Source organism: Dendrobates tinctorius, unplaced genomic scaffold (genome assembly GCF_039654945.1).
Source record: "Dendrobates tinctorius isolate UK_male_01 unplaced genomic scaffold, ASM3965494v1 ptg000196l, whole genome shotgun sequence".
Lineage (NCBI taxonomy): Eukaryota > Metazoa > Chordata > Amphibia > Anura > Dendrobatidae > Dendrobates > Dendrobates tinctorius.
In genome coordinates, this window is record NW_027361863.1 from 24,975,108 (window position 1) to 25,119,286 (window position 144,179).

At 45.8% G+C, this 144,179-nt stretch overlaps 1 long non-coding RNA gene across 1 annotated transcript; it reads right to left on the reverse strand.

The window, feature by feature from the left end:
• Window positions 1-51,053: 51,053 nt before the first annotated feature.
• On the reverse strand, window positions 51,054-114,954 carry LOC141056075 (uncharacterized). The gene is made up of 3 exons (XR_012221578.1): window positions 114,775-114,954; window positions 56,421-56,544; window positions 51,054-51,389 (listed from the first exon to the last, which is right to left on the reverse strand). It is a non-coding gene; the product is annotated as an uncharacterized lncRNA (long non-coding RNA).
• Between the last annotated feature and the right edge of the window lie 29,225 nt (window positions 114,955-144,179).

A 144,179-nucleotide genomic window follows, 5' to 3' on the forward strand; every position in this document is an offset into this window, starting at 1 on the left:
CCATACACACAGCAGGGGATCAGCTGACGTTACCGAACCCCACTTACACATGAGCGAGTGTTTTGTCTGTGCGGACAGCACTTCTGAGCACCAACTGGTGGTGTCGGAGCCCAGGGAAAATCAGGTAGTAGGCCGAGGCCTACTTGGTGGCAGTTTGCGATTGTTTCTAGACTACTACTAACTGTCAACGTACTCCAATTAGGCCTCTGTCTTCACTCTGTTTCGAGTATTTCCTCTGGCTTCCAACCACGCCAGTTGCTGCTCTGAAATGCCGTCTGCACAACCCACACTTGTTCCTGTGTTACTGGGGTTCTGTAACAGCAGCTTCTCCCTAGAGGTGAGTCAGGCAATGTCTCCTGCTCTGTCCACATTTCCACTACAAGAAGTGGGAATGTAGACAAAGCAGGAGACATTGCCGTGCTCAACTCTGGAGATGAGCAGATGTTACAGGACCCAGGTACCACAGGAACAAGTGTGGATTGTGCAGACGGCACTTGAGAGCAGAAACAGGCGGTGTTGTAGGCCGGAGGAAATACTCAAAACAGAGTGGAGACAGAAGGCAAATCAGAGAACATATTAAATCAGAGGTAGTCAGAAGTTGTAGGCAGCAGGAGAGTTTGCCGTACACACAGCAGGGGATCAGCTGACGTTACCGAACCCCACTTACACATGAGCGAGTGTTTTGTCTGTGCGGACAGCACTTCTGAGCACCAACTGGCGGTGTCGGAGCCCAGGGAAAATCAGGTAGTAGGCCGAGGCCTACTTGGAGCCAGGTGTAAATCTGAGGTTGTTTGACTGTGGAGGGAGCAGGATACTTTGCCATACACACAGCAGGGGATCAGCTGACGTTAACGAACCCCACTTACACATGAGCGAGTGTTTTGTCTGTGTGGACAGCACTTCTGAGCAACAACGGGCGTTGCTGTAGCCCAGGAAATAAAGTTCAGGTCATAGAAACATGAACACAACAGGAGACCTGGATCCTGTTGCCAGCCAATTATTTATTCTGGAAGAGGACTGGCAAATTCAGGTGAGATCCAGGCCTTGTTCATTTTCACAAAAGTAAGCCGGTCAACATTATCGGCGGATAGTCGCGTACGACGGTCTGTTACCACACCACCTGCAGCACTAAAGACACGTTCCGATAATACACTGGCAGCAGGGCAAGCCTGCACCTCCAATGCATACTGGCTAAGCTCTGGCCATGTATCCAGCTTAGAGACCCAATACTTGAATGGGGAAGAGCCGTCTGGGAGAACACTAACAGGGCACGACAAGTAGTCTGTCACCATCTGACGGAAACGTTGCCTCCTGCTGACTGGAGCCGTCTGTGATGGTGTAGCCGTTTGTGGCGGTCCCACAAAACTTTTCCACATTTGGGCCATACTGGCCTTGCCTTGTCCTGCGGCACTGCCTCTGCTACCTCTTTGTGCAGAGCTTCCTCCACTGCCTCTACCCACATGGCTGCTTTGAAAAGCACTACCAGCAACACTTGTGGGGGGAATGGAGAACATGATGGCCTGCACAAGTGTTTCTTGGTACTCCCGCATTTTTCGCTCCCGGTTCAACTGTGGTATGAGGCTTTGTAAGTTGTCCCGGTAGCGAGGATCTAGGAGGGTGTACACCCAATAATCAGCCGTGTGGAGAATGTTGGCGATGCGGCGGTCATTTAACAAGCACTGCAGCATGAAATCAACCATGTGCTGCAGACTGCCAACTGGACCGGAAATGCTGTCCCCAGCTTGAGGCAGCATCTCTGCCTCCTCAGCATCACCCCACCCTCGCTGTACACACTGACTACTAGAGCCTTGTGTACCTCCCTCCTCTGGAGAGATGTGTTCCTCCTCCTCCATTGACTCCTCGTCATCCTCCTCACTAAGTGTCCCCTGCCTGGGCCTTTGTGTGGAAGCACGTTGCGCAGACTTGCCAGAAGCAGATGGCATTTCTGACTGCTCATCCTCGACCTCTTCAAAAACCTCCTCACTTAGTGCTTGTAAGGTTTTTTGAAGCAGACAGATGAGGGGGACAGTCATGCTGATTAGTGCATCATCTGCACTGGCCATCCGCGTGGAGTCATCGAAGGCACGCAAAACTTGGCAGATGTCCCTCATAGTGGCCCACTCAGTGGTGGTGAAGTGTGTCCGGCGCACAGTGCGACTTGTTTGCGCCTGATGCAGCTGGTACTCCATTACTGATGCCTGCTGCTCACACAACCGCTCCAACATATGTAACGTTGAATTCCACCTGGTGGGGAGGTCACATATGATGCGATGTTCTGGCAGGCGGAATCGGCGTTGCAGAGATGCAATGCGCGATCTTGCCATGCTGGAACGCCGCAAGTGAGCACACTCTAGGCGAACCTTGTGCAGCAGTGCATCAAGATCCGGATAGTCCCTCAGAAAGCTCTGCACGACCAAATTGAGCACGTGTGCCAGACATGGTATGTGAGTGAGGTTGCCTAGGCCCAGAGCTGCCACTAGATTTCGGCCATTGTCACTCACTACCTAACCTGGCTGGAGATTCGCTGGCACAAACCACACATCTCTCTCCTGCTTGATGGCATTCCAGAGCTCCTGTGCTGTGTGGCTCCGATTCCCCAAAGAAATTAATTTAAGGATGGCCTGTTGACGTTTGGCCACACCTGTGCTCATATCTGGCCTAACAGGCTCACGCAGTGCTGATTCCGAGGAACTAGAGTAGGAGGAGGACTCAATATGTACAGACTGCATTCCTGCAATCCTTGGAGTTGGCAGAATACGTACAGAGCCACTCTCCAGATCTGTACCCGGCTCCACAACATTGACACAATGGGCAGTGAGGGAAAGGTATCGTCCCTGTCTATGGCTACTGGTCCACGCATCGGTGGTCAGGTGGACCTTGCTACTGACGGCATTTAGTAGCACATTTTTAATTTTTCCCTCCACATGCTTTTGCAGGGCAGGGACAGCTTGCCTGCTGAAATAAAAGCGGCTGGGCACATTGTATTGTGGAACTGCCAATGACATAAAGTTCTGGAAGGTGTCAGTCTCCACCAGCCTGAATGACAGCATCTCAAGGGCCAGTAGTTTGGCAATGCCGGCATTCAGAGCCAGTGCTCGGGGATGGTTTGCCGAGTATGGCCGCTTTTTCTCCCATGCCTGTGCTACCGATTGCTGGTGAGTGGCCTGGGAGTGTGCTGATGACTGCGAACGTGGTTCAGTGGGTGGAATTTCACTGGGTCTCTGGACAACAGTGGCAGTGGTTCTTCCATGGCGTTCCAGTGAGGAAGCCGAACCAGCTGTGTGTGAGCTGGAGGAAGAGGCCCCAACACGAGCTGAAGAGGTGGTAGGTGCTGCTGAAGGTTGGCCTACATCTTCAGTGTGTCTGTGTAACTCCACCTCGTGCTTGGTACGCACATGTTTCCACATATTTGTGGTATTGAGGTTGGTCACATTTTTCCCTCGTTTCACTTTCTGATGACACAGCTTGCATTTGTCAAAGCAAATGTCATCTGCAACTGTGTCAAAAAAAGACCACGCACTGCAAGTCCTGGGAGCGCCCGTTTTGTGTTTTGGAAGAGGATTGCTCCTCACGGGTGCCAAAGTGGAGGCTACAGGCAACCAAGTCTGCCCCCGCCCTCTCCCTCCTCTTTTGGCCATTCGGGGAATCTCTTCCTCAGAGCTGCTCCCACCACCTTCCTGTGGCTGACACCATGATGGGTCAAGGACCTCATCATCTCCACTCCCCTCTTCAAGCACCGGCTGGTCCTGGGTTGTCTCGCCAGCACCGTACGCACCAGAAATTGGCAACTGAGTCTCATCATCATCAGATGAGCACTGAGGTGTGCTGACAATAGGCACTGGCCCACCCGCCTCTTCAGATTCAGAGGGACAAAGCAGTTGCGCATCACTGCATACTCCCTCTTCTTCACGCTCTAGAATGCTGCTTGGCTGGCCACCTCTTTCCAAGCCAACAGATTCTGAGAACAGAAGTAAAGATTGAGATGGCTCCTGTCCAGGGCTCTCAGACTGCCTGGGCAATTTGGCAGGTGGTGAAGAGACAGATGGTTGCTCTTCAGTGCTCTGGCCTTGGGAGGATGCGGAAGTCAGTGAAGTGGATGCGTTAGCTGCCATCCATCCGACAACGGCTTCAATCTGTTCGTCACGCAGCAGTGGGGTACGGCGAGGTCCTACAAAGCTGCGCATGAAGGACTGTTGCCTGGTAAAAGTGGGGGATGCCGGGTCACTGGTGGCCGCAGCAGACACCGAATCCCCACGTCCTCTCCCTGCTGAATCCCCCCGTCCTCTCCCTGCTGAAACTCCACGGCCACGACCACGTGCCTTACTCCCTGCCTTCTTCATCTTGGTAGACTGATAAAGATAGGCAGAAAAGTAAAAAAGGGGTGGCTTAGTGTTCTTATTCCTGGACACCTACTAACCAGTATAAGAAACACTAATTTGGCTAAGAGTGTGTGTACTACACTTTAATATGATCTAATGTGGCCTAGACAACTGTAAAGTGGAGTGTTTGGTGAACTTTATTTCCTTTTTTTTTGGGGGGGGGGGAAGGAAAGGATGTGACCAAAGTTTGAAAGCTATAGTATCACAAACTTTTTGGAGCGATTACAATGCAGGAAGCTAACCTACAATGCAATTGATGAGGCTCCAAAAAATAGGGTGATACTAGCCTGGCTGGCCCTGAAGGGCACAAGCCAGCAAAAAGGCTCCTCTATCTAATCCTATATAGTGTTTGCAACCAACCAATGACAATGGATGCGGTTGAAAGCACACTAATATAGGAGCAAAAATCTGGCTAAATTAGCTGCAAAAAAAGGACTATGTATGAGGCAGTGACGCACGCTGAGCGGACTACAGCTAGCGGTGGCTGTAGAACACACTGCAACGTGAGCTGCACTCACACACAGAGAGACCTATCAGACAGCCAAAAACAGTGCAGAGAAATGGGCTATAGCACTGAAAGGCTGCTGAAAGGCTCCGCTGTCCACTCTTTTAGTGTTTGCAACCAACGTATATGGATACGTATGGAAGAAAAATGTGTATGAGGCAGAGACACACGCTGGCCGGCCTACAAGCAGACGTGCCTGCAGGACACACTACACAGCATGGGTCTGCACTCACACAGCCCTTGCAGACAGCTGTGAAAACAGCGCTGCTAGGAAAAAACAAGCTACAGTGGTGGTTTATGTAGCCTGGGTTAAGCACTATATGTTTTGTGGAATCGCTATTTCTAACTGTCCCTCACAGTCTTCAACAGCAGCCTGTCCCTAACTAAATTCACAGCAGAGTGACCAGAAATGGCGGCGGCAGTGGCTTTTTATAGTGCATCATGACATCATTTCAGCAGCCAATCACAGCCATGCCAGTAGTTAACATGCCTAAATGCCTAACAGGATGTGCCCACACTTCTGAGGATCCCCATTGGCTGAATCAAATCGAGCGGGCTCCTAGCATTATGGGAACTTCCGATTCCGGTATTCGATATGAAAAAAGTATCAGAACTAAGTATCGGAATTCCGATACAGCTAATATCGGCCGATACCCGAACTTGCGGTATCGGAATGCTCAACACTAGTTGTCATATAAGTGCTCACCATTTTTTTGTGGACCGGGCATTTTTAATACATTGTGATACCTGCTGACAGGCAGCACAAAAAGGGTTAATCTTCCCCTCCCAGGCTTGATCAAGTAACCCATTTCTGTTTAATATGCAGAAGGTTCTGGAAAAAATGCCTCAGGGCAGTCAGCCAATGACTGCAGCTCTACAGTCACATAGAAGGGGGAGGAGCCAAGTCCTGGGGAGAGAGTTTTTAATTTGAAGAGGCAGTTGGTGGTCGGACATCTTGAGAAGAGGAAGCCATTTTGTAGGTGAAGTAATTACCTACTTTCTCCCTGCCGACTTTGCTTAAAAAGGGGACTGACACGATAAGGGGAGTTAATAGTCGTCATATGAGGAAGACTACCATTGCACCTATAGAAGGAAGAATTACTTCAGGGCAGAAAAAGAGCACAGTGCTGAAGGAGAGATGTTCAGACTTAATAAAACCAGAGGTTACTAAGATCTGCCTGTCTGCAGGTGCACGGCAATCATCAACCGTGAGTGTAATCCTGTACCTCAGTTTACTGCTGTTTGTAAATAATAATTTCCCCCATTCCCTTCAGTAAAAAGACTTCTGTTTCAAGTTCTCATGGCTGCTTCATGACTGGGGCTCAAATGCACCAACTACTACCACCATCATCATCTTCTGCCTAGAGGCAGTTACTGTGCAAACATTGTATTGTGGAGTTTCCTATGTGTGTAATCTGAGAAGGAAAAACTCCTTGTCAGGAGTACAACCCTCATCCATACACCACATGACAATGCCACAGAGGCAGCAGAATGGTTAAAGCAAAAGTGAATGTCCAGCACCAGATTCTGCTGTTCAAAGCCATGTCTTTATTTAGCAAAAAGCATAAAAATAGAAAAGTTGCACCTTCACATAATATAATTATATTCTTGTACATAGGAGCAGTATTATAGTAGTTATATTCTTGTACATAGGGGCAGTATTATAGTAGTTATATTCTTGTACATAGGGAACAGTATATAGTAGTTATATTCTTGTACATAGGAGCAGTATTATAGTAGTTATATTCTTGTCCATAGAGGCAGTATTATAGTAGTTATATTCTTGTACATAGGAGCAGTATTATAGTAGTTATATTCTTGTATATAGGAGCAGTATTATAGTAGTTATATTCTTGTACATAGGGAACAGTATTATAATAGTTATATTCTTGTACATAGGAGCAGTATTATAGTAGTTATATTCTTGTATATAGGAGCAGTATTATAGTAGTTATATTCTTGTACATAGGGAACAGTATTATAATAGTTATATTCTTGTACATAGGAGCAGTATTATAATCGTTATATTCTTGTATATAGGAGCAGTATTATAGTAGTTATATTCTTGTACATAGGGAACAGTATTATAATAGTTATATTCTTGTACATAGGAGCAGTATTATAATCGTTATATTCTTGTACATAGGAGCAGTATTATAGTAGTTATATTCTTGTATATAGGAGCAGTATTATAGTAGTTATATTCTTGTACATAGGGAACAGTATTATAGTAGTTATATTCTTGTACATAGGGAACAGTATTATAGTAGTTATATTCTTGTATATAGGAGCAGTATTATAGTAGTTATATTCTTGTACATAGGGAACAGTATTATAATAGTTATATTCTTGTACATAGGAGCAGTATTATAATCGTTATATTCTTGTACATAGGGGCAGTATTATAGTAGTTATATTGTTGTACATAGGGAACAGTATATAGTAGTTATATTCTTGTACACAGGAGCAGTATTATAGTAGTTATATTCTTGTACATAGGGAACAGTATATAGTAGTTATATTCTTGTACATAGGGGGCAGTATTATAGTAGTTATATTCTTGTACATAGGAGCAGTATTATAGTAGTTATATTCTTGTACATAGGAGGCAGTATTATAGTAGTTATATTCTTGTACATAGGGGCAGTATTATAGTAGTTATATTCTTGTATATAGGGGCAGTATAATAGTAGTTATAGTCTGGTACATAGGAGCAGTATTATAGTAGTTATATTCTTGTAACATAGGGGTAGTATTATAGTAGCTATATTCTTGTATATAAGGGCAGTATAATGGTAGTTATATTCTGGTACATAGGAGCAGTATTATAGTAGTTATATTCTTGTAACATAGGGGCAGTATAATAGTAGTTATATTCTGGTACATAGGAGCAGTATTATAGTAGTTATATTCTTGTATATAGGAGCAGTATTATAGTAGTTATATTCTTGTACATAGGGGCAGTATTATAGTAGTTATATTCTTGTACAAAGGAGCAGTATTATAGTAGTTATATACTTGTACATAGGGGCAGTATTATAGTAGTTATATTCTTGTACATAGGAGAAGTATTATAGTAGTTATATTCTTGTACATAGGGGCAGTGTTATAGTAGTTATATTCTTGTACATAGGGGCAGTATTATAGTAGTTATATTCTTGTACATAGGAGCAGTATTATAGTACTTATATTCTTGTACAAAGGAGCAGTATTATAGTAGTTATATTCTTGTACAAAGGAGCAGTATTATAGTAGTTATATTCTTGTACATAGGGGTCAGTATTATAGTAGTTATATTCTTGTACATAGGGGTCAGTATTATAGTAGTTATATTCTTGTACATAGGGGCAGTGTTATAGTAGTTATATTCTTGTACATTGGTTTATAATAAAAATTGCCCCTAACAAATACAATTATAATAAAACAAAAATCATCCAGTATTACAAAACACAAACCACTTAGGTAATATATACACAGCATTACATAGTCAGATCATATTCATAAATAAATTAAAGTGTCCACACCTGGGGATGGAAAAAGAAAGTTAGAAAAAAAAAAAAAATTATCATATTTTCTAACTGAATTTTACGTTTCTCCATAACGTTATGTTTCCTGGACTCCTTCCAACTTCCAGTGATTTTATCCACCGGAGTTCTGACATAACCTGATTGGCGGCAGCGGTGTGATCGAACAGCTCATTGTGCAGTGACACCCGGGTTCTCATGTGCCAGTGATAATATTTGCATTTCCGGTTTCCAATTTCTCCTCCCAATTTAGCGTGGCATTATCATCCCTCCAAAATTTAACCCCTAGGATCTTAATATGGGTGGAGGCTTTGGAAAACTGCGGCAGATCAAAGCTGGGCTCAGTATCTAATGTCCACAGAGCTTGACTCTTTTCAAGGTTGACCAGAGACCCGGAGGCCTCTGAGTAGCTTCTGATGGACGCAGATAACATCTGCACCTCACGAGGATTGGAGATCACCAGCGTCACATCGTCCGCATAGGCAACAGCATTCAGAGGCGGGCAGTGGGGGACCGGCACCCCCTGAAAATCGCACTCCTGCAGTGACCTCAGAAACGGGTCTAGGGCAAAAACATACAGAAGCGGACTCATTGGGCAGCCCTGTCTCACCCCCGCCCCAACTCCAAAAGTGTCACCCTGCCAACTATTAATCAGAGGAAAGCTCACCGCCTCTCTGTACAACGTCTTCAGCCAATCCACAAATTGTCCCGGAATACCGTACTTTGACAAAGTGGCCCACAGATAGTCGTGATCAACCCTGTCAAAGGCTTTAGCCTGGTCCAGACTAACAACATATCTCCCACACCGCAGAGCTTTACATCTCTCAAACATCTCTCGTATCGAGATGACTGCTCCAGAGATGTTCCGCCCTTTTACCGTGCCAAACTGAGAGCCTGCCAACAGTGCCGGGGACAAACAGACTAATCTAGAAAATAGGATCTTTGCTAGAATCTTCCTGTCCACATTCAAGAGGGCAATTGGCCTCCAGTTCTTGATGTCGCTCGGCTCTTTACCTTTAGACAGCAGAATTAACGAGGACACTCTCATGGATGGAGGCATCAGGTGATTTTCTAGACAATTTCTATACACATCCACGAGGATTGGAGTCAGGAGGTCTCTGAATTTCTTATAAAATTCTGCCGTTATACCATCTGGACCTGGTGCCTTCTTCAGATATAACTTATCAATAGCCTCCTTAACTTCCTCCACCGTTATTTCTGCTGTCAAAGGAGAGAAGTCCAGATCATTAGTATCAGGCACTGGAGTTGCCTCCAAGAATTGAGTCATCTTATCTTTATCCAAAACTTTCCTCTGAAACAAGTCAGCATAGTAAGATTTCACCACCTCCAGGATACCCTCCCGTGAATCCTGCAATACACCCTGGGAGTCGGGGAGACCCGTGACCATTTTTTTGGCCACCCTCTCCCTGCAATTCTCAAAGGGATCAGGGGCCCCTAAGGACCCATAATCCCGTTCAAGAACCAGGGAGGTATACCTGCTATACTGATACTGCTTTATCTCAGATTTCAGCCGGTTGATCTTCACTTTGTCATCCCCGCCCGCCGAATACAGTGACTCCAATTCTTTGCGCAGCTTTAGGTACTGGCTGTACTTATTCCTCCCTTTATTAACTGACAGTCTCTTTAAGAGGGATCTGATATCCTCCTTGACGTCCTCCCACCAGTCGGTCATGTTGTCATAGAAGTCAACCCTGTCTAGATGAAGCTGGATAAGGGAGTGAACACGGCTCTGAACATAGGCATCATCCAGGAGACTGGAATTGAGCTTCCACAACCCTCTACCAATGTCCGGACGGTTAGAGGAACCCAAAGACAAGCACAAGGCAAGGTGATCAGAGTAAGGGACGACCTTCTCACTCAGGGCGCCGACAGCCTCAGTAGGACTGACAAAAGCAAAATCTATTCTACTACTCCTGTTGGAACATGAATATGTGAATTTTGGCTGTCGCCCACCCAGTGTGAAAACGTCAGTCAGTCCTGCCTGCATTATGACGTTATGTAGGACCTTACCGTCCCTGGTCACTGCCCTGCCTGAGGAGCTGTCACCTGATGTCATTATGGCATTAAAGTCCCCCGCCATCACCACTGGAAGAGAAGTGAAGAGTAGTGTTGAGCATTCCGATACCGCAAGTATCGGGTATCGGCCGATACTTGCTGTATCGGAATTCCGATACCGACTTCCGATATTTTTTCAATATCGGAAGTCGGCATCGGAATCGGAAGTTCAAAGTTGATTGACAGCCTTACGTCATCATGATGCGCGGTGTGTGCGCATCATGATGCGCCATAATTTCGGGCCTTCCGGGGGTCTCTGCCGGCCTGCCGGGGGGCTGTGCCGGCCTGCCGGGGGGCTGTGCCGGCCTGCCGGTGGTCTGTGCACCCTGTGGGGGTCTGTACCGGCCTGCCGGGGGGCTGTGCTGATGTCCGGGGGTCTGTGCAAGCATCGTCCGATGGGACTACAAGTCCCATCGGGCGATGCCTGCTACCATGACAGTGATTGACACATTAGCCAATGATGGGACAGTAGTAGTCCCATCATCCGGCTAATGTGTTAAATGTTAAAAAAAAAAAAAAAAAATACTACATACATACTACATGCATGCTACATACATACTACATGCTACATACATACTACATACTTGCTACATACATACGCAGCAATGGCATAAAGTGAGACTAGGGACTTTTTTTTTTTTTAAGTGGCGGAGGACTACAGTGCGGAAGGATACCTACCTTCCGTCATTGGATTCCTGCAGCCCGTAGAGAACGGCAGCAACAGCTGATGCTGCAGTTCTCTACCCAAGATCGTCGTGGGACACACTCGTGGACTGCTTCGGATCGTGGGTGAGTATTTTTGTGGTTTGTTATGTTAATATTTATTCCGTAAAAGACAATGGCTTCGGGGAACAATGTGACAAGTATTGGTAAGTATGTTACTCTATGTTATATGTACTGTATGTCTATGTATGTATTGTATGAATGTATTGTATGTAGTATGTATGTAGTATATATGTGGTATGTATGTAGCATGTAGTATGTATGTAGTATGTATGTAGCATGCATGTAGCATGCAGTATGTATGTAGCATGCATGTAGTATATATGTAGTATGTATGTAGCATGTAGTATGTATGTAGCATGCATGTAGTATGTATGTAGCATGCATGTAGTATATATGTAGTATGTATGTAGCATGTAGTATGTATGTAGCATGCATGTAGTATATATGTAGTATGTATGTAGCATGTAGTATGTATGTAGCATGCATGTAGTATGTATGTAGTATGTATGTAGTATATATGTAGTATGTATGTAGCATGTAGTATGTATGTAGCATGCATGTAGTATATATGTAGTATGTATGTAGCATGCAGTATGTATGTAGCATGCATGTAGTATATATGTAGTATGTATGTAGCATGTAGTATGTATGTAGCATGCATGTAGTATGTATGTAGCATGCATGTAGTATATATGTAGTATGTATGTAGCATGTAGTATGTATGTAGCATGCATGTAGTATATATGTAGTATGTATGTAGCATGTAGTATGTATGTAGCATGCATGTAGTATGTATGTAGTATGTATGTAGTATATATGTAGTATGTATGTAGCATGTAGTATGTATGTAGCATGCATGTAGTATATATGTAGTATGTATGTAGCATGTAGTATGTATGTAGCATGCATGTAGTATGTATGTAGTATGTATGTAGTATATATGTAGTATGTATGTAGCATGTAGTATGTATGTAGCATGCATGTAGTATATATGTAGTATGTATGTAGCATGTAGTATGTATGTAGCATGCATGTAGTATATATGTAGTATGTATGTAGCATGTAGTATGTATGTAGTATGTATGTAGTATGTATGTGGTATGTATGTAGTATATATGTAGTATGTATGTAGCATGTAGTATGTATGTAGCATGCATGTAGTATATATGTAGTATGTATGTAGCATGTAGTATGTATGTAGCATATATGTAGTAGGTATGTAGTATGTATGTAGCATGCATGTAGTATATATGTAGTATGTATGTAGCATATATGTAGTATGTATGTAGCATGTAGTATATATGTAGTATGCATGTTGCATGCATGTAGTATATATGTAGTATGTATGTTGCATGTAGTATATATGTAGTATGAATGTAGCATGTATGTAGTATGTAGTATGAATGTAGCATGTATGTAGTATGCATGTTGTATGTATGTAGCATGTAATTTTTTTTTTTTTTTTTACATTCAACACATTAGCCGGATGATGGGACTACTACTGTCCCATCATTGGCTAATGTGTCAATCACTGTCATGGTAGCAGGCATCGCCCGATGGGACTTGTAGTCCCATCGGACGATGCCTGCACAGACCCCCGAAGCCTGCACAGCCCCCCGGCAGGCCGGCACAGCCCCCCGGCAGGCCGGCACAGCCCCCCGGAGCCTGCACAGCCCCCCGGCAGGCCGGCACAGCCCCCCGGCAGGCCGGCACAGCCCACTGGAGCCTGCACAGCCCCCCCGGCAGGCCGGCACAGACCACCGGAGCCTGCACAGACCCCCTGGCAGGCCGGCACAGCCCCCCGAAAGGCCCGTACAGACCCCAGAGAGGCTGTACAAGGGAAAAACAGGATTTTTCTTATTCCGATACCGGAAGTCCCATAGACTTGAATGGGACTTCCGGTATCGGAATCGGCGATACCGATACTTTTTTTAAGATCGGCCGATCCATTCCGATCCGATACTTTGAAGTATCGGACGGTATCGCTCAACTCTAGTGAAGAGGTAAGGCTTAACGTCATTAAACAGCTGGATCCTGTCAGTCACTGTCTGTGGCCCATAGATGTTAATAAGCTGGAGACGCCTCCCATGGATAGTGACTTCTAGGACCAGACATCTTCCCATGACCACCTCCGTCATCCTATGCACAGTCACATCATTGGTGTTAAACAGGACAGCGACCCCGGCGTAAGGCTCCACAGCCAGTGACCAGAAAGAAGGATCGGACCGCCATTCCCTCTCAGCCTCTCTCATAAGCCCCAGAGATGTCAGTCGTGTCTCCTGCAGGAAGATTACATCTGTGGTCAGATATTTGAGATGTTCATACACCGTGTGTCTAGTTCTCCTCAGCTTAATGCTATTCACATTGCTCGAGGTCACTGTCAATGAGAACCCCGCCATCACAACACAATATAGAAAGAGCAGAGTAATAGCCATCATCATGAGTCAGAGATGTTCTGTCCACCACTGGTGTCCATGTCAGACTCTACCTGACGGTCCACAGATAAGGGCTTCCGCTTTGGCGGGGGATGGTCCTCTATGTCCCTGTCACACTCAACATCAACTTTCCTCAACTCTTCCTCATAATCGTCACCATTGGAGTCAGATAAAACTCCATACTTGTTGGACACGACCATCACTCCTGCAGAATTCTGAACCTTCTTGCTAGCAATCTGACCAGTGTCATATTCTGCCTCAGGTTTACGGGAGGATGTGTTCTTATTCTTCCTTTTATTATTATTAATGCTCCAGTCATCAGATACAGACAGCGATGCTGAAGGGGGGGCTATCTGAGGCTGCTGGACCTGATGGACGATCTCCATGTTCCCCTCTGCACCCTGCTTCTCTGGTGCTGCCTGAGTGGACTCCTGGTGGGCATCTGAGCTGGTCAACAACTCTCCTGACATTAAATCCTCCTCCTCATGTGTCCCTGCCACCACATTCTCATCCTCCTGAACCTCTGCCCCTGCCATGACTAACTCATCAGGGAAGACTCTGCAGATGTTGTACCAGGCGTCTGGACAGTCCCTGTGAGGGTGGCCCATCTTACCACAGAGGTTGCACCTGACGTCCCGGCAGTCTGCAGCGACATGGCCGATTGCCCCACACAGACTGCACTTCACCACAGTACAGGCATTAGCCAGATGACCTTTCCCACCACATTTGAAGCACTTTCTGGGTTGCCCGGGATAATAACACCTTCCCTTCTCCCTCCCAATGAAGAAGGAGTTGGGTAAGTGGGCAGTGATGTTATTACATTGCCGCAATTTTACCAAGACCCTCCAACCCATTGTCCAGATACCATCCTCATCTCTGACCTTGGTGAGTCCAGAGACGAGGTCACAGTGTCTCCGCAGCCACACCTCGATGTCCTGTGGAGGAACGGCCTCATTCCAGAAGGTGATATTCACTGTGACTGTGTCCGGCCTGGAGATAGGAACCAACACAAACTTATTCCAGCCCTCAGCATCTCTGAACTTGGGGTAATTGGCCCAGAATCTATCCAGGTCAGACATGAGCTTGAAGCTGACCTCGTAGCCCTGCCTGTCCTGAAGATTAGACACTGCCAGTATCTCATTTGCCACAAACCCCATCTGGCCGCAGAGCAGCTCTCTCACCACATACCTGCGTTGTGGCAGATCTTCCTTGGCACCTATGTATTTAAGCCGCACCACATTAATACGCTTGAATGTCTGGCCGGTATACCTGGCGCTGGAAGTGAAGGATGGGGCGCCGCGGCTCCAGGCATTCCTGGGGGGCACCTGCCGGGTCACACTGGGCTGACTGACAGGGAGAGGGCCTGCAGCAGGGGGGGCTGTCACACCTTGTGGACTAGATGGCAAAGGGGGATAATCACACATATCATGCACATTATCATGAGCAGCATCATTATCAGACAGTGCGACGTCCATTACAGAAAGTGAAACCCCTCCAGCCCCCGACCCCATGGGCACAGCATCACCAGCCACAGTCTGTGCTTCAGCCTCAGCCTCGGCCTCATCAGCACAAACAGTCTCACAAATACTGTCCTGCTCCTGTGTGGGGCACTCTGGGACCTGTGGTGCCTCTTCTGGAGTCTGCAGTGTGTGCTCCTGTTCACACTGAGCTGCCTGCTGCTGCAGTTGTTTACCCTCCTGGAAGCAGAAGCGGGCAGCCTGTAACACTGGCCGTGTCCGCTGCTGGGGGGTCCCGTCGTGAACATCAGGGGTCCTGGCCTCTACAGCACAGTCCTGCTTATAGGAGGTGAACCGCTCCCGGTTCCTGTAGGTCTCTGCCAGGGGCCCCATGCTCTCCAGCACAGATTCAGTGTCCTGCACAACACTCGCCAGCTGTACACCCAGTGTGTTCAGTCTCAGGTCATACGCGTCATTACTGGCAGGATTAGTGGTCTTTAGACTATAGATGAAGTCTACCTCCATTTGCAGTGCTTTTTTTTGCTGCTGTAACTCACCCAGTTTTTGGACAAGTCCCGGTATCTCATCCGCTAGCTGCAGCTCGGGTGCACGTGTTGGCTCCACAGGTTTAGTCTTGACCACGGGTACAGGGGTTTTGAACACAGTCTTGTGCGGGTCCACCACGGATGGTTTTGTGGCTTCTTGGCTGGATGCAGGCTCCGCAGCAGGTTTATCGCTGCCACCTGACTGTGACCGTGTGCGTCCTGACCGCGCCATACTGCCATGCTGCTATAGGTTCTCCTGCATTGTCTGCCTTTCCAAAGACGTCCGTCTCTGCCTGGAAGCAGGAGAGGTGATCTGCACAGCTGGGGCCGATCTCGCCTGTGCACCTGGCAGGAGCTGCTTACGGACTGGGGAGCTACATGACTTCATGTTCTGCTGGTTTCCATCACTCACAGACACTTTCCCTTCTTGTTTCTTTGCTGGAACTGGAGAAGATTTTCCTCCCAAAACGTTGGTCACAACCTTTTCCTCCTTCACCGAACTGCTGCAGCTTTGACTCGCTGCATTCACTGGACTCACAGTGGCTTTGGGATTAACATTCCCATTAGTAGAAGCCTGGGAGGCTAGTCCCAGTGTAGGCCGGGAAGCCTGGGCCTTGCCAGGGGAGCTTCCCCGCCCAGGGTGGCCCCTCCCTGGGCTTGCTCCAGACATCAGGAGAACCACTGACACACAACCTCACAGCTAGGAGGCAGTATTATAGTAGTTATATTCTTGTACATAGGGGCATTATTATAGTAGTTATATTCTTGTACATAGGGGCAGTATTATAGTAGTTATATTCTTGTACATAGGGCAGTATTATAGTAGTTATATTCTTGTACAAAGGAGCAGTATTATAGTAGTTATATTCTTGTACATAGGGGCTGTATTATAGTAGTTATATTCTTGTACATAGGAGCAGTATTATAGTAGTTATATTCTTGTACAAAGGAGGAGTATTATAGTAGTTATATTCTTGTACATAGGGGCAGTGTTATAGTAGTTATATTCTTGTACATAGGGGCAGTATTATAGTAGTTATATTCTTATACATAGGAGCAGTATTATAGTAGTTATATTCTTGTACATAGGGGCTGTATTATAGTAGTTATATTCTTGTACATAGGAGCAGTATTATAGTAGTTATATTCTTGTACATAGGGGCAGTATTATAGTAGTTATATTCTTGTACAAAGGAGCAGTATTATAGTAGTTATATTCTTGTACATAGGGGCTGTATTATAGTAGTTATATTCTTGTACATAGGAGCAGTATTATAGTAGTTATATTCTTGTACAAAGGAGGAGTATTATAGTAGTTATATTCTTGTACATAGGGGCAGTGTTATAGTAGTTATATTCTTGTACATAGGAGCAGTATTATAGTAGTTATATTCTTGTACATAGGAGCAGTGTTATAGTAGTTATATTCTTGTACATAGGAGCAGTATTATAGTAGTTATATTCTTGTACAAAGGAGCAGTATTATAGTAGTTATATTCTTGTACATAGGGGCAGTGTTATAGTAGTTATATTCTTGTACATAGGGGCAGTATTATAGTAGTTATATTCTTGTACATAGGAGCAGTATTATAGTAGTTATATTCTTGTACATAGGAGCAGTATTATAGTAGTCATATTCTTGTATATTGTATATAGGGGACAGTATTATAGTAGTTATATTCTTGTACATAGGAGCAGTATTATAGTAGTTATATTCTTATATATAGGAGCAGTATTATAGTAGTTATATTCTTGTACATAGGGCAGTATTATAGTAGTTATATTCTTGTACATAGGGGCAGTATTATAGTAGTTATATTCTTGTACATAGGAGCAGTATTATAGTAGTTATATTCTTGTATATAGGGGCAGTATTATAGCAGTTATATTTTTGTATATAGGGGCAGTATTATAATAGTTATATTCTTGTACAAAGGAGCAGTATTATAGCAGTTATATTCTTGTACATAGGGGCAGTGTTATAGTAGTTATATTCTTGTACATAGGGGCAGTATTATAGTAGTTATATTCTTATATATAGGAGCAGTATTATAGTAGTTATATTCTTGTACATAGGGCAGTATTATAGTAGTTATATTCTTGTACATAGGGGCAGTATTATAGTAGTTATATTCTTGTACATAGGAGCAGTATTATAGTAGTTATATTCTTGTATATAGGGGCAGTATTATAGCAGTTATATTCTTGTATATAGGGGCAGTATTATAGTAGTTATATTCTTGTACAAAGGAGCACAATACTTAGTGAGATATAAATTTAGTGCTTTTTATTATGCCTTAGATATTTTGTTTTGTTAGTCCGGTCTCTGTCTATTATGTAGCCATTGTGTGAGTCGATTAGTGTATCTGATGGTTCAGGTTAAACCTGCAATGATTTGCGCCATAAGACATCATCTTCTTTGGTGCCTCTATTAGGGATCCTCTGATTGCTGCTGTGTAATGGGATCCATGGATTATTTATGAGATCTGTATTTATATCCTCGCTCTCCATGGACTTCCGCACATTTCTCATACTGTATATTTCATGTGATCCTCAGATACGTCTCTCAGTGATTGACTTGTTGGAATAGCATTACTGGCCGCAAAAGATAAGATATTGGATTTCTAATTGTATTTCGTCATGGGTAAAGCTGTATTGAATGAACCACTATGTAAATGCCATTTAACTAATCTGTTCTGGTGCCTGAGACACGTTAGATCCAAAATTCAATTACATGGATAGATAAATGGAAAGAAAAGGATCAATATATTGGAATATTGGAATCAGTTCAGAGTTCTCAGCTAGATCACATAATAATGGCATCAATATCAGGACGCGGTGTCATGGAGGTTATGTTATATCCATGATGCAAATCACTTAGATGCCAGATGTAGCAGTGTCCTGCACCTAGAACAGTGGGGGTAAAGTGTGGGTGGGCTACGGCTTGGAAACCACAAGCCCCAGCATTCCATGACAGAAATAGTGGCACCATGCATTACATATGAAGCAAGGATGTTCATATCATAGCAGAGAAGAAGGGGCCCTGGGAGAAAGGGCGATTTGATTTCCTCATCTCTCTGTTTCCTATTTTTCTGTATGTGATTGAAGTTGCCTATTTTATCAGTTACGGTATATACTTAAAGTGTTGTCTGGTCTTAACGTACAAGTCTGGTGCCAGACGCAGGCGCTCATGTGACCGCATGTATGTGATTGCATACATGTGGTCACATGCCGACTAGACGTGCGAGGCATCATTCAATGCAAGTGTATTGGGCGTGGCCAGGCACAGTCTAGTCAGAATGTGGCCGGAGCATGCAAATCACATACTTGTAGTCACATGACCTCCTGCTCCCGGCACAGGCACTGGAGAATAGTGACTGCAGACTTTTAACCTAAGACTGTACAATGTACACTTTAAATAATAATAATAATCCACTTTTCTTAGAAGAAACTCCTGAAAATGTTTATCAGATACTACAGTATTGTTCTATTGTGACTCCCAGTGAATATATGTTATCTAGGACAAATTCGCAAACTTTCAGTTTTCTCACAGCGCCACCACAGGGGAAACAAAGTATTACACAGTTCTCTTGTCATCAACAGACTGCCGGACATGCCAGAGCGGGAAATGTTCCCTGTAGTCGCTGCAGTGAAGAAAGCGCCATTCCCCTACTATAGGAGTAATGATGTCACAATTGGTGATGTCATCACTCCTTACTTTCTATTTCACAGCTGATGATGTCATAGGTATTGATTGTTTGACTAGCCAATGGCAAGATGCTCAAGCTATCGCCCCAGCTGTCATGACTGCCCACACTGGGGGAATTCATCACTCCTTCTCTGGTGATTTGTTTTTTTCATGTCACATTGTACTTTATGTTAGTGGTAAATTTAAGTCCAAATTTTTTAGGATTATTTGAATATTGTCATTTGGGAGAAAATATTTGATCTTTTCTCATGTTTTTATGGTTTTTCACTTTTAGAATAAAAACTATTTTGTAGAAAAAATAATTGATTTTTCATCACTTTATTGTGAGAGCCAGGGGCGTAACTACCACGGTCACAGGAGTCACCCCTGCGACCGAGCCCGGCAGGCATATCTCCCAATCCTCCTGATTCTCGCAGGACAGTCTCATTTTTGACAAGATTGGGTTATTCTGGAAGATGCAATACCAAATATGTGCACTTTATCTGTTTATTTTTGTTTTTATATAAATTAATGTATTTATTGTATTCATATTTTTCAATATTTTTATTTGTGTTTTTTTGTTATATTTTTTCAATTTTTTAAAACTTTTTTTTTTCAACTTTTTTACCTTGTTCTAGGCTATGACTTAAACCTGGAGTGCACCCCCGTGATCATCACGCCGAACATGTACAGTGGTTTGCGGGAAGGCACTTCCCACAACGCCATAAAGGTACGACAGATTTCGTGAACGGGTTAACACCGACAATACTGGAGTGAGATCTGCAACTTTTAACAAGGGCATAATTCATAAATCTGGCTTAAGCCGTAACTAACCGCGCTCACTTTCCCATCCACTTTTTCAAAGTTTTGAGAGTAGGATATAAATAACCATGTCCAGGGGTAGTCAGACAGGTTGGGGCGGTTTTCAGGCCTCCCAGACCTGACAAAGGTGCCTCGGGGATTAAGACACTACAGGTCATCAAGAGACATACAGTAGATACAGTCAGGCTGCAGACAGTAAGTGAGCTAATTCATTTATCTAGACAATATGGGGAATACACGGAATGATACAGGGCATCAAGAGAACGCTATGGAAATCAGTGAAATAGAAATATGCACAAAATGATACCCACATAACATATCACACCATCACACCAAGCATTGGCTCATTTGATGCCCCCCAATTCTCCCAGGATATCCACACTTTCCGTTTCCTTCAGCCTCTCATCCCGGCACAAGGAGGACGAGTTTCGCCTTTTGCTGCAGAATGTCTAGACGCGCACTCTCACATTTCGTACATCGCCGCTTTGTCTTTCTTCTTGTTACATTGTGTTGAACAATGTCAACTAATGTCACTAATTGGTAAATTACATATTTCCTGGAGAAGAACCTGTTTGATGTTGAGTAAAAGAGAATATTAATATGTGTCCGGCTGTCTATTATCTTCATCATCAAAGCAGTTTTGTCAAGGGTCTCATGTTCCTCAGAAATTACACAGCGTTGGTCACAGAAAAGGACGTATTGTTATCAGGGTATGGAGGAGATCTGCCCCGAAGGGCATTACCCATCCCATCTCCCTCCTAGGAAGCCGAGCTTCATACAGAGACCCGTGCACCGAGCGGAAGGATCTGACCGGCGACTTATTGCGCGTCTATGGAAGAATAATTAGATGATATCATTTCGCACTCACAGATGACAGAATGAGAGCTACAAAGCGAAGACAAAAAGTTTTTCATGGAAATCAATGAAATAAAACACTTTACAAGGATGAAAGATCATTCTGTATCTAATCTCCGCAACTGTTTGGCAACAGATCAAAAGACATTTTCTTCTTTCCACTTCCTTTCTGAATTTTACATCTTACGTTGCTGTTATGAATAACACATTAGAGCTACGATACAAAACAAGGGCAGAGACGAGGCGTCACGTGCGCCCAAGACTTGTTGTTTAGGGTTTGATGGAGTCGTAATGAGGTAAGAAATCAGAAATGGGTCATAAACTCCTGAAAACGGAACAGAATTTCCAATTTCCACCCTGAAATTGTGTTTTTTTTTTCACATTTTCTTAAACATAGCAACAAATATTTCCTGTGAAATCGTCCTACAGAAAGGAGACACTTTTTCTTTTTTAAGATATAGAATTGTCCTTCCTCGCTCTCGGCTCATCAGTGTCACCATACCGTGTGATGACTCACGTGAGATGACTAACTTTCGATAATTGTTTACCGTCTATGTGTCTGTTTGTGGTCTCTCCGTGGTTGTATTGTGAGTTGCAGCGTAATGGAAGTTCTGCTTGGTTGCCGCATTGTATTGATTATTCCCAACTTCTTATGATACAAATCCAATGAATGAAAGGGTTCTCCTCCTTTGAGGACCTTTTTTTTGTTTTTGTTTTTACTTAAATGCAGTTAATTGGGGATAAAAGTCATTTTTTGCAATTTGGTATGTTAAAAAAAATGTCTCCACTAGAGATGAGCGACTTTGCCTTTTTTCGGGTCGAGTCGGGTTTCATAAAACCCGACTTTCTCAAAAGTCGAGTCGAACCAAATCGGCCGACTATAGGGAAAAGTCGGGAAAAGTCGTGAAACACGAAACCCAATGCAAGTCAATGGGAAGAAAAGTCGGCAGCGAGTGGAGGACTGTAAACACACCTGGCATGAATTTTAACCCTAGAGGCGGCGAAATCTCTCTCTCTCCCTCTCTCTCCCTCTCTCTCTCCCACTCCAACTACGCTCTGCTCCACTTCTCTCATTGGCTGAAAAAAGTCACGTGCAAGCATTCAGCGAAACCTGACTTTGGCGCTCGGGTCGCCGACCGCATGGCCGACTTCCCACTGTGGTCGGGTTTCGTTTCATGAAACCCGACTTTGGCGAAAGTCGGCGACTTTTGAATCGCTCAACTCTAGTCTCCACTATTTTCCTTCTCTATTCTCTTTGTGTTGCATTGTGTATTGCTTGCTGCAGATTGAGTTAACTGAGAATCTGTCAGTCGGCGCACTTTTGTAGCCTTTTTATCTGTCTTTTTCTGAACTCTCTCTGATGATTTATGAATATTCAGGGAAACAAGGAACTTGTGAAATGTTAAAGCCAAACTGTGCAAAATATTAAGTGTTTGTATCTGGGGCTAAAAATACATTTTACTATTGGGTTTTATTAAAGTGAGAATAAAAAGTACCCAAAAGTAATAATCCCTTTAAAGAGATTGTCCACTAATTTAACTTTGGTGACTTATCCTTAGGGCAGGTTATCATTGTCTATCTGGTGGGAGTGCGGCACACGATACCACCGCCGATCAGCTGTTCTAGGCGCCGGCAGCTGCAGGAAGTGTTCAGTCGTAGAGCTGCTCCATCTACGGATAGTGTCTGCAGCGAGGTACTGCACACTAATTTGAATAGGGGGCGGATGTGCAGTACCCGGCAGCCGCCACTATCAGTAGATGGCGCAGCTCGGTATCCGGTGAATTCCAGCTGATCGACAACAGGGTTGCTGCACCCCCACCTATCAAACATTGATGATCACACGACAATAAGCTGACACAATAGTTCACTAAGATCCCCATGGTTGTCCCATTTGACCCAAATCATGTAAGATATAAAAATCAGACTTCTACTGTTAAAACCCTACAAAATATTCATTTTGTTTCTGTTTCTTGGTTCCTTTTCAAGGGTTAATTACAGTCATACTTGATATTTTCTAATATCTGTTAGATACAACTGGACCTTTATAGTTTGCGATGTGTATTTTTCCATAAATCAATAGTGCACATGAATTTCATTTGTAATATATTTCAATAGAGAAATGTGCTTATTTCTCCAATTAAACCACTTCTCCTCCCCTGACTCTGGACTACCACATTACTGAGAGATCACATCTATCAAAGTCTATGCAGATAAAAAGAGGGAAAGAAGAGAGTCAGAGACAGGCACAGAAATGATGTTGCTTTCTAGTAAGTGTTTTATCTCAACTGTAGCTGGATTCACAGGTACAATGCTCCATTCTGCTTCAAAACATGCGCGACAAAGAAACAGGAGAGCAGGAATCCCTATTCAGTACACATCACAGCCAGTGGGATGCAAATAATTTTAGTTCAGTGATACATTGCCGCATTTGCTGATATCTTACCAGTTTGCAGCAAGATACAGACAAGCCACCAAGCAATATGTGAAGGGTGCAGAGGTGCAAAATGGCCATGAACATTAGACGACTTTTCAGGGGCAAAAAGGAAGATGGATGGTAGAACGCTGTCACAGTTATTGCCGTGTTTTGGGGCAGGACCCCATCTCCCCCATGTTCACCCTGCCTGCACACATTCAGCGTCAGTGGCTTTCCCTGCGCACTGTTGAGCTCATAGCTCCAGGTCTTTTTTTGGCTTGTTGGGTTTAATAAAACATTTCCCAGACTTTTTCGTTGCCTTCTGAGATTTTACTTTATGATTATTTATAAGAACTAACACAATTTTAATTTAATGAATTTCACAGTTTCATATTGAGGCTGCACAAAATAAATAGTGTTTTTATGAGTCAGGCAAATTGTGTTACTTGTATGTATGAACCGCTGGCTTCTCCCTGGAGAGAGCTGCGCACAGCAAAAATCGGAAATAAATCTGAAATAAATTATAGCCTTTGAAGATACTCTGGAGTTAATCAACCTGGCTGATAAAAGGGCCGGGAACAACAACATGCCCTAAATAGTCCCCGACTATAATAAATCTAAACTGATTAGCACTGATTGTTCTTCAGAACAAAGTTACTTGTATCCCGATCAGCTCCAATCCGAGCAGCATCACCATGTAGAAATCCAGCTACTCCAGACATTTCAATTTTGGAAACAATCTAAAAAAAAAAACAACCTAAGAATTATCTTTTCTTTGGATGCATCAGTTGTTTGCTTAAAACTTTATCAAAGAATTTATAAAAAGGATTGTATCATCTAATTCATCCAGAAAGTTGCTAAAGATCCATAAAAAGTAACAAAATAAATTAATACTTGGAAGGATGAGAGAGGAGGGAGATGCAGCTGCAGTTTCTTGCTGGTCACATTTATCAGTGTTTTTGACAAGCAGTATGAGAAGAAAAACAGAAGGAGGAGCAGCACGGATATATGATCAGCTCAGATCGGTCTGAAAAGATATATCTGTGGCGCCCCTGAGGCTCAGTCGTCACATAGATACTGCACCTTCTCCTAAGGTGTACTGCCCCACCATCCAGGTAAGGTGGGAACTCCCTGCCACACTCCAACACCTGCATCCCACACACAGGATAGTTCAGCAGGGACACCTTGCATCTTCAGGCTGGGGGTAGCAGAGCACCCTTCATGGAACCCTGCTTCATAACACGAGATGTGCTGGGAGGTGGGTGGAGTTAGTATAAAGAGAATGGGAAAGAGAGAATTAGAGGTCAGTCCCTTAGGGGGCCGTCAGAGTGAGTTAGTTCAGTCTCCCAGAGGGGAAGGACAAGTCAGTCTCCCAGAGGGGAGTCGAAGGACGGGCTGACAGAAGGTCAGTAGGGACGGAAGCCACTCACACAGGAGTGAGGGTCCCTGGAAGAAAGAAAGAAAGAAAGAAAGAGAGAGAGATGTAGAACTGTAACCTGCATTTCCATAAGAGAGAGAAAGACAAGTACGGAACGAAGTGGAAGGAGAACAGAGAGGAGGAGTGGGTTGGATAGGAACCCTGCCTATAGGTTCTCAGCACACGGCCGGGGCCCAGTCCCCGAGGTTGTATGGACACTTATGGTTCTGCAGCAGACACCGGTGGAGTAGTTGGCTGTAAATGCACTACTCCCATCCAAGACTTGGGACACAACAGCGAAACGGATAGAGAGCCGGGACTCAGCAGAAGGGAGTCCCCGAAGCAGGCTACAGCTGTCTGCCATACAAGTGAGAGAGTTGTTAGGAACATCTGACAGGAGGAACTTCAGAGAACCACGGTGCTGGAGCTCTTCACACCAATAGGCGCTATAGAGGAGTCGTTCAGCAAAGGCACATGTTGGAGGGATGCTGGCGGGGAGAGCCCTATCTTGCCTGGAGGTCGGCTGGGCCTCTGTCCCGGAAGACACGGTAGCGAAGCGGGCACCGGTGTGTACTATGAACTGTGAGTAAACCTTTGAAACTGCAAGCCCTGGTGTCCTCCGTTCATTCCTGCATCAGCACCGCTACATTGGGGGTATCAACATCTACACCATCCTGTGCCCCTACTCCTCCATCGCACCTATACACTGCCCTGGGACTACAGCTCCACCTGTGGGGAGCTACACCATCTTAGCTGCATCACACCATCAGTCTCAGTGGATCTGCAAGCAGCGTTGGCTTAACATATTTCTTGCCAAATACCACGGGTGGCGTCACGAACTTTATACTACAACCAAACACCACCGCCATTGATATTGGGGCCCAGGGCCACGGACCGGGTCACCGCTGCTGTGACCCATCATCCCCCTGACACCGGCCCGGTACCGAGTACCCCACAGCCCTGGGTGAAGCCAGCGACGGGGCGACCCATATCCCCATCTGCAAGAAAAGGGAAAATTGTTTTAAAAAATGCTGAGATTTGAATTCAGCAGATCTCCAAAATTTTGCAGGGAAAATTGATTTGCATCAAAATTATTTTACACAATTTGGATGGTTGGCTGAGTTGTTGTGATATGTTACGAGTGAGGTGTGTATTTAATTAGTTTTTGTATTTTTTCACCATTTTTATCCATACAGTTCAGTAAAATTGTGTCGTCCATTTTGCTAAACTTGCACAGTGTGAATCACAATAAAATAGAAATTTTTTTAGAAATTGAATTTTGTGTAAAATTCTAGAACAGATTCTCTCATCTCTACATTGTTCTTCAAAACCCTTGGAAAGGGTAACTTGACTTTTCAATAACAGTTTAATTAAAGAAAGTCCGCAGATGCACTTGGACTCGTGTTCTGTTCCAGTTTCTCGATCTTCGAGCCATATGTTTATCTACAGCTCCCAGCGCCTCTGCTTGGCATCTTGCACTTCTCCAAATTGCACGGAGCGTGGACTCTGCCCGGAAGCCTTCCGGTAATTTACTGGCAGCGCTTCCTTGCCAAAGATGAGTTGCGTCCTCAGATTAGAATACAAGGCTCTTCCACTGATACATTTCAAGCTGATGTCGCATCTTTTTGGAACGATTTTGCAAAATTTGTGGAAGCATTTTCAAAATTTTTCCGCAATATTTGCAAAATAAATGCAAGAAATGCTGTATCAAAATTAATTGTTACGCTAACAGAGGACATAGATTAAAGATGTCCGTTTGTTATTGATTTTTATGCTTTTACAATGAGCATTGTACATGAAGAATGCAGCAATGACGGTATGGCTGGATCACAACGGGCACTGACACAGGTAAACCAGCAAATTAACAAAATCTACGAAAAACAAAATGAGCAAAAACCTTGCTGTAACTAAATGAGTAAAATCAAACGTGCGATTAAATAACACAGAGTTCTTAGTAATACTGTTTTTGCAGCTAACATAGAAAAAATTCAAAAAAACTCACACAACAAGATATGGCCTTGACAAATGCACATATAGCAGGATGCAGTCGGCCTCCACTAATAGAGGCAAGGGGCAGCTCAGGTGCAAACTACTGATAAAAACAACCACCCCACACCTACCAAACCATGGAGGGGTTGGCTGCCTAGTAGGAAAAATGCACATAGATAAGGCTTGCACAGGACGTCAGTCACACATAGATAAGTGTGAGTTTTTTTTTAATTTTTTCTATGTTAGCTGTTTTGATATTAGTGTTAGGGACCTGCAATATCATGAGGAGCCTTGACGTTGGCATGCAGGCTATATCTATTTTGGCCAAAATATTAACCAATACTTCATTTAATGTACTCATTGTATGCATTAATTTTTTTGCACTTATATCATTTTTTGCAGGATGCAGCCGGGCCTCTTTTTGTTGGCTTGGTCCATTGGGGCATCTGTCACTGTGTGTTGCATATTTTAGTACTGTAGCAGCCCGCCTGCTAATACTATGGGCGTCATTAATAGGTTGCAAACCCGACACTTTGCATCACACTTATATACAGTATGTGTGACTGACGTCCTATGCAAGCCTTATCTATGTGCATTTTTCCTACTAGGCAGCCAACCCCTCCATGGTCTGGTAGGTGTGGGGTGGTTGTTTTATCAGTGGATTGCACCTGTGCTGCTCCTTGCCTTTATTAGTGGAGGCCAGCTGCATCCTGCTATATGTGCATTTGTCATCAGACAGGGTTCTGGTAAGGCCATATCTTGTTGTGTGAGTTAATACTGTTTTTGATCAAAAATAGCATAAAAGCCGTCCCACCTCGGCACGGTGACTCTGATCGGGACGGTCCTTACAATGTCTAATATTAAAAACCTTACCATGGGTAAATGTTGACCTCAGTGTGTGAATAAGGGCAGACAAAAGGACCAGATCCCGACCAGTGGACACCAGTCTGGGGAAGCTTTTAAAGGGAACCTGTCACCCCCTCCAGGCATTTTTAAGTAAAAGAGCCACCTTGTGCAACACTATTGCTGCATTCTGTCAAGGTGGCTCTTTTATTTAGCGTCCCTTCCACCGCCGAAATAATCGTTTTTAAAATTGGTCAGACATACCTGAAGTTTGTCAGGGGGGCAGGTCTTTCCCCCTCTGACAGAGACGCCTCACATCTGTCAGTCATGTCCTGCTTTTGAATTTGGCACCGCCTCCTCAGCCCATTTCTTTTTCTCACTCCGGAGCTCAGCAAAGTAGTGGTGGAAGCAGGACCTGTGATGACATCAGCATCATGTGACCAGGAGGGGCGGAGCTCAGCATAGCAGTGGTGCAGAAGGACCCGTGATGACGTCAGCATCATGTGACCGGGAGGGCGGCGGAGCTCAGCATAGCAGTGGTGCAGAAGGACCCGTGATGACGTCAGCACCATGTGACCAGTGGGGGAGGAGCTGAGCAGGGCAGCGGTGAGGCAGCACCTGTGGTGATGTCAGAATATTACAGGCAGGCACGAGAAAAAGAAATGAACCCTGAGGAGGCGGCGCCAAATTCAAAAGCAGGACATGACTAACGGATGTGAGGCATCTCTGTCAGGGGGGAAAGCCCTGCCCCCCTGACAAACTTCAAGTATGTCTGACCAATTTTAAAAACGATTATTTCTGCGGTGGAAGGGAAGCTAAGTAAAAGAGCCACCTTGACAGAATGCAGCATTAGTGCTGCACAAGGTGGCTCTTTTACTTAAAACCGTCTGGGGGGGGTGACAGGTTCCCTTTAAGTATAATTTCCAGCTCTGAAAAGGGAGGCCGCATCCCGGCTTGCACAGAATGCAGAAAAACAAAGAAAAAACGCACAAATTACAGCAAAAAACAGCAAATGAACATCTGTTGGGAAAGTGCTTTAACGAGTATACAAGGTATAAAGTATTCACATTTTCAATTAAAAGGATTTGAACAATTACTTTTTAGGACAATGAAGTAAAAATAAGTTAAATAAGTTGTTTGAAACAAAGATTTCTTGTAATGTTTTCATTGATCCAAAAATGTTTTACACAACACCTCTACTACAGAAGGAAGAAAGCTACAGCACAGAGCAGAGGTGTCAGGCAGGTGTGGGAGAAAAATGCAAAGTAACAAGATAAAAAAAGTCAGTGTTAACATTTTTTTATATTAATTAACTAAATGCAAAGTGAATGAGGAAATGAAAGGAAAGGATTCACACAGGCAGGTTCCCAGCAATGAGAATCGCCTTATCGTGGCTGCCGGTCACACATGAATTAGCCAATTTATGTGTTAAGTATTCTCAATTTTTCAAATTTTCTAGGGCAGTCATGCAATTCAAATTTCATATATTTCATGTTTGCATTCTATAGCGCTACAGGGTGCTCATATAGGGTAAACAATAGTGTATGTCTCCCGGCCTACTGAAAATAGACATCTGGTATAATTAAGATTAAATGCTGTGTCATTACAGAGGCCTGCGCCATGGACCAGATTTAGGGGGTGAAAATGTCAAACGCTGCGTAAACATTTTGTAACATTTCAGCAGTCCAGTCAATCAAATTGTTTGTTGAATAGACTCATATATATATATTTGCTGCAGAATTCAGTTTTTCTAGCTTTTACTCCATTTGAGCGGCTTTCTGGTATTTTAGGCATGACAATGTTGGAAATTTGAGACAGGCTTTAAAAGATAACTTGGTGGTTGAAAGTCTCAGCGTCTATCATGATAGATGGAGACATCAGTAAGTGCACTTTACAGCTGTACAGAATCTCAAATAAAGAAGCTCAAACTAAAAGAGACACAAAAAAACAAAAACCGGAAAAATGGCAAAGAATTGATTGAGCCAACATGAACTCTCCTATTGGAAAACTTCAGCTGTGCATTAATAATAGAGGCGCCTCGGCCGCTGTCTGAGACATGAACACACAGACTTGGACACACACTGGGAAAAACACAGGCGGACAAATGCACAAGGTCACTATTATATAAATGGAGACAACCACATTCATAGCCATTCACAGACACACACAACACAAACACACAGAAGCATGCAGACATACCGTATACCCATACTGAAGAAACAAGTAGATTTATACCCACAGGGGGACATGCACATAGTCTACAGACACCCAAAGCCAGACAGTATTTACACACAGAAACAAACACAAAAGCATTTCTTAAAAATGGTAAAAACAAATACACAGATATATACAAAGATACATATACAAAACACACATTTATATAGACACGATGATGGGGTGTATCAGTTAGCAAAAATAATCAGCTATTATTCACTGAGATGCCTTAGGGTATGTGCAGGGCCGGCTTCATGTTTTTGTGGGCCCCAGGCGAAGGAGTCTCAGCGAGCCCCTTTAACACATATGACGATTCATTATACACAGATAAGAAATGTAGTTATTAACAATGACAAAGATTTCACTTACTTCTTACATTACATGAATGACGTCTGTTGTAAATTTTACAATAGCTCAGAAACTGGCGAGTCCTCGCAGCACACAATGCAGGCCCTGGGGGGATTCAAAAGTCTGCAAAGTGACTGTATACAGGATTATGTGCACCACCTAGTCATGCATACAATATTATGTGCACTACATAGTCCTCCATTCAGTATTATGGGCTCCACATAGTCCTATATACAGTATTATGGACACCACATAGTCCTCCATACAATATTATGTGCACCACATAGTCCTTCATACAGTATTATGTACACCACCTAGTCATCCATACAGTATTTTGTGCACCACGTAGTCATCCATACAGTATTATGTGCACCACCTAGTCATGCATACAATATTATGTGCACCACATAGTCCTCCATACAGTATTAAGTGCACCACATAGTCATACATACAGTATTATGTGCACCACCTAGTCATCCATACAGTATTATGTGCACCACCTAGTCCTCCATACAGTATTACGTGCACCACATATTCATCCATACAGTATTATGTGCACCACGTAGTCATCCATACAGTATTATGTGCACCACCTAGTCATCCATAAAGTATAATGTGCACCACATAGTCATTCATACAGTATTATGTGCACCACCTAGTCATCTATACAGTATTATGTGCACCACCTAGTCATCTTTACAGCATTATGTGCACCACCTAGTCATCCATACAGTATTATGTGCACCACCTAGTCATCCATACAGTATTATATGCACCACATAGTCATACATTCAGTATTTTGTGCACCACCTAGTCATCCATACAGTATTATAGGCACCACATATTGCTTCATACTGCTTTTTGGCACCACATGGTGCTCCATACAGTATTATGGGCAGTACATAGTCCTCCATAAAGTATTATGGGCTCCACATAGTCCTATGTACAGTATTATGGATATCACATAGTCCTCCATACAGTATTATGTACACCACATAGTCCTCCATACAGTATTATGTGCACCGCATAGTCCTCCATTCAGTATCATGGGCACCACATAGTCATACATACAGTATTATGTGCACCACCTAGTCATCCATATAATATTATGTGCAACACCTAGTCATCCTTACAGTATTATGTGCACCAGATAGTCATCCGTACAGTTTTATGTGCACCACCTAGTCATCTATACAGTATTATGTGCACTACATAGTCATCTATACAGTGTTATGGGCACCACATAGTCATCCATACGGTATTATGTGCACCATCTAGTCATCCATACAGTATTATGTGCACCACGTAGTCATACATACAGTATTATGGGCACCACATAGTGCTTCATACTGCTTTTTGGCACCACATGGTGCTCCATACAGTATTATAGGCAGTACATAGTCCTCCATACAGTATTATGGGCTCCACATAGTCCTATATACAGTATTATGGACACCACATAGTCTTCCATACAGTATTATGTGCACCACATAGTCATACATTCAGTATTATGTGCACCACCTAGTCATCCATACAGTATTATGTGCACCACCTAGTCATCCATACAGTTTTATGGGCACCACAGAGTGCTTCATACTGCTTTTTGGCACCACATGATGCTCCATACAGTATTATAGGCAGTACATACTCATCCATACAGTATTATGGGCTCCACATAGTCCAATATACAGTATTATGGACACCACATAGTCCTCCATACAGTATTATGGGCACCACATAGTCCTCCATACAGTATTATGGGCATCACATAAAGAATAATGGACCCCATATAAAGCTCCATACAGATTCGGCCACATATAATGCTCTGTACAGAATAATGGACGTCATATATTGTTTCATACAGAATGGGCCACATATAATGCTTCATACATATTAAATAATCAATTGCTCAACTCTCCATGTTCTTTGCTGGCTGTAGCTCCGGTCTCTTCAGCTCTGGTCTCCTCAGCATCTTCTGACTCCTGCATTGCTCAGTGACAGAGTTAGAAGACGTGCAAGAGACCAGAACTGGGGATGAACAGGGAGAGGTAAGTGTTTTGAACAGCACGATGGAAGAAGATCCTGGTGCTAGCGTCCGCACTGGCACTGAGTTTTCCCCCGACTCACGGGCCCCATAGTGCATCGGTGTCTCCGATGGTACTTGGGCCCCCCGCTTATTTAGGACCCTGTCACTAGCCCGGGAGTGCCGGGTGGTGATGCCGGTCTGGGTATGTGCTCATATTAAGTATTTTCTGTACACATTTCTGAATGAAAACGTGTCTCTTGGCAGGAAAAACGGGGCATAAGGAAATTTAAATTTTTATACTTTCTTGAAGCATTTTTTTTATCAGCATGGGTGAAAAACACTGAAAGAATAAAGAATTGACATGCTGTAGCAATGAAATTGCTTCACATCTGCAAATAAAAAATAAACAGCATGTACATGACATTACAGAAATCTCATTCACTGTGATGGGACAATGTCAGGAACACCGCACTGCACTTGCTTACTGAGCCAGTGTGCGTGTCCTGAGTACAAAAACAGTGCTCAAAGATACCTGTGGAGCGGGCAGCAGCGGTGACAATGCATGCTCCAGGACCTGAAGCACGTGACTTCTGGGGGCGTGGCCTCAGCTCCACAGAGCTAGGAGCTACAGAGAAAATCCTAGAAAGGTAACTACGGGACAAGTTACCAAGGGGCTTAGACAGAGACAGAAACCAGATCAAGCCGGGGTCAAAGCACGAAGATAGCAGGACAGTACCAAAGGGTTAGACAGAGCGAATAGTCAGGACGTAGCAATAGATCAGAAAACCAGAACGGGCAATGGATGGTACAATAGGGACAAACTGCAACAAAGTAACAATAGCCAAGCCAGGAGGTCAGAACCGGAGAAGACAATAGTACCAAAATGAGAGACGAAGGACAGAGTGAGGGAACAGGCCGGGTCATACACGGGAATCAAGCAATGCAGAATACACACACACCAGGGGGTCGGTCAGACACAGCCAGAATAACAGTATAGCTGACAGAGAATCCTAGTCTGGAGTGAGTATAAATACCCCTCCCAGATCCAAAGAGAGGCCGGCAAAAGTTAACCCTGTGAGAACAGGACATTAATAATTTAATAATAATAATAATTTTTATTTATATAGCGCCAACATATTCCGCAGCACTTTACACTTAAGCGGGGACATGTACAGACAATAAATTCAATACAAGTTAAGACAATTCAAACAGTGACATTAGGAGTGAGGTCCCTGCTCGCGAGCTTACAATCTACAAGGAAATGGGGGGACACAGTAGGTGAGAAATGCTTGTTTAGAAAAATGTTGTCTGTCCAAATATACTGTATATGGACCTAACTGTACCTGGGTCGGCTCATCACCGGAGCTGTAATGAAAAATATCAAGATATTTTTCAAGATATCAAAAAATATAGGACATTAACCATGTCCTAACCATGACAGACAGTATAAGGTGGCAAACCACGTGCCATAAAGCATAACATACACTTAGAGACACCACCAGTCGCCAGAATAGACAACTTGTTTCCTCCAATCTCTCTTTGCCCACAAAACAGCTGTTAGGAGAAATTTAATGGAGCAGCCGGATGAACCTGTGTAACGGGACGGTGGCTGTAGATGAGGTACTGTCACAATCCATTTTTGAATCTGTGTCAGATTTTGGATTCTCTTATATAAACTTTTTTCCTTTCAGGCCATCGGGGGTTAATATTAGTGTTTGCCCCCCGGTGGCCACTGGTGTTACTACATATTTTGTGAGTCTGTTATTGCTGGTGGTGACCACTCCCTCCTTCCTATATAAGGTCACCTGGTACACCAGCTGACTGTTGGTAATACAGGTCCTTTGGAAGCCAACCGTCCTGAAGAGAGGAGCTATCTTGAGCAGTGGTTATTCTGCTGGAAGCTGTGTTTGGGTGCCTTACTCTGTGGTCCAGTGCATGAGAGCAGAGCAAGTTAAGTGTTGTTTGTTTTTTCCTGTCTGTTATTTTCCTTGGTGTCTTATTAGTACAGCGGTGAGACCAGTGTCCACACTTGCCAGTTCCCTAGTAAGGGATAGGTGCAGGGCAAGTGAGGGAGTGCAGGAGGTGTCCACTTCCCCATTCCCTATTGCAGGGCCCACCGTTGTAATTGTGTCCCCTGTTTCCCCTGGTTTGTCTTTGTTTGTTTTGTGACCGACCGATCGTCGGGTCGCGTCACGCAGGGCCAGTCTCATCATTACAGGTACTGTCCTTCATATCCCAGCACGGTACATGGAGGTTGGGGTTCCTGGCTGGGTTTGTGGGCTTTATCCATGGGGGCGCTACACCCTCGAAAGCCGCATGATGCCGGTGACTTTGGCTGACCAGGACCGGGTGTTGAGGAGTTCAATGAGGGAAACCACCAACCAATAATAAACAGTTTTTTACTGGACAGTAAGTTGGTGGGAACCATGTACAATAGATAGTGGGTGCAAAACTTCATAAACATTTCTTTTAAAACATGGAGCATCGTCACACACACGCAGTTCCACTATGGCTTTTACTTAGCTTCTCTGCTTGCTGACACCTTGGAACTACCATCCAGAGCACTCTCATCATCATACACTCCCTAGTCCCATCCCAGGACGCGTCTCCGGTGTATCATTCTTCATCCTTTGATCACTTTTCCTATCTTCCTTCCGGATGTCGCTACCCACTGCCTTGCTCTCCACTCACGTCAGGGACACATCATGCTGACTAGTCTGCTTCTATTGCATACTGGGCTCTATCTGACATCCTGACAGGAAACTGTCTCTGTCCCTGCACCTTAGCCTCTCCCACTCTGGGCTAATCCCAGTCATTAACCCTAACTCTTGCCACCTGTAGGTCAAACTACAACTCTGTAACTAATACAAATTACACCTAACAATTCGTGTGTCTTAAAGGGGGAACGTCCATCTCCTGCAAGAAATAAGTCCCCATCTTGGTGATCACTGGGATTCCCTGCAATTGAAATCCTAGAAATCCAACAATTATTGTCTTTTTTTGTAGTTTGTTAAACACATAATCAACTATCCACACTTACAAGAATTACACAGACATATAAACAAGCACAACAGACATAGGGGTGCAAAAAAAAACATTTTGCACAAAAGCATACAGGTGCAGAAAAAAGATGACTGACAAACATACAGGTGCAGAAAAAAGATGACTGACAAACATACAGGTGCAGAAAAAAGACGCACAGAAAGGCATACACATGCAAACAGACCTGCACAAACATACAGATTCTCTCTCATTTCGGGTCCATGGCTCTAGTTATCGACAGTGAATTTATACCACCGGCTTCAAGCTTCTATTTCAGACGACATTAGACCAATAAATTAAGCAGTAGCCATGGCTGTGGGCTTGCAATGTGTCGGCAATACAGCTCATACTATCTGGAAAACTGTATGCCGGAAAGCAGGGACAGGGTTTACTTTTAATTTCACTGGTGATTGAGTCACAGAGTTAAAAAGTCAATTGGAAGCTTTCAATGACAAACTAGTTAATTGGTCAGTGGCACAAAGGGAACATTTAGTGGCCGCGGAACCGGTCACTGAGGATCTAAGGTTGGAAAAATGATATTTTGTTTTTCCTCTCGGGCAGAGAAAACAACTATCTATAACCATCTTCCCGTGAACACACCAAACTGTAATAAGCTAAACAATAGCTACGGCTCTGGGCTCGAAATCCATCAGCGCAAGAGCCAAGTCTACCCAAGAAACCGCTCACCGGAAAATGGGGACGATGGAGACTTGGAGATAATGCAGAAAGCCGAGCAATTAAAGTGGTTACTCTGCAGGAAAGATGATGAAATATTTAGTGGCCAGAATGAAGGATTTCGTAGAACCGAGAATCGGGAAGCTGTTTAGGGTTCTTCTCCGCGCACTTTTGGCAAACTCTTTCCTTAGTATATACCAAATTTTAATAAGATAAGCAGCAGCAAAGCCCAAGGCTCCTAATGTATCAGCAGTAGCATGAGCAACTCCGTCCAGAAAACTGCTCGCTGCAAGATAGGGACAATGCAGGCGTTCATTCCGCTCCCTCTGGATCAGAGTCACAGATAATGAAGAGAACTTTTTACATGTCCAAAGTCCTGAATATGGAGCTGGAGACAGTTTTTTTTCTCTTCAAACTTTTCCCCTTTAATTACCGTATATCAATATCTATGTATCTGATATGATCACTTTTTGCCAGTTTTTCCTACAAAGGAATGGAAGAATCTTAGTTATTTTCCCTTGCTCTAATTTGTCACGTAGAAGCACGTTATCTTCACTATCCTCACAAAATAAAATATTATTTAGGTCAAATATTTTTTACAAACAGCCTGAAATATTCACATTTTTCCCACTGAACACGAGAGCAGATGAAATAAGATGACGGTCAGTTTTCTGAAGATCACTTGTCTGCTTTGTCGTATAGTCTTGGTAATAGTCATCTGAGTCTTTTCATTATCACTAGAAGAGGGGTCATCAGAGTCATCTCATTATAATTAGGTGGCAGGGACATAATATCACGCTAGCACCAATTAAGCATTGATCCAGCAGATTCTCCTCATTATCTTTGGATTCTGGAGTCAACTAATCCAATTAATTCTCTTTATAGGGCAGGGTCAGCAGCCTTGTATGTTTGACTCTGACATGCTGTGACTTCTCCCTGCCCATTGACAATGACTGACAAGTCTCTGCCTATACACACGTCTATCAGTCAGTCATTCATTCTGAAAGACTTCTGTCTGACAGATCACGAAGTCATCAAAATTCAGCTTAATATTGAATAAGGTAGGACGGTAATAAGCAGAGTAAGAGCAGGTTGTGGATAGCTACAGTCCCTGCTCCTGAGTTCCACTAAATATTTATCTTACCCAAAGCTAGTTTCACAGCTGCAATGCTTAGTACTGTTGTATTATGTCCTCCATTCTGCTGCATCTTACTTAGTGTTTTATCTGAACCCCAGAGCTGGATTCACAGCTTCACTGCTCAGTACTATTGTGTAATGTCCTCCCTGATACAACTGCATCCTACCAAGTGTTTTATCTCAACTCAGAGAGGGATTCACAGTTAAACTAATCAGTACTGTCATATAATGTTATCCATTTTGCATCATCCTACTAATTGTTTTATCTCAACCCCAGAGCTGGATTGATTCACAGCTACATTGATCAGTACTGTTTTACAATGTCCTCTGTTGTGAACTCTCTCGATTTGACTTCTGAGTCGGGGCTCCCTCTGGTGGTTACTGTTGCTAGTGGAGCTGGCCGAAGTCTGCCACCTGATGACGATGATTGGAAATCTGGGGTTACTGACTGGAGTATTTAAGTGAGCAGGCTTCCTTCAGTGGCTGCTGGTGATTAGTTTCTCCCTGTGCATTCTGAGTTCTGCTGTCTCCTGCCTGATCCTGCATTTTTCAGTTAAGTTGTTCATTTGCTAATCCTTTGCATCTAATCTGGATTTGCCTCTTTCTGCTTTGCTGTGAGGATTCAGCATGCTCCCTGCTGGGGCCATGCTGGTCCCCGCTCCATATGTTACAGCTTGTGTCAGTTTGTTCAGTCCCCTGTTATATTAGGCTCTTTTGCTTTGCTGCCAGTTCTCAACAGAATGCTGATATAGTGTGTGGGGGGGGGGTCGTGAGACCTCAGTGTTTTATGTACATCAGACGTGTTGGATTTTTTAGGGGTTTTGCGTGATTGCAGACAGTGTCTTTCCTTTCCTATCCAATCTAGTCAGTTTGGGCCCCATCATTTGCTCAGTCTATTTTCCTGCCTGCATTTGTGTCTCATCTTGTCTCACCAACAATATATGTTTGGGGGCTATCTATTCCTTTGGATTCTACTCCGGGGCAGTTTAGATTTCACCTTTCTTGCTTTAGGCTTAGTTAGCTCTCCGGCTCTGCCGAGGCGTCTAGGGCATCATAGGTATGCCCCACGGCTACTGCTATTTGTGTTGTTAGGATTAGGGGTCTGCAATCCGCTAAGGTACCAACCTTTCTGGTTTCCTGGTGGCCTAGCCTATTCCAGCCATCCTCCTCGGTGACCAGTTCATAAAAGTCTTCTATACTGATACATCCTACTTAGTGCTTTATCTCAACCCCAGAGCTGGATTCATAGCTATACTGATCAGTACTGTTGTATAATATTCTGTATGCTGCTGAATCATGCTAAGCATTTTAGCTCAACCCCAGAGATAGATTCACAGCTACACTGATCAGTACTGTTGATAGAAGTCCTCCATTAAACTGCTGCATTCTACTAAGGCCTCTTTCACACATCAGGTTTTCGCCGTCAGGCGCGATCCGGCGCTTTTGACAGAAACCGGATCCGGCGAAATGCAATGCCGGATCCGGTTTCCCCCCCATTGACTTGCATTTGCGCCGGATCGCGCCGGATGGCCATGCGTTTCATCCGGTTTTCACCGGATCCGGCAATGTGTCGCGATCCGGCGTCTGGAAAAAACGGCTACTGTAACGTTTTTTGTCTCCGGCGAAAAAGCCAGACACGCCGGATCCGGCGCGTCCGGCTTTTTCACACAATGAAAGCCTATGAGCGCCGCAATGCGCCGGATCCGTCGAAAGCCTGATCCGGCGGCCGGATCCGTTTTTTTGGTCTGAGCATGCTCAGTAGCTCTGCCCACAAGACATATATAAAAGCAAGACAGTGGGACCCACAGCCCACAGCAGCAGCAGCAGCAATGGCAGCAGCTGGAACACCACCCACAGGCATGGAGTGTGGCCACCAGGAAGACAGCACATCATCTTCTGGGAGCCCTCCCTCGCATCGTCAGCGTTTGACGGTAAGTTTTTATTTCCAAAATCCATCATCTCTGTAATATATGTGTATTCATTGCCTTTTATTTCAAAACAGGATTCACAAGATGAAGAGGAGCTCCCAGAAGAAGAAGGAAGGGGTGGACAGACACCTGGAGTGGGCTCACAATTGGTAAGTTTTTTGCATCAAACGCAGAAACACAACATCACACTACACACAACACATAGAAAACAATGTTCTGCAGACCACACACAGCAAACAAATGCCTACATCCAAAGACATAACATTTTTTGTTTTCTTCTCTAGTCTTCCCAATCTGGTGCTCGGCCAAGAGGTCCTCGCAGTGCCTCCCAGGGTCGTCGGCGACAGCAACGCGGCGGTCACCAGCGTGTAAGTATAAATATTTTTGCTTTGTTTTTTTGCACTTTTTATTTCATTTCTTTTGTGGAGGCTAATTATGTTATTTTTGTCTTTTTCTTTAACAGCCATCACAGCGTGCTCCCGACTCTGACGGTGAGGATGGAGGACTCGATGTGGACCACCTCATCGATCTCGTCAGAGAAAGGGAGCCGCTCTGGAATATGGCTGACCGCCGCCATGCTGACCTTATCGTTACTCGACGACTCTGGGAGGAAATCTGTTCGCTCCTTGTGGGCCGCTGGGAGGACCTCGATGTTCGGGCCCAGATTACAGAGCGTAAGTATATACAGTACCGGTTGCTTGATGTAAACCAGTGTTTCCCGAACTCCAGTCCTCGTGGTCCCCACGGATCATGTGTTCAGGATTTCTATTTACTATGGAAATCCTGAAAACATGACCCCTGGGGACCATGAGGACTGGAGTTTGTGAAACACTGATGTTGTATACTAACCACTCCTTTCTCGTTTCAGGGAACAGAATTGTGAATCGGTGGCGGTCTGTGAGGGATCGTTTCAAGAAGGAGTTCAATAAAGAGATGCGGGCCCCGAGTGGATCTGGAGGACGCAGGAGCAAGTACAAGTATGCAGAAGCCCTGTCGTTCCTCCGGGAAACAATGGTCACCAGAAGGTAAATATTACACACCTCATGTGAAAAAAAATGTTAGATGTAAAAATTTTTTTCAGCCAGGGCCATACCATGTCAGTATTTTAATTGTTTTTTTTTTCTCTTTATTCCACAGCACGGTGAGCAGCACTCGGGAGCCTGCACGATTGGACCCTTCTGAGGCGATCCATGAGGAGACCGGCACCGAGGGACACTTCGACCGCCCCGGTACATCTGCACCTTCCCAGCCTTCCCACACATTCGACCCATATGTCCCATCCACCAGCACAGGAGCATCGTGGCCGCCTACATTACATGAAGCTGCTGGTGAGGAGATCGCTTTCCCTTTACCCCACCCTTCTGCCCCTGCCACCTCTAGTACACCTGCGGGTACTGGGCGGCAGCGGCAGAGGGGTCAGGAAAAGACTTATGCGCCAGAGTTCTTGCATCTGAATGCATCTTTCCAGAACTGTCTAAAAGTCTTGTCAGAGCAAATCTCCGCAGGCTATCAGCAGATCAACTCCAGCATTCTGGAGGTGAAGACACTTCTGCAAACCATGCATTCAGAAGCAAGATCTTCGCCAAACCACACCTTTTTCAGGTCTGTTGTGGAGCGCATGGAAACGCTCTCTCCTGCCCAGCAGATGCATGTAATGCATTCATGCCACGGTGCTCTACAGCAGGTTACCTCCCAACCTCCACCTCCCACCACAGTAGTTCCTCCACCTGCACCCCCTCCAGCCACTTTCCATCCTCCCCCTCCTATTACATCTACCCCCCTCCAGCCACTTTCCATCCTCCCCCTCCTATTACATCTACACCCCCTCCAGCCACTTTCCATCCTCCCCCTCCTATTACATCTACACCCCCTCCAGCCACTTTCCATCCTCCCCCTCCTATTACATACCATCCACCTCCCCAGCACCATCCACCTCCCCAGCACCATCCACCTCCCCAGTACCAGCAACCTCCCCATTACCTGCAAACTCCCCAGTACCAGCAACCTCCCCAGTACCAGACATCTCCCCACTTCCAGCAACCTGCCCCGTACCAGACATCTCCCCACTTCCAGCAACCTGCCCCGTACCAGACATCTCCCCACTTCCAGCAACCTGCCCCGTACCAGACATCTCCCCACTTCCAGCAACCTGCCCCGTACCAGACATCTCCCCACTTCCAGCAACCTGCCCCGTACCAAACTCCTTCCCCATACAACTTGCCATCAACATCATCTGCTCCTACAGTCCCTGCCCAAACCTCCACTCCACCACCCACCACCTCTTCTGCTTCCCACATGTCCACCCATTCTGTAGTTTTTTCCACACCTTCACCTCTAACTGTTCCTTCCCCACCACGATCCCAGTCCTCTCTCCACACTCCCAGTGTCGAAGTGTCCCGCAGCCCCTACAGCAGTATTTCCACCACACACTACACAGATTTATAATGTGTGTATTTAAATAAAAATGACCAGTTTTATGGTTTCAAAGCTTTATTAAACAAGTTTATTAAAATTTTAAAAAAGTTTACTAAAAAAAACATTTTTCAATAAAAGTTAAATTATTTTACACTGGTTGTCTGTCATTTCTTTCTGCGGCGAAAAAGGTTAAATACAGGGTATTTAAAAGGTGAAATGGTATTCAAAACTAGGTATAACTGTGGGTAAATTTTAGCTTTTTGCCACAGTTGTGTTCCTGGTTGTGTTTGAAGCAAAGTATTTCACCTAAAAAGTTGTGTTTATTGTTGGTGATTTCCTAACAATGTACACAACTTTTGTTAAAAGGTGAAATACTTTGCATAAAACACAACCAGGTACACACCTGTGGCCTAAAGCTAAAAATAGAGACCATGACAAGATAGCCAACTTTGGTTGGCAAAGGTATATACTGTTGGTACAGAAGGTACACAAGTTTGGTTGGGCACAAATCTTTCACACTCTGTCATCCTGCCAGTGTACTCTGCCTTGAGGTGACATAAAGTATAGTGCAAAATTGTCCCTCATTACTGAAACCGTCACAGAACTTCTAGTGGTAATGTCATGGTAATCTTGCAAGGTGGTTTCTTCAGAGGTGTCCTCAATGGAAATGGGTTCCTTGCAGATAACAAAATTGTGGAGTACCACGCACGCTTTGATCACCTCGTCCACAGTTTCTGTCTTGAGGTTGATCGCAGTCAATAGGACCCGCCATTTGGCTGTCAGAATACCAAAGGTACATTCAACCATTCTTCTTGCTCTTGTGAGGCGGTAATTAAAAATGCGTTTTGTTCTTGTCAATCCTCTGCTAGAGTACGGTTTCAAAAGGTGTTCTGACAGCTGGAAGGCTTCATCCCCTACACAGACAAATGGCATAGGTGGACCAGATGTTTGCGGCAGCGGTCTAGGTGGTGGGAACTGGAAGGTGTTTCCATACAGTTTACGCCATATGGCAGACAGTTTGAAAACTTGAGAGTCATTGGAGCGGCCATAGGCCCCAATATCAACAGCAATAAATTTGTATTCCGCGTCAGCGATGGCCATGAGGACAATTGAAAAATATTTCTTGTAATTGAAATATTCCGATCCCGATCCAGCTGGCTTTACAATGCGGATATGTTTCCCGTCCACAGCGCCCAAGCAGTTGGGAAACTGACATATCTGTTGAAACTTGTCAGCAATTTCAATCCACCTCTCTGTTGTGGGCTCTGGTAAAAACTCTTCAGCTAAGGAGTCCCACAGTGCACGGCATGTGTACTTCACTATTCCAGATATGGTGGAAATCCCGAGTCTGTACTGGAAATGCAGTGACGAAAGGGATTCTCCAGTTGCCAGAAATCTGTGGGGAATTAAAAAACAATAAATTAGTTTTAAATCACAGCATTACATACCAAAACTGACCTATAACACTTGGAGATACAAACTACCACCAACAAGATTGCAGTGAAAGTGTGCTCTGATGCGATCACATCCAATAAATGTGGCTTACCTTAAAGTCACCATCAGACGCTCTGCGGGTGAAACAGAGAAGCGGCAATAGGTGTCCGCTTTTCTTATGAGGTGTGCAATGCGCTCCACCAAGTAATCAAAATTCTCCATTTTCATCCTAACATATCAAAAAAATTTATCCGGGTTTCGTCGAAGGTCCATGCAGAGTGTAGAATAGACCCCACGCGTCATTCTCTTGGCTGTGATGGGGTGGATCCACAAACGTCGTCTACGATGCCTGATGCGCTGCTGTCTCGCTCTCTCCTTCTCCAGAACAATCACCCTCAAACGATTCGCCTCCGCTATAAAATCCGCCAAATTCTTCAAAATATTTCCAATGACAACATCCATCTTCGCCAGTAACTTGCTCTTCTCTCCAACCTGCACTTTCTCCTCTACAACCTGTCAAAGAAGGGCTGTAGGAACATGCTATATATAGTTTTCCAGTAGCCAATCCCGTTCGGAAGGCCACAAGGGTCAATTTTAAAAACCGGATCCGGCGTAATCCGTCGAAAAACGGATAGAAAAACGGATGAACCGGATGAGACGGATCCGGTTTTGTCTGTCAAGAAAAAGACGGATCCGGCAGAAAACCGGATCCGTCACATCCGGTTTTACGAAACATTTGCCGGATCCGGCGTTCCGGCACGACGCCGGATCGCGTCTGACGCCGAAAACCTGATGTGTGAAAGTAGCCTAAGTGTTTTATCTCAACTCAGAGATGGATTCACAGGTACATTGATCAGTACTGTTGCATAATGTGTTCTATGCTGCTGTATCCTACTAAGTGTTTTATCTCAACCCCAGAGGTGTATTCATAGCTACATTACTCAGCACTCTTGTTGTATAATATCCTCCGTGCTGTTGTTGCTTCTGAACATGTGTTGCATAGAGACAGGAGAGCAAGAATCCATTCTGTGTGCTGTGTGTGTGTGAGGTATATGGGAGACAACATAGCAGCTGGTCTGAACCAATTAGTGCGGAGACAACTGGAACTTAGAAATAGAATCTACAGATGAAAAAAAATGGAAAAAATAAATGATACAAGTCATATAGCGGCCATGGAGAGTGCTATCACTAATGAATACAAATATTAAAGCTCATCCTGAGCACTCAGCCGAAATGATTATGACTTCTGCGTGATCTTATAGGGAAGCAATATATCTACTGTACATGATGACTGTAACTGTTTTTTAATGAATATGTTATTGGGATGTATTTACATGGTGCATTCTATGTTTTATTATGAAGAAAGAATATGTCCATGAATGTAAATGGAGTGCACTTAACCACTGAGCACTTTAGAATATAATGCCTTCCGCTGCAAGGGACAGGACTGAACTACTGGTGGATTTGTATCTGATAAAGATCCCTGCTTCTAAATGATTGGAATTCTTATGGGCTTTTTTCTTTAATATCAATCAAGAAGAGGATGTGTACATAATACATAAATGGTGATGTATATACTGCTCAAAAAAATAAAGGGAACACTTAGGCTAAGTGCACACGTACCGGAACTCTCGCGGAAATTACCGCGAGAATTCCGGAATTCCAGTCCGCGGGAAAATCGCATTTTAAATTCCCGTGATTTTCCCGCGGAAAAACTAGCATTTTGCAAGCGTATTTAGCTTGCAAAATGCTAGCGTTTTCCAAGCGATCTGTAGCATCGCTTGGAGAACTGATTGACAGGTTGGTCACACTCGTCAAAAACAGTGTTTGACGAGTGTGACCAACTTTTTACTACTGAGGCCGCCTATGCAGCATCAGTAGTAAAAGATAGAATGTAAAAAAAAAGAAAAAATGGTGTTATTCTTACCTTCCGACATCCCGCGCATCCGTTCCCAGTAATCCTTTGCGAAAATTCCAGTGATGACGTCTGTTCTCGCGGGATCGCAATGTCTCGCGGTAATTCGCGATGACGTCGCGCGAATGACCGCGAGACTTCGCGATCCCGCGAGAACGGACGCCATTGCGGGCATTTTCGCAAAGGACTACTGGGACCGGGAGCGTGGAGAGAAGCGGGAAGACTGCGCGGGACATCGGAGGGTGAGAATAACAATATTTTTTATTTTTAAATTCTATTTTTTACAGGGATATGGTACCCACAGCCCGGAGGACAGTCTCCTCTCCTCCGGACCGTGGGTACCATCCGCAAATGTTCTGCTTACTTTCCGCATGGTGGGCACAGCCACATGCGGGAAGTAAGCGGAACAATGCATTCCTATGGGTGCGGGATCGCCGCGATTCCGCAAATTAATAAGCATGCTGCGGTTTTTACCGCTAAGCGATTCTGCCGCGGTAAAAACCGCAGCATTAGCACAGCATTGCGGAATCCCATAGGAATGCATGGGATGCTTATTTTTCGCGTTTTCGCGGCAAAATCGCGCGGTTAAAACCGCCGCAGAAACGCGAAAAAAAAGCCACGTGTGAACTCAGCCTTAAACAACAGAATATAACTCCAAGTGAATCAAACTGTCCTCTTAGGAAGCAACACCGATTGACAATCAATTTCACATGCTGTTGTGCAAATGGAATGGACAGCAGATGGAAATTATTGGCAATTATAAAGACACCCTCAATAAAGGAGTGATTCTGCAGGTGGGGATCACAGACCACATCTCAGTACCCATGCTTTCTGGCTGATGTTTTGGTCACTTTTGAATGTTGGTTGTGCTTTCACACCTGTGGTAGCAGGAGACGGACTCTACAACTCACACAAGTGGCTCAGGTAGTGCAGCTCATCCAGGATGGCACATCAATGCGAGCTGCGGCAAGAAGGTTTGCTGTGTCTGTCAGCGTAGTGTCCAGAGGCTGGAGGCGCTACTAGGAGACAGGCCAGTACACCAAGAGATGTGGAGAGGGCCGTAGGAGGGCAACAACTCAGCAGCAGGACCGTTACCTCTGCAAGGAGGAACAGGAGGAGCACTGCCAGAGCCCTGCAAAATGACCTCTAGCAGGCCACAAATGTGCATGTGTCTGCACAAACAGTTAGAAACCGACTCCATGAGGATGGTCTGAGGACCCGACGTCCACAGATGGGGGTTGTGCTCACAGCCCAACACCGTGCAGGATGCTTGGAATTTGCCACAGAACACCAGGATTGGCAAATTCACCACTGGCGTCCTGTGCTCTTCACAGATGAAAGCAGGTCCACACTGAGCACATGTGACAGACGTGACAGAGTCTGGAGATGCCGTGGAGAGCGATCTGCTGCCTGCAACATCATTCAGCATGACCGGTTTGGCAGTGGGTCAGTAATGGTGTGGGGTGGCATTTCTTTGGAGGGCCGCACAGCCCTCCATGTTCTCGCCAGAGGTAGCCTGACTGCCATTAGGTACCGAGATGAGATCCTCAGACCCTCTGTGAGACCATATGCTGGTGCATTTGGTCCTGGGTTCCTCCTAATGCAGGACAATGCCAGACCTCATGTGGCTGGAGTGTGTCAGCAGTTCCTGCAAGATGAAGGCATTGAAGCTATGGACTGGGCCGCCCATTCCCAGACCTGAATCCGATTGAGCATCTGAGACATCATGTCTTGCTCCATCCACCAACATCACGTTGCACCACAGACTGTCCAGGAGTTGGCGGATGCTTTAGTCCAGGTCTTTTCCCGGATGTCCATTGCAATGTTTGGAGTTCCTGGGAAAGAGAGAGGGAGAGATACTGATAGAGAGAGAGTCAAAAGTCTGTGTCCCCATTGTTTTCAAAGGGATTTCAGTTCTGGTTCAACTTCGGGTACAGTTATGGTTCCCGAACCGAACTTTAGAATAAAGTTTGGGCTGGGTAACAAAACCCGAACTTTCATGGGTCCGCTCATCCCTAGTTATTTTCCTCCTCTCATTTTAGAGAAAATAAAATGTGAATTTAAGAGATTTCTCTCGGGGAGGTTCCTTCAATTGCTTGATAGATGGAGGTCTTGCAGTAATTTCCACCAAGACTGATACCCAGTATCATACACAGATCTTGGAAGCAAACGGCTTTTTAATGTCATTTATTTGTATTGGGTGCAATTGTCTGTCACCTGCTGTGCAATGTGCTGTGAAAAGAGAGTTAATGGGACAGAGGTTTCATTACACGGACGCCATGAGCGGAGGCTGCTATCTGGGAGCGGCACGGATTTACACTGTATCAAGGCAATATGCTCACTACTTCATTAGGAAGGAACTCCTGCCTAAAATAACAGAAATAAAAACCCATCATCTTCTGTCAGGAGGTTCAAAATTATATTCAGCCACTGCTGGAAACCTTGAAAGCGACCTGTCAGCTCGCATTCTTTTGGGTATAGTGGAACGGCTGTGTAGACACTTGTCCCCCAATAAAAATATGACCCCTTTTGTAGAGATCTGATGTGCCAGTCATGAGAAATCTAGTGTAGAAGAAATATGCAAATTAGGATGGAAGTGCACTGTGGGCGTGTCTGTGAACTTGGGCTGCATCTTCCCAGCATTCTGACACGCCCCCAGTGCACTTCCAGCCTGATTTTCATATGGATTCTATGCTAGATTTCTCAAGAATCCTGCACAGCCTTACCACTATATTCATACATGTGCCCACAGGTTCCCTTTAAATGGTAATAAATATGGCCACCATTTCCTTAAAGGGGTTGGACATAAGCTAAACCTAATTACTGTTTTCCAGAAACAGCGCCATTCCTCTCTATGATCCATGTAAAGTTTTGTAGCTTAACCCTCTTCACTGGAGCAGGGGGATGAGTTAGCTCAGGATTTGTTTGGAACCTTGAATGACAATATGATAAAACTCTGAGATTTTTATTTAAAATTATGTCTTGAGTTTAATTACAAATGACAGAAACATGCAAGTGTAAAGGGTGTACCGGGACCGTGTGGTGCTCACCCCTTTTACCACATGTATATATGTTGTCTTGTATGTACATGGCTGCTGTGTAATGTTGTATTTATGTCTATATTTTATCTAGTGCTATTATTTGTAACATTGGGAAAGCGTAGTGTCTAAGTTGGTCACTAGATGGGGTACATGACACCTTAGTGTAATAGACAATGTATATAGTTAACTACGGGAGGAGGTAACTGGGGATAAGGCAGGAACAGTTTCTTGGGTGGAGTCAGAGGGACTAGTGAGCCCGTAAAGGTCAGGTGGGCTTGGAGCCTGAGCTACCCAGTAGCTCCATAACATTTAAGTGTGAATCCCAGCCATCCAGGTCCCAGTGGACGAGAAGTACAGCCTAAGCAGCAGTGTGACAGCAGTGGTAGACCAGAAGCTAAAGCAATGGTCACAACAGTACAGGGACACAGGTGGCTCTACAATGTGGCAGTTCTCTGCATGGGCAGATGCCCTCGTATCCGAGGTGAAACGTATGAGGGAACTTCTAATCATGGTGAGTCTGAACAGGGAGGGTGCTGCATTACCACATGAAGCGGTATGACCCGGGCACGTACTGAAGGCGTAGGAAGGAGTGTAGGGAAACTGTAGAATGTGGACTATATGGAACCCTATGCTGATGTTGCATCTGACAAGGATGTGCTGCGAAAAGGAAAAAAGTTCTATGTTTTAAGTTGCAACTTTACTGTGTCTCTGTTTGTGTGTAATCGTATGGAAAGGGTCTGCAGCAGCTCAGAGGAGACCTGGAAGGTGCAGAGAGCAGAGAGGCAAGTATATTGATTAAAGGATAGTCTTTGTATATAACAGGATACCAGGGTGCACAAGAGCCATTAGTATCAGCCACGACTATGACCCTGGCACTCCCTCACATAAGGAACAGAGAAATATTAAAAAACTGATATAATAATTATTATGTCTCCCCATGTTCTGGGGTCCAGGAGAGGATCGAACCGGAACAGGAGGAGGCAGCAGTCGGTGAGTATTATGATTCCTGCACTGTTCACATAGTAACTATGGCTAAGACACTGGAGAATAAATAATAATAATCACTGAAGAGGTACTTAAAGGGGTTGTCCCAAAATTAGTAAGGGTCCTGCTGCTCGCAAACTACAATCTTTAAGGAAAAGCAGAAGACACAATAGAACATGCTATTATGTACGGTCCGCCATGATTATCAAAAATAAGGGCTTTCATATTAAGCTTGCATGATCCGGTCACCGGCCAGATTTCTGTCTAGATGCATAATGTAAAGGTAATGTGTACAGTATAGGAAGGCATAAGGTAAGACATAGGTTAGACCTTAGGACATAAGAGGTGTAGGTTAAGTTAGTGACTGTAGTTAGGTAATAACATTAGGGAAGGAAAGTGTTAATGTTCGAGACTAGCCCATGGTGGGAAAGGGCTTAATATTAGAGAAAGAGACCACTTCCTAATGGGTAGGCAAATAAAGACAAGTTCAAGTAGCAGCAGGAAGTGTCTGTGAGCAGTGCTTCTGTTGGATGAAGTACTATGGAGGAGACTAAAGTGACAAGGGAGTAGTGCAACCTGAAACAGACTAACGAAAGAGTGGCCTTCCATCTTAAAGGGGTCTCTGGATACGTCGACATGTTATGAGAAACCATGAGCTTGCTAAATGTCTAAGGTAAAGGACCTAAACAGGACTGAGTTTGTGAGACTAGGGGGTTTTCTGGAGCGGTATATCCAGGGCGCCAGTAGTGAAAGAAATAGGATGCGGAACAGTTGAACTGGTAGAGAGACACCAGAACGGCGAAACAGTGTGCTGCACCGGACCTGGAGTAGACTAAAGGAAATGTCCAGAAGACTTTGTAGCCGCTACCCCTTGTATGTAACCCTTGTCAAGTTACAGTTCAGTAAAGACTGTGTTTTAGAATGGGAGTCTCCATTATTGAACTTGAAAATCTATGGACCTGGCCGGCCAACACTACGGGCATAAGGCCCTCACAGCATTAACAATAGCACCCAGCCAGGACCCACTCTTTCATGTAGCATGGGGCGTCCCAGGTGAAGGGCACCAGCAACTACTGCCCTGAGCCGCGCTACAGGGGCATGGAAGATGTGGAGGTAGCAGGTTCTGATTAATATTTAGAAGGAGGGAACAGGGTAGAATTAGAAAAGTGAAGTGAGGTGATAAGCCGCTCAAAAGAGATGTTTCTATAGCATGCTTAAAAACATGAGGACTAGATATTAGTGGGATCCTTCGGGATAGTACATCCTAGAAAATGGGTGCAGCACTAGAGAAGTATTGGAGATGGATGTGCGAAGTTTGGATTATGGAGGATGTTAGTCTTAGGTCAGTTGCAGGAACAGAAGCAGTAGGTAGGGTGGAAGACAGAAGTGAGGGAGGAGTTAAAGGGCGGTGCAGAATTCTGGAGAGTTTTGTTTGTGAGAGAGGTACGTTTCTATTGTATTCAGTAGCGAATGGGTAACTAGTGCAATGACTGGCACAAGGTGGAGATATCATTGCAGCAGCTGGACAGAAATATGACCCTGGATGCCACATTAAGGACAAATTGGAGTGGACAAAGTTTGATTAGAGGGAAACAGATCAGTAAAGAATTGAAGCAGTCCAGACGAGAATGCATAAGAGCAACAGTAAAAGTTTTTGCAGTTTCAAAGTTGAGAAAAGGTTGGATGCAGGCGACCTGAGTGAGCAATTGGATTTAGGGAATAAAGGAAAGTTCTGTGTCAAATATGACCCCAAGACAGCAAGTGTGCTTCTGGAGAGCTATGGTTGAGCCACCCAAGGACATTGCAATATCAGGTATAGGTACTAACTAGAACATATGGAGTCAGCTACAACTGCAAGCTGCAGAAGCCACTGGGCCCTTTTCAGTATAGTATAGTCGTCTGCCGGCTTCTGTAGCTTGAGCTTTGGTGCTTAATTGCCAGGATGATCAGTGGCAGCATTTAAAGTGCATTTGCCAATCTTTCCCCACTTCCAGGTGACATTTAAGACTCTCTTTGCTGTATATGAATGGCTCTTGTCTGGTGTTTGTCTTCTATCCCCTGACATATGTTTATGGAATTAGCATGTGCGGCTTACTTCTCCGACTTGTCATTTCCCGCGTCGCTGTAGACTGAGGATAATCGCCAGTATTGTGAGCGATGCACCTGTGCTCCAAGCTTATTTTATTTATTTATTTGCTTGTTGCTCTTATTATTTTTTATTTGCAAAGAAGGAACAAAACAAGGTAGGGAATAGCTCTCTGTATCAAGCCAATTCCGAGCGCGACAGACTGTCATCGCTTTAGACGACGCTCAGCAGCAGGCTGCATTTGTTCATTACACAAGTGGACACCATGTTGCTGATGGTTATAGACTTGGCATGATCAGTTGTGAATTCTTTGATAAGTTATCGCTTTGTGCCATTTCAAGTCTCAGAGTGACATGTGTAATCCCAGCTGGGAGCAAAGACTAACAACCAAAAAATGCAGTCAACCTGGCATGAAGCTTGCTTGTCGCACAAAGTGCTAATTGTCTTCTAGATTTGCGTAATAGGTGAACCTGGGGAAAAAGAGAAGTATGACTGAGCAGGAAAAGCACAAAGTTCAGCTATAATAATAATAATAATAATAATCTTTATTTATATAGCGCCAACATATTCCGCAGCGCTTTACAGTTTAACAGTTTCAAAACACAAGTCATAAGTAACAACGCTAACAATACAATAATTAAAGCAAAATAAGACGAAATAAGACGACCCTGCTCGTGAGAGCGTACAATCTACAATGAGGTGAGGGAGATACAGAGCACAGGTGTGTATTTACAATTGTGTATTTACAATGATGGTCCAGCCATCTTGCAGGAGTGAAGGATGGATGGAGATAGTGAATGGGCTACACAAGCACACTTACACAGAGAATGACTTTGATTAGTGAATGTGATAGGCCGCTCTGAACAGGTGTGTTTAGAGGGAGCGCCTAAAACTATGCAAATTGTGGATAGTCCTGATTTCTTGGGGTAGAGCATTCCAGAGGATAGGAGCAGCACGGGAGAAGTCTTGGAGTCGGGAGTGGGAGGTACGGATTAGTGCAGAGGTTAGTCGAAAGTCGTTTGCAGAGCGCAGCGATCGGCTAGGCCGATAGACAGAAATGAGAGAAGAGATGTAAGGGGGTGCCGCACTGTGGAGAGCTTTGTGGGTGAGAACAAGTACTTTGAATTGGATCCTATAATGAATGGGCAGCCAATGTAAGGACTGGCGAAGAGCGGACGCGTCCGAGTACCGATTACCCAGATGGACGATCCTGGCTGCTGCATTGAGTATGGACTGGAGAGGGGATAGTCGAGTGACGGGGAGGCCAATTAATAGAGCATTGCAGTAATCCAGGCGAGAGTGGATCAATGCAACAGTGAGGGTTTTTGTTGTTTCCATAGTGAGAAAAGGGCGGATTCTAGAGATGTTCTTTAGGTGTAAGCGGCAAGAGCGGGCAAGGGATTGTATATGGGATGTAAAGGAGAGATTGGTGTCAAACATAACACCCAGACAGCGCACGTGCTGCCGGGGTGTTATTGTGGTACCACCCACGGAGAAGGAAATGTCAGATTTAGGGAGGATAGTAGACGGCGGGAGCAGAAGAAGTTCAGTTTTGGAGAGGTTGAGTTTCAGATAGAGAGCGGACATGATATTGGAGACTGCGGACAGACAGTCACTGGCGTTCTGTAGTACAGCGGGGGTAAGGTCGGGGGAAGACGTGTATAGTTGTGTGTCATCAGCATAAAGATGGTACTGAAAGCCAAATCTGCTGATGGTCTGTCCAATTGGGGCCGTGTAGAGAGAGAAAAGAAGGGGGCCAAGGACTGAGCCCTGAGGTACCCCGACAGCAAGAGGAAGAGGAGATGACGTGGAGCCAGAGAACAAAACACTGAAGGAGCGGTCAGAGAGATAGGAAGAGAACCAGGAGAGTGCAGTGTCCTTAATGCCTAGTGACTGGAGCCTAGAGAGTAGGAGATGGTGGTCAACAGTATCGAAAGCTGCAGATAGGTCAAGAAGAATGAGCAGAGAGTGGTCACCGTTACGTTTTGCTGTCAGAAGGTCATTGGTCACTTTGATGAGTGCAGTTTCAGTCGAATGTAGGGGGCGGAAGCCGGACTGTGAAGGGTCTAGAAGGGAGTGAATGGAGAGGTAACGGGTAAGGCGGGAGTAAACTAGGCGTTCCAAAAGTTTAGAGATGAAGGGGAGATTGGAGACTGGTCTGTAGTTGTTTGTGCAGGATGGGTCGAGAGCAGGTTTCTTTAGTAGTGGAGTAACGATGGCGTGTTTGAAGGAGGATGGGAAAATGCCTGAGGAGAGGGAGAGATTAAAGATTGTAGTTAGGTGGGTTGTGACGACTGGAGAGAGAGACTGGAGGAGATGTGAGGGAATGGGGTCGGTAGTGCATGTAGTCGGACGAGAAGAAGAGAGGAGTCTGGAGACTTCTTCTTCTGTTATGGGATCAAATGTGGAGAGTGAGCCAGGGGAGATGTAGGAAGGGATGGGAGTCACAGCACTTGGTGGTTGGGAGCAGATTTCTTGACGGATATTATCTATTTTTTCTGTAAAGTGGGAGGCCAGGTCATCAGCACAAATGTCTGTGATAGGGGCTTGTGCTTTTGGCCTGAGGAGGGAGTGAAAAGTGTCAAAAAGTTTCTTGGGGTTGTTGGCTAGTGAGGAGATCAGGGTGGTGAAGTAGGTCTGTTTGGCAAGGTGAAGGGCAGCGTTATAGGTTCTTAACATAAATTTGAAGTGGATGAAGTCTTCTGGTGTGCGGGTTTTTCTCCATAGGCGTTCAGCACTCCTGGAGCATCGCTGGAGAAGTTGAGTTTGCGATGTGAGCCAGGGCTCTTTTACTCTGTGTTTGGAGGTTCTGAGGGTGAGGGGAGCTACTTGGTCAAGGGTGCTTCTAAGAGTGTCATTGTAGTGATGAACAGCCAGATTAGGACAGGAAAGAGAGGAGATTGGGGACAGAGATGAGTGTAGGGAATCTGAAAGTGTCTGAGGGTTAATAGCTTGTAGATTTCTGACTGTGTGGTAGGTAGGAATGAGCTGGGGTGGGCGAGGATTTGTGAGCGTGAAGGAGAGAATGTTGTGGTCAGAGAGTGGAAGCGGTGAGTTGTTTAGGTGGGAGATTGAACAGAGCCGGCAGAAGACCAGATCAAGGGTGTTACCGTCCTTATGTGTCTCAGAGGTTGAAAGCTGTGAGAGGCCTAGAGAGGTGGTTAGTGATAGAAGCTGGGATGCAGATGTGGAATTAGGGCTGTTAATGGGGATGTTGAAGTCTCCCAGGATGAGGGTTGGTAGTTCTGAGGACATGAAGTGTGGCAGCCAGGCTGAAAAGTGGTCAAGGAAGAGGGGGGGGGAGCCTGGGGGCCGGTATATGACCGCTACCCTGAGGGAGAGGGGACGGAAGAGCCTGATGGTGTGGACCTCAAAAGAAGGGAATAAGAGTGATGGGACTGGGGGGATGACCTGGAAAGTGCATTGTGGGGACAGGAGTATGCCAACTCCACCACCAGGTCTGTTTGTGGGTCTCGGGGAGTGAGAGAATTGTAAGCCACCGTAGGAAATGGCAGCAGGAGAGACAGTGTCAGAATCCTGAATCCAGGTTTCAGTGAGGGCCAACAGATTAAGAGAGTTGTTCAGAAAGTAGTTGTGTAGGAAAGGAAGCTTGTTACAAGCAGACCGTGGATTCCAGAGGGCACAATTAAAAGATTGAGATGAGGGAGTGCAAGTAATGTTAATCAGATTATTGTGGTTTCGATATGAGGTAGGGTAGGGGTCGAGGTTGGGGGATGGTGGACCAGGGTTGGGGGAGATGTCCCCTGAAATCAGTAGGAGAAGGAAGATAAAGAGCCAATAGTTGTTGGAATTGTAAGTAGTTTTTTTCTGCGATGTGTTTGGGCAAGATGGGCTGAGGTTTCTCAGGAAGGTGAGGAGTGTGTGGGAGCTGTACATGGGAGAGGGAAGTATAGAGGGGCTGATGTGTATGAGTCGTGATGGAGGGGGATAGGGTGATGAATGTGGATGGCAAGGGAACACAGGAGGATAAAAATAAAGCACATGGTTAAAGGGGAAGGCAAGGTGTGGGTTACCTGACTCCTGCCCTGACTAACTGCCATGTATAACTGCCGTTTTGCTGGATGCTTATCTTCTGTGATGCTTTGCTTATGGGATGCTTGCGTGCTGTACCCCACACTGCGTGCTTCCCCTTAGCAACTACTACATATATAGGCCACACTACAGGGTCAGGAGAGAGGGATTGTGGGAGATGGTTGGGTATAATTTGGCAGCTGGGGCCAGCACACCAGGGGATGGTTAGATGATCAAAGGCACTAGACCAAGATGTGGCAAAATGCTATAGCACCTTCCACCTGATAAGATCTAGAAAGGCCCCAGTCACATATCTAAAGCAGTAAGTATTACATACAGTGCAACAAATGAATTATACCAAAGCTTTAGCAAGCACATTTAAATATGCAGCAAAATGGTCAAGCAGCAGAAGTATGGAGTTGTACCATTTGGATATATTACAGCAGAGAAATAGAGGCAGCAGAGGTGGGAAATTGTATCATTCAGGCTGCTTGCTGGCAGTGAATGGAGTAAATACATGCAGGGTGGCTCAGTTGATTACCATTTGGATATATTACAGCAGAGAAATAGAGGCAGCAGAGGTGGGAAGTTGTATCACTCAGGCTGCTTGCTGGCAGTGAATGGAGCAAATACATGCAGGGTGGCTCAGTTGATTACCATTTGGATATATTACAGCAGAGAAATAGAGGCAGCAGAGGTGGGAAGTTGTATCACTCTGGCTGCTTGCTGGCAGTGAATGGAGTAAATACATGCAGGGTGGCTCAGTTGATTACCATTTGGATATATTACAGCAGAGAAATAGAGGCAGCAGAGGTGGGAAGTTGTATCACTCAGGCTGCTTGCTGGCAGTGAATGGAGTAAATACATGCAGGGTGGCTCAGTTGATTACCATTTGGATATATTACAGCAGAGAAATAGAGGCAGCAGAGGTGGGAAGTTGTATCACTCAGGCTGCTTGCTGGCAGTGAATGGAGTAAATACATGCAGGGTGGCTCAGTTGATTACCATTTGGATATATTACAGCAGAGAAATAGAGGCAGCAGAGGTGGGAAGTTGTATCACTCAGGCTGCTTGCTGGCAGTGAATGGAGTAAATACATGCAGGGTGGCTCAGTTGATTACCATTTGGATATATTACAGCAGAGAAATAGAGGCAGCAGAGGTGGGAAGTTGTATCACTCAGGCTGCTTGCTGGCAGTGAATGGAGTAAATACATGCAGGGTGGCTCAGTTGATTACCATTTGGATATATTACAGCAGAGAAATAGAGGCAGCAGAGGTGGGAAGTTGTATCACTCAGGCTGCTTGCTGGCAGTGAATGGAGTAAATACATGCAGGGTGGCTCAGTTGATTACCATTTGGATATATTACAGCAGAGAAATAGAGGCAGCAGAGGTGGGAAGTTGTATCACTCAGGCTGCTTGCTGGCAGCGAATGGAGTAAATACATGCAGGGTGGCTCAGTTGATTACCTGTGTGAAGAGAGAAGATGAATGTTAATTCCATGCCATGTATAACTGCCATTTTGCTGGATGCTTATCTTCTGTGATGCTTTGCTTATGGGATGCTTGCGTGCTGTACCCCACACTTCAGCTGCTGGTAAACAAGAAAAGAGCAAAATGAGGAATGATATATCGCATAGTGGTCAGGAGACGCCGGGGGGGCACTGAGTGTATTGTCCTATAGAAAGTCAATGTTAAGTTTAAGACCTCAATCAGATGTTTGTTTTTCACATACAGTACCTTGAAAATACACAGTTATGCTAAAAAATTTACATACCCTGGCAGAATTTTTGCTTTCTTCGCCTTTTTTTAGAGAATATGAATGATAACACCAAACCTTTTTCCCCACTCATGGTTAGTGGTTGGGTGAAGCCATTTGTTGTCAAACTACTATGTTTTCTCTTTTTAAATCATAAATATCCAAATGACTCTGATCAAAAGTTCACATACCCCATTTCTTAATACGACCGTGTTTTGCCCCCTCTAACATCAGTAATAGCTTGAAGTCTTTTGTGGTAGTTGTGGAAGAGGTTCTTTATTTTCTCAGATGGTAAAGCTGCCCACTCTTCTTGGCAAAAAGCCTCCAGTTCCTGTAAATTCCTGGGCTGTCTAGCATGAACTGTGCGCTTGAGATCTCCCCAGAGTGGCTCAATGATATTGAGGTCAGGAGACTGAGATGACCACTTCAGAACCTTCACTTTGTTCTGCTGTAGCCAATGAAAGGTCGACTTGGTCTTGTGTTTTGGATCGTTGTCACGTTGGAACGTCAAAGTACATTCCATTCGCAACTTCCGTGCTGATGATTGCAAATTTGCCTCCAGTATTTGCTGATAGTGTGCCACATTCATCTTTCCTTCAACTTTGACCAAGTTTCCTGTGCCTTTGTAGCTCACACATCCCAAAAACATCAGCGATCCACCTCCATGCTTTACAGTAGAAATGGTGTTCGTTTCATCATAGGCCTTGCTGAACTCTCTCCAAATGTAACATTAATGGCTGTGGCCAAAAAGTTCAATTTTGGTGTCATCACTCCAAATTACCGTATTTTCCGGTATATAAGATGACTGGGTGTATAAGACAACCCCCAACGTTTCCATTTAAAATATAGAGTTTGGGATAGACTCGCCATATAAGTCAGGGGTCATTTATACGCTGGGTGTCATCTTATATGGCATGTGCGGAGCTCTGCGGTCGCTGCATATGGTGTGAGGAGCAGTCCCGAGGATGAGGTGCCTCACCGGGAAGGTGTAAGTGAATCAAGCTCACCCTTGTATTCTATTACCTCCTTCTATCATCCGTCGGCCCACCCTTCTCTGCCTCTCAAGTCTCCGGAGAATGGAAATGAAGCTGCTCCTTCTCTTTCACCCATCCGGCCCACCCTTCCCTGCCTCTCAAGTCTCCGGAGGATGGAAATGAAGCCGCTCTTTCTCTTTCACCTGTCTGGCTCGCCCTTCTCTGCCTTCCAAATCTTGCAGGGATGGAATTGAAGCCTCTCCTTCTCTTTCACCCGTCTGGCCTGCCCTTCTCTGCCTCTTAAATCTCATGAGGATGGAAGTGTAGCGGCACATGCGCGCCTGCTCCGCTTCACTTACATCCCCGAAAGATTTGAAAGGCAGAGAAGGGCAGGCCAGATGGGTTTAAGAGACGGAGCGGCTTCATTTCCATCCTTTGGAGACTTCATAGGCAGAGAAGAGCGGGCTGGATGGATGAAAGAAGGAGGTAATAGGGTACAAAGGCGGGCTTGATCCACTTACACCTTCCCGGTGAGGCACGTTGTCATCGGGACCACTCCCCACACCATATGCGGAGACTGCAGAGCTCCGCACCAGCCGTATAAGACGACACCTGGCGTATAAGACGACCCCCGACTTTTGAGAAGATTTTCAGGGGTTAAAAAGTCATCTTTTATGCCAGAAAATATGGTACCTTGTTCCAGAAGTTTTGAGGCTTGTCTCTGTGCTGTTTTGTGTATTGTAGGCAAGATACTTTGTGGCATTTGCGCAGTAATGGCTTTCTATGGCCTATTTTTCTTCAAGTGCCTCCTTATTGTGCATCTTGAAACAGCCACACCGCTAGTTTTCAGAGAGTCCAGTATTTCCCCTCATGTTATTTGTGGGTTTATCTTTGCTTCCCGAACAATTTTTCTGGCATTTGTGGACAAAATTTTTGTTGGTCTACCTGACCGTGGTTTTCTTTTTACAGAGCCCCTGATTTTCCATTTGCTAATCACAGTTTGAATGCTGCTGACATTATCAATTCCTTGGATATCTTTTTGTATCCCTTTCCTGTTTTGTACAGTTCAACTAAATTTTCCTGTAGATCCATTGGCAATTATTTTGCTTTCCCCATGACTCACAATCCAGAAACGTCAGTGGCTGGATGAAATATGCAAGAGTCTGTCTGGATCCCAGAAACTCACTCAGCTTTTATGCACACACACTGATTACAAGCAAACAGGTCACAGGTGAGGATGTTACCTTTAGTAGTCATTCAACCCCATTTGTGTGAACTTCTGTGCATGTTATCAGGCCAAAATCACCAGGGTATGTAAATTTTTGATCAGGGTCCTTTGAATGTTTTGGGTTGTCATTATGATTTAAAAAGAGAAAACACAGTAGTTTGACAATAAATGGCTTCACCCAACCACTAACCATTAGTGGAGAAAAAAGGCCAAAAAAGCAAAAATTCTGCCATGGTATGTAAACTTTTGAGCACAGCTGTACATATCCCATGAACTTCTCAACATTTTTTCACATTACACCCACAAATTTTATTGTATTTTATTGGGATTTTCTGTGATACCAACACAAAGTAGAAAGTATTTGTGAATTGTAAAGGAAATAATACAGGGTTTTCTGAATATTTTAAAATGTAAATCTGAAAATTGTGCCGTGTATTTGTATTCAGCCCCCTAGTCAGTACTTCGTAGGATCACCTTTCCCTGCAATTACTGGTACAGTCTTTTGGGGGCTGTCTCTCCCAGTTTTGGACATCTAGAGGTGACATTTTTGCCTCTTCTTCTTTGCCCCCTCACTCTCACTCAGTGAGGTTGGATGGGGGTGTCGGTGATGAGCAATTTTCACATCTTGTCACAGATTATCAATAGGATTTTGGTCTGGACTGTGACTGGGCCGTTCACATGTAAAGGGGTTAAGCCAAAATGTTCAATGTTGTATTTATTATGCTTTGCTAAATGGTACATGAATTACTACACTTATAAAATGGTACTGCTACCCCTTTCTGGGTATTACCATCGTTTTGTCTTTACGTCTTATTGTATTGCTGTTTTTATCTGTACATATGTGTGATAATGTTTACTGTTTCATGGTTTGTCATTTACAGTATAGCGAAAGTGTAGTGCTCCCTTTGGACACTAGAGGGGTACTCTAGTGTATAGAACTCGTAGTAGGATAGGGTTAAGTGTAGCAGGGGCTGCCGGAAGTTAAGGATAGAGTAGGAGGGAAGTTAGTTCAGACGGGGCCAGGGTGCCCTAAGTATCCACATGGGCTATAGGCACAGGATGGATCAGTAGCCACGCAACATTAAGCAGTGACAGTCCAAGTTATCCACGGCCACTGGACATCAATACAGTGGGCCAGTACAGTAGAGAGAAGATCTTGTGACTCATAGCCCTTAGGGCGGGAGTTGGATGGAGTGAGGAACAGAAAGATGCTGAAGCTTCACAGGGAGCGGTATAGATGGGTCGGATGCTTTTCCAGAGGCAGCCAAACCGAATGGTGGATGATTTCAAGTCTGGGGCGAAACAGGCAGAAGGAATTGTCATCATGGCGAGGTTAGGTCAGGAAGAAGCTGGGAAGCACTTGCCGTATAGAAGCATCGGCAAAGTAGGGAGAGCTGAGGAAGCAAGTAAAGATGAATGTGTATCCTACGATATGCCAACTGTGGATATAATGTGTGAATCTATCAGTAAAACCTTTCAAGTTACCCTGGACTGTGCTTCAATTACTGTGTGTCGCCTCGGAGAGGGGCCACCCCCACTTGGGAAGTGCCCAGGGGGACCCAAACCTGAAGACGCAGGTACGCCGAGCAGTGGATTGCAGTTTTCTGTGAGGGAAGGCCGGGACACTGATGCTTTAGTGTCGACTGGCTACAACGGTAGTCCTGGCCTCCCCTTACACACACATGAATATGTTTTGATATACCATTGTAGCTCTGGCAGGATGTTTTGCGTCATTGTCCTTCTGGAAGGTCAAACTACACCCCAGTCTCTAGTCTTTTGCAGCCACTAACAGGCTTTCGTCCAGGATTGCCCTGTGTTTAGCTCCATCCATCTTCCCATCAACTCTGACCAGCTTCTCTGCCCCTGCTAAAGAAAAGCATCCCCACAGCATGATGCTGCCACCACCATGTGAGACAGTGGGAATTATGTTTTCAGGGTGATGTGCAGTGTAAGTTTACCATCACAAATAGTGTTTTGCATTAAGACAAAAAAGTCCTCCTTTGCTCTCATCTGACTAGGGCATCTTCTACCACATGCTCACTGTGTCCACTACAGGTGTGAATCTAGGGGAGACAGGAGGGGCATTTACCCCAGCTGCAGCTTACAAGGGCACCTTTGATCAGCCTGGTATGGCAGACTGATGTGTCTCTATGCTGGCTACATTTTATCTTGCCCCTATCATGGGAGTCAGCCATTTTCTGAGCCAGCTGTCATGCTTGCAGCTAGCTTAGAGAAGGTACAGCACACTGGCTTCCAGTGGTCAATTGTACTAGTTTCTTTCAGGTGTGAGTACAATTGAAACCCTGACCACCATCACTTATGACACAGGGCGAAGTCAGCAGCGTGATCAGTTCATGTGACCACACTGCTGACTTCAATCCATGGCGCTGCGTAGGCGGCAGAAATTTGGTGTGGTATGTACTCCAGTAGAGCTGAAGACACCAAAAATGTATTTTAATTAGGAGGGAAATAGTGTGGGAATGTATGCAGAAACAGTATGGGGAACAAGGGGGGATGGGTGCAGAAACAGTATGGTGAGTGGGGCTGTGTGTCAGCAGACAATTGATAGAAATAGTGAGAGGAGACAGTATGGGATGAGAAAATGAAATGGGAAAGAACACAAAATATAGACTGGGTAATATGGGGGGCGTGGCAGTATGGAGAGGGCCAGCATGTGAGGACAGTGTGAGTCCACAGCACGGAGAAGACAGAGTGCCGTGGAGGGGGAGTGTTGTGAGTGAGCACAGTATAGAGATTGGGCAGCACAGGGGGACACAGTGTGAGATGATTGTGTGAAGATGGATCCCAGCATGGAAAAGAGAGGGCAGTTTGGAGGGCATGTACAATTAGATGGATAGGATGTGGGTCATATTTTGTGCAGGTAATATAGTGAAGGGCAATTATTTATTCAGGGGCTCAGAGTGGGGCAGATATTTTTATTCAGGATCATTATAGTGACACTACTATTTTTCAGGATATCATGTGGGGAGGTGCTGCACTAGACTAGAGGAGATGGACATCTGTAGGGATGAGCTGTTGCTGTGAAAAGTTATCATGGCATCAGGGCCAGATGAAACAAAGGAAGAGAATGTATCTATTCAGGGACATCATCTATAATGTACTTGGATGTAAATGTTCATGTCTTGGTGGTATATTTCTGTACTGATGGTTGTTTTTATGCTGTGTTTTTGTTTAGGCTACTTTCACACATCAGGTTTTCGGCGTCAGGCGCGATCCGGCGTCGTGCCGGAATGCCGGATCCGGCAAATGTTTTGTAAAACCTGATGTGCCGGATCCGGTTTTCTGCCGGATCCGTCTTGTTCTTGACAGACAAAACCGGATCCGTCTCATCCGGTTCATCCGTTTTTCTATCCGTTTTTCAACGGATTACGCCGGATCCGGTTTTTAAAATTGACCCTTGTGGCCTTCCGAACGGGATTGGCTACTGGAAAACTAGATATAGCATGTTCCTACAGCCCTTCTTTGACAGGTTGTAGAGAAGAAAGTGCAGGTTGGAGAGAAGAGCAAGTTACTGGCGAAGATGGATGTTGTCATTGGAAATATTACCACTAGAAGTTCTGTGACGGTTTCAGTAATGAGGGACAATTTTGCACTATACTTTATGTCACCTCAAGGCAGAGTACACTGGCAGGATGACAGAGTGTGAAAGATTTGTGCCCTAAACTTGTGTACCTTCTGGACCAACAGTATATACCTTTGCCAACCAAAGTTGGCTATCTTGTCATGGTCTTACTATTTTTAGCTTTAGGCCACAGGTGTGTACCTGGTTGTGTTTTATGCAAAGTATTTCACCTTTTAACAAAAGTTGTGTACATTGTTAGGAAATCACCAACAATAAACACAACTTTTTAGGTGAAATACTTTGCTTCAAACACAACCAGGAACACAACTGTGGCAAAAAGCTAAAATTTACCCACAGTTATATACCTGGTTTTGAATACCTTTTTACCTTTGAAATACCCTGTATTTAACCTTTTTTTTAAACATAGTTCGCCGCAGAAAGAAATGACAGACAACCATTGTGAAACGATAATTTAACTTTTATTTAAATTTTTTTTTTTTTGTAAAATGTTTTTAAAGTGCAAAAAACTTTTTTAATAAAGGTTTTAAACCCAATGGGCATTTTTATTAAAAAACACACATTACAAATCTGTGTACTGTGGGGTGGAAATACTGCTGGAGGGGCTGCGGGACACTTCGACACTGGGTGTGTGGAGAGAGGACTGGGATCGTGGTGGGGAAGGAACAGTTAAAGGTGAAGGTGTGGAAAAAGCTACAGAATGGGTGGACATGTGGGAGGCAGAAGAGGTGGTGGGCGGTGGAGTGGAGGGTTGGGCAGGGACTGTAGGAGCAGATGATGTTGATGGAAAGTTGTATGGGGAAGGAGTTTGGTACGGGGAAGGAGTTTGGTACGGGGAAGGAGTTTGGTACGGGGCAGGTTGCTGGAAGTGGGGAGATGTCTGGTACTGGGGAGGTTGCTGGTACTGGTGAGGTTGCTGGTATGTAATAGGAGGGGGAGGATGGAAAGTGGCTGGAGGGGGTGCAGATGTAATAGGAGGGGGAGGATGGAAAGTGGCTGGAGGGGGTGCAGGTGGAGGAACTACAGTGGTGGGAGGTGGAGGTTGGGAGGTAACCTGCTGTAGAGCACCGTGGCACGAATGCATTACATGCATCTGCTGGGTAGGAGATAGTGTTGCCATGCGCTCCACAACAGACCTGAAAAAGGTGTGGTTTGGTGAAGATCTTGCTTCTGAATGCATGGTTTGCAGAAGTGTCTTCACCTCCAGAATGCTGGAGTTGATCTGCTGAAAGCCTGCGGAGATTTGCTCTGACAAGACTTTTAGACAGTTCTGGAAAGATGCATTCAGATGCAAGAACTCTTGCGCATAACTCTTTTCCTGACCCCTCTGCCGCAGCCGCCCAGTACCCGCAGGTGTACTAGAGGTGGCAGGGGCAGAAGGGTGGGGTAAAGGGAAAGCGATCTCCTCACCAGCAGCTTCATGTAATGTAGGCGGCCACGATGCTCCTGTGCTGGTGGATGGGACAGATGGGTCGAATGTGTGGGAAGGCTGGGAAGGTGCAGATGTACCGGGGCGGTCGAAGTGTCCCTCGGTGCCGGTCTCCTCAGGGATCGCCTCAGAAGGGTCCAATCGTGCAGGCTCCCGAGTGCTGCTCACCGTGCTGTGGAATAAAGAGAAAAAAAAACAATTAAAATACTGACATGGCATGGCCCTGGCTGAAAAAAAAAAGTTACATCTAACATTTTTTTTCACATGTGGTGTGTAATATTTACCTTCTGGTGACCATTGTTTCCCGGAGGAACGACAGGGCTTGTGCGTACTTGTACTTGCTCCTGCGTCCTCCAGATCCACTCGGGGCCCGCATCTCTTTATTGAACTCCTTCTTGAAACGATCCCTCACAGACCGCCACCGATTCACAATTCTGTTCCCTGAAACGAGAAAGGAGTGGTTAGTATACAACATCAGTGTTTCACAAACTCCAGTCCTCATGGTCCCCAGGGGTCATGTTTTCAGGATTTCCATAGTAAATAGAAATCCTGAACACATGATCCGTGGGGACCACGAGGACTGGAGTTCGGGAAACACTGGTTTACATCAAGCAACCGGTACTGTATATACTTACGCTCTTTAATCTGGGCCCGAACATTGAGGTCCTCCCAGCGGCCCACAAGGAGCGAACAGATTTCCTCCCAGAGTCGTCGGGTAACGATAAGGTCAGCATGGCGGCGGTCAGCCATATTCCAGAGCGGCTCCCTTTCTCTGATGAGATTGATGAGGTGGTCCACATCGAGTCCTCCATCCTCACCGTCAGAGTCGGGAGCATGCTGTGAAGGCTGTTAAAGAAAAAGACAAAAATAACATAATTAGCCTCCACAAAAGAAATGAAATAAAAAGTGCAAAAAAACAAAGCAAAAATATTTATACTTACACGCTGGTGACCGCCGCGTTGCTGTCACCGACGACCCTGGGAGGCACTGCGAGGACCTCTTGGCCGAGCACCAGATTGGGAAGACTAGAGAAGAAAACAAAAAATGTTATGTCTTTGGATGTAGGCAATTGTTTGCTGTGTGTGGTCTGCAGAACATTGTTTTCTATGTGTTGTGTGTAGTGTGATGTTGTGTTTCTGCGTTTGATGCAAAAAACTTACCAATTGTGAGCCCACTCCAGGTGTCTGTCCACCCCTTCCTTCTTCTTCTGGGAGCTCCTCTTCATCTTGTGATTCCTGTTTTGAAATAAAAGGCAATGAATAGACATATATTACAGAGATGATGGATTTTGGAAATAAAAACTTACCGTCAAACGCTGACGATGCGAGGGAGAGCTCCCAGAAGAAGATGTGCTGTCCTGTTGATGGCCAGACTCCATGGCTGTGGGTATTGCTACTGCTGTTGCTGCTGCCAGTGATGCCATTTCTGCTGCTGCTGCTGCTGCATCTCTTGGGCGGCTGTTGAATAAAGAGAAACAAAGGGCCAATGAATATCTTGATATTCAATAGCCCTAGTTTGGAGGAATGGGGGATTTGATAATTACCGTCTCTCATCTGCTGCTGGCCTCCCCTCCTCAGCATGTTCTATTTGCTGCTCCATTTGGGGTGGTGGTGGTGCTGATGGTGCTGCAGTGGTCTCCTGCCTTCTCCTGCTGCGCTTGGTTGCTTTCTTGGGTGGCATGTTGGGTGTGGCTGTGGGTCCCACTGACTTGCTTTTATATATGTCTTGTGGGCAGAGCTACTGAGCATGCTCAGACCAAAAAAACCAGATCCGGCCACCGGATCCGGCTTTCGCCGGATCAGGCGCATTGCGGCGCCCATAGGCTTTCATTGTGTGAAAAAGCCGGACGCGCCGGATCCGGCGTGTCCGGCTTTTTCGCCGGAGACAAAAAACGTTACAGTAGCCGTTTTTTCCAGACTCCGGATCGCGACACATTGCCGGATCCGGCAAAAACCGGATGAAACGCATGGCCATCCGGCGCGATCCGGCGCAAATGCAAGTCAATGGGGGGGAAACCGGATCCGTCATTGCATTTCGCCGGATCCGGTTTCTGTCAAAAGCGCCAGATCACGCCTGACGGCGAAAACCTGATGTGTGAAAGAGGCCTTACTGATAGGGGTTTTAGTGATGTTTTTCTGTACTGCTTGTGAGGTTATTGATTCTGATCCTGTACACAACAATCCAGATCTTGAAAGACTGTGTGATATATGGCTATATTAATAAACTGTTGTGCCGTATGACAAATTAAGGGTTGCTATGCTTTTATTTGTTAAGAGCCTTAAAGGGGTTGTTCAAGTTTGTGATGAGTCTGCAGTCATTCTATGGGACTGCAGATTTCTGAATTTTCAGGGGGCGCACTGCATGCTGTCGGGATACACTAGTGCCGAATGTGAAGAGTGGGGGGTCACAAAAGAGCAAACTTGTGATTTGAATATATCCAGTCACTGTCCGAATAGACATGTGTGGCATCACTCAATGCAAACGAATTGAGTAACGCTAGACACGTCTAGTCTGAATATGGCCAGAACTATGCAAATCGCATACTTGTTCTCACACGACTATCCACTCTTTCCACCAGTAAGGGAGAATCTTAAAAGTATGCAAAGCATGCGCTGTGAGAACTCAGAAGCCTGCAGTGACATAGAGTGACTGCAGACTTTCATCTTAAACCTGGATGAGCCGTTAATTATAAAATGAAGCCCTGTAGCCAATCCTTATAGCGTGTAATATCCTCACTGTCAGGATTCAGTTCTGCTCGCTTGTTCAGTCATAACATGACTACTTCACCCATAGGCAATTTACACACTTACAGTCCCGTGACAAAGAGCTTTTCTTCCTGCTTTTCTCAGCTTTTCACTGAACATTGTGAGAATTAGGAAGAGCAGCTAGTCGGCATGTGACTGTCAGTGAGCACATCACATATGAATGACACATGACAACTACTCACTCTGCTTGAGGAGAGGAGTGCCAATCTCAGTTCTTGCCCAGGGTGCCTGTAAACCTAATTGCACCTCTATGCCTTACATGACTTTTTGCAATGAGAATTCTTGTGACTTGCTTTCGCAAATAGCTTCCTCCTTGCCTCGCTTCCATAAAGGTGAGATTTGGGGAGCATATGGCTAATAGTTGTCCTGTGGTTCTCCCCTCAGGATGTGGATCTCTGCAGCATACCCAGTGACCATGGACCTCTTGGCTGCTTCTCTGATTAGTACTCTCCTTTCTTGGGATGCCAGTTTAGGTGGACGGCCATGTCTTGTGCCATATTCCTTCCATTTCTGGATGATGGATTGAACAGTGTTCAGTGAGATGTTCAGAGCTTGGACTATTTTTTATGACCTAACCCTACTTTACTCTTCTTCACAACTTTATCCCTCACCTGTCTGGTGGGCTCCTTAGTAGTCATGAAGCTGTTTGATCTCTGATGTTCTCACACAAACCTCTGAGGCCTTCACAGAAAAGCTGTAGTTATACTGACAATAAGTTACACACAGAGAGATGCAATTTACGAATTATGTGACTTCTGGAGGAGATTGGTCACTCAGGATTTCAGTTAGGGTATCGGACTACTTGGGGCAAAATACAAATGCACCTTACAATGTTCAGATTTATATTTTTTAAAATATTTCGAAAACCTTGCATCATTTCCTTTACATGTCACAAATACTTGTTACTTTGTGTTGGTATCACATAAAATCCCAATAAAATAAATTTAAGTTTGTGAGTGTAACGTGAAAAAACGGGGAAATTTCACAGGATATGAATACTTTTTCAAGCCACTGTACGTGTTTATCCATATTTTTCACAGATAAAATATGTACCCACTGAAGTGTATGTGGCTACTTACATGCTTGTGCTATTTTGCAGTTTGTAAAACAATCTGAGACATGTCCAATTTTGATCTGAGTAACCAATACAAATCTATGGGTCTGCAAAATGCATCGGCGGATGCCTTCCATGTGCAATCCGTGTGCTGTCTAATTTTGACACGGCTAGGTGAAGCTTGGCAGCTACTTTTGTTTTTTCGCATATGATATGAGAAATTCACCGATGAAACTTTCATGTCAAAATTGGACACAGACCAAACACTGATGGAAATCGGGTTGCCATTTGAAAATGAGAAAAGTTACTGACATCTAAATGTGACCTCAAGGCTTAAGCTCCAATAGATGCAGAGTTTATTGAGTACCGTACAAAGCCACTTACATCTGCAACAGAAGTAAAAAGTGCCGATGACGTAACTTACAACCCAAGCATTTCCTGCGACGCGTGCACAAATGTCCTGCATGTATCCTGTACATTAGAATTGGACATGTGCACAATATGTCAATTGTGCAAACATCTCGGCAGGTGTGTGGGTTGTGATGTCATCGGCAATGCTTACTACCAGTTTCTCACCTTTTACAACATATTTAGGGTTTTTTTTGTGTATGGGAATACATGTAATGTCCCCATCCAGTAATACATGTCCCTCATCCTGCTATAATGCCCCCATTTTGGCCTCTTCCAGTAATATACAGTGGGGGGAAAAAAGGTATTTAGTCAGCCACTAATTGTGCAAGTTCTCCCACTTATAAAGATGAGAGAGGCCTGTAATTGACATCATAGACCACAACTATGAGAGTCAAAATGAGAAAACGAATCCAGATTTGGTAACATTTATTTTGCAAATCATGGTGGAAAATAAGTATTTGGTCATTAACAAAGTTCAATACTTTGTGATATATCCTTTGTTGGCAATAACAGAGGTCAAACGCTTTCTGTAAGTCTTCACAAGGTTGGCACACACTGTTGGTGGTATGTTGGCCCATTCCTCCATGCAGATCTCCTCTAGAGCAGTGATGTTTTGGGCCTGTCGCTGGCAAACATGGACTTTCAAATCCCTCCAAAGATTTTCTATGGGGTTGAGATCTTGAGACTGGCTAGACCACTCCAGAACCTTCATATGCTTCTTAAGAAGCCACACCTTCATTGCCCTGGTGGTGTGCTTGGGACATTTCATCTTCAATGCCCATGCTGATGGAAGGACGTTTGCACTCAAAATCTGACTATACATGCCCCCATTCATTATTTCATGTACACGGATCAGTCATCATGGTCCCTTTGCAGAAAAACAGCCCCAAAGCCTGATGTTGACACCCCCATGCTTCACAGTAGGTATGGTGTTCTTTCGATGCAACTCAGCATTCTGTCTCCTCCAAACACGACAAGTTTTGTTTGAACCAAACAGTTCTACTTTGGTTTGATCTCATCATATGACATTCACCCAATACTCTTCTGGATAATCCAAATGCTCTATCAAACTTCAGACGGGTCCAGACAGATACTGGCTTAAGCAGAGGGACAAATCTGGCACTGCACATCTGAGTCCATGGCGGTGTAGTGTCTAAAGGGCATGTCACACTAAGAGATATCGCTAGCAATATCGCTATAACTAGTGACGTTATAGCGATATTGCTAGCGATATCGCTGTGTCTGATACTTACCTACGACCGGCTCCCCCGCTGGTTATTGCTGATCGCGCGAGAACATTCAGGACTGTTTCTCGTCGTCAGCTTCCTGCGGCACTTCCTGCTGTGAAGGCGAGCGACGCGTGGAGCCGGGCGGGAGGATGCAGGATCGCCTAGTGTGACAGGTAAGTAGTGACCCCCGTCCCCAGTGATGTCGCTAGTGAGATCTGCCTGTGTGGCAGCTCACTAGCGACCACTTAGCGATGTACCAGCGATCCTGACCGCGTCATATCGCTGGTCGGGATCGCTGGTACATCGCTAAGTGTGACAGTACCTTTACTGATGGTAGTTTTTATTACAGTTGTCCCAGCTCTATTCAGGTCATTCACTAGGTCCCCCCGTGTGGTTCTGGGATTTTTGCTCACCGCTCTTGTGATTATTTTGACCCCACGGGGTGAGATCTTGCGTGGAGACCCAGATGGAGGGAGATTATCATTGGTCTTGTATGTCGTCCATTTTCTTATTATTGCTCCCACAGTTTATTTTATCACACCAAGCTGCTGGCCTATTGCAGATTCAGTCTTCCCAGCCTGGTGCAGGGCTACAATTTTGTTTCTGGTGTCCTTCGACAGCTCTTTGGTCTTCACCATAGTGGAGTTGGAGTCAGACTGTTTGAGGTTGTGGACAGGTGTCTTTTATACTGATAACAAGTTCAAACAGCTGCCATTAATACAGGTAATGAGTGGAGGACAGAGGAGCCTCTTAAAGAAGAAGTTACAGGTCAGTGAGAGCCAGAAATCTTGCATGTTTTTAGGTGACCGAATACTTATTTTCCACCATAATTTGCAAAATAAATCTTGCCAAATCAGACAAGGTGATTTTCTGGATTTGTTTTCTCATTTTGACTCTCATAGTTGTGATCTGCCCATGATGTTAATTACAGGCCTCTCTCATCTTTGTAAGTGGGAGAACTTGCACAATTGGTGGCTGACTAAATACTTTTTTCCCCACTGTATGTCACTCATCTTGGTGTAATGCCCCCCATGCTAGATTCCTTTCAGTAATTTATGCCCCTCATCCTGCTTTAATGTCCCCATTTTGGCCCCTTCCAGTAATATATGTCCCAATCCTGGTGTAATGTCACCATCCTGGGCCCCTTCAAGTAATCTATTATTATTATTGTTTTTTATTCATATAGCATCATTAATTCCATGGTGCTGTACATGAAAAGGGGTTACATACAAAGATTTAGATATAGTTTACAGTAAACAAATTTACAATGACAGACTGGTGCAGAGGGGAGAGGACCCTGTCCTTGCGGACTTACATACTACGGGATAATGAGGAAGAGACAGAAGATCTGTCCCCATTAGGATGGGGATGACCCCAGAAGGATGTCCCTCATCCTGCTATATTGTCCCCATTTTGGCCTCTTCCAGTAATATATGTCCCAATCCTGCTGTAATGTCACCATTAGAGTTGAGCGAAACATATTCAAAAGTCGCCGACTTTCGCCAAAGTCGGGTTTCATGAAACGAAACCCGACCACAGTGTGAAGTTGGCCATGCGGTCGGCGACCCAAGCGTCAAAGTCGGGTTTCGCCGAATGCTTGCACGTGACTTTTTTCAGCCAATGAGAGAAGCAGAGCGTAGCGTAGTGGGAGCATAGCTGGAGTGGGTGTGGGAGAGGGAGGGAGGGAGAGAGAGAGGGAGAGGGAGAGGGAGAAGAGAGAGAGAGAGAGATTTTGCCGCTTCTTGGGTTAAAATTCATGCCAGGTGTGTTTACAGTCCTCCACTCACTGCCGACTTTTCTCCACATTGACTTGCATTGGGTTTCGTGTTTCCTGACTTTTCCCGACTTTTCCCTATAGTCGGCTGATTTCGTTTGACTCGACTTTTGAGAAAGTCGGGTTTCATGAAACCTGACTCGACCCTAAAAAAGGCAAAGTCGCTCATCTCTAGTCACCATCCTTGGCCCCTTCCTGTAATATATGTCCCCCATCCTGAGCCCCTTCTAGTAATAATATCCCTCATCTTGGTGTAATGTCCCTCATACTGGACCTCTTCTAGTAATATATGTTCCACATCCTGCTATAATGTCCCCATTTTGGCCCTTCCAGTAATGTATGTGTAAGGAGGTGAGGGCCTAGCCCTGTAAATATTGATGTTATGATATATTATCTTTTTGTTTTCAATAGTTAGAGTTAGTTGTAGTATCACATAAGGGACACTAGATGGGGGCACCGAGAATAACTGGAGGAAACCTGTGAAAGGGATAATTTAGAGGAGTGGCTAACCAGGTCAAAAAGGAAGATAGTTTTCCCTCATGATTGAGTTGAGCCAGGGGTAGCCATACTGGACAGTGGAGTACAGCATACGCCTACAGCAGCAGCCAGTGAGGAAGGTCACTGGAGGTCCTGCAGTTAGAGACTGGGAACTGCAGAACTAGGGAGACTAATGGAGGAGTCTCATTGGTCAAGTCAGCTAGCAGTGAAGAACTGAAGTGACAACCATGCCAGTCTATAGAAACCAGCCCGTGCCTGGATTTGTCAAGCCAGGATGGTCATTGGGTGAGCCCCCTGTGGACGTGCCAGCTGGAGTACAGGAGCTGTGTGAAGAGTCTAGTGAGCTGCAAACCTAGGACACGTACAGGAGCAACAGTGCCGTGAAGGGGTGAGCTGTACCGGATAAGACAGGTGCCTTCGTGGGCTGAAGTCGGTCTCAGGAAGAAGGGTCGTAGTGCCGTGTTCACCGTGTTCTGTGTGACGTGTCCGCTTGCTTGTGTGGTTCATACGTGTGTAACGGAGGAAGAAGTAAGGTACTGCTGTAGATGAAGATGTATTGCTGGTACCGAGGAAAGGGTCCTGTAGCCATCGTGGATATGCTGTGCCCTGAAGAGAATAAAGCTGAGTTGTTTAAGTTGTTTCTGTCCTCTGTCTGCAGTCAATTGGGTCCCCAAAGTGAACAGCATACTGGAGATGAAATACCCTCCAGCACAGTGAGTACTGGAGAGTCCGAAGAAGCTACCTCCCGGCGGCCATGGCATTACATATGTCCTCCATCTTGGTGTGATAGCCCCTATTCTGGGCCCCATTCATAGTATAATGTCCAAGCTCCTAGGCCCATCCTGTAATATTGTTCCTTGTTTGGCCACTGCCATTTAAGAAAAAAAAACAAACAAATGATTCTTCTCAACTTCCCCAACTTCAACGAAGAGTAGATTCCTCCACTTTAGCTTGCAGCTGACTTAGGTGTGCCTGATATGGGCAGTGCGTGATGTCACTGCTATGTGCCGCCTGGGAGTGGCACACCGGCGTCAGCTCTCAGCCTCTGACTGGCTGGCGGTGTGTAATATGGTGGCAGCAGGGAAAAAGAAAGAAAGAAAGAAAGAAAGAAAGGAAGAAAGGAAGAGAGCGAGAAAAAGAGAGAAGGAAGGAGACAAGAATAAAGAAATAGATATGGAATAGATAGTTATTAACTAGAGAGAATAATAAATATATTAATATGGGAAAGATAGATAGATATATAGATGAGAGATAGATAATAGATAGATAATAGATACCGTATATAGATAATAAATAGATAATAGAGTAGTGATGTATATGGTAAATCATGTAAAATAAAATGTATATTAATACCTGAGATAAATAGAAATGAATAAATATTATTTACAAAGCTTAATTTTAATAAAGTAATGAGTCGGGATCTTTGGCGTTATGGCAACAGCGCATGAAAGTAATACTGAAGATTCAGTGTCTGAAAAAAGCAAGGAAATAATAAAAGTGTTTAGCGATCATCAAGGCGGGGGAAGGGGGAGATGAAGGAGCAGCAGTTACTTATGTGCAAACAATTTGCTTAGAAATGCTAATTTTTTTTTAGCTTTTTTTAGTAAATTGTGATTAGCCACCAAAAAAAAACTTATGGAGGAAGTGAAGAGCTCATAACATTATCTGCTGGCGCTGGAGTTTCCTTCGCTTCTTCAGACCTTTATCACATGCCAAACTCTGCCCTCTTTGATGCAAATGAACTTTCCAAATCTTCTCTTGTTCTGCCCGAGCCTGTTATAGAAATCTTTTATAGCTAAACCTTGAAAGCAAAGTCAGGAAATTGCAACGTCTTCACATCCGATGTAAGTCATTTATGGTCCATGGTCTTCGTGATGATCCAAGGTTCCTTCCAATCCCATTATCATGGATTACAGTTGAGGATTTATTAGCTTGATAGCTACTCTGAATATTTCAGTTTTTTAAAGGGGGGGATATCTATTTCAGGAAATCTATTTTCACATTACCCCAATGAGGGAATTATAAGTTTATAAAATGGAGTATTGTGTTTAGAACCCTCAACGGAGTGGCTACAAGAAGCACCTCTTGCTCTGGAGGACCTAGCAGCTACATTGTGTCACTCACCTCTCCTGGCTCCAGTACCTCCTTCCATGGTATCTACCTCCCTCTTCTTCCATACTTATATGGTTTACCAGGGTAAATCTCTGATATCAGACTGTAAAGTCTTATAAACTGGCTCAGGCGGTGTATTAGGTGTCAGGATTCTCCCTCTGCACAGGGTGGATCCCAAGCCTTATCTTGTCCTGTGGTCTCCCATTCAGTCGCGACCGCAGTAGATGCTGCTCAGCAAAGATGTCGGTCTCAGCATCTTTCTGAGACTCGGGCTGTGCGTATTGTTATCGCTGCCTCTCTAGGTCCAGCTATGGGAACTAACAATAGACAGCAGCGAGCAGTCGTTCCTTAGGCTAAGTCCAGGATTCGCTCTACTGAGCATGCTCATGAGGTGGCGTCCTCTCATTGGTGGTCGGTCGTCAGCTGCTCAGGTCCTCTGCTGGCTCCGGATTGGCCCGCAAGCAAGGTCCTGTCTGATTGGACTTAGGCGCAGTCTATAAAAGGATCCTTGGGGCGCCCGGCGGCGTGCGAAGATAATTTTGCGTGTGTGTGTGTAGGTGGAGACTCTGCCGCTCTGTCAGTGTGTGTGAATGTCCAGTTTTCCTTAGAGAGGCAGGTTTTTCCCTGGCTTGGCCTAGCACCTGTCTCGGCCATGTGTGTGGTTAGCACGGACTGTTTACTGGGCAAAGTAAAATCCACCTGCTTTAACTCTTTTTGTTCTGGGTATAGCACACACCTTTTTGGTACCGCTCGGCAGTTAGCTGAGCTTGGTGCTCGTATTTTTGCGCCACTCAGTGGAGCTGTATGAGTTAGTTTTATTTTCGTTGCCACTCGGCATCTAGCTGAGTTGGTATTTCGCATCCAGTGTTCACCCCGCTGAGAAGTTATCAGAGTAGGTTAATCTGCACTCAGTCCACGCAGGGTGACGTTTAACCCCGTGTGTTCTTTGTCATCGCCTGCCGCACTGCTCCGCCATTGCTCACTAGTAGCAGGTTAACATCTCTGCACGGTGGACCCCGGGTTACGATTGCACTAAATAAAATAACTAAAAAAGTGCTATCCGCCAACCCTACCACGGTGATCCGTCACCTGTGTATTCAGGTAGTTAGCATCCTAGACACTACCACATTGGTGGGCTCTACTAAACCTGTTCCAAGAGGGTCTCAAGACAAACCTGTCTTTATTGTTCTCTGTGTGTATTCGGCTCTTCTGTTGCATTCTGTTCCATGTGCTGTCTAACATGTCCAGCTCTGCTATGCCACCTGCTGTCTAGTGTATTCTGCTTCACTGTCCTCACCTCACCAGGTACCAACCAGAATATTCAGCCCTGCTGTTTCTCTATGAACGAAACTGTCTGGTCCACGCTGCATATGCAGACATTCGGCTTAGAGAATCCACTTCACTAGTTGAGCCGTAACACATTGATTTAAATTAGAACAGTGTAATACCTAATTTTTCCTGATGGGGTGCTGCAGGGAAGAAAAACCATGGTGTGCTAGGTTAAAATCAATTTGTAAATGATTGTTTAAGCAGTGGTTCACAGTATGATAAGTTTACTGTTAGGAAAAGAATCTATTCTTACAAAATAACAAACTCCTTAAATTAATATTCCACTGATATGGGACTTCCCGGGGGATAGGAGCTATAATACAGGGCACCTATTAATCTGATCAATTAATGGCTCCAATCATTCTTACAGACTCTTCGTATAATGTAGAGATGAGCAAATCTTCTCCTCGGCCTCACCTCATCCTGTGCAGCTTCCCATTTGGTCATTGTAATCTTAATTTCCTGGCTGCTGCTCTACTTCAAACCACAGGTCTCTTTGGGTCTTTGTCACTTCCGGTGCCCACTAGTCCTCATGATGGAATGGTATTGCAGCTGACACACATGATGAGGTTGTGTAATGCCAGGACTGACTATGCCTCAAGCATCATCATTATGTGCTTCTCCATGAGACGACGTGATGCCTATTGGTCACTGAAGGCATAATAGGTTCAACTGGACCAATGGCATGAAGTAATCCGGCAGCCTGTGAATGGTGATGAAAAATCATAGAATCCTAGAATGTTAGAGTTGGAAGGGATCTCCAGGGTTGTCGTGTTCAACCCCCTGCTCAATGCAGGATTCACTAAACCATCTCAGACAGATGTCTGTCCAGCCTCTCTTTGAAGAGTTCCATTGAAGGAAAACTCACCACCTCTCGTGGCAGCCTGCTCCACTCATTGACCACCCTCACTGTCAAAGAGTTTTTTATAATATCTAATCTGTATCTTCTTCCTTTCAATTTCATTCCATTGATTATCATGTTTCCATGTGCAAAAGAGAACAACGATGATCCCTCTACACTGTGTCATCGTTCAGATATTTGTAGACAAGTAGATAAGTCTCTTATCATATAAGGATAGTATGAGACACTTTATCAAATGCTTTGCTGAAGTTGAGATATACTATATCTACTCCATTTCCCTGATCCACCCAGTCAGTAATTCCATCATAGAAGGAAATTAGATTAGTCTGGCATGTCTTGTTTGCTACAAACCCATGCTGGTTCCGGTTAATTACTGTTTGTATTCTTATCAAAGTACTTACATGCTTACATACATAAGTATGATCAGGTGGGAAGCTGTGTGGATCATGTGAGAGCTGGGGAGAGTTAAGTATTCTGCCTTTAGGCACGCTGACACGATGTGCAATGCAGCATACAGTATAAACCACAGCTCTGTCTTCCAAAATAAGCAGACTGTTCTCTGTAGTCTAGCTTGTTTATTTGTGAAGAGTATAGAACATGCGCAGTAAAACTACAAGGAATACAAATAACATGCATAAGCATTGGGCAGATGATCATAGCTAACACAATCACAGAAGTGTACATTGAGATGCAAACATTACATAGGAATACATTAGTTTATGATTACATTTGCTGAGAACTGGCAACTAAAGGGTTAATGACATCTCTTGGCTGCTAGACAGTAAATAACCTCTCTGAATCACTGCATTGCAAGAAATCACTGACTCTCACCAGATATGCTTTAGCCGGATAGTGACTCAAGTAGAGAAGTTGCAGGAAAAACAAAGATTACACAGGAGGACAAAATAGCATGTGCATCCTATGAGATCCACAGAAGCTAAATGGCCCTTCTTCATCCCAGAATAGATTGCTTCCTTCTCACAAAGCACTGCTTTAATCCCATAGTGCATTGCTTCTGTTAAAGTCACAGGCTTTATAATGCTATTGAAGACACTGCTATAAATTCAGCCACCGCTAGATGGTGCTATAATTAACCCGGCAATAATAAAACATTCTTTTCCCTATTAAGAGGGCAGAACACTCCCAGCTTGGCATTAACTAATGCCACTTACAGGCTCTTTAGGCAAAAGCAATAGAATTAGCTCCGCAACTGGTCTGAGGAGTAGTTTACTCTCCCCAGCCTTCCACACTTTGACCTCGACCTTGCGTACCTTCTCATCTTTGCTTGGGAACACCTTAGTGATGAGGCCCAGAGGCCACTCATTTCGATGTGACTGACTGTCCTTCATGAGCACAATATCACCGGATTTGATGTTCGGCTTCTCGATCTGCCACTTCTTCCTAGGCTGTAAGGTGGAGAGGTATTGCTTTCTCCATCTGTCCCAGAAAGTATTGAAGACTTTGAACTTGTCTCCATTGACGTCTGTAGAGGTCCTTGTTGCTGAATTCTCCCAGTGGAGCGCTAGGAGTGTCAGTTTTTTGAGTGAGTAACATGGCAGGAGTGAGAATGGTTGGATCTTCAGCATCACTGGAAAGTGCAGTCAATGGTCTGGCATTTATGATGGCCGAAACTTCTGCCAAGAATGTAGTCAAACCTACGTGTGTGAGTCTTGTGGTACCTTCTTGCAAGAAGATAGAGTCTAAGATTTTGTGTGCTATTCCTATCATCCTCTCCCAAGCACCTCCCATGTGAGAAGAGTGTGGTGAATTGAAGGTCCAGGTACATCCCTGTTCACTCAGGTATCTTTCCACACTGGTAATGTCTAGGTTGGAAGGAATTTGGAGTTATTTCACTGCTCCTATGAAATTTGTGCCTCTGTCAGAGCGAATGTGTTTCACGGTGCCTCTGATGGCAATGAAGCGTCGGAGTGCATTAATGAAACTTGATGTGTCCATGGATTCAATCACTTCGATGTGGACAGCTCTGATGGACATGCAGGTAAACATAACTGCCCAGCGTTTTGCGTTGGCTTGGACTCCTCTGGTGTGCCGCGCAACCATAGACCACGGCCCGAATACATCCAGTCCAACGTTGGTAAAGGGAGGATCCATACTAAGTCTGTCTGATGGGAGATTGGCCATCTTTGGGCTTTGAGTCGCGCCGCGGAATTTGCGTCAAGTCACACAGTTGAAGATGAGTTTACTCACACATCTCTTTGCTCCGACTATCCCTAGTCCAGCAGTTCGTAGATTCCCTTCGGTAAACAATCAGCCCTGATGTTTCGCCAAAGCATGATGGTGCTGTACGAGCAGAGTAGTCACATGATGATGGCCAGGAATTATCACAGGGTGTTTTTATATGAATTCCACCTTGGCTTCCTGAAGACGACCTCCAATCCTTATCAGCTTGTTTTGGTCAACTATTGGATCAAGCTTTTTCAAAACACTGTCTTTAGAAATGGGTTGATCTTTGTTAAGGTTGTCTACTTCTTTGGCATAACATTCGCGTTGTATGGTACGAATTATCGTGTTTTTGGCATTTTCCAAGTTCGGAGCGGTAAATGCGTGTTTGCAATGGTGCCAACCTTTACAAGACTTCTGACTGGTGGGTAAGCATTGCCTCTGGGGTTTAACTGGTATAGGGGCCATCCAACTCTTTGACTCATCTCTTACCATCTCTCGATCCATGATGTCCAAAAACAGTCTGTCTTCTATGGACATTGCTACCTTGTCCTCTCTTGTTCTGTGGAAAACTGTGCACCCTATGTGATCTTGGTCGCCGTCACATGAGTGGTCTTCACAGGAAGGATCAGCTAATGGACAAGGTGGAGGAGCATTGTGTGGCAACTCTTTTACCAGGAAGCTACTCTTACATGACTGGAAGAGAGATAGACGTCCATTTTCAAGAGTATTGGTAAGCATGCTGTTGACTAAAGTTGGCTTGTGTGCTCCTCCTAGGCAGACATCTCCTATGATGACCCATCCAAGGTCGAGCCTCTGTGCATACGGAGCGTTCCTGGAACCGTTTATACATTCTCTAGCCTTGTGGACTTGTAGACTATCTCTCCCCAGAAGTAGAGCTATTGGGGTTCCTGGATCTAGTTCAGGTATCAGGTGGGCTATACGCTTTAGATGGGGGTGATATGTCGCCACCTCCCGTGAAAGTATTTCTGACCTGTTGTCAGGAATCTGGTTGCACTCCAGGATGGTCGGTAATGATAGGCAGGTCTGGCCATCTATGGACTCCACTTTGTATCCGGTAGCTTTTCTCCCCGCCATCTCAACGGTACCTGAACACGTCCTCAGGGTGCAGGGAGAACCAGGGCCTACGATGCTGAAGTTGTCAAAGAAGATGGACGTGGCTAGAGACCTGTTACTTTGGTCATCCAGGATTGCATAAATCTTGAAGGCTTTGTCCTTGCGGCCTGCAGGATAGATTCGGACAAGGCAGATTTTTGAACAGGACCTTCCTCCTGTGAGTCCTCTACAGATCTCAGTACATTTAGAGCTGACCTCAGGGATGTCTTCATCAATGTCCTTCTGCTTCCCATCGTGCTCCTCTGCTTGTGTCAACACTCATGGAGGTAATCCAGGGTGCAAGGCTGTATTGTGATCGGTGCTGCTGCATTCTGCACATTTCACGCTAGCTTCACAGTTCCTGGCGAAGTGAGAGGTTGCGGCACAACATTTGAAGCAGATGTTGTTCTCCTTGAGGAAACCTTTGTGATCCTCTAAAGACTTCTCCCTGACGGCTCTGCATTTTAGTAGAGGATGTGGTTTCTTGTGTAGAGGACAATATTTACTGACATCCTGAGGTTTGTTCTCGTCTGGAGGGGGTTTATTCACCTTGTGAGGAGGGCCTGTGGAATCAATGTTAGTTTTGTGGACTGCCACAGGTATCTTACCAGATTTGACACCAGTGGCAGTGGAACACGACAGAGTAAAATCAAAACTAGGGTCATTTCTAATCCTAGATTGTTTGGTGACAAAATCAACAAATACAGTGAAAGGAGGAAATGATACATTATGATTGTGTTTATACTCTGACCCACATGTAATCCACTTTTCTTGTAGGTTGTAAGGAAGTTTCTGTACTATCAGATTGACACCCTTAGCGGTATCTAAGAATGCCAATCTGGGCAAGTCTCCTTCTTGCTGAGCAACCTGCAACTCATTCAATGAATCTCTCAGTTCTCTAAGCTTTAGATAAACTTTTCAACAGTATTTACACAAGAAAATCCCATGACGTATAACATGATCAGGGATAAAAATTCTTCATTAAATGTCACCTGCTTAACCCAGCAGGAAGTACGGCGGCGTCTAAAAATCACTAAAATTGTCAAATCCCCAGGCCCGGATGGGATACACCCCCGAGTACTGCAGAAATTAAGCGCAGTCATAGATAGACCATTATATTTAATCTTTAAAGATTCCATAATAACAGGGTCTGTACCACAGGACTGGCGTATAGCAAATGTGGTGCCAATATTCAAAAAGGGGACAAAAACTGAACTTGGAAATTATAGGCCAGTAAGTTTAAACTCAACTGTGAGTAAAATCCTGGAGGGTTTTCTAAGAGATACTATTCTGGAGTATCTGGAGAAGAATAACCTCATGACCCAATATCAACATGGGTTTACAAGGGACCGTTCCTGTCAGACTAATCTGATAAGCTTTTATGAAGAGGTAAGTTCCGGACTGGACCAAGGGAATGCAGTGGACATGGTGTACATGGACTTTTCAAAATCTTTTGATATGGTGCAACACAAAAGGTTGATACATAAAATGAGAACGATGGGGATAGGGGAAAATATGTGTAGGTGGGTTAAGAGCTGTCTCAGGGATAGGAAACAAAGGGTGGTTATTAATGGAGCACACTCGGACTGGGTCACGGTTAGCAGTGGGGTACCACAGGGGTCAGTTTTGGGCCCACTTCTTTTTAACATATTTATTAATGACCTTGTAAGGGGCATAGAGAGTAGAATTTCAATATTTGCAGATGACACTAAACTCTGCAGGGTAATCAATACAGAGGAGGACAATTTTATATTACAGGAGGATTTATGTAAACTAGAAGCTTGGGCTGATAAATTGCAAATGAGCTTTAATGGGGATAAATGTAAGGTCATGCACTTGGGTAGAACGAACAAGATGTATAATTATGTGCATAATTGTAAAACACTGGGCAAAACTGTCACTGAAAAAGACCTGGGTGTCTGAGTGGACGACAATCTCACATGTAGTGGCCAGTGTCAGGCAGCTGCTGCAAAGGCAAATAAAATAATGGGATGCATTAAAAGAGGCATACATTCTCATGAGGAGAACATAATTTTACCTCTATATAAGTCACTAGTGTGACCACACTTAAAATACTGTGTAGAGTTCTGGTCTCCGGTGTATAAGAAAGACCTAGCTGAACTGGAGCGGGTGCAGAGAAGAGCGACCAAGGTTATTAGCGAACTAGGGGTCTGCAATACCAAGACAGGTTATTACTAGTGTTGAGCATTCCGATACCGCAAGTATCGGGTATCGGCCGATACTTGCTGTATCGGAATTCCGATACCGACTTCCGATATTTTTTCAATATCGGAATTCGGCATCGGAATCGGAAGTTCAGTTGATTGACGGCCTGACGTCATCATGATGCGCGGTGTGTGCGCATCATGATGCGCCGTCATTTCGGGCCTTCCGGGGGTCTCTGCCGGCCTGCCGGGGGGCTGTGCCGGCCTGCCGGGGGGCTGTGTGGACTGCCCGGGGTCTGTACCGGCCTGCCGGGGGGCTGTGCCGGCCTGCCGGTGGTCTGTGCACCCTGTGGGGGTCTGTACCGGCCTGCCGGGGGGCTGTGCCGGCCTGCCGGGGGGCTGTGCTGATGTCCGGGGGTCTGTGCAAGCATCGTCCGATGGGACTACAAGTCCCATCGGGCGATGCCTGCTACCATGACAGTGATTGACACATTAGCCAATGATGGGACAGTAGTAGTCCCATCATCCGGCTAATGTGTTAAATGTTAAAAAAAAAAAAAAATACTACATACATACTACATGCATGCTACATACATACTACATGCTACATACATACTACATACATACTACATATATACTACATGCATGCTACATACATACTACATGCTACATACATACTACATACATACTACATACATGCTACATGCATGCTACATACATACTACATGCTACATACATACTACATACATGCTACATACATACTGCATGCTACATACATACTACATACATACTACATACATACTACATACATACTACATGCATGCTACATACATACTACATATATACTACATGCATGCTACATACATACTACATGCTACATACATACTACATATATACTACATACATACTACATACATGCTACATACATACTGCATGCTACATACATACTACATACATACTACATACATACTACATGCATGCTACATACATACTACATGCATGCTACATACATACTACATGCATGCTACATACATACTACATATATACTACATGCATGCTACATACATACTGCATGCTACATACATACTACATACATACTACATACATACTGCATGCTACATACATACTACATACATACTACATACATACTACATACATACTACATGCTACATACATGCTACATACATACTGCATGCTACATACATACTACATACATACTACATACATACTACATGCATGCTACATACATACTACATGCATGCTACATACATACTACATATATACTACATGCATGCTACATACATACTACATGCTACATACATACTACATATATACTACATACATACTACATACATGCTACATACATACTGCATGCTACATACATACTACATACATGCTACATACATACTACATGCATGCTACATATATACTACATGCATGCTACATACATACTACATATATACTACATGCATGCTACATACATACTACATGCTACATGCATGCTACATACATACTACATACATACTACATGCTACATACATACCACATATATACTACATACATACAATACATTCATACAATACATACATAGACATACAGTACATATAACATAGAGTAACATACTTACCAATACTTGTCACATTGTTCCCCGAAGCCATTGTCTTTTCCGGGATAAATATTAACATAACAAACCACAAAAATACTCACCCACGATCCGAAGCAGTCCACGAGTGTGTCCCACGACGATCTTGGGTAGAGAACTGCAGCATCAGATGATGCTGCCGTTCTCTACGGGCTGCAGGAATCCAATGACGGAAGGTAGGTATCCTTCCGCACTGTATTCCTCCTCCACTTAAAAAAAAAAAAGTCCCTAGTCTCACTTTATGCCATTGCTGCGTGGGAATTTCCCACACAGCAATGGCATAAAGTGAGACTAGGGACTTTTTTTTTTTTAAGTGGCGGAGGAATACAGTGCGGAAGGATACCTACCTTCCGTCATTGGATTCCTGCAGCCCGTAGAGAACGGCAGCAACAGCTGATGCTGCAGTTCTCTACCCAAGATCGTCGTGGGACACACTCGTGGACTGCTTCGGATCGTGGGTGAGTATTTTTGTGGTTTGTTATGTTAATATTTATCCCGGAAAAGACAATGGCTTCGGGGAACAATGTGACAAGTATTGGTAAGTATGTTACTCTATGTTATATGTACTGTATGTCTATGTATGTATTGTATGAATGTGTTGTATGTATGTAGTATATATGTGGTATGTATGTAGCATGTAGTATGTATGTAGTATGTATGTAGCATGTAGTATGTAGCATGCATGTAGTATATATGTAGTATGTATGTAGCATGTAGTATGTATGTAGCATGCATGTAGTATATATGTAGTATGTATGTAGCATGTAGTATGTAGCATGCATGTAGTATATATGTAGTATGTAGCATGTAGTATGTATGTAGCATGCATGTAGTATATATGTGTTATGTATGTAGCATGTAGCATGCATGTAGCATGCATGTAGTATATATGTAGTATATATGTGGTATGTATGTAGCATGCAGTATGTATGTAGCATGCATGTAGTATATATGTAGTATGTATGTTGCATGTAGTATTTATGTAGTATGAATGTAGCATGTATGTAGTATGTAGTATGAATGTAGCATGTATGTAGTATGCATGTTGTATGTATGTAGCATGTAATTTTTTTTTTTTTTTTTTTTTTTTTTTTTACATTTAACACATTAGCCGGATGATGGGACTACTACTGTCCCATCATTGGCTAATGTGTCAATCACTGTCATGGTAGCAGGCATCGCCCGATGGGACTTGTAGTCCCATCGGACGATGCCTGCACAGACCCCCGGAGCCTGCACAGACCACCGGCAGGCCGGCACAGCCCCCCGGCAGGCCGGCACAGCCCCCCGGCAGGCCGGCACAGCCCCCCGGCAGGCCGGCACAGCCCCCCGGAGCCTGCACAGACCACCGGCAGGCCGGCACAGACCACCGGAGCCTGCACAGACCCCCTGGCAGGCCGGCACAGCCCCCCGAAAGGCCCGTACAGACCCCAGAGAGGCTGTACAAGGGCAGGAAAGGGTTTTTCTTATTCCGATACCGGAAGTCCCATAGACTTGAATGGGACTTCCGGTATCGGAATCGGCGATACCGATACTTTTTTTAAAGATCGGCCGATACCATCCGATACGATACTTTGAAGTATCGGACGGTATCGCTCAACTCTAGTTATTACACTTGGGGTTATTTAGTTTGGAGAATCGAAGGCTTAGGGGTGATCTTATTACAATGTATAAATATATGCGGGGACAATACCAAGACCTATCTAATGATCTTTTTACTCTTAGACCTATGACGGGGACAAGGGGGCATCCTCTACGTCTGGAGGAAAGAAGGTTTAAGCATACTCACAGAAGCAGATTCTTTACTGTAAGAGCAGTGAAACTATGGAACTCTTTGCCATATGATTTTGTAATGAGTGATTCCCTACTAAAATTTAAGAAGAGACTGGATGCCTTTCTTGAAAAGTATAATATTACAGGGTATATACACTAGTTTCCTTAATATTGCGCTAATCCAGGGAGCTAGTCTGATTGCCAGGAATTTTTTTCCCCAATGTGAAGCTTGCTGTTTGCTACATGGGTTTTTTTTTGCCTTCCTCTGGATCAACATGTTAGGGCAAGTTAGGACAGGATATGGGTTGAACTAGATGGACTTAAAGTCTCCCTTCAACCTTAATAACTATGTTACTAAGTTTAGGTCCTATCTTAGGAAAATCCTCAATTCTTTTATATAAAGCATTCGCTATGACTTCTACTGACCCATAGCATTCATCAAGTCTTTCCCACACTTTATGTAAGGCTGTGAGAGGATGTTTTACATTAATGTCTCTCACTCTTTTGGCATGCTCGACTGACTCACTTCCGAGCCGCTTTACCAGGAGATCTAACTCCTCACCACAAGAAAGGTCCAGACCATGAATGGCATTCCGGAGCGAGGCCCGCCATGACCGATAGTTCTCGGGTTTGTCAGTGAACTTTGGTAGTCCCTTTGTAACCAGTTCTTGGCGGGCAAGGAACTTTGCAAGGTTTTTGATGGCTCCGTCAGTGCTGGCACGAGCCGGTGTGTAATAGTCATGTCTAGTGTGTGGTGCATCACCATACCTGTAAGACGCTTGTGACTCCGGATAGCCTGTGCGGTACCTTGATGGTGAAGAAGGGGTCTCTTTAAGGCGGGATGGGAGCTGTACCTTCCTTTCAGTGGAACGGTAGCTGTAGTTGACATATCTGTGCTGGACGTCTCCTCGCCTATGGTAGTGAAGCTCAGGTTTGAATCGCTGATAATCGGCATGGGCTGATCAATATGATGCGCCAGGGCTGTCATCTACACTGGAATGTTGACGGACGTACTCTGCGACGCGTTGCGCCGGATCTTGCTGCTCTAGATCTGGTCCGATCTGGTCTGGCTCTAGATCTGGTCCGAGAATGTTGCTGTGTCTTTCATAATCAGGATCTTTCATAGCTTCCAAATACTCTGCTTTAGCTAATGCGGCTGCTGTCTCTTTGTCTGCCGCAAGTCTTTCTAGCTCTGCTTGCAAACGTGCAGTTTCCGCTTCTCTCTCTGCCTGCAAACGTACGGCTTCGGCTTGCAGGTGTGCAGTTTCCGCCTCTCTCTTTGCCTGCAGACATGTAGTTTCAGTTTTCAGGCGTGCAGCTTCCGCCTCTCTCTCTGCCTGCAAACGGGCAGTTTCGGCTTGCAGGCGTGCAGCTTCCACCTCTCTCTCTGCCTGCAAACGGGCGGTTTCTGCATCTTGATCTGCCTGTCTCAGCTTTAGATGCATCTCTCGTTCAGCGAAGGAAGATCTTGCTTTGGCTGCCTCAGCCTCAGCGCGAGTGACAGCAGCTAGCTCTGCTAATGACGATCTGCTGGTGCTTGCTCGTGACCTCGTTTTGAGTGAGGATGTGCTTTTCTGAGACATTGTGCTTTTGACTGAGTACTGCTGAGTATATTGGAGGGAAACAGTCTGTGTATGGCGGGCTTCCACGTGGCGGGAAAGATGTAGCACTTCTTGGCGGGCTGCAGTGGCGTTCTGCGGCTGTATGGCGGCTGTTGTTATACCCGTATGCAGAGCAGTGGGTGTTAGCGGTCCCATACAGTCTATGCAATCACCACGTGCGACCGGTGGTCCTTTACTGAGCCCTGGGCTTGTCTATTGCGGCTGTATGGCAGCTGCTGTAGTACCCATATGCGGAGCAGTCTGGGTGATAGCGTTCCCTTACAGCTTGAATTCACTGTCGCAGGCATATGGCGATCTGTTTTACTAGGCCCTGACTTGTCTCCTGCGGCTGTATGGTGGCTGCTGTAGTACCCGTATGCGGAGCAGTCTGGGTGATAGCGGTCCCTTACAGCCTGAGTTCACTGTCGCAGGCGTTTAGCATCTGTTTTAGTATTCTGCCTTCAGGCACGCTGACACGATGTGCAATCCAGCATACAGTATAAACCACAGCTCTGTCTTCCAAAATAAGCAGACTGTTCTCTGTAGTCTAACTTGTTTATTTGTGAAGAGTATAGAACATGCGCTGTAAAACTACAAGGATGATCATAGCTAACACAATCACAGAAGTGTACATTGAGATGCAAACATTACTTAGGAATACATTAGTTTATGATTACATTTACTGAGAACTGGCAACTAAAGGGTTAATGACATCTCTTGGCTGCTAGACAGTAAATAACACCTCTCTGAATCACTGCATTGCAAGAAAACACTGACTCTCACCAGATATGCTTTAGCCGGGTAGTGACTCAAGTAGAGAAGTTGCAGGAAAAACAAAGGTTACACAGGAGGACAAAATAACATGTGCATCCTATGAGATCCACAGAAGCAAAATGGCCCTTCTTCATCCCAGAATAGATTGCTTCCTTCCCTCAAAGCACTGCTTTAATCCCATAGTGCATTGCTTCTGTTAAAGTCACAGGCTTTATAATGCTATTGAAGACACTGCTATAAATTAAGCCACCACTAGATGGTGCTATAATTAACCCAGCAATAATAAAACATTCTTTGCCCTATTAAGAGGGCAGAACATTGACTATTATTTTTTTTTTATCTTTTTCAGCCTACATTTATTGTGCTATCAGGTTTAGACAGACTCCAGAGCATAAAAGGACACGTTTGATTGCATTAAATAATTCAATGCGAATCGGAGTTCCTGGCCACATCTGAGAAAACTGACAAATTCACATTTTGGCTGATGCACTCATCACTGATAGAAGGGGATCCTACTGGGAGCAGCTGAAAGGCAACCCATCAGTAGAGCCCCCCTAGAGTGAGCCACGGTACTTGAAGCTGGATTTAGTGCTACATCCTTCCATCACCCACCACGCTAAGTACACAATGGGAGTTGAGGGAGGATGGATCGTGGCAATCAGAACAGATTTGGATAGAGAAGGAAGAGGAAGTGGTCTTTTATTAGAGGAGCATAGCGGCACCTGGCAGGAACACATGTGAAGGTAAACCCCTGCTGAAAATGTCAGTATGCAGTGGACTGTACAATATTATGAATAAGAGATTTATGGCTACGAACGAGTATGGACATATTTGAATAATACTTGCATGCATATTATACACTCACTTCCAGCACTCCAGGACTCCATGCCTTGTTTCCCCAATGACCAATTCCTTATGAGTAGAGTTGAGCGAAACGGGTCGAAAAATTTCAAAAGTCGCCGACTTTTGGCAAAGTCGGGTTTCATAAAACGAAACCCGACCCTAGGATGAGGTCGGCCACGAGGTCGGCGACTTACGCGCCAAAGTCGCGTTTCAAAAGTTTGTTTTGCGCTCTTTTTCAGCCAATCAGGATCCACGGACACTGTGGGCAACGTGATGACATAGGCAGGGGTCACCACCTTCTTTCAAAAGGGCATGCAAGTGATTGGCTTGCTTTGGTGGGCGTCACAGGGGGTATAAAAGGGCGTGCACGCCGACCGCCATCTTACTTCTGCCGATCTCAGTATAGGGAGAGGTTGCTGCTGATTCTGTAGGGAGAGCGTTAGGCAGGGAAGAAGACAAAAAAACTGCTTCTGCTGCTAGCGATTTGGCCTGCACAACACACCAGTCACTGTGTGTGCAGTGCAAGGGGAGGCTATATAGTGGTGTATCAGTGGTGTTGGTTGTTGGGCTGCCTTCTAAGGCTTCATGACATTCCTGCATTGCTGTTTACCCACTGCTCCGCAAACTGCTTTTTTAAAAGCAATCCCAATTTTTTTTTTTTGTCCTGAGAAGAAAAAAAAACTGCTTCTGCTGCTAGCAATTTGGCCTGCACAACACACCAGTCACTGTGTGTGCAGTGCAAGGGGAGGCTATATTGTGGTGTATCAGTGGTGTTGGTTGTTGGGCTGCCTTTTAAGGCTTCCTGACAGGCTGGCATTGCTGTTTACCCACTGCTCCGCAAACTGCTTTTTTAAAAGCAATCCAATCTCCCTTATGCTCTAGTCACTTTTGTCACAGCTGTGCCATCGAGCCTGTCACATAGCGCTCAGATATTCATTGGGCCTCACACAATCCAAAAGTGTCCAGTGTCCAAAAGTGTGTGCAGAGATTCAAAATCTCCCTTATCCTCTAGTCACTTTGGTCACAGCTGTGCCATCGAGCCTGTGACATAGCGCTCAGATATTCATTGGGCCTCACACAATCCAAAAGTGTCCAGTGTCCAAAAGTGTGTGCAGAGATTCAAAATCTCCCTTATCCTCTAGTCACTTTGGTCACAGCTGTGCCATCGAGCCTGTCACATAGCGCTCAGATATTCATTGGGCCTCACACAATCCAAAAGTGTCCAGTGTCCAAAAGTGTGTGCAGAGATTCAAAATCTCCCTTATCCTCTAGTCACTTTGGTCACAGCTGTGCCATCGAGCCTGTCACATAGCGCTCAGATATTCATTAGGCCTCACACAATCCAAAAGTGTCCAGTGTCCAAAAGTGTGTTCAGAGATTCAAAATCTCCCTTATCCTCTAGTCACTTTGGTCACAGCTGTGCCATCGAGCCTGTCACATAGCGCTCAGATATTCATTGGGCCTCACACAATCCAAAAGTGTCCAGTGTCCAAAAGTGTGTGCAGAGATTCAAAATCTCCCTTATCCTCTAGTCACTTTGGTCACAGCTGTGCCATCGAGCCTGTCACATAGCGCTCAGATATTCATTGGGCCTCACACAATCCAAAAGTGTCCAGTGTCCACAAGTGTGTGCAGAAATTCAAAATCTCCCTTATCCTCTAGTCACTTTGGTCACAGCTGTGCCATCGAGCCTGTCACATAGCGCTCAGATATTCATTGGGCCTCACACAATCCAAAAGTGTCCAGTGTCCAAAAGTGTGTGCAGAGATTCAAAATCTCCCTTATCCTCTAGTCACTTTGGTCACAGCTGTGCCATCGAGCCTGTCACATAGCACTCAGTTATTCATTGGGCCTCACACAATCCAAAAGTGTCCAGTGTCCACAAGTGTCTGCAGAAATTCAAAATCTCCCCTGTCCTATAGACACCTTGTACCTTGTTTTACATTACTATATAGTTTGTTGGATTTTGTCTACATTTCTACCAAAAATGAGGAAGGCTGGTGGAAGAGGCCGTGGAATTGGGCGGGGGTTGGCAGCTGGTAATGATGGTCTTGGTGGTGGATCTGATGGTAGTGGCAAGAGCAAAATAGGACCGAATGCAGGAGGTGTTGAGCCTGCGTCATCGTCTGGCTACATAAGGCCTCGAACGCTTAGTTTTCTAGGAGTTGGCAAACCGCTTTTAAAGCCAGAGCATCAGGAAAAAGTTTTGTCTTACATTGCTGACTCAGCCTCCAGCTCTATCGCCTCCTCTTCTTCAGTTGTAAAAAGTAAAAGCACTGAGTCGTCATTGGAGGCTCATGTTCATGAACCACACCTTTCCTTGTGTCCTTCACCCCAACCAAGATTGAAGGATGACGCAGACCATACTACTGATTACTCCATGGAGCTGTTTTCACATACCATGCCTGGATTATCAAGTGAAATGGTGAATTACCCAGGCCAAGATGAATCTGACATGGAGTGCACTGATGCACAGCCGCTGATGGATGATTCTGCTGGTACATTCACTCAGAGCACTACATTGTCCTCGCAGTGTACAGAGACAGATTCTGACCCTGATGAGACTCAGGTGCCCCTTCCCGCACACTATACCACCATACACGGTGACACAGAGGAAGGTGCACATGACATAGAAGAGGAGGTGATGGATGACCCAGTTGTTGACCCAGATTGGCATCCATTGGGGGAAGAGGGTGCTGCTTCCAATAGCTCAGATGAGGAGCATCCACAGCAGACATCGACATCGCAACAGCTGTTATCTGGCAGGCCCGGAGCACTCCAAAGACAGGTTCCAAACATCAAAAGAGTTGCTGGACAGCTTGTCCAGAGGGTCAAAAGATCACAGCGTGCTAGGCCGCAAAATGTCTGCCAAAGTAGGAAGAGTGCAGTGTGGCACTTTTTTGAACAAAATCCTCATGATCAGGCCAAGGTTATCTGTAAGAAGTGCGCAAAGACCTTTAGCCGAGGGAAAAATCTGAAAAATTTGAATACCAGTTGCATGCTTAGACATTTAACCAGCATGCACTTGCAAGCGTGGAAACAACACCAAACCTCAAGTGCCACATGTGCAACTGATCACAACGAAGGTAGTCAGCAACGCTACATTGTTTCCCCCACTGTAAGCCCACCGGTTAGCATAGCAGCAAATGTTGAGGTGTCGTTGCAAGGCCACAGCAGTCAGGGAATCCCACTGTTATATCAACGAAAGACTGATTCTAGGCCATCAGAAAGAACACCAACTCCATCACCATCATCAACCCTCTCTCAGTCCGCCCTGTCCACCGCTACTTCCACCATATGCAGCTCTCAAGTCCAGCTCACCCTCCCAGACACTATGAGTAGGTCAAGAAAGTACTCAGTCTCTCATCCGCGTACACTGGGTTTGAACGCCCACATTGCCAAACTAATCTCGCTTGAGATGATGCCCTTTCGGTTGGTGGAAAGCACAGCTTTCCGCGAACTCATGGCCTATGCAGTACCACGCTATGACCTACCCAGTCGCCACTTCTTCTCTCGCAAAGCCATCCCAGCCCTCCACCATCATGTGAAAGACCGTATTGTCCATGCACTCAAGCAGTCAATGAGCGGAAAGGTGCACCTCACAACTGATGCATGGTCCAGTCGGCATGGCCAGGGCCGTTACGTGTCCATCACTGCGCACTGGGTTAATGTGGTGGATGCAGGGTCCACAGGGGACAGCGGTGGTGGGACAGTGCTGCCTAGCCCACGGTATAGGAAACAGTTGGCTGTAGGCGTTCGACCCTCCTCCTCCTCCAGAAGCGAAAGCTCGTCCACAGAGCGCAGTCGTACGAGCACTCCATCTGCAGCTGCCACTGTTGCACACGATGTGTCCCCCTATCGAGCAGCTAGTGGAAAGCGTCAGCAGGCTGTGTTGCAGATGATGTGTTTGGGCAACAGACACACCGCCGAGGTGCTGGCCGAGTACTTGAAGCGACAAACTGAGTCATGGCTGGGCAGTGTACATCTTGAGGCAGGCAAGGTAGTTAGTGATAACTGCTGTAATTTTGTGGCAGCCATAGCCCTTTCAAAACTCAGCCATATACCTTGCTTGGCTCACACCTTGAACCTGGTGGTGCAGTGCTTCCTCAAAAATTATCCGGAGTTAACAGCCCTGCTCCAGAAGGTGCGAAGACTGTGCGCGCACATCCGCCGGTCGCCTGTACACTCCGTTCTTATGCAGAAGCTGCAGCGATTGCTCCACCTTCCCAACCACCGCCTCATTATCGACATTGCAACAAGGTGGAACTCCACCCTGCACATGGTGGAGCGGCTGTGCGAGCAGAGGCAGGCCATAATGCATTTGTGGGAGGATACACGGCCAGGCACTTTGAGAGCAGACATGGAGTTGACAGGTGTGCAGTGGTCGAAGCTGAAAGACCTCTGTAAAGTCCTTCAGTGTTTTGAGGAATGCACACGGCTGGTAAGCGCAGACGACGCCATCCTAAGCATGAGCATCCCACTTATGCGTCTGCTCATGCAAACTTTGACGCACCTTAAGGAGCAGGCGTCTGCAGCCAATGTTGATGAAGAGGAAGAGGAGGAGGGAATCCTTGATGACATTCAGCCATTGTCTGCTCAGGGACCTCTCCTGGACGAGGTGGAGGAAGAAGAGGAGGAGGATGATGGGGATGATTACTTAGGGGAGGAGGATGCATCTCGTGGGGCAAGTGAAAATGTTGGCGTGGCAAGGTCTGGTACAGGGTTTGTGCGTGACTGGAGGGATGTGGATTTGCCAGAAAGTGCTCCTCCAACCAGCACTCGCCGTGCATCATTGACACCGGGAACATTGGCCCACATGTCAGATTATGCCTTGCAGATCCTAAAAAGGGACCCACGCATTGCCAAAATGATGAACGATGACGACTACTGGTTGGCCAGCATCCTGGATCCACGCTATAAAGGCAAATTACAAAACATCATGCCACAGGAGAACCTTGACCTAATATTGGCTAATAAACAAGCAACTCTGGTAAATCGGTTGCTTGAGGCATTCCCAGCACACAGCAGCGGTGATGGTTCTCACACGAGCCGTACGGGCCGGGGGCAGCTTGGCAGAGGTGTTCGTGGTGCACACAGCAGAAGTGGCGTTGGAGACAGGGGTTTCATGACAATGTTGTGGACTGATTTTTCAAGTACCGCTCACACAACTGGTAATACTGCATCGATGGAAAGTGACAGGAGACAGCAGTTGTCAACTATGGTTACAAACTACTTTTCCTCCCATATCAATGTTCTCCCACACAGGTCATTCCCCTTTGACTATTGGGCCGCTAAACTGGACACCTGGCCTGAATTGGCACAATATGCCTTACAGGAGCTCGCTTGCCCAGCTGCAAGTGTGCTATCGGAAAGAGTCTTCAGTGCAGCTGGATCAATCCTGACAGAAAAAAGGACCCGTCTGTCAACCCAAAATGTGGATGATCTAACCTTCATTAAAATGAACCATGCATGGGTTTCCAAGGATTTTGTCCCACCTTCCTCTGATGACACATAGGGTGACAGAAAAATGGCTTGCTTTGGTCCACCTCTTCCTGGGACTTGACCTATTTCACCTTTTGCATCAGCTGAATGTCCAACATCAACATATGCCACTTTCTAAAACTCCCTAACAGTGCTGCCTCCCCCCCCCATGGCCGGGGTCACCACCTAGCGCACGACACCGTGCGAGTGCCGTTGCCCTGGACAGGTGGGTAGGCCGACTCTTGGGAGCGGGCACTGGTACAGGGTCCTTCATAGTGCAATCAAGTGTCTCTGACGGTGGTGGTGCACACCCGCAGTCAGACACACCGCCGTACTATGAGGGGCCCAGTGCCAGTACCGACGCCCACGAGTGGGCCCCCCTTGCTTGGGCAGGGCCCCAGCATTTGCAATCTTTACATCTCCCTGCTCCTCCGCTGTGTAGTCTGGGCCGTCAAATCCATACTGTGCCTGACACCGTCTGAGCCTGCCTCCTGATGTATAGACATATATTTTGAATGTGTACGCTATCCATACATGTTATCCGGGGATACGGTACCCTTTCTAACCTTTGTGCAATCACGTGCAATCCATACTGGGCCTAACACCGTCTGAGCCTGTCTCCTGAGACATATATTTTGAATGTGTACGCTATCCATACATGTTATCCGGGGATACGGTACCCTTTCTAACCTGTGTGCAATCACGTGAAATCCATTCTGGGCCTAACACCGTCTGAGCCTGCCTCCTGAGACATATATTTTGAATGTGTACGCTATCCATACATGTTATCCGGGGATACGGTACCCTTTCTAACCTTTGTGCAATCACGTGCAATCCATAATGGGCCTAACACCGTCTGAGCCTGCCTCCTGATGTATAGACATATATTTTGAATGTGTACGCTATCCATACATGTTATCCGGGGATACGGTACCCTTTCTCACCTTTGTGCAATCACGTGTAATCCATACTGGGCGTGAGAACGGCTGGCGAGCTGTTAAGCAAGCTACAGCACCTGTGGTTTGCACACGTAAGTTTTTCATTTTTTCAGGAATGATGGTTAGGCCTAATTCCGGAACTGCGGTTGTCCTGCACTTACTGGAAAAATCATTGTTCACGGGTAATAATTGTAATCAGTGATCCCCATCACTAATGTTGTTCAGCGGGTTATCTGCACCTGTAAGCGACAAACGCTGGCCTTTTCAGTGTAGCGCACATGCAGCCACGGACATGTAAGGGCATGACACACCAGTTATTGGCCAATCTCATGTGCCAGAGCCTCACGTGTCCCTCTAGTAAGCCGGACTCGGACCGCGGGGCATGACGGAGTCTCGTTCGTTAACGGAATTAAGCTTGCAATGTGTGCATCTGTTCTGTAGCTGGCATGGTTGAGGTTTCCCAGGTGGAGTCGAATTTAACCGTAGGCTACACTCCTGGTGGTGCCCTTCTGGACATTCCTTTAAGGTTCAGCTTTGCAACCATACTGCCCATGTAAAACAAACACTTTGCCTTCATGAACGCTGTTTGGAGGGTCATGACTCGTGGGAATAACGCCGCCCAATCAATTAACCTGCTAGAGAGATCCTTCGTTGCTCCCAAGCATGACATCACACTCCCTAGGAAGAAGGTAATGCCACTGTGGTGACCGTACTCCTGGGGGCGACACAAGTGCACTGATGCCCAGCCACTGCTCGATGAATCTGCTGGTACATTGACCCAGACCACTACATTCCCCTCGCATGCTACATGACCTGAATCTGACCCTGATGAAACTCAGGTTACCCTTCCCATATACAGTTCCATCTTACACGGTGACAAAGAGGAAGCTGCAGATGAAAGTGCAGGTTCGGCCCACCCGCCATCAGACACACCACCGTACTATCAGGGGCCCTGTGCCAGTGCCGTCGCCAACGAGTGGGCCCCCCCTGCTTGCTCAGGATCACAGCACTTGCAAAGTTGAAATACTGTGCAGTGAGATGGAAGATGGGGACGACGAGGAATCCAGACAAGTACAGGGATTCCCTAGCGAGGAGACTTATTTGATTGTTTTCAATGTTGGGACAGCAATTTTTGGGGAGCACTATACTCTGGAGAATGATAGATGGGGCCCACTATACACTGGAACATTCCAAAGGTGGACATCAGACACTGGAGCAGCATTTACAGGGCCCATTATACACTAGAGCATTAGAAATGGGGCCCATTATGTTTGGAGCATTATTTGGGCCCATAAGACAGTGGTGCTTCATCCATGGGGACCAACATATACTGTAGCATTATGTGGAGCTCATCATATACTGTTTCAAACATTATATGGGACCAATGATTCTGTATGGAGAAATAGATGGGCCTCGTCATGAGATGTAAAAAGTGAAGTATTTTTCATTGTACTATACCGCTATTTCTCTGCCGTATCGGAGCATGATGAGTTGTGGTATGTGTTAAAGGGGCGCTCTTTCGCCCAGGGCACATGAAAACCTGCAGCCAGCCCTCCCCCTCCACAACTTTAGCCAAATAACCCCCATTTTTCAGTGCGTAACTTGTATTATGAAGTTAATTAAGGTTGACAAGCTTAAGTAAGAAGAATTGATGCTTTTGGCATTCAAATGGGCACTGTAGGTGTGCTTCCTGTCCTCCTCTCACTGCCGACTTTTATTCCCCATTGACTTACATTGGGTTTCGTGTTTCGGGACGACCCCGACTTTTTCCTATAATCGGACGATCTTGCTCGACCCGACTTTTGGAAAAGTCGGGTTTCATGAAACGAAACGCGACCCTAAAAAACCAAAAGTCGCTCAACTCTACTTATGAGTAGAGTTGAGCTAAACGGGTCGAAAAATTTCAAAAGTCGCCGACTTTTGGCAAAGTCGGGTTTCATGAAACGAAACCCGACCCTAGGATGAGGTCGGCCACGAGGTCGGCGACTTACGCGCCAAAGTCGCGTTTCAAAAGTTTGTTTTGCGCTCTTTTTCAGCCAATCAGGATCCACGGACACTGAGGGCAACGTGATGACATAGGCACGGGTCACCACCATCTTTCAGAAGGGCATGCAAGTGATTGGCTTGCTTTGGGGGGCGTCACAGGGGGTATAAAAGGGCGTGCACGCCGACCGCCATGTTACTCATGCTGATCTCAGAATAGGGAGAGCTGCTGCTGCTGATGATTTTGTAGGGAGAACGTTAGGCAGGGAAGAAGACACCAAAAACTGCTTCTGCTGCTAGCGATTTTGCCTGTACAACACACCAGTCACTGTGTGTGCAGTGCAAGGGGAGGCTATATAGTGGTGTATCAGTGGTGTTGGTTGTTGGGCTGCCTTCTAAGGCTTCCTGACATTCCTGCATTGCTGTTTACCCACTGCTCCGCAAACTGCTTTTTTAAAAGCAATCCCAATTTTTTTTTTTGTCCTGCTGAGAAGAAAAAAAAACTGCTTCTGCTGCTAGCGATTTTGCCTGTACAACACACCAGTCACTGTGTGTGCAGTGCAAGGGGAGGCTATATAGTGGTGTATCAGTGGTGTTGGTTGTTGGGCTGCCTTCTAAGGCTTCCTGACAATCCTGCATTGCTGTTTACCCACTGCTCCGCAAACTGCTTTTTTAAAAGCAATCCCAATTTTTTTTTTTGTCCTGCTGAGAAGAAAAAAAAACTGCTTCTGCTGCTAGCGATTTTGCCTGTACAACACACCAGTCACTGTGTGTGCAGTGCAAGGGGAGGCTATATAGTGGTGTATCAGTGGTGTTGGTTGTTGGGCTGCCTTCTAATGCTTCCTGACATTCCTGCATTGCTGTTTACCCACTGCTCCGCAAACTGCTTTTTTAAAAGCAATCCCAATTTTTTTTTTTTGTCCTGCTGAGGTACTGAGCGTGCATTTTTTCACACCATACAGAGGTGTACGCTCCTCACACAGTACCGTGTAACGGCTGTTATCACAGCCACAGTGAAGTTATCAGTGTGTCACTCTGTGAGAATAAAACGAGGACATGTTCCGTTCTTACAGACCTGCACTCTAGGGAGATTCCTATTCTGCCCAATTCTACATACACCTTGTAGTTTGTGATACACTAGCCAATTTCTGCCTGTGACATAGCGCTTTGATATTCAGTGGGCCTCACACAATCCATAAGTGTCCAGTGTCCACAAGTGTGTGCAGAAATTCAAAATCTCCCTTATCCTCTAGTCACTTTGGTCACAGCTGTGCCATCGAGCCTGTCACATAGCGCTCAGATATCAGTGGGCCTCACACAATCCAAAAGTGTCCAGTGTCCACAAGTGTCTGCAGAAATTCAAAATCTCCCTTATCCTCTCGTCACTTTTGTCACAGCTGTGCCATCGAGCCTGTCACATAGCGCTCAGATATCAGTGGGCCTCACACAATCCAAAAGTGTCCAGTGTCCACAAGTGTGTGCAGAAATTCAAAATCTCCCTTATCCTCTAGTCACTTTTGTCACAGCTGTGCCATCAAGCCTGTCACATAGCGCTCAGATATTCATTGGGCCTCACACAATCCAAAAGTGTCCAGTGTCCACAAGTGTGTGCAGAAATTCAAAATCTCCCTTATCCTCTAGTCACTTTGGTCACAGCTGTGCCATCGAGCCTGTCACATAGCGCTCAGATATTCATTGGGCCTCACACAATCCAAAAGTGTCCAGTGTCCACAAGTGTCTGCTGAAATTCAAAATCTCACTTATCCTCTAGTCACTTTGGTCACAGGCACAGCTGTGCCATCGAGCCTGTCACATAGCGCTCAGATATCAGTGGGCCTCACACAATCCAAAAGTGTCCAGTGTCCACAAGTGTGTGCAGAAATTCAAAATCTCCCTTATCCTCTAGTCACTTTGGTCACAGCTGTGCCATCGAGCCTGTCACATAGCGCTCAGATATTCATTGGGCCTCACACAATCCAAAAGTGTCCAGTGTCCACAAGTGTCTTCTGAAATTCAAAATCTCCCTTATCCTCTAGTCACTTTGGTCACAGCTGTGCCATCGAGCCTGTCACATAGCGCTCAGATATTCATTGGGCCTCACACAATCCAAAAGTGTCCAGTGTCCACAAGTGTCTGCAGAAATTCAAAATCTCCCCTGTCCTATAGACACCTTGTACCTTGTTTTACATTACTATATAGTTTGTTGGATTTTGTCTACATTTCTACCAAAAATGAGGAAGGCTGGTGGAAGAGGCCGTGGAATTGGGCGGGGGTTGGCAGCTGGTAATGATGGTGTTGGTGGTGGATCTGATGGTAGTGGCAAGAGCAAAATAGGACCGAATGCAGGAGGTGTTGAGCCTGCGTCATCGTCTGGCTACATAAGGCCTCGAACGCTTAGTTTTCTAGGAGTTGGCAAACCGCTTTTAAAGCCAGAGCATCAGGAAAAAGTTTTGTCTTACATTGCTGACTCAGCCTCCAGCTCTATCGCCTCCTCTTCTTCAGTTGTAAAAAGTAAAAGCACTGAGTCGTCATTGGAGGCTCATGTTCATGAACCACACCTTTCCTTGTGTCCTTCACCCCAACCAAGATTGAAGGATGACGCAGGCCATACTACTGATTACTCCATGGAGCTGTTTTCACATACCATGCCTGGATTATCAAGTGAAATGGTGAATTACCCAGGCCAAGATGAATCTGACATGGAGTGCACTGATGCACAGCCGCTGATGGATGATTCTGCTGGTACATTCACTCAGAGCACTACATTGTCCTCGCAGTGTACAGAGCCAGATTCTGACCCTGATGAGACTCAGGTGCCCCTTCCCGCACACTATACCACCATACACGGTGACACAGAGGAAGGTGCACATGACATAGAAGAGGAGGTGATGGATGACCCAGTTGTTGACCCAGATTGGCATCCATTGGGGGAAGAGGGTGCTGCTTCCAATAGCTCAGATGAGGAGCATCCACAGCAGACATCGACATCGCAACAGCTGTTATCTGGCAGGCCCGGAGCACTCCAAAGACAGGTTCCAAACATCAAAAGAGTTGCTGGACAGCTTGTCCAGAGGGTCAAAAGATCACAGCGTGCTAGGCCGCAAAATGTCTGCCAAAGTAGGAAGAGTGCAGTGTGGCACTTTTTTGAACAAAATCCTCATGATCAGGCCAAGGTTATCTGTAAGAAGTGCGCAAAGACCTTTAGCCGAGGGAAAAATCTGAAAAATTTGAATACCAGTTGCATGCTTAGACATTTAACCAGCATGCACTTGCAAGCGTGGACACAACACCAAACCTCAAGTTCCACATGTGCAACTGATCACAACGAAGGTAGTCAGCAACGCTACATTGTTTCCCCCACTGTAAGCCCACTGGTTAGCATAGCAGCAAATGTTGAGGTGTCGTTGCAAGGCCACAGCAGTCAGGGAATCCCACTGTTATATCAACGAAAGACTGATTCTAGGTCATCAGAAAGAACACCAACTCCATCACCATCATCAACACTCTCTCAGTCCGCCCTGTCCACCGCTACTTCCACCATATGCAGCTCTCAAGTCCAGCTCACCCTCCCAGACACTATGAGTAGGTCAAGAAAGTACTCAGTCTCTCATCCGCGTACACTGGTTTTGAACGCCCACATTGCCAAACTAATCTCGTTTGAGATGATGCCCTTTCGGTTGGTGGAAACTCATGGCCTATGCAGTACCACGCTATGACCTACCCAGTCGCCACTTCTTCTCTCGCAAAGCCATCCCAGCCCTCCACCATCATGTGAAAGACCGCATTGTCCATGCACTCAAGCAGTCAGTGAGCGGAAAGGTGCACCTCACAACTGATGCATGGTCCAGTCGGCATGGCCAGGGCCATTACGTGTCCATCACTGCGCATTGGGTTAATGTGGTGGATGCAGGGTCCACAGGGGACAGCGGTGGTGGGACAGTGCTGCCTAGCCCACGGTATAGGAAACAGTTGGCTGTAGGCGTTCGACCCTCCTCCTCCTCCAGAAGTGAAAGCTCGTCCACAGAGCGCAGTCGTACGAGCACTCCATCTGCAGCTGCCACTGTTGCACACGAGGTGTCCCCCTATCGAGCAGCTAGTGGAAAGCGTCAGCAGGCAGTGTTGCAGATGATGTGTTTGGGCGACAGACACACCGCCGAGGTGCTGGCCGAGTACTTTCAGCGACAAACTGAGTCATGGCTGGGCAGTGTACATCTTGAGGCAGGCAAGGTAGTTAGTGATAACGGGCGTAATTTTGTGGCAGCCATAGCCCTTTCAAAACTCAGCCACATACCTTGCTTGGCTCACACCTTGAACCTGGTGGTGCAGTGCTTCCTCAAAAATTATCCGGAGTTAACAGCCCTGCTCCAGACGGTGCGAAGACTGTGCGCGCACATCCGCCGGTCGCCTGTACACTCCGTTCGTATGCAGAAGCTGCAGCGATTGCTCCACCTTCCCAACCACCGCCTCATTATCGACAATGCAACAAGGTGGAACTCCACCCTGCACATGGTGGAGCGGCTGTGCGAGCAGAGGCAGGCCATAATGCATTTGTGGGAGGATACACGGCCAGGCACTTTGAGAGCAGACATGGAGTTGACCGGTGTGCAGTGGTCGAAGCTGAAAGACCTCTGTAAAGTCCTTCAGTGTTTTGAGGAATGCACACGGCTGGTAAGTGCAGATGACGCCATCCTAAGCATGAGCATCCCACTTATGCATCTGCTCAAGCAAACTTTGACGCACCTTAAGGAGCAGGCTTCTGCAGCCAATGTTGATGAGGAGGAAGAGGAGGAGGGAATCCTTGATGATATTCAGCCATTGTCTGCTCAGGGACCTCTCCTGGACGAGGTGGAGGAAGAAGAGGAGGAGGAGGAGGAGGATGGGGATGATTACTTAGGGGAGGAGGATGCATCTCGTGGGGCAAGTGAAAATGTTGGCGTGGCAAGGTCTGGTACAGGGTTTGTGCGTGACTGGAGGGATGTGGATTTGCCAGAAAGTGCTCCTCCAACCAGCACTCGCAGTGCATCATTGACACCGGGAACATTGGCCCACATGTCAGATTATGCCTTGCAAATCCTAAAAAGGGACCCCCGCATTGCCAAAATGATGAACGATGACGACTACTGGTTGGCCAGCATCCTGGATCCACGCTATAAAGGCAAATTACAAAACATCATGCCACAGGAGAACCTTGACCTAATATTGGCTAATAAACAAGCAACTCTGGTAAATCGGTTGCTTGAGGCATTCCCAGCACACAGCAGCGGTGATGGTTCTCACACGAGCCGTACGGCCGGGGGCAGCTTGGCAGAGGTGTTCGTGGTGCACACAGCAGAAGTGGCGTTGGAGACAGGGGTTTCATGACAATGTTGTGGACTGATTTTTCAAGTACCGCTCACACAACTGGTAATACTGCATCGAAGGAAAGTGACAGGAGACAGCAGTTGTCAACTATGGTTACAAACTACTTTTCCTCCCATATCGATGTTCTCCCACACAGGTCATTCCCCTTTGACTATTGGGCCGCTAAACTGGACACCTGGCCTGAATTGGCACAATATGCCTTAGAGGAGCTCGCTTCCCCAGCTGCAAGTGTGCTATCGGAAAGAGTCTTCAGTGCAGCTCGATCAATCCTGACAGAAAAAAGGACCCGTCTGTCAACCCAAAATGTGGATGATCTAACCTTCATTAAAATGAACCACGCATGGATTTCCAAGGATTTTGTCCCACCTTCCCCTGATGACACATAGGGTGACAAAAAAATGGCTTGCTTTGGTACACCTCTTCCTGGGACTTGACCTATTTCACCTTTTGCATCAGCTGAATGTCCAACATCAACATATGCCACTTTCTAAAACTCCCTAACTGTGCTGCCTCCCCCCCCATGGCCGGGGTCACCACCTAGCGCACGACACCGTGCGAGTGCCGTTGCCCTGGACAGGTGGGTAGGCCGACTCTTGGGCGCGGGCACTGGCACAGGGTCCTTCATAGTGCAATCAAGTGTCTCTGACGGTGGTGGTGCACACCCGCCGTCAGACACACCGCCGTACTATGAGGGGCGCAGTGCCAGTACCGACGCCCATGAGTGGGCCCCCCTTGCTTGGGCAGGGCCCCAGCATTTGCAATCTTTACCTCTCCCTGCTCCTCCGCTGTGTAGTCTGGGCCGTCAAATCCATACTGTGCCTGACACCGTCTGAGCATGCCTCCTGATGTATAGACATATATTTTGAATGTGTACGCTATCCATACATGTTATCCGGGGATACGGTACCCTTTCTAACCTTTGTGCAATCACGTGCAATCCATACTGGGCCTAACACCGTCTGAGCCTGCCTCCTGACGTATAGACATATATTTTGAATGTGTACGCTATCCATACATGTTATCTGGGGATACGGTACCCTTTCTAACCTTTGTGCAATCACGTGCAATCCATACTGGGCCTAACACCGTCTGAGCCTGCCTCCTGATGTATAGACATATATTTTGAATGTGTACGCTATCCATACATGTTATCTGGGGATACGGTACCCTTTCTAACCTTTGTGCAATCACGTGCAATCCATACTGGGCCTAACACCGTCTGAGCCTGCCTCCTGATGTATAGACATATATTTTGAATGTGTACGCTATCCATACATGTTATCTGGGGATACGGTACCCTTTCTAACCTTTGTGCAATCACGTGCAATCCATACTGGGCCTAACACCGTCTGAGCCTGCCTCCTGATGTATAGACATATATTTTGAATGTGTACGCTATCCATACATGTTATCTGGGGATACGGTACCCTTTCTAACCTTTGTGCAATCACGTGCAATCCATTCTGGGCCTAACACCGTCTGAGCCTGCCTCCTGATGTATAGACATATATTTTGAATGTGTACGCTATCCATACATGTTATCTGGGGATACGGTACCCTTTCTAACCTTTGTGCAATCACGTGCAATCCATACTGGGCCTAACACCGTCTGAGCCTGCCTCCTGATGTATAGACATATATTTTGAATGTGTACGCTATCCATACATGTTATCCGGGGAAACGGTACCCTTTCTAACCTTTGTGCAATCACGTGCAATCCATACTGGGCCTAACACCGTCTGAGCCTGCCTCCTGATGTATAGACATATATTTTGAATGTGTACGCTATCTATACATGTTATCCGGGGAAACGGTACCCTTTCTAACCTTTGTGCAATCACGTGCAATCCATACTGGGCCTAACACCGTCTGAGCCTGCCTCCTGATGTATAGACATATGTTTTGAATGTGTACGCTATCCATACATGTTATCTGGGGATACGGTACCCTTTCTAACCTTTGTGCAATCACGTGCAATCCATACTGGGCGTGAGAACGGCTGGCGAGCTGTTAAGCAAGCTAAAGCACCTGTGGTTTGCACACGTAAGTTTTTCATTTTTTCAGGAATGACGGTTAGGCCTAATTCCGGAACTGCGGTTGACCTGCACTTACTGGGAAATCATTGTTCGCGGGTAATAATTGTAATCAGTGATCCCCATCACTAACGTTGTTATCTGCACCTGTAAGCGACAAACGCTGGCCTTTTCAGTGTATCGCACATGCAGCCACGGACATGTAAGGGCATGACACACCAGTTATTGGCCAATCTCATGTGCCAGAGCCTCACGTGTTCCTCTAGTAAGCCGGACTCGGACCGCGGGGCATGACGGAGTCTCGTTCGTTAACGGAATTAAGCTTGCAATGTGTGCATCTGTTCTGTAGCTGGCATGGTTGAGGTTTCCCAGGTGGAGTCGAATTTAACCGTAGGCTACACTCCTGGTGGTGCCCTTCTGGACATTCCTTTAAGGTTCAGCTTTGCAACCATACTGCCCACGTAAAACAAACACTTTGCCTTCATGAACGCTGTTTGGAGGGTCATGACTCGTGGGAATAACGCCGCCCAATCAGTTAACCTGCTATAGAGATCGTTCGTTGCTCCCAAGCATGACATCACACTCCCTAGGAAGAAGGTAATGCCACTGTGGCGACCGTACTCCTGGGGGCGACACAAGTGCACTGATGCCCAGCCACTGCTCGTTGAATCTGCTGGTACATTGACCCAGACCACTACATTCCCCTCGCACGCTACACGACCTGAATCTGACCCTGATGAAACTCAGGTTACCCTTCCCATATACAGTTCCATCTTACACGGTGACAAAGAGGAAGCTGCAGATGAAAGTGCAGGTTCGGCCCACCCGCCATCAGACACACCACCGTACTATCAGGGGCCCTGTGCCAGTGCCGTCGCCAACGAGTGGGCCCCCCCTGCTTGCTCAGGATCACAGCACTTGCAAAGTTGAAATACTGTGCAGTGAGATGGAAAATGGGGACGACGAGGAGTCCAGACAAGTACAGGGATTCCCTAGCGAGGAGACTTATTTGATTGTTTTCAATGTTGGGACAGCAATTTTTGGGGAGCACTATACTCTGGAGAATGATAGATGGGGCCCACCATACACTGGAACATTCCAAAGGTGGACATCAGACACTGGAGCAGCATTTACAGGGCCCATTATACACTAGAGCATTAGAAATGGGGCCCATTATGTTTGGAGCATTATTTGGGCCCATAAGACAGTGGAGCTTCATCCATGGGGACCAACATATACTGTAGCATTATGTGGAGCTCATCATATACTGTTTCAAACATTATATGGGACCAATGATTCTGTAAGGAGAAATAGATGGGCCTCGTCATGAGATGTAAAAAGTGAGGTATTTTTCATTGTACTATACCGCTATTTCTCTGCCGTATCGGAGCATGATGAGTTGTGGTATGTGTTAAAGGGGCGCTCTTTCGCCCAGGGCACATGAAAACCTGCAGCCAGCCCTCCCTCCCCACAACTTTAGCCAAATAACCCCCATTTTTCAGTGCGTAACTTGTATTATGAAGTTAATTAAGGTTGACAAGCTTAAGTAAGAAGAATTGATGCTTTTGGCATTCAAATGGGCACTGTAGGTGTGTTTCCTGTCCTCCTCTCACTGCCGACTTTTATTCCCCATTGACTTACATTGTGTTTCGTGTTTCGGGAAGACCCCGACTTTTCCCTATAATCGGACGATCTTGCTCGACCCGACTTTTGGAAAAGTCGGGTTTCACGAAACGAAACTCGACACTAAAAAACCAAAAGTCGCTCAACTCTACTTATGAGTATTTGTCCGCCTCCTCACCCCAGAAGGTCTGGAGGGTTCTAAAAATTGCTGACAACTATTTAAACTGTGCTGATATGGCATGGGAACATCATGGAGAAGACCTCTGGAAGCATCTCTTAATCCCACGTCTCTGCTGAGAACAATTTTGTCAGACTATAACGCCACTTCTACGGACTGACATTAAAACATACAAAACCAAAGTTATGATGGATTTAAGAAACATTCTTTTCACTATAATGAAAGGAGTCATGGATGACACTGGTATGTTCGGCAAGGAGTACCTTGCCGAACATACCAGTGTCATCCATGACTCCTTTCATCATCTTCCAAAACTTTTCTCTCCTTGTCAGAGTACCCCGTTCGTCAGGGCCTGGGTACTGGGAGGATCTGAGAAAACAGTTCCAGACCTTTGAGAGTGTTCCCCTGCCTCTGCTGCATCTTGTGTGTGTATACCTAGTCTCCACTCCTTGATTGTCCAAAGAATTGTGACCTCTGCCGCCAAAGTTGTTAGATGGGATTTTTTTTTCATACTTATTCAGCTAGAGCCTTCTGGTGCTGCAACATTTTATTAGACCTCTCCACCACAGGAAAGAGAGATCTAAATTTCTCCTTGTGGGGTGGGTCTAAAAGGGTGACCAACCAATAATTAGTGTTGGCCAAAATGCGTACAACGAGAAAATCATGGGAAAGGCAGCGAAACATAAACTCAGCCATGTGTGCCAGACTACCAACAGCCAAGACTTCCCTGTCCCCACCAAGAGGGCGACTGTCCATGTTGTCCTCCTCATCCTCCTCCTCCCTCCTCTCCTTGTCTTCAGGCCATCCATGCTGAACAGATGGGATGAAGGTGGTGTGGGTACTTCTGTATGTAGTGCAGACAACTAGCTCCTGTTCCTCCTCCTCCTTCTCATTATCACTTAATCCATGTTGAGAAGGTGAGATGAGGCTAGGCTGTGTAGCATCACCCAACATAGTTTCTTGCTCCATCTAATCTTACTCCACCTGCAAAGCCTCCTCTTTAATTGTGAGCATTGAGTAGACAGAGAAGTGGAATGGTAATGCTGATTATGGCGTCATCACCGCTCACCATCTTGGTTGAGTCCTCAAAGTTTTAGAGGACTGCACAGATGTCAGACATCCATGCCCACTCATCAACTCTTATGTGCAGAGGCTGAGCGGAATACCGATATGCATGGTGTAGCTGGTATGTAACTACTGCCCTCTGCTGCTCACAGTCTTGCCAACATATGTAATATTGAGTTCCAATGTGTGATGACATCGCATGACAGTCGATGAGCTAGAAATTGCAAATGCTGGTGCTGCACGGCTAGGGCGGCGGCAGCTGTAGCCGACTTGCGGAAATGGGCACACACTTTCACAAGTAGCTCAGGCAGATCTGGGTAGGTTTTGAGAAAGCACTGAACCACTAAGTTGGCATGATACGTGTACGAGGATACCAAGCTTCAGAGATGCCACCATATTATGGCCATTGTCACCCATGACCATGCCTGTTTGTAGCTTCAGGGACGATAGCCACAGATTAGTCTGGTCTTTTAGACCTTTCAACAGCTCCATGGTGGTGTGCAGTTAGTCACCTAAGCAGATTAGCTTCAGCACAGCTTGTCTCTTGGCCGAGGAAGTGCTGCAGGGCTTCCAGCTTGTGACTGATGTTGACGTATGTCAGAAGTTTCTGGACCCTGTCGTTTTGCTCAAGCAGTCAGCTGCTTTACTTGCATGTGCCTGAGCATGCTCAAGGTGGTCAGGCTGGTAGTTGTGCTGCCCCTGCTAATGCTGGCATAGCAAATGTAGCAAATGGCCTTTTTTGGGGTTTACTGGACTGTCTTTAAAATAGCAAGAAAATGTTTCCAGCGAGCGTTGAAGGAACAGTAGTAGATGTTTTTAGCAAAAAAAACCTCCTCAATATTTAATGAATAAAAAATGTTACATATATAGACAAAAAATTCACCCCTCATCCCCCCTAAAACTACACGTTTCGGCGGATGCCTTTTTCAAGTTGTAGTTAAACGGCCGTCATAGTGGTGAGCTAAAATTTAATATTTTGTCTTTAAGATAGTGCCAGACTCATGAACACGTAAACCTTGGCTTGACTTCACCCATGTTGGTTCTCTGGGAATCAGTTGCCTGCTTTGTGTCTCTGACCACCCCACTGTCTCTTATTGTCTGCTGTTGGGCAGCTGGTCCCTTCCCCTGTGCTCTGCTGTCCTTGCTCTTCCCAGGTTGGGTCAATGACGTCATCGTCCACCACCTTGTCTTCCACTTCCGCGCCATGGTCCTCCTACTGACTTGCTAACGTAACAACACCAATTGTTGGTAATTGTGTCTCATCATCATCCAACTCAGCAGTTTCCCAATGTCGCCTTCTTGTGAGTGTGGCTGCTCAAATATTTGTGCAACAAATAGGGCCTAGATAAATGGCACTTCCTAATGAACATATCAACCAAAAAGATCAGGGAAGCACATAGCCATAAAATAACATAGCTTTATTTCAATCAAGACAAAAAGACATAGACAATCATTAAAAGGAGATGAATATCCAATAGGATACCACAAAGTGCATTGACATTACAATTCCGATAATATTGTGCCCAGTGCTACAGAGAAGGGGGCATGCTCATAAGTATCAAAAAACATCTAACCTGATGAACTAAGTGTTCAAAATATAGAGGCATCACTATAAATACAACACTTGTGGTATGTTAAATAGATGGAAACACCGCCAAAATATATGTCATAAGAGCGTTATTTCTGCAAGGTCCTAGAAAATACAGTAACTAGAATACACTAATAAGGGTAAGTACCCAGCAAAGAGACACTGATATCAAATAATGCAATGAGCCATAGGCTAAAAATAGTAAAAAAGTGTCTTAATGAGTAAGGTTCAAGCAGAAATCCCAGTCTGGAATATATAACGCAAGTACCATCATATATATAAAACAAATAATGCCACAATACAATGAGCTTATCATGGGGTAGTAAGCATATAGGAATATCAGCACAGGTGCCTAGGTATGTAATCCAAGAGGCTCCTACAATGTGCCGCTCTCATTGCCCAAGTGTGCCATGGCAGCCCCATAAAGAAACATAATGAAATATATGACCTTGTGGTATCGTGGTCCCCGACGTGCGTTTCGCCTGAGCTTCATCCTGGGGGGTAAGTGAGCTTGGGGGCTGTCACATAAAGTTATTACATAACTTTATTGTTATGTAATAAAGTTTATACAATTTTTATTGGTAAATGTACTCCTTTTTCTTTTGCTTATATGATTCTATTTTGGAGTATACCCTTTTTAGTGGTATAATTTACTGGATTTTTATTCATAGACTTATCAGAATGCAGTATAAATATAGCAATGTGATTTTTTTTAAACAATTTTTTGGGGGGTTTCGAGGCCCAATTCTAGCAAACTAAATACTGTTTAAAATTTCACTGCTCAAAAAAATTGCAGTATTACAATGCACGGCAAATTTGCACAATTGAGATGGACGCATGAGACTGCAATATCAATATAGCGATGCTATTGATATCCAACCAAGTCTGGCTGTATGCTCTTGATGCACAACTGCTGCAGAAAAAGGTGTATAATATTTCCCTGCTCAGAATAATTTGTAGAATTAAAAATGAAAAAAATATTATTAGCCCTGAGAAAGGCTTCTGGTATGAGTTGCAGGCTGCAGCGTAAAGGACGCGCAATTCACCCTATCCAGTCCTACACGATCCCTTCAGCAGAATCTCTCCTTAAGTGCTGCTAACAGCAGTATTACTATTGAATATCATTAGCCCTAAGAAGGGGTGTTGTTGTACTTTACAAAAATATAAATGTGGTTGAATCACTAGCTAATACGAAGCTACAATTCTGTCCCTCCCTCCTCAGCACCTCTCCCTACTCTGCATATGTCTGGGGTACAGTGTGATGAGCAGCGTCGGACTGGAGCACCTTGGACCCACCAGAGAAAATCATTCTTGGGGTCCACTATGTAGCTACATAGAAATAAATACAAAGCCACCAATTGTGTTGTAAAACATGCTAATATCAGGGTATAATATAAGGTACTACATGTCTTAATTATGTAGCAGAGGTTGGGGTAGAATCATAGAGAGGGTAGCCCCCTCATAGAATGTAATGTACCCCCCTCATAGAATATAATGTATGGCTGCTCTCTATCCCCAGTCCCACACGCTCGGTGCCTCGGGGTGATCCTCGACTCTGCACTCTCTTTCAAACCACATATCCAAGCCCTCACCTCCTCCTGCCGCCTCAAACTCAAAAATATTTCCCGGATCCGCTCATTCCTCAATCACGAAACCACAAAAACACTAGTAACATAGTAACATAGTGTTGAAGGCTGAAGGAAGACCTTATCTCCATCTAGTTCAGCCTATTTTTAGTGCAGCTGCTCTGCATTGTTGATCCTGGGGAAGGCAAAAAACCCACAGAGTAGAAGCCAATTTTCTTAATAGGGAAAAAAATTCCTTCCCCTAAGCTGGGTCACCCATCTACCTATAATATTCTGTTATTCGTAACCTTCTATACTGTTACTCACAAGAAAAGCCTCCATTCCTTTCTTACATTCATTCAGTGAGTTGGCCATCACCACTTCCTCAGGAAGAGAATTCCAGAGCCTCACTGCTCTTACTGTGAAGAACCCTCTTCTATGCTGGGGCAGAAATTGTCTTTCCTCCAAACGAAGACAATGCCCCCTTGTTCTTGTCACAGTCCTTGGTACAAACAGTTCATTGGAGAGATCTCTGTATTGCCCTCTGATATACTTGTACATATATATTAGGTCTCCCCTAAGTCTTCTCTTTTCTAGAATAAATAGACCTAATTTTGATAACCTTTCTGGGTATTGTAGTGAACCAACTCCATTTATCATTTTAGCAGCCGCCTTTGAACCCTTTCAAGTTCAGTAATGTCTTTCTTGAGCACCGGCGTCCAAAATTGCACACAATCCTCCAAGTGTGGTCTGACGAGTGATTTGTACAGAGGGAGAATTATGTTTTCATCTCGTGTCCCCAGACCTCTTCTAATGCATCCCATCACCCTATTTGCTTTGGTGGCAGCTGCCTGACACTGGGCACTCCAATTTAGCTTCTTATTGACTAAGATGCCTAAGTCTTTTTCCTTGTCTGATTTCCCCAGCAGTTTCCCATTTAGTAAGTAATTGTAGCGTCTGTTTCTCCTTCCCATGTGCATAACCTTACACTTATCTGTGTTAAACCTCATTTGCCATTTTTTAGCCCAATTCTCCAATTTACTCAAATCTGTCTGTTGTTGCAAACTGTCCTCCTTTGTGTTAACTACCTTACATAGTTTTGTATCATCTGCAAATACTGATATTTTAGTGTGTAAGCCATCCAGTGCATGGTCTTATCATCTCCCGCCTCGACTACTGCAACCTCCTACTCTCTGGCCTCCCCTCTAGCACTCTGGCACCACTCCAGTCCATCCTACACTCTGCTGCCTGACTAATCCACTTGTCTCCCCGGTATTCCCCAGCCTCCCCCCTATGCCAGGCCCTTCACTGGCTTCCTATTGCCCAGAGGCTCCAATTCAAAACCTTAACCATGACATACAAAGCCATCCACAACCTGTCTCCTCCATACATCTGTGACATGGTCTCCAGGTACCTACCCTAACGCAACCTTCGATCATCTCAAGATGTCCTTCTCTACTCTCCCCTTATCTCTTCTTCCCACAACCGCATACAAGACTTCTCCTGTGCTTCCCCCATACTCTGGAACTCTCTGCCGCAACACATCAGACTCTCACCATCAACGGAAACCTTCAAGAAGAACCTGCAGACCCACCTGTTCCAACACGCCTACAGCCTGCAATGATCCTCGGACTACTGAACCACCACACGACCTGCTCTACCCTCTCCTAGTGTATCCTCACCCATCCCTGTAGACTGTGAGCCCTCGCGGGCAGGGTCCCCTCTCCTTATGTACTTGTGTGTCCTTTGTCTTACACATGTTTATTATACTTGTCTATATTTCCCCTTTTCACATGTAAAGCGCCATGGAATAAATGGCGCTATATAAATGCATAATAATAATAATAATAATGTAGCCTCCCTCATAGAATATAATGTAGCCCCCCTCATAAAATAATGTAGACCCCCTCATAAAATATAATGCAGCCCCCTCTCATAGAATATAATGCAGCACCCCACAAAATATAATGCAACCCCCTCATAAGGTATAGCGTAATCCCCACCAAAGAATATAATGTAGCATCCTTATAGGGTATAATGCAGCCCCCCTCACATAGTATAATGCAGCCCCCACAGAGTATACTGTAGCCCCCTCATAGGGCATAATGCTGCCCCCCTCATATAGTATGATGTAGCCCCCCAAGAATATAATGTAGTCCCCTGAGAGAATAATGCAGCCCCACCACAGAATATAATGCAACCCCCCATAGAGTATACTGTAGCCCCCTCATATAGTAATATGTAGCCCCCAGAATATAATGTAGTTCCCTGAGAGAATAATGCAGCCCCACCACAGAATATAATGCAGCCCCCCACATTGTATACTGTAACCCCCTCATATAGTATGATGTAACTCTCCAGAATATAATGTAGTCCCCTGAGAATAATGCAGTCCCCCCACAGAATATACTGTAGCCCCCTCATAAAGTATAATGCAGCCCCTCTCCACCCCCATCATTGTCCTCATCACCACCTCCATCACTGCCCTCTCCCCCACCACCCCTATCATTCTCCTCCACCACCCCATGACTGCCCATTCCACCACCTCAATCATTGCCTCCTCCCCCACCACCATCATTGTCCATTTTATCACCTCTATCATCACCTGCATTATTACCTCCCCCTCCACCATCATTACCTATCACCTCCATCATTGCCTCCCCCACCATCAATGTCTATCACCTCCATCATTGTTTCCCCCGCCATCATTGCCTCCCCCATCATTGCCCATCACCTCCATCTTTGCCTCCCCCACCATCATTGCCCAACACCTCCATCATTGCATCCCCCACCATCATTTCCTCCCCCACTGCCATCATTGCCCATCACCTCCATCATTGCCTCCCCCACCAACATCATTCTCCTTCCACACCACCCCTTTCTCTCACACACACTCACACACAAAGCACCACACCACATACACACATGCAGGCACACAGATACACAGCACAGCTCACCTCCCCGCAGCTGCAGCACATCCTGGCAGCCTCTTCCTTGCCGGCAGCTTTCTGTCTGAGACCGTGCACTGGATGATGACGTCATCCAGCTGGGCTGTCTCAGACAGGAAGCACCAGTCAGGACGCCGGGATGTGCTGCTCTGTGTGTCTTTGTGCCTGCGTGTATGTATGTGGTGCGGTGCTTTGTGTGTGTGTGATGCAGTGGTGGGGCTTTACATGCGGGCAGTGTTAGCTGCAGCCTGCGGCTAATACTGCCCGCTGTTAAATAGAAATGGTATTCATGCCTCTCCACGCCCATAGGGGCATTGGGAAGCGTGAATATTCATTTTGCTTTAGCTGTGGGGGCAGGATCCTGTCTCCAGCTGTTGCTACGCTGGCACAGGGTGGGCCCCCTTGACTCAGGGACCCCATAACCACTGGTTGGGGGCCCCTGGAGCAGTGGGGGCCCTTGAAGCAGTGGTGGCCAGCATGCCCGCAGGTGTCAGTGCCTGAGCCCACCGGAGAATCCTCGAGTTCTCTGGTGGGCCAGTCCGAGCCTGATGAGGATGGCATCACAGGTCTTATATAGAATACACTTGATGATGCTATGTGGCCAGGCAATCACAGTAACGCCACAAGCAAAATGGCTACGGCATTACGATTACTGGCAGGCAATCCCATACATGTTCATTGGCTGTCTAAAAAGTGCTAAACATGCCGAGCGGAGACTCAAGCTCCTACGTGAGCATTAAAATAATACCCGTCGATTAACGAGCATCCAGAGCACACTAATGCTCGAGCGACTAATGAGTAGTGACGGTCAGGATATTAGTGTAACCCAGCATTCACTAATGATGTCACTCGCTTAGATCTTTAATGGCACGCTGCCTGAGTATTCCGTCGGGTAATAGTCCCGCTGCATGCATGTTATGGGTCTTGTGACAAGCTCTACTCTTCTGTCACCACTAACGATAGGTTTGGACCAAGGTTTTTTTCATCACACTCAGCCATTCTGTGCTTATGTACCTGTCTGCATACAAAACTCTGCAGTTCTAAGGTGCTTGTCTTCATATTTGGCATTGATTCTCTGTGGCGTCATCCAGCATACTCAACTTTCTTGTTCCATGACCAAGGTGCCGTCAAACATGCTTAGACCAGGTTTCCCTGAACATTGCATTGTCCAAAATTTTCAGATCTGCCATTTGACAATAACTGCGCCATGTGGCATATTCAGCTTTGCTGTTCCAGGCCTCAGCTGCCACCGGCCTATCCGGCTACACTATTCTTTGCTGTTCCATGTGATGACCAGCTTATTCATCTCTGCTGTTCCATGCCATTCAGGTGCTGACTTGCTTACCAGGTCTGCTGTTCCACCTATTATCTGGATTACTCAATTTTACTGTCTTTCTGCACCTATAGACCATTTAATGGGGTATTCGCAGGATACTGCGGACCGTGTACAAAGAACACGACCAGACAACTCATGAAAGAACTATTCTTTACTACAAACGAATACTGAGTTCTTCCAACAACACAAAGGAAAACACTGTAAAGTTTCACACACACCTGGTCAGAATCGACTAGGACCCCTGTGATGCACAAACTATAGGCCTGTAATCTTCTATAAAATACTCTATAATATTCCTCATAATACGAGAGCTGAGCAATTAATCAAAGGAAACAATGAAATTAGATTAATGCAAGGGTGGTGCAGCACAGCAGTTCACAAACTTAACAATTTTCTAACTTACCTTTTCTCCCACAGACAGGGGATTCTCTGTGGGGAGGGTTTTGTTCAGAGTGCGTATAAATGGGTCTCTCTAATACTGTCAGCAATCAGCTCAAGTTTATACATTTCTGTTAGCAAACAATCTCTCTGCTTGAGAATCTAGGCCTACGTGCACGCTCACACCGTGAACACTATGGCGGGGCGCGAGCTCAGGACTTACTGACCGTAACCTTGTCGATGAGTAGGGTGGCTGATCGTCCGTTCGGCCGTTTGCTGGGAGCCCGAGGAGTGGAAGGTGGACTTGTCGTGGGAACTGTCGTGTGAGCCCAAGAGAGGAGCAGGAGGACCTCCACATCACAGTAGATGTCTTGGGGTAGTGATGAGCGAGTATACTCGTCACTCGAGATTTCCCAAGCATGCTCGGGTGATCTCTGAGTATTTGGATGTGCTAAGAGATTTAGTTTTTGTCGCCGTAGCTGCATGATTTGCGGCTGCTAGACAGACTGAATATATGTGGGATTTTCCTAACAAACAGGCAACCCCCACATGTATTCAGGCTGGCTAGCAGCCGCAAATCATGCAGCTACGGCAACAAAAACTAAATCTCTTAGCACATCCAAATACTCGGAGATCACCTGAGCATGCTAGGGAAATCTTGAGTAACGAATATACTCACTCATCACTACTTAGGGGGAATCCGACTTTGAATTAAACTGTAGTCATCCACCAAAGTACTTCTCTCTCTAGCAGGCATCATGGGAACAGGTACATGTTTCTCCAGTATTCTGACCAGTTTCCAGAACACTACGAACTCCAAGCTCCAAGGATGGCAGTGGATCTCCCTCTCTCCAGTCCTCCTCTTTAAGCTCTCTCCTAGTTATGAAAAACTCCATGAGGTCTACCATGGAGTTTATTCAAGAGATGACAGTGATCTCTTGTGGCCAGAGACAAACACTGCAGGTTCATTCACCACCATCTTACACACCAACGCCTCTTGTCCAAGCTCTACATCCAGGACTATGGCTTAGCTTGTCCACCAGATGAGCCATCACAGTGACACATGTGCTGTATATGAGCAGTGCATCTTTAGCATTGGAATACATGTATGTAGCACCGGACCATCTGATGTTGATACATTTTTGCTGCCACATGTACATCAGCTTTAAGCAATATGAGTCCAGAATTGATTGATGGCATTTTTTTTATAAACTTCTTTTTTATACAAACATATCTTCCTGCTCATGAAGCGACAGTCTGCAGTCAGTGGAATTTCCTGCCGGGAGTCTGTAATATACTTTATCTGATTTCAATGAGTAGAGTTGTTGTTGTCTTTGACTGCGGGAAGTAAATTCAATAATTCAGCCCGCTTTAAGCTGCGCACATAGTTGAGGTAATAGTCTCTCCCAACCTCACGGTGTGAGTTTATTAATCATCTCATCAGGATTCAGAGTGGCATCGTCTCGGCTCTTCTCGCTCTCGCTCTTCCCGTGATATCTGGACTGTCTCAGATAACACTGGCGACTTCTTACAAAACGAGAACATCAAATCAATATTTACTCGTGTCCCTAAAACATGACTCCGGAGAAGCTCCTTAATAATGGAAGCGCCAACTGTCTGATATTGCATCAACCCTTTGCGACCGGACTACTCCTGGAAAAAACTCATTTTCTGTCCTTGGAAGCTGTAGTTTTATGTGACACATTTATAAAATATATGTTTTTTATTGTTTGTTTGTGTTATACTTAGACATTTTATTATAAGGTATTCCACTATTTCATTATTCGAGTGGAATTTTATTTTTTCTTAAATTTTACCAAAATCCACAAATGTGGATTTTTTTGTCATTTGCTTTAGTGCAGATTCAGCAATATGGCGATGACTGTAGGCCATTTTTTCTGGACTTTAGAGGGCCGTCAAAAGGTTAAAAAATAAACAATGAATACTTATACTCACCTTACTGTCACCTCTCCGGTTCTTACGATGCTCGCAATCACACATCCGGTCCTTTTTACATAATCTGATCAACTCCATGAACGCTGGGGCTGGACTTTCATCTGTCATGAGGTCTGGTACGGTTCTGGGCATGCGTACGTGCATGCAAGAACACGGGATTACAGCACTCACGGCCGCAATAAGTGGATGTGATAAGGAAGGGACAGCCGAGGGTCCCTAGAGGTGAATGGTCAGCTGAATATAAGGATTTTTTTTCATCCTTCATTTATTATTGTCTGACATCTGCAGAGACCTTAGGGCCTAGTAAGTGACTTTAAGTTCATGGACAATAAATTGTTTTCAAATTGAAGTTTTTGGGAAAATCCAAACGAACATGGGAATTTGAATATTGCCTGATTTGCTCATCTCTACTCTGCCTCAACTCTGCTGCCCGACTAATTCATCTCTCTCCTCGCTACTCCTCCGCTTCTCCCCTCTGCAAATCTCTTCACTGGCTCCCATTCCCTCAGCGTATCCAGTTCAAATTACTAATTCCGACCTACAAGGCCATCTATAACCTGTCTCCCCCATATGTCTCTGAACTAATCTCCCGATACCTTCCCTCACGTAATCTCCGGTCCTCCCAAGACCTCCTTCTCTCCTCCACACTTATTCGCTCCTCACTCAACCACCTCCAAGACATCTCCCGAATAGCACCCATCCTCTGGAATTCTTTCCCCCAACAAGTCCGACTATCAACCACATTTGGATCCTTCAGACGGAACCTGAAAACCCATCTCTTCAGGAAAGCCTACAGCCTGCAATGACCCCGCTACCTCCTTCTCTCTCACCACTACCGGAGATATCACCTCATCCAACACTGGAACTGCTGTAACCCCCCAACCTACGGTCTCCTTCCCCACTATCCTGTAGCATGTAAGCCCGAAAGGGCAGGGTCCTCTCTCCTCTATATCAGTCTGTGATTGTTAGTTTGTTTACTGTAAGTGATATCGGTAATCTGTATGTAACCCCTTCTCATGTACAGCACCATGGAACAAATGGTGCTATATAAATAAATAATAATAATAAATAATATTACCAATCTCTAGTGTTAATGCGGGCCCCACTGCTGAGACCCTAACCTACTGCCCAAATAGACATCTGTCTATTGTCCTTCCCTAGCTGTAAGAGTTAAATGGAGCAATGAGTTATGCATGCACCCTGCCTCTTCCTTTGCCAGTGGCCAGAACTGGTGGAGGAGGACATTTAATAATAATAAAATTACATGTCTCATTCCATAGCCCTGGAGAAGGTGAATGGAGCAGTATGTTGTACCTGCACCCTGCCTCTTGCCAACCAATCCCTAGGATATAGAAGTTGTAATTTCCGCTCTTCTTTGGTTCTTCTCTATGATCCAAAAGAACAGCAAGAAGTTAAATGAATCTTCCAGCCTTGATAAGTGATAATTGTTTGATTGAGACGGCTGATCAATCATCAGAACTTGCATCTCCCAAGACTGAGACCAGAAGGCGAGTGACTGGAGCACCATGTTGAGCGCTGATTTTCACTCAAGTCTATGACACGGATACAGATATCCGAGTGAGCGATGCTCTTGACTAGTTTCTGGTGTCTCCAGAGTCATATACTTGAATGGGGCAGTGCATGGTGCTGCTCCGTTCACTCTCCTATTAGTCACAATTTTGGGAGATACAAACCCACCATTCTGAGGATCAGCAGTCCCAGTCAAGCTATTGTCACTTATCCAGTGGATAACGCTGGAATAGTCAATTAACCTCTTACAGCTCTTTTGGTTTATTAAAAGAGAACTAGGGAAGAATGAAAATCACAAGTTCTCTATCCTAGAGATTGGTTGGAAAAAGTAGGGATCATGTGCAACATTCTGCTCCATTCATTCTCCTTGTCGTGCAGCCAGACAAGGGCACAAGAAAAAAGTCTTCCGTTCAGTGCCGTTGGTAGGAATTACTGATGAGCGAACGTACTTGGATGAGGTGTTATCTGAACATGTTCCGGTGCTAACCGAGTGTGCTCGAAAATTCTGTGCGAGTCCCCGCAGCTGCAAGTCTCATGGCTGTTAGACGGCCACAACACATGCAGATATTGTCTAACAAGCCGGTAGTCGAACAGCCGTGAGACATGCAGCCACGGGGACTCAAATACTTTTTTCGAGCATGGTGAAGACACTCGGTTAGCGTCCAAACATGCTTCGGTAACACTTTATCCAAGAAAGTTCGCTCTTCATTAGTAGGAATCCTTTTCCAGTGGACAGATAACACCTTGCTAGGGCTGGCATACTTCTTTAATCCCTTGAGGATGTAGCTCTTTTAAGGTGGTGAATAGAGTTGAGCGATACCAGCCGATACTTGAAAATATCGGATCGGAATGGATCGGCCGATCTTAAAAAAAAGTATCGGTATCGCCGATTCCGATACCGGGAACCAATGCAAGTCAATGGGGCCAAAATATCGGAATTAAAAAAAACCCTTTCTTTCCTTGTAGGTTAATTCTACATGAAGAAAAACAACTAAGAATAATGTAGAATGTATTGTGGGAGGTGGAGGAGACATTAAAGCCATAGAGGTTTAGCCCAATCAAATGGAATAGCAGGAATTAAACTTTTTTTTTTAAAGATGTTAGGAGTTACAAAGATATTGACTATGTTAGCCTCATTTATATTTTGCCAGACATGTATGTCTTCTTCTTCTACTTCCTTTTTTTACATTCTTCTTCTTCTTCTTCTACTTCCTTTTTTTACATTCTTCTTCTTCTTCTTCTACTTCCTTTTTTTACATTCTTCTTCTTATTCCTTTTTTTACATTCTTCTTCTTCTTCTTCTACTTCCTTTTTTTACATTCTTCTTCTTCTTCTTCTTCTTCTTCTTCTTCTTCTTCTTCTTCTTCTTCTTCTTCTTCTTCTTCTTCTTCTTCTTCTTCTTCCTTTTCTTACATTCTTCATATTCTTCTTATTCAACAATTATTATTCTACATATTCAGCTTCTTCATCTTCTTCCTATTCTTCTTCATCATATTCTTGTTTGTGTCAGGCATTCCTGTAGTTGTTATCTAGAAAAGTTAGAAGTTTACACCTTCCGTTCTGCCTGTCACAAAAGATTTACAACAGGATTTGTCCGCGTTCAGTTTGGCCTGCAGAAGCAGGCCTTTTCCAGGGGCACCACGAGGAGGAACGGACTCACCCCCATACACTGCTTAGTCTTCTTCTGCTTATAAATAAGATAATATCATTTGCTCAGAGTATTAGTCTTATGCTTAATGTTCTTCTGCTTTGTTTTTTTTATGCTTCTTTGTCTTCTCTCTCTTGTTGTTCTGCATCTTGGTGGTTGTCTTCCTGTTCTTTGTCCTCTTGAACCAGCTGACGGTACTGGCACCCGGAGGGGCAGCAGAAGGAACAAGAGCCAATGGCACTACCGAGGACCAGCTGACGGTGCTGGAACCCGGTTACTAAGCAGGAGGTACCTGTGCTACAAAGCACTACCAAGGACCAGCAGACATTGCCGGAACTCGGATACCGAGATGGAGGCACCTAGGCCAAAGGCTCTGACGAGAACCAGCTGACGGTGCTGGAACCCGGAGGGGTAGCATAAGCTGCAAGAGCAAATGGAAATAGCGAGGACCAGCTGACAGTGCTGGCACCCGGAGGGGCAGCAGAAGGAATAAGAGCCAATGGCACAACCGAGGACCAGCTGACGGTGCTGGAACCCGGTTACTAAGCAGGAGGTACCTGTGCTACAAAGCACTACCAAGGACCAGCAGACGTTGCCGGAACTCGGATACCGAGATGGAGGCACCTAGGCCAAAGGCTCTGACGAGAACCAGCTGACGGTGCTGGAACCCGGAGGGGTAGCATAAGCTGCAAGAGCAAATGGAAATAGCGAGGACCAGCTGACAGTGCTGGCACCCGGAGGGGCAGCAGAAGGAATAAGAGCCAATGGCACAACCGAGGACCAGCTGACGGTGCTGGAACCCGGTTACTAAGCAGGAGGTACCTGTGCTACAAAGCACTACCAAGGACCAGCAGACGTTGCTGGAACTCGGATACCGAGATGGAGGCACCTAGGCCAAAGGCTCTGATGAGAACCAGCTGACGGTGCTGGAACCCGGAGGGGTATCAGAAGTTACCCCTGAAAAGCAAAGTTGGCATGCCGCAAGCTGGCCGCAGTTACCGAATCACACAGTCCTACAGGGGGTGCTTGTCCTACTGGCACTATGGAACAAACCTTTCTTACCAGAACCCGCAGTCCACATAGGAAGCACCTAAACTGCTGGCACCCTAGCCTCGGCTAACCCAACCGCAACACGACATGGCAACTTGGGGTGGCAAACTGACATTGACACTTCCCGGAAACAGCAGGCAGGGCTGGAACCAAGCTGGGCAGGAGGGAGTACCCGTGCCAAAGTCAGTTATGAGCAGCAACTGGCAATGTTGGAGCCCAGGACAAGCACTTAGCAGGCTGAGGCCTGATGTGCTGTCAATTGGGAGGCAGCAGGACAGATTGCCATCAAAACAGCAGGGGAACAGCTGACGTTACTGAACCCCACAAACACAGGAGCTAGTGTTTTACTCTGTGAAGACGGCACTTCCGAGCAACAACTGGCTGTGTTGAAGCCCAGGGACAAGCACGGAGCAGGCTTAGGCTGCATTGAAGAAATTTTAAGATCGGTTGTAGACTACTAATTTGAACCAAGCTCCACTTAGGCCTGTGGATTCACTGATTTTCGTATTTCCCCTGTCCTCCAACCCCGCCAGTTACAGCTCCGAAGTGGCGTCTGCACAATCCACACTTGTTCCTGTGTTACAGGTGTTCAGTCCGGTCAGTTAATCCCCTGATGTGTGTCCGGCAATGTCGCCTGCTCTGTCCACATTCCGATAATGGGAATGTGGACAGAGCAGGCGACATTGCCGGACACACATCAGGGGATTAACTGATCGGACTGAACACCTGTAACACAGGAACAAGTGTGGATTGTGCAGACGCCACTTCGGAGCTGTAACTGGCAGGGTTGGAGGACAGGGGAAATACGAGAGACAGTGGAGCCACAGGCCTAATTGGAGCACGGTTAAAAATCAGTAGTGGTACGACTGTGTAGGCAGCAGGAGACTTTGCCATCCACACAGCAGGGGATCAGCTGACATTACTGAACCCCACTGAGACACGGGAGCAAGTATCTCTTTCCGTGTGGACGGCACTTCCGAACTACAACTGGCTGTGTTGAAGCCCAGGAAATAGGAGGGTGTAGGCAGAGGCCTACTGAATTTTGAATGAGGTGACAGCAGGAGAGACTGCCATCCACACAGCAGGGGATCAGCTGACGTTACTGAACCCCACTGAGACACGGGAGCAAGTATCTCTTTCCGTGTGGACGGCACTTCCGAACTACAACTGGCTGTGTTGAAGCCCAGGAAATAGGAGGGTGTAGGCAGAGGCCTACTGAATTTTGAATGAGGTGACAGCAGGAGAGACTGCCATCCACACAGCAGGGGATCAGCTGACGTTACTGAACCCCACTGAGACACGGGAGCAAGTGTCTCTTTCCGTGTGGACGGCACTTCCGAACTACAACTGGCTGTGTTGAAGCCCAGGAAATAGGAGGGTGTAGGCAGAGGCCTACTGAATTTTGAATGAGGTGACAGCAGGAGAGACTGCCATCCACACAGCAGGGGATCAGCTGACGTTACTGAACCCCACTGAGACACGGGAGCAAGTGTCTCTTTCCGTGTGGACGGCACTTCCGAACTACAACTGGCTGTGTTGAAGCCCAGGAAATAGGAGGGTGTAGGCAGAGGCCTACTGTATTTTGAATGAGTTTACAGCAGGAGAGACTGCCATCCACACAGCAGGGGATCAGCTGACGTTACTGAACCCCACTGAGACACGGGAGCAAGTGTCTCTTTCCGTGTGGACGGCACTTCCGAACTACAACTGGCTGTGTTGAAGCCCAGGAAATAGGAGGGTGTAGGCAGAGGCCTACTGTATTTTGAATGAGTTTACAGCAGGAGAGACTGCCATCCACACAGCAGGGGATCAGCTGACGTTACTGAACCCCACTGAGACACGGGAGCAAGTATCTCTTTCCGTGTGGACGGCACTTCCGAACTACAACTGGCTGTGTTGAAGCCCAGGAAATAGGAGGGTGTAGGCAGAGGCCTACTGAATTTTGAATGAGGTGACAGCAGGAGAGACTGCCATCCACACAGCAGGGGATCAGCTGACGTTACTGAACCCCACTGAGACACGGGAGCAAGTATCTCTTTCCGTGTGGACGGCACTTCCGAACTACAACTGGCTGTGTTGAAGCCCAGGAAATAGGAGGGTGTAGGCAGAGGCCTACTGAATTTTGAATGAGGTGACAGCAGGAGAGACTGCCATCCACACAGCAGGGGATCAGCTGACGTTACTGAACCCCACTGAGACACGGGAGCAAGTGTCTCTTTCCGTGTGGACGGCACTTCCGAACTACAACTGGCTGTGTTGAAGCCCAGGAAATAGGAGGGTGTAGGCAGAGGCCTACTGTATTTTGAATGAGTTTACAGCAGGAGAGACTGCCATCCACACAGCAGGGGATCAGCTGACGTTACTGAACCCCACTGAGACACGGGAGCAAGTGTCTCTTTCCGTGTGGACGGCACTTCCGAACTACAACTGGCTGTGTTGAAGCCCAGGAAATAGGAGGGTGTAGGCAGAGGCCTACTGTATTTTGAATGAGTTTACAGCAGGAGAGACTGCCATCCACACAGCAGGGGATCAGCTGACGTTACTGAACCCCACTGAGACACGGGAGCAAGTATCTCTTTCCGTGTGGACGGCACTTCCGAACTACAACTGGCTGTGTTGAAGCCCAGGAAATAGGAGGGTGTAGGCAGAGGCCTACTGAATTTTGAATGAGGTGACAGCAGGAGAGACTGCCATCCACACAGCAGGGGATCAGCTGACGTTACTGAACCCCACTGAGACACGGGAGCAAGTATCTCTTTCCGTGTGGACGGCACTTCCGAACTACAACTGGCTGTGTTGAAGCCCAGGAAATAGGAGGGTGTAGGCAGAGGCCTACTGAATTTTGAATGAGGTGACAGCAGGAGAGACTGCCATCCACACAGCAGGGGATCAGCTGACGTTACTGAACCCCACTGAGACACGGGAGCAAGTATCTCTTTCCGTGTGGACGGCACTTCCGAACTACAACTGGCTGTGTTGAAGCCCAGGAAATAGGAGGGTGTAGGCAGAGGCCTACTGAATTTTGAATGAGGTGACAGCAGGAGAGACTGCCATCCACACAGCAGGGGATCAGCTGACGTTACTGAACCCCACTGAGACACGGGAGCAAGTGTCTCTTTCCGTGTGGACGGCACTTCCGAACTACAACTGGCTGTGTTGAAGCCCAGGAAATAGGAGGGTGTAGGCAGAGGCCTACTGTATTTTGAATGAGTTTACAGCAGGAGAGACTGCCATCCACACAGCAGGGGATCAGCTGACGTTACTGAACCCCACTGAGACACGGGAGCAAGTGTCTCTTTCCGTGTGGACGGCACTTCCGAACTACAACTGGCTGTGTTGAAGCCCAGGAAATAGGAGGGTGTAGGCAGAGGCCTACTGTATTTTGAATGAGTTTACAGCAGGAGAGACTGCCATCCACACAGCAGGGGATCAGCTGACGTTACTGAACCCCACTGAGACACGGGAGCAAGTATCTCTTTCCGTGTGGACGGCACTTCCGAACTACAACTGGCTGTGTTGAAGCCCAGGAAATAGGAGGGTGTAGGCAGAGGCCTACTGAATTTTGAATGAGGTGACAGCAGGAGAGACTGCCATCCACACAGCAGGGGATCAGCTGACGTTACTGAACCCCACTGAGACACGGGAGCAAGTATCTCTTTCCGTGTGGACGGCACTTCCGAACTACAACTGGCTGTGTTGAAGCCCAGGAAATAGGAGGGTGTAGGCAGAGGCCTACTGTCTTTGTAATGCGGAGACAGCAGGAGAGACTGCCATCTCCACAGCAGGGGAACAGCTGGCAGTGCTGAACCCCACTAACACTTGAACGAATGTGTTTGGCTCTGTGGAGACGACACTTCTGAACACCAACTGACGCTGTTGGAGCCCAGGATTAGGCGAGGAGCAGGCTGGGGCCTACTGGATTTTGGCAGGTGAATGCAGCAGGAGACTTGCCATCTCCACAGCAGGGGAACAGCTGGCAGTGCTGAACCCCACTAACACTTGAACGAATGTGTTTGGTTCTGTGGAGACGACACTTCTGAACACCAACTGACGCTGTTGGAGCCCAGGATTAGGCGAGGAGCAGGCTGGGGCCTACTGGATTTTGGCAGGTGAAGGCAGCAGGAGACTTGCCATCTCCACAGCAGGGGAACAGCTGGCAGTGCTGAACCCCACTAAAACTTGAACGAATGTGTTTGGCTCTGTGGAGACGACACTTCTGAACACCAACTGACGCTGTTGGAGCCCAGGATTAGGCGAGGAGCAGGCTGGGGCCTACTGGATTTTGGCAGGTGAAGGCAGCAGGAGACTTGCCATCTCCACAGCAGGGGAACAGCTGGCAGTGCTGAACCCCACTAACACTTGAACGAATGTGTTTGGCTCTGTGGAGACGACACTTCTGAACACCAACTGACGCTGTTGGAGCCCAGGATTAGGCGAGGAGCAGGCTGGGGCCTACTGGATTTTGGCAGGTGAAGGCAGCAGGAGACTTGCCATCTCCACAGCAGGGGAACAGCTGGCAGTGCTGAACCCCACTAACACTTGAACGAATGTGTTTGGCTCTGTGGAGACGACACTTCTGAACACCAACTGACGCTGTTGGAGCCCAGGATTAGGCGAGGAGCAGGCTGGGGCCTACTGGATTTTGGCAGGTGAAGGCAGCAGGAGACTTGCCATCTCCACAGCAGGGGAACAGCTGGCAGTGCTGAACCCCACTAACACTTGAACGAATGTGTTTGGCTCTGTGGAGACGACACTTCTGAACACCAACTGACGCTGTTGGAGCCCAGGATTAGGCGAGGAGCAGGCTGGGGCCTACTGGATTTTGGCAGGTGAAGGCAGCAGGAGACTTGCCATCTCCACAGCAGGGGAACAGCTGGCAGTGCTGAACCCCACTAACACTTGAACGAATGTGTTTGGTTCTGTGGAGACGACACTTCTGAACACCAACTGACGCTGTTGGAGCCCAGGATTAGGCGAGGAGCAGGCTGGGGCCTACTGGATTTTGGCAGGTGAAGGCAGCAGGAGACTTGCCATCTCCACAGCAGGGGAACAGCTGGCAGTGCTGAACCCCACTAACACTTGAACGAATGTGTTTGGCTCTGTGGAGACGACACTTCTGAACACCAACTGACGCTGTTGGAGCCCAGGATTAGGCGAGGAGCAGGCTGGGGCCTACTGGATTTTGGCAGGTGAAGGCAGCAGGAGACTTGCCATCTCCACAGCAGGGGAACAGCTGGCAGTGCTGAACCCCACTAACACTTGAACGAATGTGTTTGGTTCTGTGGAGACGACACTTCTGAACACCAACTGACGCTGTTGGAGCCCAGGATTAGGCGAGGAGCAGGCTGGGGCCTACTGGATTTTGGCAGGTGAAGGCAGCAGGAGACTTGCCATCTCCACAGCAGGGGAACAGCTGGCAGTGCTGAACCCCACTAACACTTGAACGAATGTGTTTGGCTCTGTGGAGACGACACTTCTGAACACCAACTGACGCTGTTGGAGCCCAGGATTAGGCGAGGAGCAGGCTGGGGCCTACTGGATTTTGGCAGGTGAAGGCAGCAGGAGACTTGCCATCTCCACAGCAGGGGAACAGCTGGCAGTGCTGAACCCCACTAACACTTGAACGAATGTGTTTGGCTCTGTGGAGACGACACTTCTGAACACCAACTGACGCTGTTGGTGCCCAGGATTACGCATGCCGCATGCAGAGGCCAATGGGCAGCGGTTTTTATGGAGGTTGTGGACTACTACTGATTCTAACCATGCTCCACTTAGGCCTCTGGCTCCACTGTCTCTACTATTTACCCTGGCCTCCAACCCCGCCAGCTACATCTCTGAAGTGGCGTCAGCACAATCTACACTTGTTCCTGTGTTACTGGTGCTCAGTCCCATCAGTTGATCCCCTGATGTTTGTCCGGCAAGTTCGCCAGCTCTGTCCTCATTCCCACTACTGGTTATGGGAATGTGGACAGAGCAGGAGACCTTGCCGGACACACATCAGGGGATAAACTGATGGGACTGAGCCACAGGAACACAGGAACAAGTGTAGATTGTGCTGACGCCACTTCAGAGATGTAGATGGCGGGGTTGGAGGTCAGGGGAAATAGTAGAGACAGTGGAGCCAGAGACCTAAGTTGGGCACGGTTAAAAATCAGTAGTGGTTTGAATGTTGATGGAGCTGGTGACTCTGCCGTCCACACAGCAGGGGATCAGCTGGCATTACTGAACCCCAGTAACACAGGAGCTAGTGTGTTTCTCTGTGCAGACGACACATCTGAGCGACAACTGGCTGTGTTGAAGCACAGGGATTATAGTTCAGGTGGTAGAAAAATGAACACACCAGCAGACCTGGATACAGTTGCCAACCACTAATTTAGTCTGTAAGAGGAATGGCAAAGTCTTTGGAGATCCAGGCCTTGTTCATTTTCAGAAAAGTCAGCCGGTCAACATTATCGGAAGATAGTCGCGTGCGACGGTCTGTTAGTACACCACCTGCGGCACTAAAGACACGTTCCGATAATACACTGGCAGCAGGGCAAGCCAGCACCTCCAATGCATACTGGCTAAGCTCTGGCCATGTATCCAGCTTAGAGACCCAAAACTTGAAGGGGGAAGAGCCATCTGGGAGTACAGCGACAGGGCAAGACATGTAGTCTGACACCATCTGACGGAAGCGTTGCCTCCTGCTGACTCGAGGCGTCGCTGATGGTGTAGACAATTGTGGTGGACACACAAAACTTTGCCACATTTGGGCCATAGTGGTCTTGCCTTGTGCTGCGGCACTGCCTCTGCTCCCTCTTTGTGCAGAGTTTCCTCCACTGCCTCGACGCACAGAGCTGCTTTGTAAAGCACTTGCAACAATGCTGTCGGGTGGAATGGAAAACATTATGGACTGCACCAGTGACTCTTCGTACTCCCGCATTTTACGCTCCCGGTTCAACGTTGGTATGAGCCTTTGTACGCTGTCCCGGTAGCGAGGATCTAGGAGGGTGTACACCCAATAATCAGCCGAGACGAGAATGTGGGCGATGCGGCGGTCGTTTCTCAGGCACTGCAGCATGAAATCAACCATGTGCTGCAGACTCCCAACTGCCAAAGAACCGCTGTCCCCTGTTTGAGGCGTGACCTCGACCTGCTCTGCATCACCCCACCCTCGCTGTACATACTGAGTAGAGGTTTGTGTACCTCCCTCCTCTGGAGAGATGTCTTCCTCCTCCATCGACTCCTCCTCATCCTCCTCACAAAGTGTCCCCTGCCTAGGCCTTTGTGAGGAAACACGTAGCGCAGACTGTCCAGAAGCAGATGGCATTTGGGACTCCTCATCCTCCACCTCTTCTGAAACCTCATCCCTTAGTGCTTGCAGTGTTTGTTGAAGCAGGCAGATAAGGGGGACAGTCATGCTGACTAGTGCATCATCTGCACTCGCCATCCGCGTGGATTCATCGAAGGCACGCAAAACGAGGCAGATGTCCTTCATAGAGGCCCACTCAATGGTGCTGAAGTGTGAACGGCGCACAGTGCGACTTGTTTGCGCCTGATGCAGCTGGTACTCCATGACTGCTGCCTGCTGCTCACACAACCGCTCCAACATATGTAACGTTGAATTCCACCGGGTGGGTAGGTCACATATGATGCGATGTTCTGGAAGGCCAAATCGTCGCTGCAGAGCAGCGAGGCGCGATCTTGCCGTGCTGGAACGTCGCAAGTGAGCGCACTCTATGCGGACCTTGTGCAACAGTGCATCAAGATCCGGATAGTCCCTCAGAAAGCTCTGCACGACCAAGTTAAGAACATGTGCCAGACATGGGATGTGTGTGAGGTTGCCTAGGCCAAGAGCTGCCACCAGATTTCGGCCATTGTCACACACTACCAAGCCCGGCTGGAGATTCGCTGGCCCAAACCACACATCGCTCTCCAGCTTGATAGCATTCCAGAGCTCCTGCGCTGTGTGGCTTCGATTCCCCAAAGAAATTAATTTGAGTACAGCCTGTTGACGTTTGGCCACGGCTGTGCTCATATCGGTCGTAACAGGCTCCTGCTCTGCTGTTTCTGAGGAACCTGAGTAGGAGGAGGAGTCTATGTGTACAGACTGGAGTCCTGCAATCCGTGGCGTTGGAAGAACACGTACAGCGCCACTCTCCAGATCCGTACCCGGCTCCACAACATTGACCCAGTGGGCAGTGAGGGAAAGGTATCGTCCCTGTCCATGGTTACTGGTCCACGCATCGGTGGTCAGGTGGACCTTGCTACTAACGGCGTTTAGTAGCGCATGTTTTATTTTGCCCTCAACATGTTTCTGCAGGGCAGGGACGGCTCGCCTGCTGAAATAAAAGCGGCTGGGCACGTTGTATTGGGGGACTGCCAATGCCATTAAGTCCCGGAAGGTGTCAGTGTCCACCAGCCTGAATGACAGCATTTCAACTGCCAGAAGTTTGGCAATGCCAGCATTCAGAGACTGTGCTCGGGGATGGTTTGCCGAGTAAGGGCGCCTTTTATCCCATGCCTGTGCTACCGATGGCTGTGATGGATGGGAACGTGCTGTTATGGGTGGAATCTGACAGGGTCTCCGGACAACAGTGGCAGAGGTTCTTCCTTGGCGATCCTGTGAGGAAGCCGAACCAGCAGTGTGTGAGCTGGAGGAAGAGGGCCCAACACGAACTGAAGAGGTGGTAGGTGGTGCTGTACGTTGGCCTACGTCTTGAGGGTGTCTATGCAACTCCAACTCGTGCTTGGTGCGCACATGTTTCCACATATTTGTGGTATTGAGGTTGCTGACATTTCTCCCTCTTTTGACTCTCTGATGACACAGCTTGCATTTGACAAAGCAAATGTCATCTGCAACTGTGTCAAAAAAGGACCACGCACTGCAACTCTTGTGAGCGCCCGGTTTGCCTTTGGAAGGAGGAATGCTCCTAACGGGTGCCGAAGTGGAGGGTACAGGCAACCAAGTCTTCCCCCTCCCTCTGCCTCCTGTTTTGGCCGGTAGGGGAATCTCTTCCTCCGAGCTGCTCCCACCACCTTCCTGTTGCTCACGCCATGATGGGTCAAGGACCTCATCATCTTCCCTCCCCTCTTCAAACAGCTGCTTCTCCGGGGTTGTCTCGCCAGCACCGTACGCACCAGAAAGTGGCAACTGAGTCTCGTCATCATCTGATGCGTACTGAGGTGTGCTGACCATAGGCACTGGCCCACTCGCCTCTTCAGATTCAGAGGGACAAAGAAGTTGCGCATCACTGCATACTCCCTCTTCTTCACATTCAGGAATGCTGCTTGGCTGGCCCCCTCTTTCCAAGCCAACAGATTCCGAGAACAGAAGTAGAGATTGTGATGGCTCCTGTCCATGTCTCTCTGACTGCCTGGGCACTTTGGCAGGTGGTGAAGAGACAGATGGTTGCTCTTCGGTGCTCTGACCCTGAGAGGATGCGGAAGTAATTGAAGTCGATGCGTTAGCTGCCATCCATCCGACAACGGCTTCAATTTGTTCCTCCCGCAGCAGTGGGGTACGTTGAGGTCCTACAAAGCTGCGCATAAAGGACTGTTGCCTGCTAAAACTGGGGGATGCTGATCCACTGGTGCCCGCAGCAGGCCCAGAATCCCCACGTCCTCTACCTGTAGAATCCCCACGTCCTCTCCCTGCAGAATCCCCACGTCCTCTCCCTGCTGAAACTCCACGCCCACGCCCACGCCCCCGCGCCTTACTCCCTGCCTTCTTCATCTTGCAAGACTGCTTAAGATAGGCAAAAAAGGACAAAGGGGGGCCTTAGTGTGCTTATTCCTGAACAGCTGGTTACAGGTACAAGAAACACTAATTTTATGAAGTGTGTGTGTGTGGACTAGACTTTAATAGGAGCTGATGTGGCCTACACAAGTTCAAAATGTAGTGTTTGGTGAACTTTTTATGTGGTTTCTTTGTTTGAAACAAACTCAAAGTATGAGAACAAAGAATTGAAACTGATAGTATCACCAACTTTTTGGAGCTATTACAATGCAGGCAGGTAACCTACAATGCAAAAGATGAGGCTCCAAAAAAATTGGGTAATACTAATCTGGCTGCGCCGGCAGGGCACAAGCCAGAAAAAAAGGCTCCTCTATCTACTCCTATATAGTGTTTGCAACCAACCAATGTTGATGGATACGGATGGATGCACACTAATAGGAGAAGAAAAAATGAGCTGCACTCAGAGACAAATATGTGTGAGGCAGTGACGCACGTTGAGCGTCCTACAACCAGACGTAGCTGCAGGACACTCTACTCAGCGTGAGCTGCACTCACACACAGTCAGAGACCTCTCAGACAGCCGTCAACAGTGCAGCTAAGTGGGCACTGGCACTGACAGGCTGCAGAAAGGCTCCGCTGTGTACTCCTATATAGTGTTTGCAACCACCGTAGATGGAGACGGATGGATGCACACTAATAGAAGAAAAAATGAGCTGCACTCAAATAAAAATATGTGTGAGGCAGTGACGCACGCTGAGCGTCCTACAGCCAGACGTAGCTGCAGGACACACTACTCAGCGTGAGCTGCACTCACACACAGTCAGAGACCTCTCAGACAGCCGTGAACAGTGCAGCAAAGTGGACACTAGCACTGAAAGGCTGCAGAAAGGCTCCGCTGTCTACTACTAGTGTTTGCAACCAACGTATATGGATACGGATGGAAGCACACTAGATTGAAATTATTTAAAAAATGCAGCTCAAAAAATAAAAGATGTATGAGGCAGCAGTGATCACACTGGGTGGCCTACAGCCTGACGTGGCTGCAGGACCCACTCCACAGCGTGAGCTGCACTCAAACAGCCCTTGCAGACAGCTGTGAAAACAGCGCTGCTAGGGAAAAGCAAGCTACAGTGGTGGTTTATGTAGCCTGGATAAAGCACAATATTGTTTTTAGAATCGCTATTTCTAACTGTCCCTCACAGTCTTCTACAGCAGCCTGTCCCTAACTGAATTCACAGCAGAGTGACCAGAAATGGCGGCTGCGGTGGCTTTTATAGTGCATCATGACATCATTTCGGCAGCCAATCACAGCCATGCCAATAGTTAACATGCCTACATGCCTAACAGGATGTGCCCACACTTCGGAGGATTCCCATTGGCTTAATCAAAGCAAGCAGGCTCATAGCATGATGGGAACTTCCTATTCCGATTCCGATCCCGGAATCCGATATGAAAAAAGTATCGGAATTAAGTATCGGAATTCCGATACCGCTGATATCGGCCGATACCCGATACTTGCGGTATCGGAATGCTCAACACTAGTGGTGAAGCATGAGTAATGTTGTCATTTTTGCATGACATCACTCCTAAAACAATAAGTCTACAGATCCCTATGAGACTGTTTCCAATTTTTTTAGTGAAAGCAAAGAAAAAAGAAAAAATAGCAATTCTGTACGATAACTTTATTCCGAGAGTCGATTTGTGACAGTAATACCATTTGTATATCTTTTTTTTATACTTTATTACTTTTTCCCAATAAAGACATATTAGGAGATGCAGAACTTTTTTTTTCTATTTCCATCATTGGAGCTATAAGAGGATTTTTTTTCTTTCAGTAGTACATACCATATTGGGGGACATGATTTTTTTTTATTGCTTTTTTATTCAATTTTTCAGAAGGTGGGATAAGAAGAAGCTGGAATGTCGTTTCCTTCTTCTCTAACAATGAACTTCTTTAGGTCACACAAGACACAGCAGACACAAAATAATTTGGGACTCACCAAAGCCTTGGCTTCCACTTAAAGGTCACATTTTCCAACCGTCCCAGTATTTTATCATTTCGAACTTTAACTTGACTTATTTCCAAAGTTCGCCATTTAATCTTTGCTGCTCCCGTTCCCCGGATACTGCGCTCGCCAACAAAATGCAGATTTCTCTTTCTCTGAGCATTTAGTAGACATTGAGAATAGCAAAAAAAATACCATTAGGGATATAGAAAGAGCGTAGAAATGCCGCTAATAGGAAATACACCGCTTCTGTCACCGAGATTCATGGGTGTTTTCTAAGCGCAAATAGGGATGATAAATGAGATTTACATAGTTTTCCATTAAGTCATTAATAGGATGCATTTAAAGGGGATGTCCACTAAAAGCTTATTGATAATAGGTGCAGAAGACGAAAAAGTGCCCTCCACAAGATGCAGAATTCATCAATTTACACTCGAGCTCCTCATCCTCCAGAAATTATAATCAGAGCTGGAAATCCTACTGTGGCTGTGATAACAGCCGTTACACGGTACTGTGTGAGGAGCGTACACCGCTGTATGGTGTGAATAAATGCACGCTCAGTACCTCAGCAGGACAAAAAAAAAATTGGGATTGCTTTGAAAAAAGCAGTTTGCGGAGCAGTGGGTAAACAGCAATGCAGCCGTCAGGAAGCCTTAGGCTAGTTTCACACTTGCTTTTTTTTGCAGCGCGTTTTTCCCGCAAAAAAACGCATTGAAAAAACGCATACAAAAGCATACAACTGCTGCGTTTTTTTCAAGCATTTTTATGAGCATGCATGAAAAAAAACGCAGCGTTTTTATGCGTTTGTATGCGTTTTTAGTGCGTTTTTACCGCGTTTGCGTTTTTTTCCAACATTAGGTGGCCCCTCACACTAACCCAAACCATGACTTTACTAACCCTAACCCTGACCCTAACCCTAACCCTAACCCTGACCCTAACCCTTAACCAAATCATACTTAACCCTAACCCAAACCCTAAACCCTAACTAACCCTAACCCTAACCCTGACCCTAACCCTAACCCTAACCCTGACCCTAACCCTAACCCTGACCCTAACCCTAACCCTAACCCTAACCCTAACCCTGACCCTAACCCTTAACAAAACCATACTTAACCCTAACCCTGACCCTAACCCTAACCCTGACCATAACCCTAACCCTAACCCTGACCCTAACCCTAACCCTAACCCTAACCCTGACCCTAACCCTAACCCTAACCCTGACCCTAACCCTTAACAAAACCATACTTAACCCTAACCCTGACCCTAACCCTAACCCTAACCGTAACCCTAACCCTGACCCTAACCCTAACCCTAACCCTGACCCTAACCCTTAACCAAACCATACTTAACCCTAATCCTGACCCTAACCCTGACCCTAACCCTTAACAAAACCATCCCTAACCCTAACCCTGACCCTAACCCTAACCCTAACCCTGACCCTAACCCTAACCCTAACCCTTAACCAAACCATACTTAACCCTAATCCTGACCCTAAACCTGACCCTAACCCTTAACAAAACCATACTTAACCCTAACCCTGACCCTAACCCTAACCCTAACCCTAACCCTGACCCTAACCCTAACCCTAACCCTGACCCTAACCCTTAACCAAACCATACTTAACCCTAATCCTGACCCTAACCCTGACCCTAACCCTTAACAAAACCATACTTAACCCTAACCCTGACCCTAACCCTAACCCTAACCCTAACCCTAACCCTGACCCTAACCCTAACCCTGACCCTAACCCTTAACCAAACCATACTTAACCCTAACCCTGACCCTAACCCTTAACCAAACCATACTTAACCCTAACCCTGACCCAAACCCCAACCCTAACCCTGACCCTGACCCTAACCCTAACCCTAAACCCCCTTAACTAACCCTAACTCTAACCCAAACCCCTAAATTCCATGGTTAAAAAAAAAAACCGCATATGCAAAAAAACGCATACATGAGCATGCCAGTGCGCACATATGCGCATCCATAGGCTATAATGGCCATTTTTAGCGCAAAACGTGCGCATATGTGCGCATGCGCTTTTTTGCAGGGCCAAAAAATGCAACATGCTGCGTCTGGAAAATACAAACACACACCCCAAAAAAACGCAGCGCATGAAAATCGCATACATGCGCTTACAAGCGCGCAGGTATGCGCACCCATGTTAAATATAGGGGAAAAAACGCATGCGCACATATGAGTTTTTTTCCAGCGCTAAAAAACGCAAATGTGAAACCAGCCTTAGAAGGCAGCCTAACAACCAACACCGCTGATCCACCAAAATATAGCCTCCCCTTGCACTGCACACACAGTGACTGGTGTGTTGTACAGGCACAATCGCTAGCAGCAGAAGCAGTTTTTTTTTCTTCTTCCCTACAGAATCAGCAGCAGCAACCTCTCCCTATACTGAGATCGGCAGAAGTAAGATGGCGGTCGGCGTGCACGCCCTTTTATACCCCCTGTGACGCCCACCAAAGCAAGCCAATCACTTGCATGCCCTTCTGAAAGATGGTGGTGACCCGTGCCTATGTCATCACGTTGCCCACAGTGTCCGTGGATCCTGATTGGCTGAAAAAGAGTGCAAAACAAACTTTTGAAACGCGACTTTGGCGCGTAAGTCACCGACCTCGTGGCCGACCTCATCCTAGGGTCGGGTTTCGTTTCATGAAACCCGACTTTGCCAAAAGTCGGCGACTTTTGAAATTTTTCGACCCGTTTCGCTCAACTCTACTCAGGATCAGTAATGTAATGTACACAGTGACTGCATCAGCGGAATAGTGAGTGCAGCTCTGGGGTATAATACAGGATGTAACTCAGGATCAGTAATGTAATGTATGTACACAGTGACTGCACAAGCAGAATAGTGAGTGCAGCTCTTGGGTATAATACAGGATGTAACTCAGGATCAGTAATGTAATGTACGTACACAGTGACTGCACCAGCAGAATAGTGAGTGCAGCTCTGGGGTATAATACAGGATGTAACTCAGGATCAGTAATGTAATGTATGTACACAGTGACTGCACCAGCAGAATAGTGAGTGCAGCTCTGGAGTATAATACAGGATGTAACTCACGATCAGTAATCTAATGTATGTACACAGTGACTGCACCAGCAGAATAGTGAGTGCAGCTCTGGAGGATAATACAGTAGGTAACGCAGGATCAGTAATTGTTGGCAGCGGATTATTCAAGATACTCTCCAAGCGTGTGACAACAGAGCTTCTTTATTCAAGAACAGACAGGAACAATATATGATATGCTTAATAGATCAGGAATAAATCATTTGTGTGTCTCTATCTGTGCAGCATCTACAGCAGGCTGCTTCTCTCATACACAGACACAGGAAAAACAGGAAATACAGTTACATGCTCTCCCTGTGTGAGCCTCTGGGAGATTTTTTTTTTAACTTTATAAACAGCATACAAATCTAGCAACTAAACACTCATAGACAGGAATGGAGTTGTTGCACCAAACATATTCCAACACCCCCACTCAACAACTACTTATCCTGTTAGTTGCATTGTGGTTCTGAAGTCCACAAACTTGGCTCTTGATAATAGCTTTGTCATACCATCAGCTATCATCCTGTCAGACTCGCAATAAACAAACACGAGTACACCACTTTCCACTAAGTCACGTAAGTGGTGAAGTTTTACATCAATGTACTTAGTCCTTGCACTAATCTTCTCAGTGCTGGCAAGTTTATGCATCCCTGGTTGTCCTCATAGATAACTGTTGGTTGAGCTAGTGGCTTGCCGAAATCTTCCAAAAGTTGTTTCAACCAAATTACTTCTTGACTTGCATAAGCAGCAGACATATATTCTGCTTCTGTAGAAGATAATGCGACTTACACTTGTGGGTCGCCCTCCCAGGGCTGTGGGGTACTCGGTACCGGGCCGGTATCAGCGGGATGTGTCACAGCAGCGGGGACCCGGTCCGTGGCCCTGGGCACCCAAGTAATGGGGGAATGTAATGGTTTGAATGAATTGTTCGTGACGCCACCTGTGGTGTTCGGCAAGTGAGGTGCTAGGCCGACGCTGCATGCAGATCCTCTGGGGCTGGTGGTGTGTTGCAGCCAAGATGGTGAAGCTCCACACAGGTGGAGCTGTAGCCCCAGGGCAGTGTAGATGTGGGGGAAGAGGAGAGGCACAAGCGGTGTAGAAGCTGGTACCCAGATGTAGCGGGGTTGGATGCGTTGGCGCAAGAATGAATGGAGGACACCAGGGCTTGCAGTTCCAAAGCTTTACTCACAGTCTGTAGTACACACTGGTGCCTGTCTCCATGCCATGTGCTCCGGGTCATGGACTCAGTCAACCTCCAGGCAAGATGGAATGCTCCCTTCCAATGCTCCGCCAACATGTGCCTTTCTGAACGTCTCCTCTATAGTGCCTTTTAGTGAAGTACTCCTAGTACTGAGTTACACTGTAGTGCCTCCTGACAGATGTTCTGAAGAACTCTACTTGTACGGCAGACAGCTGTAGCCTGCTTCGGGGACTCCTTACTCCTGAGTCCCGGCTCACTATCCAAGTTGCTGTTGTGCCCCGTCTTAGATGGGAGTAGTGCATTTACAGCCCACTACTCCACCGGTGTCTGCTGCAGAACCATTAGTGTCCATACAACCTCGGGGACCGGGCCCCGGCCTTGCGCTTAGAACTTCTAGGCAGGGTTCTTCCTCTAACCCACGTCCTCTGTGTTCCCTTTTACTCCTACATTCCGTACTTGTCTTTCTTTCTTATGGAAGCTCAGGTTTCAGTTCAATGTCTTTCTCCTTCTTTCCTTTCCCGTGCCAGCAGACCCAGGTCACTGAGATCTGCTGCAGCACCTCCTTCCTCCATCCCTCTTCCAGGGATCTTCTTTCCTCACTCCTCTCGGAGTGTTTTCCTCTCTCAGACTGACCTGTAATTCTAAACCTTCCCGCTCTTTTATGTATTCTAAACTCCACCCGCCTCCCAGCACGTTTCGTGTTCCAAGCAGGGAACCACCAAAGGTGCTCTGCTACTCTCTAAGCAAGGAGCCGCAATGTGGCTTTGCTGAACCACTCTGTTGTGTGGGGTGCGAGTGTTGGAGCGTGGTCAGGAGCCTCCAACTTACCTGGATGGTGGGGCACCACACCTCAGGAGGAGGTGCAGTACCTCTGTGGCGACTGAGCCTCAAGGGTGCCACACTTGTTTTCTGCTGGACCAAGAAATTGAATTTTCTCCTAACTTCAACAAGTAACCACTTGTTGATTTCTGATCACTTGAATCTCCAGCCCAATCTGCATCCACATAACCTCAGAGAATGAGATCTCCTGATGCAGATATCTTAAGATTTAGCCTTTGAGTTTTTTTAAGATATTAATTGCATTCCAGTCTTTTTGGCGTGGCTTGTTTACACGTCAGCAGAGAATTCCGACTGTGGCTGCCATATCCGAATGAGTTGTGGTTGCTATGCACAGAAGCGCCCCCACTGCTTGTCTGTAACTCTTATTGTTGGGTAGCAGATCTTTTTCTCCTTCCATCATTTATCCACTTCTGCTTCTCGAGGACAGGCAGTTTTTGCATCTCTTGCCATGACTGTGGCTCTGGTTCAGGAAGTGTTCTGACCATATAAGAAAGGTGTATAGCTGGGATACCTTTGTTTTGCCTTTCTGATCTCCTGACTGGAGGTTGACTTGGTTCTTCTGTGTCTTCCTTGGTGGCTTCAGAGCTTATACACACTTCAGGTTTTTTCCTTTTCGGCGTCTGGGTTTGGTGATTGAGATACTTGTTCTTGCTTTTTAGGTTGAATAACTGGTGTGACTTCATGGAATCTGAGCGATACAGAGTTTTCATCAATCACTAAATCTCTGCTGATTGTTACTGTGTTGGTCTCTGGGTGCAGGATTCTGTATCCCTTTTGAGTTTCGCTATAGCCCATCAGGACTCCTTGCTGTGGGTGTGATTCCCACTTGGAACGTTTTTCTTTGGAACATACACAAACATTTTGCTTCCAAATATCCTGAGGTGCTTCAGTTTAGGCTTCTCGCAGTTCCATAGCTCATATGGAGTTTTATTTGGGGCTTTACCTGGCACTCTGTTTTGAAGATGACAAGCTGTCATGATGGCTTCTCCCCAATACGTTGTAGGTAGATTTGCATCAAACAACATACTTCTTCCACTTTCACAGATAGTACGGTTCTTCTCATTGCAATGCCATTTTGTTCTGGGATGTATGGAATGTTAGTCTGGAACACGATTCTATCCTTTTTCAAAATGGTTTGCACCTTACCACTTGTATATTCTGTTCCATTATTTGCACACAGGGCTTTTGGCATTCTTCCACATTTGTTAAACACTACAGCAATTTATTCTTCAAGTTTCTGTGGAACTTCTTCCTTACTGTGAAGCAGGTAGGCGATTGTATATCTGGAGTAGTCATCAATAAATGTGAGAAAATATTTCTTCTTGCAAGGAAGTTTGAACACTCATTGGACCACATACATCTGTATGTATCAGATCCAGTGGCTGTGTAGATCTAGTGGTGCTTATTTTAGGAAAGGATTTTCTGGACATTTTCCCTTTAGGACAGCGAGTGCACTTCATCATTTGACTACACTGGTTGATTTCAATACCATTTGCAAGTTGAGCTAGCTTTCTTACTGCTTCTGGGTCTCTGTGGCCAAGACGTCTGTGCCATACATGGATACAGTTCTTATGTAGATCCTGTCTAGCACTGTACACTCCTTCTTTGCATTTTAGCTGATAAAGTTCACCTTGAATTTTACGTTTTGCAAGAGTGTGACTCTTCTTTGAGATGATGCAGCTATTATCTTTAAAAGTAACTATATTCTCCTTTTGAGTGAGCTTCTTTACTGACGGAAGATTAGTTTCAAGGTTAGGAACATAGAGAACATCCTTTTTTGGGATCTTTCTACTTTGTGCTGAGGAAACTGGACAGTGGAGGTAGCCGTCTCCTTCTCCTTCTGAAGTCATATAGTGACCATTATCTAAGATGACCTTTTCTGACTTGCTTTCATTAAGGTCAGTGAAGAAATCCTTGTTATTTGTCATATGACTGCTTGCACCAGAATCTATACACCATATATGCTTAGCAGATGAGCTTGTACTGGCATTAAATGCAGCTTCAACACATGCAAAATCTTCCTTTACAGCTGTTTTAACCCTTTGATGACTGTTCTGCTTTTTAAGCTGACTCATTCTTGCTTTCCAAATTCTGCAGTCTACTTTAAGGTGGCCGGGCTTTGTACAGACAAAACATTCACGAGTTTGTCTTAGATTCCTCTTATACTTTCACTGGGCTTGAACTCAAGTTTTTTCTATTCCATAAGCCAGGCGTTTAACCACTCAGCCAATAGCCATAAAGGTTCATTTTTAATTAAGTGGTGCAAAAAAATGTGAAAGTTTGGTTAAAAAAAAAGTGGCGCCATTTTCTGAGACCCGTAGCGTCTACATTTTTTGTGATCTCAGGTTGGGTGAGGGCTTATTTTTTGCGTGCCGAGCTGGTGTTTTCATTGATACAATTTTGGTGTAGATACCCATCATTGCATTTTATTCCAATGTAACAGCAACCAAAAAAACATAATTCAGATGTTTTCAATTTTTTTTCTCGTTACGCCGTTTAATGATCAGGTTAATTCATTTTTTTTATTAATAGATCGAGCGATTATGAACACAGCGATACCAAACATGTGTATATTTGATTTTTTTTTATTGTTTTATTTTGAATAGGGTGAAAGAGGGGTGATTTGACCTTTTATATTTTTTTATTTTTAAATATTTTTCTTAATTTTATTTTTACTTTTGGCATGCTTCAATGGTCTCCACGGGATACTAGAAGCTGCAGTACTTCAATCGCCTCTGCTACACATAATCAATGATCAGATCATCGCCGGGTGATCCAGCAATAACAACCATAGAGGTCTGCTGGACACCTCTGGTTGTCCTGCCGATCCATCGGGGACCCGCGATCATGTGACGGGTTTACCGTTGGGTGGGATTAGTGACTCACTTCCGTTAAGCACGAGGTAAATGCCGCTGTCAGAAATTGACAGCGACATATAGCTAGTTAACAGCCGTGGATGGATCATGATTCCACCCACAGCTGTTACGGGCACATGTCTGTTGTATAAATCAGCTGAAAAGTGCCCGGAAAGGTGCGGGCTCAGCGCTGGAGCCCACACCAAACAGGGGTGTCCGACTTTGGCGTACTATTACGCCCGATGTCAGAAAGGGGTTAAAATGCAATTGATTCACTTGCAGTCCTATGCAAGACCACAGACTGTGCAATGTCTCCATGAGCTGCATGTGATATCTGTTACATTCCACTAATGACTCTCCCCATATTGCGAAAATCTGTGTCTGTATTAATTATGACATACAGCCTATATACACCGATGCGCCACACTCCAGTAAAGTCAATGCAATAAAGTGCTTGCGGTCCTAATAAACTCCTGTCTCCTCTTGTTTACCTGCTTCTAATTGAGCTATCAAAATAAAGCCGCTCTCTCTATACTGGAGATTTCCATATAACACCATGGAAACAGCGAGGTGTTGGCAGGACTCCACTGCAGAGGTGGCTGCCTGAATGCCTCCAAAGTGTAATTGTACGAGATTTAGCGAGTGAAAAGAACAAGGTGAATACAGGAATGTGTCATAATAACGGTTTAGTAAAAAATCTCAGCATCATAGTATCCAGAATGGGAGTGTGGTCGGGGAGCGGACACGTTAACAGCTGCAAATCTGATGATAATGATGATGAAGTGATTGCAAAGCTGTTACTAAGTAACTACATTACTGTATACATCGACCTCATTTATACAATCAGCGAGCTGCCCCCACAGAGGGTGACAAAAAGGCAATGATGACAGCTCAAAATACAGAAATGAACAAATACATAATATATTAACATATATTATTAACCCTTAAAGACCTGTGACTACATTTGCCAGCCTCAGACATTTTTTTGTTTTTAAATTGATTTGCAGCTAAAAAATTTGCCGCAAGTTGCAAGTACAACAATTTCCCTGAAAAGATGTGTTGAACACTCTATGGTCTCATACAACCATATTTAACCAATTTTACTCAATTTAATGCAGTAATGTTAAAATAACCGCACCATAGAAACAGATAGTAACCAGGTAGTAACCAAGAATGCAATTAATAACAAAAGTCCAAAAATTATCCCCCACAGTCACTTGAGATGAAGTCAGTTCTGTGCAGTATTTTCACTTAAACTGATGGTGTCGCAAGTTGCAAGTACAACAATTTCCCTGAAAAGATGTGTTGAACACTCTATGGTCTCATGCAACCATATTTAACCAATTTTACTCAATTTAATGCAGTAATATTAAAATAACTGCACCATAGAAACAGATAGTAACCAGGTAGTAACCAAGAATGCAATTAATAACAAAAGTCCAAAAATTATCCCCCACAGTCATTTGTGATGAAGTCAGTCAGTTCTGTGCAGTATTTTCACTTAAACTGATGGTGTCGCAAGTTGCAAGTACAACAATTTCCCTGAAAAGATGCGTTGAACACTCTATGGTCTCATACAACCATATTTAACCAATTTTATTCAATTTAATGCAGTAATGTTAAAATAAGTGCACCATAGAAACAGATAGTAACCAGGTAGTAACCAAGAATGCAATTAATAACAAAAGTCCAAAAATTATCCCCCACAGTCATTTGTGATGACGAAGTCAGTTCTGTGCAGTATTTTCACTTAAACTGATGGCGTCGCAACATCATCGTGTTGTGACTGAGACAATTCATACAAATATTCCACAACATCCATCCAATTTTTAGGCAAAAGGACTTTATTTGTGACATGCGTTGTGACATGCATTTTGCACTACTACTGCTCGGATGGCTGGTACCGGTGGTTGTGGTGCTACTTCTACTATATCTAGCAGCTAACGCATTCTTCCATCTGGAAGGGGTTCTTTTTTTTTTTTTTTTTTTTTACATGACCCCGTCCATTGCTACTGCCACTTGTTTTAAAAAATTTTTTACCAGACATTTTGGACAGCTCATAATTAACCTTTGACAAATGCCAATTATTCAGTCCCTTCTAAAAAGGCATAATAAGAAATCCGAGGCAGGTAGGTAAATGTTCCGAAAGCAAAATGTGGCAATGGGTCACCGCATAGGTGGAGCATATGTTCGTGTCAAATTGGGCTGGAAAAAAAGTGTGGAAAACAGAGATGAACAGTTCAATTTCTACTTTTTTTATAATTTTAATGAAATTCAACCCAATACCCAAAATTTACAGATAGGAAATACAAAGCAGATACACATCCAAAAAGCCAGCACCTGAAACAGGGTGTTAGGAGTCAGGTTCCTGTGCTGCACAGCAGGAATCCCGATCCTTGCCTTCGGCAGTCTCCTATTCCGCTCCAGCCACAGTGGAGCGTGCTCAGCAGACTCATCAATTCCGGCACTCTGCTCAGACTAGCACTGTGGGTTTTGTTGCTGCTGCCACCTCTGGTCCAGCTATAGCAACGCATACTGGTCAGCAGCGAGCCACTCCAGGGACTAAGTCCTCCTTTCGGTCCACTGGACATGCCCATGGGACGCTCTCTCATTGGTGATCGGAGGTCACATGCTCAGGTCCTTCTCCAGCTCGGATTGGAATATCAGCAAGGTCCCGGAAGGACGCTGCTATAAAAGGTTTGCATGGCCGCTCGGCTAAGATAGATTTTTGTTGAGACCTGTGTGAGTGATGATGGATGCATGAAACTGGTGACTGACTCATTAAATAACCCCTCCCTTTGATACGTATGTGTTAGGGTTAGTTTAACTTGAGCCAACGCCTCATGGTGGCAAAGCATGTGCCACAGTACTCCAGTCTAAGCACAAACGTTTGCGCCATAGTGCTGCCTTATCTCCTGCACCTCTGGGCGGTACAAGTCTATCCGCTGCACCCTGTGACAGCTAACAGGGCACAGCTTTTTCCTAGCGTCACTCTGCAGCGGCCCCATGTGCAAGTGGGTCTAGAAGGACTCTGACTCCATGTCTCTGGGCAGAGTTCTGTGACCACATCACTTGCGCTCATATCATATTAGTGCGACCGTGTGAAGTAACAGGGTTCGCCTTGTACACTCCGGGTGAGGTAACCTGAGCGTGCTACTATCCGCCATTACCTAGCAGCAGGTTACACCTCTGCACGGTGGACCCCAGGCTGCGAACGCACCTCTTACCATCATAATAATTTGGTGCGTTCCGCTAGCCCTTAACACAGGGCACAGTATTTGTGTAGACTATTGGATGTAAAGTTAGCATTTTGGTGATTTTTCTTTTATATTTGAAAGATAAATTAAAAAATATTCCGCATTCAGAAAAAGTCTTAGACAATAAATGCAGAAACTCAGTACAATCACCTGTGATGCTGAGTTCAGATTTTAATCTATTGTGCTGTCTTGGTGGTGCTTTCTAATGCATTAAGAATGAAAAATAGTGCAATTGTAATTCAAGTGCAGCAGGATAGATGCCATATACTGTACACTATATCTCTGATCCATCACACCAGGTCTGCTGGTACCTTTCCCCTCTCCTCCTTTGTCAATTTAATCTTTATTTTATTCACAGACTACTGCGCTAATTTTTTTTTACTTTTATATTGGTACAACCCATTACCCTCTGGATTATTTGTCCAATGATTCAGTGCTTTCTTTTCTTATTTCTGTTGCTGAGCTTCGATTTCAACACTACACTATACTACACTATATCTCTGATCAA